The 139640-nt window shown below is 52.6% G+C and overlaps 5 protein-coding genes across 8 annotated transcripts; 1 reads left to right on the forward strand and 4 right to left on the reverse strand.

Annotated features, from left to right (window-relative positions):
• Positions 1–17694: 17694 nt before the first annotated feature.
• On the reverse strand, positions 17695–41825 carry BPIFB4 (BPI fold containing family B member 4). 3 transcript variants are annotated; one of them, XM_045194558.2, is made up of 17 exons: positions 41727–41825; positions 40159–40279; positions 39159–39230; positions 38042–38561; positions 36994–37098; positions 36045–36188; positions 33448–33511; positions 32947–33007; positions 31773–31864; positions 29991–30191; positions 29265–29318; positions 26636–26806; positions 24348–24415; positions 22537–22579; positions 20775–20838; positions 18750–18826; positions 17695–18066 (listed from the first exon to the last, which is right to left on the reverse strand). In XM_045194558.2, the coding sequence occupies exons 2-17, from the start codon at positions 40262–40264 to the stop codon at positions 18043–18045; spliced, it is 1866 nt and encodes a 621-aa protein (XP_045050493.2). In that variant the 5' UTR covers positions 40265–40279; positions 41727–41825; the 3' UTR covers positions 17695–18042. The 3 variants fall into 3 exon arrangements, with proteins under 3 accessions (XP_045050493.2, XP_045050494.2, XP_045050492.2); XM_045194559.2 differs by having other exon boundaries at positions 39168–39230; positions 40159–40282; positions 41727–41824; XM_045194557.2 differs by having other exon boundaries at positions 40159–40282; positions 41727–41824.
• A 2988-nt stretch (positions 41826–44813) lies between these two features.
• Positions 44814–62897, reverse strand: BPIFB3 (BPI fold containing family B member 3). Of its 2 annotated transcripts, XM_045194556.3 has the most exons (17): positions 62833–62848; positions 62675–62748; positions 61310–61432; positions 60442–60598; positions 58177–58281; positions 57562–57702; positions 56137–56200; positions 54300–54360; positions 53520–53611; positions 53204–53383; positions 51354–51407; positions 49260–49430; positions 48272–48339; positions 47323–47365; positions 46527–46590; positions 45926–46002; positions 44814–45098 (listed from the first exon to the last, which is right to left on the reverse strand). In XM_045194556.3, the coding sequence occupies exons 2-17, from the start codon at positions 62697–62699 to the stop codon at positions 45069–45071; spliced, it is 1455 nt and encodes a 484-aa protein (XP_045050491.1). In that variant the 5' UTR covers positions 62700–62748; positions 62833–62848; the 3' UTR covers positions 44814–45068. The 2 variants fall into 2 exon arrangements, with proteins under 2 accessions (XP_045050491.1, XP_024415025.1); XM_024559257.4 differs by lacking the exon at positions 62675–62748 and having other exon boundaries at positions 62749–62897.
• A 5772-nt stretch (positions 62898–68669) lies between these two features.
• Positions 68670–82624, reverse strand: BPIFB6 (BPI fold containing family B member 6). The gene is made up of 17 exons (XM_024559156.4): positions 82501–82624; positions 80975–81143; positions 80230–80337; positions 78889–78988; positions 77783–77887; positions 77177–77326; positions 76959–77022; positions 76440–76500; positions 75571–75662; positions 74597–74773; positions 73699–73752; positions 73153–73326; positions 72393–72460; positions 70894–70939; positions 70029–70092; positions 69534–69610; positions 68670–68867 (listed from the first exon to the last, which is right to left on the reverse strand). Exons 3-17 carry the CDS (start codon positions 80327–80329, stop codon positions 68835–68837), a joined length of 1365 nt encoding a protein of 454 aa, XP_024414924.2. The 5' UTR covers positions 80330–80337; positions 80975–81143; positions 82501–82624; the 3' UTR covers positions 68670–68834.
• Positions 82625–86359: 3735 nt separating this feature from the next.
• On the reverse strand, positions 86360–102116 carry BPIFB2 (BPI fold containing family B member 2). The gene is made up of 16 exons (XM_024559559.2): positions 102014–102116; positions 101133–101275; positions 98825–98918; positions 97260–97364; positions 96407–96553; positions 95019–95079; positions 93658–93718; positions 91836–91927; positions 91411–91596; positions 91129–91182; positions 90398–90568; positions 89819–89886; positions 89632–89677; positions 88811–88874; positions 88363–88439; positions 86360–86727 (listed from the first exon to the last, which is right to left on the reverse strand). The coding sequence occupies exons 2-16, from the start codon at positions 101239–101241 to the stop codon at positions 86686–86688; spliced, it is 1377 nt and encodes a 458-aa protein (XP_024415327.2). The 5' UTR covers positions 101242–101275; positions 102014–102116; the 3' UTR covers positions 86360–86685.
• A 2852-nt stretch (positions 102117–104968) lies between these two features.
• On the forward strand, positions 104969–119602 carry SUN5 (Sad1 and UNC84 domain containing 5). Its single transcript, XM_024559558.2, has 13 exons — positions 104969–105054; positions 105461–105519; positions 105739–105813; positions 106810–106876; positions 107760–107821; positions 111248–111297; positions 112397–112431; positions 113020–113128; positions 116025–116103; positions 117042–117157; positions 117722–117889; positions 118392–118478; positions 119468–119602. Exons 1-13 carry the CDS (start codon positions 104969–104971, stop codon positions 119600–119602), a joined length of 1128 nt encoding a protein of 375 aa, XP_024415326.1.
• Positions 119603–139640: the final 20038 nt, after the last annotated feature.

A 139640-nucleotide genomic window follows, 5' to 3' on the forward strand; every position in this document is an offset into this window, starting at 1 on the left:
GCTCTCTGTGACCCTGGCACTAGGCTTGCCACTTTAGGCACATTTTCCACATCAGTCCTCATGACAACCCTGTGAGGAGGGTCTGAACCCCATTTTCCAGTCGAGGAAGCTGAGATTCAGAGTGGGTATGTGCCTTGCCGGGGCTTCGCAAAGACAGAAACCAAGCATTTGGGTCTGCAGGGAAGGTCTTCCGGCCAAGGTCACAGTGAAGCCATCTGTTGGGGCGGAAAAGTCCTTGGGCTTGAATATCCTGTTTATCCTTCAGCCTCTGCTGTTTGAGTTGGTTGTAACGCCTGGTGCATTGGCCCCTGTCAACCTGGCACTGGCACAGGAAACTCAGGTGGATGCCCACGTGGCAACAGATGCACTGGCAGAGAGCTCAGGGGCACCTGTGTCTGTCTCCTCTGCTCACCCACCTGAAGCTCATCAAGGACCGGGTAGGCCTGCTGTTCACGCAAACATGGCCCAGGTGGAGGGCATGATGAGCGGGGGCGCTGGCATCCCTTGTACTGGCTGTGGTTCTGCCACTGGAGCACAGAGCAGGGAGAGGGCAGCAGCCTAGGTCCTCAAGCCTGGACTGGGACCTGGAGAACCCAGGCAAGTAGAGTCTTGCTGGGTGACCTTGGACCAGTCATCAGTCCCCCTTCCCTGGCTGCCTGGCACCCAGTTCTGCAAACGTCTGAGGCCCCTCCTCATGAAGGCGGCAGAACAGAGCTGAGGGCTGTGCTGAAATCTTGTGGAGAGAGTTTTTCCCACCCCAGGAACACAGCCCAGTGAGTGGAGTGTGGTGTGGTGACCTTAGACCTCTTGTGAGTTCCAGGCCTGAATTGCTCCCTCTGTAAAATGGGGCAAACACCCCTGTGCCTGGATCCCAGCACCCAAATGGAAATCAAAGGGTGCCCAGGGGGCTCTGAGGGTGTTGGTCAGTGCCTGGCTCTGGGGTTGGGTTTGCATCCGGTCTCTCTCTGCCCGATGTTGGCTGCATAAGCTGTATGAGGGGGGTATCTCGCTGACCCTCAGGTTCCTTGTCTGTGAAATGGGACGAGCTACAGATTGTGCTGTGAGAATGAGGTGGGATAATGCATGTGAAAGGGTTAGCACATGGTTGGCCCTCAGTACATGGTAACAGCGATGAGAAGAATTATAATTATTGTTGGTTTCTGGTCACTTCACCTCGTTCCACCCCAGTTTCCCATCAATATGTGAAGATAAATGAGACAGGGCATCCAATATGCTTAATGCTCAATTACAGGCAACTACGCTTCTTTCGCGTAGTTGCTTCTTTTTCTCTTCTGAGTAACCCCAGAGACAGGAAGTGACAGCTCCTGCTTGTCCCGGCCTTCTTTCCTCTCCAGGGTACAGGCAATGTCCTTGAACGGGAGGTATTTGCCTTTCAGGGACAAAGGCCCCGGCTATGAGGGTCGTGGGATGAATTTCTCATTGAAAATCTCCAGCGAGGCATTAAGGATTAGCTGTCTCAGGCCTGGACACACTAATCTCGGTGTGACACCCTGTGTGACAGCAGTACCCCAACCGTGGAGGCTTCCTGGTCCCACTGACACAGCCCTTGTGCTCTGAGCTGGCATCTTTTTCCCAACATGGCTCAGCTCCCTAGTGAGAAAGGTCCTAGAAGGTCACGCAGCCTCCGGAGACCAGAGGAGGTGAGAGGTGGGCTGAGGTTACTTACACAGGGGTAGAGGAGGGCTGGGCTGAGCCTCTGCCCAAGGCTCTCTCATTCCCACCCCTTCTCCAGTGGAAGACAGAACCTATAGATGTGCACCAAATGAAATTTCCTCATTTTACTATGAAAAGGCTGAAAGACTTCTCTTGTTTTTTTCAATCAGACAGGTACAAACAATTCATCCAATTTATAATAGGTCCCAGTTTCTCACAATGGAATTGCCTACTCAGGAATCCTTGGAAAATAAGGAAGATCAGAGTAACAAACGGTTCCTAATATACCGTCATTTTTAGGACTGCTAAATATAACAATTTATGCCATTACCGTGTGAAAACATTTAATTAGACTTTCAGCAATTCTGTCGCTGCCGTTTTCTTTTCTGACTTTGGAGGTAACACAAATTGTTTTTTCTGCTCTCGAATGTTTTCCTAAACCCTGGGCTCTGTCAGGAACATCTGTTGGGTCAAGTTGTTCCCCAGGTCTTGGCCCCAGAAAGTGAGGACCTACTGCTCCTGAGCTGACTGATGGTCAGGGGTCTTGTCCCCCACCCCGCCCCTAAGCTGGGGGCTTCTTCCTCCTGTTCTATGAAATGTTCCCTAAGCACCTGGCCCAAGTTTCCCAGAGAAAAAATTCAACACACGATTGGAAGGGTCCGGCTCCTTCCCTGAGTCCTTGGAAGTCTGGGCACCTTATTTATTTATTTTTTTCACCTTGGGTCACCCAGGGCTGGCACAGGGCCTGGTCTAGACTAGGAATTAAATGATGTTTGTGGGAAGACAGAAGGGAGAGCAGATGGGAAGGTGGGAAGCAAGGAGGAAAGAATGAGAGGAGAGGGGACGGGAGAGGGAGGTCAGCTATGTCCCACCAGGCCATAAATGTCTGAGGTCCCAGTGCCCAGTGAAGGACCTGGCGTCGCTAAATGGCGTGGACTGGCTCACTGACCGGGTGAAAGAATGAGGTCAGCAGCCCCTGGGTTGCAGTGAGCTCTGACTCCCTCCTGGTCTAGCAGACCTCCCACAATTGGAGCTATTGCCCGTGTGCACCATTCGTGACTGCTCAGACCCCTGCTGGCTAAAGTGATCCGGGCCTCCCACCTACCTACCTATCCATTCATTTAACAAACAGAAATTGCTTTGTGCTGGAACCACTCGTCCATTTGATAATCATTTATTGGGCACCTGCTAGTTGCCATTCCCTGTGTTAGAGTCAAAGATCAATGGATCCCCGTCCTTGTCCCAGGTATGGGCCACTTTCCAGGGCAATAGATGAGCCACTGCGACCAACTCATGACTGGTAGAAAAGCATGGTGTCGTTGTTTACTCCTGCAAACAACCAGGGATTGTTTGGTACTATTTTATTCCCACTAACCAGGCAAGGAAACTGAGGCACAGAGAGGTAAAGTGAATTGCCTGAAGTTATACACGTAATAAGTGGCTGAGCTGGAATTTGAACCTACAAAGCTTTGTCCCAGAGTCCATCCTCTGAGTGCCTCACGTTATGCTGTCATTTATATCCTAATAATTCCCAGTCCCCCACCCCACCTCCCGGACTGTGTGAGTCCTTCAAGGGTAGGAAGCAGCCTGAATTGTCCGTTCACCTGGCATTGCCCAGCCCTGGGCCTGTGTCAGAGGAAACCCTCCACCACGATGTGCTGATTCAGGAACGTGGGTTAGCCCTTTCTCTTCTGCCAGCTTGGGGTTCCTTGAGGTTAGTGATCATGGCTCTGCCATCTTTGCGTCCCCAGGAGGCAGTCTAGGGGCTGGCTTATGGTGGGTCCCAATAAACATTGTATTGAATTAAAGTGAAAGGAGCAAGATAATTGACAGGCTGACTGTCTGGCTGAATAGATGGATATAGGGGACAAGACCAAGAATCTAGCAAGAAGAATCCAGAATGGCCCCCTTTCCTTCCTGACTCACTCACTCCCTCCTTTCCTCCCTCCCTTCCTCCCTCCCACTCTTCCTCCCTCCCTTCCTTCCTCCTCCCATCTATCAACTCATCTTATTATCCATCCATTTGTCACTTATTTGTGGAGCTTTTGTTCTGGCCCTGGCCCATCCAGGCTTTTGGTTGCTGTGTATCCACACTTGACCTGACCAGCAGTGGGTGGAGGCCAACATACACGCTGACAATGACTTTCCACAAAGCAGGCATGTTCTTGAAAATGTTCCGTATGCCGAAAACCCCAGGCAAATGATCAGAATTTCCCCTCTTGCGGCTTCAGCTAGTGTCCCTGGCAGAGAGCCCACTGCTGATGAAAACCTTTCAAAAACACTGAATTGAGTTAGATCTAGCACTTAGGAACTTGAAGAGCAAATGATGTAACATTCTGGCTTAGGTGAAGACAGATAGTACAAAATACAAACATTGGCAAAATTCCCAAACCTGGGGTAGGCACGAGTGTGTTTCTCTTGCAGGGGCTTTTGGTAATTTCAGACCTCAATTTGAATCCTAACCTCGCTGCTTTCTAACTGTGTGACCTGGGCTAGTTACATCAACCCTCTGAACTAGCATTCCTCATTTTGCAAATTAGGGATCATGGTAGTGTATTTGTTGAAGCTGGTGTCAGGATTACATGACAGTTGAACCTGGAAAGCAGTAGCCCAGTGCCTGGCACATAGTAAGTGCTCAGTAAAGAAAACCAACTCAGCAGTGCCTTTCCAAGGGAAGAATTAAGGGTGAGAAACAGAACAGGGGTCTCTACCCTGACCCTGCTTCTCACCAGCTGTGTGGTTTTAGGCAAGGCAAGACAGCTCTCTGAACCCCTCTCCCATCAGGTGCTGACCCTGGCCAGGGATGAGGGGTGCATTAAATAAAAAGAAGGATGCAAAGAGGCCTGGAGAGGAAGAAGCTGCCACTCAGTGAAGTGGGGACAAGGGACAAAGAAGATAGCAGAGCTCCGTGCCTTTCCTCGCGGGACTCAGGTCTTGTGGGATCTCCACTCGCCACCGTTTTCCGTCTCATGTGGGCCATTCCCAGGCCTCCTCTCTTACCTCCAGGGCCTGCCTGGTGTCACCTCCCAGTCCCCAGAGCCAGGTCTGAGGAAATCACACCCCACAAATCTCCCCATCCCTCAGGGCGCCTCTTTGTTTTAAAAAGTCTTTAAAAATGTTTTCACGTACAGTTTACACGCAACAGTATTTGTATTAATTTCAGGTGCATAGCATAGCGGTCAAGCAACAATATACCCCACGACGTGCCCCCCAACCCCGGCAGCACCGGCTCGGCCCCCTGCACAGTTGGTACAATAGTATTCGCCACATTTCCTGTGCTGGACTTCACATCCCCGTGACTGTTCTGTGACTACCAATCTCTACTTCTCAATCCCTTCCCCTTTTCACTGGGTCCCCCAACCTCCCTGTCCTCTGGCAGCTGTGTGTTGATTCTTTGTATCTATGGTCTGTTTCGGTTTTGTTTGTTCATTTACACTGTTCTCTGGGTTCCACACACGAGTGAAATCATGTGGTATTTGTCTTTCTCTGACTGACTTATTTCGCTTAGCCTAATACCCTCTAGGTCTACCCATGTTGTCGCAAACAGTAAGATTTCCTTCTTTTTCTATGGTTGAGTAGTGTTCCACTGTGTAAATGTCTCGCAGCTTTTTTGTCCACTTATCTATGGATGGGCATTTAGGCTGCTTCAATAGCTTGGCTATTGTAAATAACGCTGCAATGAACATAGGGGCGCATCATACTCTTTTAGATTAGTGTTTTGGGTTTCTTTGTATATATACCCAGAAGCAGAATTGCTGGGTCATACGGCAGTTCCATTTTTAATTTTTTGAGGAACCTCCACATAGTTTTCACAGTGGCTACACCAATCCTCAGGGTCCCTCTTATATGAACCCCTCCTTGACTCACCAGTTGGTCCTTCTCACTGTCTGCCTTGTGGTTTTAGAACAGGTCTCTCCCTTACTTACACACACATACACACACGCACACGATTGTCAACTGTGGGAGACCTAGCTCTCTCTGGGATTTTTCTTGTTTTCCTCTGTGCCCAACACAGACTGAGCTGAAATGTATTTGTCAATTGCATCTGTCAGGATTATTTGGGTTGCTTGTGATGGAAAACACAAGCAACCCAAACTGACTGAAATGTAAAAGGGAGTCCTAGCTTCTTGTAACGTGAAGGTTCATGGGTTTCAGCTGTGGCTCAAAGGAACTCTTCAGGACTAAGCTTCTTTCCATGACTTGGCTCTGCTTTCTTCATTGGTTTCATTCCCAGACTGAACCTAAATGGGCTGGCAGAGACAGACAGCCACCGGCTGCTCCAAGCCCACACTCTCTTGACAACCATAGCAGGAATTGATGACGTCTTTCCTAATATCTCCTCCAAAGTCTATGGCTGATCCCCTTGGCCTGGCTGGGGTCCCATGCTGAACTCTGCACTAATCAGTGTGGCCACGGTGAAGGAATGGCCACACTGAGTGACCAATATAAAAACATGGTACCCGCAAAGAAGGCCCAGGTGCAATGGCCAGAGGGGCAGGAGGACAGGCAGGAGTGCATGGCTGAGGAAGAACTGATTTCAAGGAAGGGAAAGTGGTGTCTGTGCCAAGGTCAAGTAAGATGAGGCTGACAAGGGTCCACTGGTTCCCTGCACATGGAACTCTCTGAGGACATGGTGAGGACTGAGTTGTGGGGTGACAACTGGAAGCCAGATGGGTGGAGGGCTGGATGTGTCCAGAACAAGCACGCGACTCGAAGCTACAAGCACGATAGTTGATAGTTGTGAGTTTGTTGTCATTTACTGTTCATAGTTTTGATCTTCCTCTTTTTCTTATATAAGTCCCTTTAATATTTTATATAATAATGGCTTGGTGATGATGAACTCCTTTAACTTGACCTTAGCTGGGAAGTACTTTATCTGCCCTTCCATCCTAAATGATAGCTTTGTTGGATAGAGTCATCTTGGGTGTAGGTCCTTGCCTTTCATGACTTTGAATACTTCTTGCCAGCCCCTTCTTGCCTATAAGGTTCCTTTTGAGAAATCAGCTGATAGTCTTATGGGAACTCCTTTATAGGTAACTATCTGCTTTTTTCTTGCTGCTTTTAAGATTCTTTCCTTATCTTTAATCTTGGGTAACTTAATTATGATGAGTCTTGGTGTGTTCACCTTGGGTCCAATTTCTTTGGGACTCTCTGAGCTTCCTGGACTTCCTGGAAGTCTATTTCCTTTGCCAGAGTGAGGAAGTATTCCTTCATTATTTTTTAAACTAAGTTTTCAATTTCTTGCTCTTCCTCTTCTCCTTCTGGTACCCCTATGATTCGGATGTTGGAATGTTTAAAGATGTCCCGGAGGTTCCTAAGCCTCTCCTCATTTTTTTTGAATTCTGGTTTCTTCATTCTGTTCTGGGTGAACATTTATTTCTTCCTTCTGTTCCAAATCTTTGATATAAGTCCCAGTTTCCTTCCCCTTACTGTTGGCTCCCTGTATGTTTTTCTTTATTTCACTTTGCATAGCCTTCAATTCTTCCTCTATTTTATGTCTGTACTCAATCATTTCTGTGAGCATCCTGAATACCAGTGTTTTGAACTCTGCATCTGATAGGTTGGCTATCTCCTCGTTGCGTAGTTTTTTTCTGGAGTGTTGATCTGTTCTTTCATTTGGGCCCTATTTCTTTATCTCAGTGCACCTGTTACTTTGTAAGGGGTGGACTTTTGGGTATTCACCAGGGTGGGGCAACTCATGTGGTTGCCTTGTGGCTCTGTATGTGGGGAAGGAGTCAGAGAGGGAAAAGTGCTGCTTGCTCAGCTCTCAGCAGGCTTTCAGTCACCTCCCACAGTACCCACAAACAAATTGGGCCCTTCTGGGGCTGATTCCCATGTGGGTGGGCTTGTGTATATTCTACAACCCTGTGGGTCTCTCCAACAAACTCTCCTGTGAGGCTGGAAGTTTCTCCCACTGCTGCAACCCCCACAGATTTTTACAGGTAGAGGTTCTGATGCTTTATTTACCTGGTGCTGGACCCTTGGATTCCACAGTCTATCTCGCTCCCCAGTTGTTTCTCCTAGTTTTTAACTGCATGTGAATGTAGGACCACCTGGTCCGCCAGCTGCCCCTTGCTGCATGTCCTCTTTGCCCCAGCTGTCCATCTCCACCTCTCCTACCGGTCTGGATGAGTGTTTCTTCTTTAACTCCTTGGTTGTCAGACTTCCATACAGTTCGATCTTCTGGCAGTTCTTGATTTTTGTTTTTTTAATTTGTTGTTGTCCTTCTTTTGGTTGTGTGAGGAAGCAAAGCATATGTACCTACACCTCCATCTTGGCCAGAAGTCTCCCTGGTGTGCATTCTTAACAATGAAAAAAAATCACTTTCTGCTTACAGTGTGAAACTTCATTAATATTTTACAGGACACATTCAGATTTGCATAAATGAGATTCATATCAAATGTAACCTGAATGTATTTGTTGCCTGAAGGAATAAACTTTGTGGTGGGGATGTTTCCTGGGCACCTCCCCCTGTGGACCCTGTGGGAGCTAGAGGCATCCTCAGGACCGTGTTGCTGGACCAAGAACCCCAGGTGCTGTGGGTCCTGCAGAGACTTTGGGGAGAATACAAAGTTTTCTCCATTTCCCTCTCCTCTGCCTTCTTTGCCCCCCATCTGGCTCCACGTGACTCCCCTCCAGGCCCACAGAGACCCTCAGGCTTTTCACAAAGACAGTTCTGGCAAAAAGAGATTGATAAAAGGAATGCTGTCATACATGTCACCAGGCTACAATGGCCCTGTGAGCCACCACTGTCAGTGTGTCCCCGGGCCATGGGCCCACATAACACAAGGGAAGTCTGGAGAGGCCTGAGCTCTGGGGTTGCTTTGTGCAGGGTGTAGGGAGATCCCACGGGCCTGGGGCCCTCCTCTCCCAGCTGGGTCCCCATAGCACAGCACTGGCACCTCCAGCCTGGGGTCTGATGTCTATCACATCGTGAGTTTCCCCCCAAGGCAGGCTCATAGAACCAGAGGCCGGTGAAGGGGCCCAGCTTCAGGCTTTTCAGTTCCTTATGGTACCAAATGGGGAATTGAAACCAGAGCAGCATGGGCGACTCAGCAAGGAAAGGCTGGGCAGTCGTAGGGGCCAGGACAAGAATCTAAGGCATCTCTCTTCCCTGAGGCCCCAGACACCACCGGCCTCTTGCTCTCTGCCAGAAGACCTGGGTTTGCATTTTGCTCTGCCTCCTTCTAGCTGTGCAGAAATGAGCCAGGCAGGTCACCTGTCTGAGCCCCAGGTCCCTCGTCTGGAAAACAGGAATGGTAACAGTTACCTCCTAGGGTGGGTGTGAGGACCACATGAAGTGATCCACAGAGGGGACACAGCCCAGGGCTGGACAGAGAATTGAAACAAATAGCTAAAGTCTGTGAACTATCACAGTGTTAATGCTAGTCCTACTTCGCACATGGGGAGCTGAGGCACAGAGAGGTTAAGTACCCTCGTGGGCTGAAGAACTGGGATATGAGCCCAAGAATTCTGACTCCCCGGCCACACACTTAGTCATATCCCTTCTCTGCGTCTCAGTCTCCCCATATTTAACATGAAGCTAATGAAGGATGGCTTTAAAAATTAAATGCGATCATGAAAGCCACATGTCCAGCACAATGCCTGGCTTAAAAAAAAAAAAAATGCTGCTTTACACAAGTACTTTCCTATTCCGAGGCTAAGGAACTTGGACTAGCAGGGTCACGGCTTCACCTGGTGGTGAAATCTGGGAACTGCGCCTCCATCAGTCAGCCATTGCTTTCCTGTCACTTCTGGTGGGGGTGCGGGAAGGGGATAGTGAGAAGCAGCTGAAGCTCAGGGTTTCCAGCCCCTGTTATTGTGGGGACTTGTCTGTGGGGAGCAGGGGTGTAGTGGAGGGTCTGATTGTGGGTTCTCATGGCCCTTTGAGGTTTCCTCTCCACATCTTTGTACAAGTTGCTCCCTCTGCCCGTGTTTTTAGACTGGTCACCAGTGCGGGCAGTAGCTACCCCGTCCCAGGCTCCGTGTGTAGGCTCTGCTCAGGCACTTTCCTGGGATTGCCCTATAACACAGGTGCTACTCTCACTTTCATTTTTGCAGAAGAGGAAATGGAGATTCAGAGGGTCTGTGCAAGGGTAGGATTTGAACTCGGGCTTACCGGACTCCGTAGCCTGTACCCTTTGCTGACACACCAAAGACATGCGACAGGGGACCCGCTCCCTGAAACGCACAGCTGCATCAGGAGCCTTTCATGCAAAGAAACGGTTCAGCGCTTCAATTATGCGGGACCGGCAAGCCCAAAACTCCTGCTCATTCCCCGAGTTGGGAAGGTCCTGGGGTTCTCAGGCCTCTGAGGCCAGGATTCGGACCTTCTGTAATTCTACACGTATTATCTTATCCCTCAACGTCATCTTTGCCAGGCAGATCCTAAAGTGTACCTTACACACCGAAAAAGTGGCTTTGAAGCCCAGTCCTCGCAGGAGAAGAAGGCAGAGTACGGAGGAGGGTGAATCGGGGGTGCCGGGTTATGGCAACTTCTCTAGCAGCGCCCATTGCCTCTGGGCCCTGAACAGGGTAGAGCCAGCCCCGCAGCCAGTTTTACGCATCTTACTGAAACGCCATCCCTCTGTTGGATGGAACTGGTCCTCTGCTTCGATGGTCCTCAAGATTATCAGCCCCCAGGCTGTAAATCAGACCAACTGCCTGAGGGTGGAGGGATGGTTCCTGCCTGTCCTTCCCCTGTTAGAACACCTTGCCTTTGATTTGGTTCTTTTTTTTTAATTTATTTTTTATTGTTATTCTGATTTGGTTCTTAGAGGATTTTTTGCCTCAATCAGTCCCATGCTGGCCAACTACCCTGGAGACATGCTCCATCTTATCAGTTTTGAGCCTATAAAAACCCAAGCTGTAATGAAGGGACTATTCTCGTTTTGGCTGTGGGAGATCTTGGAGAGTAAATGAACTGTGACAGTCCCTGGACATCGGGTCATTAAGTTCCGCAGTGACTCTCCAGGGTTTAAGCACCCTTACCGTAGCGCTGGCAGGGGTCCCATGCTGATCCTACAGATCGGAAGACCTCCGTGCGTCTGCAACCGACAACAAAGGAGACACTAGAAGAGGCCACTGTGAGAGAGACCTCTAGTGGCCACGATTTTTCCAGACGCCCCCCTGGCCTCTAGTCTTGTCCCCCTCCATTTCCCTAACACTCATCACTGAGGGGAAGGCCTTTAGAGACTGATATTTTACAGATGGGAAAAGAGAGGCCCAGAGAGAACACGGCTGGTATAAGGCCATCCAGAGACAGTTGATAGCTGAACTGGGATTTGAACCCAGGCCCAAGGATGTCCAAGCCAGGGTTCTTCTTGGTCATCTTTTCTGGTTTTCACCATAATCATGGAAAACTCCCAGGGAAGCTACAACAGACTCATGGATAAGTCGGGCCCTCCCTCTCAGGGAGACTACAGGTGGCTCCTTCTGCTTGAGGTGGGAGGGGTGTCCCATCTCTTCTTCTTCCTCCTGCTGGGGGCTCAGTCTTGGTGAGAAACCCAGAGAGAGGCAGTGGCCCGAGGCAGGCCAAGAAGATGATCCGGAACAGCTCTCGTTCTTTGCCCCCACCCCCACCCCAAAGGACATAGGGGATTTGGGAAATGGAATGGGAGCACAGTGATTTTTAAATAATTGCTGTAGGACTCAGAAATCAGTAGGGCCTACTGGAAAGCTTCTCACAATAGAGTAGCGGAATATCCCAGGAACCTCGTCACAATGCTTTCGCCATGAAGTGGGATCGCCTGCAAACTTAACTACAACATGAAGAACAACCTCACTTTAACATCAAGAGAATGGGATCGCTCGAAACCCAAAGGTCATACCTTCCCTGTGGAATGAAATAGTCTACGACTGGCCACAGGAGTGAAATACTCAGGAACTCCGTGAGAGCAGTCTTCCCTACAGGTGGGATAGCCCAGGAATTCCACAACAGGGATCATTATGGCGTAGAAAATTTCAGCAATTCCACTAAAAAGGTAACTGTTACAGAGTAATCGCAGACCTCTCACGACAAAAACTCTGACCCCAGACAGCCAAGTTCTGGCAGGCACAGGGGGCTGTTGATCCCAAGGTCCCTGAAGGTCATTTTGTGGCACAAAGCATATTCCTCATAATTCCAGACTTCCCAAGAGCCGGGGTGGGGGTGGCAAAATCATGGTAGTGCTTAGAAGAAGCTCGGAGGGGGAGGGTGCAGATGAAGCCACCATGGGCCACGCCTTCAGCATTCGGGAACCCACGTGTATTGTGATGCCAAGAAATTAACTCGATTGTTTGCTTGATTTAAAAGTCAAGGACAAAGGGGAATAGACCACTAGTTTTTCAGTTTTCACTCTGTGAACAAATAACCAGATATCTTCCGGGCTAATCATTATTCTCGGCTATTTCATGCGTGCCGAGATACCGTTAGGGTGCACATCATTTAATGTGCCGCTAGGAAATTTTTTAAATTGCCAATTAAACCATGGCATACCATTGAATATAAGGCACATGTGCACTTGAGGAATGTTACAATGTAGGGAAAATGTATGTCTTGGAGGTGATGATCTAGAATAGGTTTATATGAGTGTGAGAATTATCCTCATCTGGTACACAAGGAAACTGAGGCACAGAGAGGTAAGGCGACCTGCCCGAGGCTGCACAGTCAAGCAGCAGCCAAGCCTGCCTGCCTTCAAAACCATGGCACAGTGCCTATCTCAATGGGACAGCTGTGGGCACATTGCCTGGCCGGGGCCACCACTGAGCTAGTCTCAGGAGCGAGGAGGTGGCTAATTCCAGACAATTCCTCAGGAGAGAACCAGCTGCTTGTACCTGAACGTCCAGGATGTAATAACGTCCTCGGAGGATGGGGGCGACAAGCTCTTGGCATGCGATTTTTTCGGCCACGACAACAGGCCTTTGCAGCAGGTATAACCATTAACTTCAGTTTCCAGATGAAGAGACTGAGACTCAGAGTGGAGACTTGAGGTCTCGCGGAGCTCAGCTTCAAATGCAGGTTGTTCTGACTTCAGAGCACGTGCTTCTAACCTAAACTACTGAGATTATGGGGTGATGTTTAAACCCAGCCATATGTGGGATCCTGAGGAGTGACCAGAGGAGGTGCGGGGAAGCTAGAAATCAGCAGTCCACCTCACACCAGGGGGGTTCAAACTGAACCCACTCATATGGGAGGGCTTCTGGGCAGCTCCAGAGAAAAGCAGATGAGGGTGGAGCTGGCTGGGTTGCAGAGGGTGGGTTTCGGGAGTCCTGGCCCTCCAGTCCCTCTCACTCTCAAGCTAGCCCCTAATTAATGGGGATAACCATGACAACTATGGTGATAACGCACTATTAAAGGAAGATGTAAACTATTATCACACTAGCAGCCAAGATTCTCCGAGCATTTGCCATGTGCTGGGTGTCCTATGACCAAGCCCTTCGTTTCCTTATTCTTGTCCCCATTTTACAGATGAGGAAACTGAGGCTTACTCAAGTGAGTGAACCAGCCTGAGAACACATCAATAATAAAAGGATGCTTCAGGATTTAAACTCAGAGCCTGCAGATGCGTCTCCCACAGCGTGTTGTGAGTCCAGTGGGTGGGAGCAGGGATACGAGAAAACCTTCCAGGGGTTCAGAGAGGATGATTTGTGGGAATCCACTTCCAGACTCTCAGTGTTCCTGTCTTCTCTTCCCCAAGAGCCCTTTCAAAAGGGGCTTCTCCTTTCCCAGCTTCCCTTCCACCAACGTGCCTTCTCCCTCTTTATGAAAGATACTCCCTTCTTTGTCCCCAATCCCGACTCAAGTGCATTACCCCAGAACAGTGATCTCCCGGGCTCTGAAGAAAGGGGCTGTGAGTGGACCTGGACCCATCAGGGAGCCAGCCCGGTGGGTTTCACTTGACTTCCAACAAAGGAAGAGTGTTACTCCTGCTACTGGTATTAATCTACTTGGAGTTATCGAGAAGCAGTTTTTGATAACACATCACCACGTGAGTTGGGGCCTGTATATTGAAAGCAGTTCAAAGACTTGAGCAACACTGTTTTAATAAAACTTTTCCCATTCACATCTCCTTATCTGCTAAACAAGTAAGTAGAAATCTTTTTATAGCACTTAGGTCTCTAAAAATGAAAACTAGATCTCTGACCCCGAATTCCTTCTAGCATTGAGTAAATTAATTCATAGATAAAAAATACTAATTGGAAAAGAACCCATGTATTTCATTAAAACACCTGTTTCCAGATCAATATTACTTTGTTTTTCATTATTGCTACAATTGTAATAGACCGTACACAATTGTTAATTGTAATAATAACAATCTGAAAGATTATTGGAAATAGTGTCTTATGGTCAAAGGAAATTTGAAAAATATATTAATCAAAACAAACATTGATGCTTGCCTGCCCAACCTCATCCCCCGTTCTTTCCCATTTGTTAGCTTTGCAAAATCTTTGCTGGTCTTCCAACTATTCCTCTAACATGCTGGCGCTCCTCTCACCCCAGGGCCTTTGCACATGCTGTCTCCTCTGCCTGGATGGCTCATGCCCTAGATATAATGAAGGCTGCCTCCCTCACTCCTTGTAGTCTTTACTCTAAGTCACCTCAGTGAGGCCTTCTCTGACCTCTGTACCCCAAATTCCTCCCCTTCCTCTGAACCCTTCACTCTCCCTGCCTTGCCTTTTCGCCCTTAGCACCAGTCTTCTCTTCTTACAAGGACACCAGCCATATTGGATTAGGGGCTAGGGCTGACCCTCATGACCTCATTTTAACTCCTTTGAAAGCCCTATGTCCAAAACAGTCACATTCTGAGTACTAGGCGTTAGGCCTTCGACACATCAGCATGGGGGAGGTGGTTGCATTCAGCCCATAACGCATGGGAAGGTTCACTTTATACAGATTCCTCCAGCTCTGTGCTTACGATGTGTGCACTTAATGTATCTGTACTCAACTTCAATGAAGAAGATCTGAGAGGCACCTGATTAATAAAAATTTTATTACTCACAGCAAACAAAAAGGTTAGGATTCACTCGGCAGTGTTCTGACTGAAAGTCATAGTGTGTCTCCCAAGGCTGCAGGCAGATGCCCCACACAAGTCCCTGATGCCTTGAACAGTCGTGGAAAGGGAGGGCATGTCAGCTTCCCTGTCCAGACTGTGGGGAAGAGCTGGCTGCAGGGGGTGCTGAGATCTGGGCGGGGACACGAGCTGGGAGACTTTCTGGTCCAGAAAACCAGGGAACGGGGTCCTGAGCCAGGACAATGGCAACAAAACAGTGTGAATGGTCCCAGAGACTTGGGGCTGGGGGAGGGGGGCTGTGGCAAGTCTGGAATGAGGGATGAGTGCAGGTGGAGGGAGGACAGGGAAAGACTGGGTGGAGGGGGGTATGCAGAATGCCCCAAGGGCAGATGACTGCACAGGCCAGCAGGTGACATGTCAGCATTCAGGTTGGGCAGGGTGGGAAGCAGGGCCTGGCAGGGTCAGCTCTGGGATCAGAATAGGGCTCCAGAGAGCTGGGCTCCGAGGCTCCCCTAGGGCAACCGCCTGGCTTGTTTTTGTCAAGCCCAGGTCATGCCAGCTTCTGCATTCACCCTTTGCGAGTCACCTTTCACCTGGAAAGGGACTGGGGCTGGGAGGTGACCGCCAAGTGACTCTGTTAGCATTGTCTTGTGCCTCAACGGAGGGTGGAGAGGGACAGACAGACTCCTGGGGTTTGGGGGAATCCCTTGAAACACCTTGTAAGTCAGTCAGGCCCAACCGAGTTCAGGGCTGAGCACCAAATACCTGGGTTTTCTTAAACCCAACTCTGTCACCTGCTCACTAGGTGCTGCTTGCTCTCTCCCAGCCTCAGTTTCTCTGAGTGCACAACTGGGAAGGTAGACTAAAGTGATGCTCCTTGGGCTTTCCCCCAATCCACCTGTGAAACTTCTTAAACCCAGGTTCCAGTTCCCCATCCTGAAGATGCCAAGTCAGAAACGCTGAGGAGCAGAGGGCCTGGGCTCCTGCATCCCTTGTAACATGGGATTCTGTCTTCACCAGGCAGGGTCTGAGACCAGTGAGGGATTGGAAGGAGCTTTGATATGACCTCAGGAGATTTGGTCCTGACCCTGCCATACTGTCCTGGCATGTGGCCCTGGGGTAGTCCCTTTGCCACCTTGGGCCTCAGTTTCCCCATCTCTAAAATAGAAAAGGTTCTCAATGATCTGCAAGGGGGTGGGAGGTTGTGTTCTTGAGCACCTGCCAGGTGCCAGCACGCTGTGCTGGAGGGCTTTCAAGGTGACTGAGTCTAGAAAGATGCTCCTGAAAAGAAAATTTTAATTGTGTAAAAGGGACTTCGCCAGCTGCAGCGCTAAGCAACTCAGAAAAAAAATTATCTTTTAAATATCTTCATACACATCTTAGAGTGTAATAATAATAATAAATTATATTTATTATTTTACAAGTTATATTAGCATTGCTATATTAGTATAGTATATTATATCATAGTTTCTATTATTATCCATTTTAAAAATGGGGAAATTGAAGTCGAGAGGGCTAAGGGCCTCACCAAGTCACCCAAGGGACAGAGATGGAATTTGAGTCCCTTCTCCTGGCTCTAGAAGTCTTACTCTTTGATGGCCTCCTGGTGCAAGGGTTGAGTGACAGCCAAAGCTGTCCTGCGGGTGGGGAATGGTGTCTGCTTGTTTTCAACAGGAAGGGACTGGCTGTTCCCTCCCTGTCCGGCAGGCAGGGCTACCGGGCGCCTGGAGGTGAGGGTGGGGAGCCTCACTCTGAGCTTGCCATACGTGGCCAGGGGCTGGGTTTCGCTGCGTGTACAGGCACTGGGCTTTGTTTCTAGAAACCGAGGACACGCTCATAAAGAACTGATTTGGGAGCCTCCTTGCTCATTTCCTAAGCTGCTGCAGCATCTGGGCTTTCCCAGCCTGGACCTGAAGGCTCGGGGCACCTTGTATTTCTGCAGAATCTCTGTGGCAACAGGAGCCTAGGCCTCCCTCAGCCACGTGTCCAGCCTCCATTTACTCAGGAGGACACAGGAGAGAGTGGAGGACATCACTTATGCTCATCAGCATTCCTGGTGTTCCTCCCCTTCCTGGGCATAGGAAAGGATCACACTTCCCTGCTGAGGTCAGGCAGGGTCATGTGACCCACTTTGGGCAATGAAATGTGAGTGGAAGTGCCCAGCCTCTCTTCTAGTAGAAGCACTGACGTGCCTGTGTGACTCTTGATGCTTTCTTTGCTCTGGGGACTAAACTGCTTTGGGGCCAAATTCAGCCAAGGGCTTCCCCCGTGAAACTTAGGAATGGAAGCAATGCAGTGGGCGGTTAGAGCATGGGCCCTGGAGTGAAATGATGTGGCTCCAGCCCCGGCTCTGCCACTTTGCCGTGTGACTGTGGGCAAGTTGTGCATTTCTGTGCCTTGGTTTCCCCATGTGTGAAACAAGGACCATCCTGGTACCTGCCTCGTGGTGCTCTCCTGAGGTTAAATGAGATCAAGTCCAAAGCCTCAGTGCGGGGCTCAGCCGGCGGTGAGCGCCCAACAAACATGAGTTCTCAGGAGGATGGGGCTGACGGCCATCTGTTTTCAGTCTCTCTCACCTCGCCCCCGGGACCTGGGAGCGCACACTGGGAGCGCAGTGGACAGAGGAAGGGGAGAGGGCAACCGAAAGCTGAGAAAGGACAGGGGACCCTTGTCATCATGGCACACAGGAGTTAGGCTACAGGAAATCCTGCTGGCTGTGTGAATTGTGATGAGCTTGAACCTGTAGCTTTTGAATCCTGGCTCTCCCCATGTGCTGAGGCATGGTGGGGAAACCGAGGCAAGAGGGACCCTCCACGCTGAGTGCTGGGCGAAGGCAGGGAGAACTGAACTGAAAGCCCCTCCTGCCCAGCTGTTGCAGGGCCTCAGAGGTGTCTGGCGTTCTCCAGTTGTGAGCCAAACCCAACCTCTATCCAGTTGCAGCTACAACTTGCCAGGTGCCCCCTGGCATAGCTGTGGCGGGCAAGCACCCGACCCTGAGAGAAGGTCCTTCATGGAGACACAGTCCGACTGCAGGGAAAGTGGAATCTTTTATTGAAAGCTTAAAGTACTCAGCATGAAGTCCAACATGGAGTCGAAAGGCCTCAGTCCTCAAGGTGAACTTCCTCCCCCTGTGAGGGTGCTGAGTAGGGGCTGACCGTGGATGGAATTGTTTGCCAATAGAGGCAAAGAATGGCTGGATCCTTTCTCGGGGTGGGGTCAGGTGGGTAGAGGGCGGGAGGGCTGGGAAGGAACCTTTTGTGGGGACTGAAGGGACTCGGGGGCCAGGAACTATGTCAGGCGAGCCTTTCCAGGGCTGGCTCTGCTTTCTTCAGCGTGTGGGGGGAGGGCGGGCAGCAGCATCTCTCTCCCCTGTCATTCAGGCACTCAGCACCAGAATGTCCTTGGAGGCAGAACAGAGAACCCAGTTAGTGGGTGGTGTGGCTTCTGGCTGCAGCCTGGGCAGATAGTCACCTGCCTTTGGATCGGGCAAGTCACATTCTGGGAAAGAGCAACTCTGAACCATGGGGGCTTTGGGGTCCAAGGGGCCTGAGGGTCAGCCTGTCTAGGAAGATAAACACATGTTTGTTTAATGTTTTGTGTATTTTCCAAAGTTTAGTACTGAGCATGTGTGGTTTTTACGATGGAAACAAAGCCCTTACATTTGAATTTTAAAGCACCGGCCATGATTATAATTAGCAATGCTCTCGGGAATATTTACCCAAAGGCGCATCTCCCCACTGGCTGGCAGAGCTTTGTAAGGGCCAGGATTACGCATATTTTGTTCACTGCTGTCCTCCCAGCCCCTTGCATGTTGTCTGGCACACAGTAGGTACTCAATAAAAGTTGTTCCAATGAACAACATCACACTTCCACTTGGAGCAAACCCCTTGCTGTTCTGAGCCTCAGTGTTCCCATCTGTAAGACCGGGACAACGACATCTGACTTGAGGGCCTGATGAGATTGTGCGTATGAAAAGCTTCCTTTGAGGCTTCCTAACAGCCTTGTTTCCGATTGCCCCAGCCCACCCTTTGAAAAAAGAGGCCCTTGTTGCCCCGCCCTTCCCTTAGTTTTATCTCCCCTTACCTCCAAGACATCGATGTCTGCATTGTTGAAGTCGATGTTAAGGATTTTCGGGAGAGGGACACCGGAGCCCAGCACAGCTGTGGGGGGGGAAATGGTCAGGAACAGTCGGCACGGCCGAGACAGCCGGCCTACGGAGAGCCACCAGTGTCTGCAAGGAGACTAGTTACTTCTTCTACGTCTCTAGGCCTTCGTCCTTGCAGTCCCTCCTGCCCGCAGCACTCTCCCCACCCTTGCCTGCCTGCTGAGTTCTCAGCCTTCCTGAGACACTGTTTGGGTGCGTCTAGCCCCAGGCCAAGCAACTCTGGGCTCCTGCTGCTCCTCCTGAACAACTCCATCCCAGAAACCACACAATACTAATCCTCTGCTTCCACATCTGCACCTCGTCTCGACCAGGCTGTGGGTCTCTGGCAGGTAAGGACAGCATCCCCAGCATCACCCAGCCCAGGGCCAGGCGTAGAGGAGAGAGCAGATGTCTGCCCAATGAAGGCATGGAAGGAGGCACGGGAGGCCAACAAAGACCACCGTGGGGTGTACTGTTTGCTTGTCGATGGTCAGAACCTAAGTGGACCTGCCAGTTAGTGTTCTAGAAAAACAAAGACAGTAGTATAGAAAGAGAGGAAGCGAAGCATTAATGGGTAGGTGGGCGAAGCTGGACTGTCTGAAGTTAAACAGACTTTCTGACTCCAGCAGGACTTTGCAGAGAGCTAAGGACATTGTGAATGTACCCCAGAGGAATATAGTCAGTATTTTCCAAACTTACTTGTCCATGGAACACTTTTCTCAGGGCATCTTGCGAACTAATTCTCCATGGAACCTACTTTGGGGGTCATGGATCTAATCCAATCTCTCACTTTTGAAAACGGTGAATTGCACTGTGGGGAGATCCAGGGACTTGCTGCCAAGGTCACACTGCCTCCCAGGGACCCAGCCCAGAGAAGTCTCCATCTCTTTCCTCCCAGCCCAGCCCAGTGCAGTCCAGCTCCTGACATCATCCTCTCCTGCTGGGAGTATGCGTGGGCTTTGTGACCAGCACTTTCCTGTGATTCAGCCTCCTCTCATGACAGTTCCCAGAATAAGGGCCTGTTTGACGTCAAGAGCTCCCCAAAGGACCCTGACTGGTACAGCAGTGGTGGGAGAGAGAAGTGGGAGCTGAGTAGCAGGCTGGCTTGGGAGCTGAGGCTTCTAATCCATATGGGGTTACCCAGGTGACGGAGCATCTGTCCCAGCCTCCAGATGGCCCCACAGTTCAACAAGCAGCTGCAGAGGCGGAACCAAGTGCCATCTCTTCTATCTAGGAAGCTGGGCAAGAAAACCCCCTAACTGACAATGTGGCTGCCTAGGAGGCAGACCGTGCGTTAGGAGGCTGGGAACTGCGGTAAGAGCAACTTTAGCCTTCTCTGTAATAATTGAACTTTTTACAATAATAATAATGTATGTATGTAGTCCATGTATAAGTAGAAATAAATACATGATTAAAGGCAAGTCAGGAGCATAACAATGTGAATATACTTAACACTGAACCATACACTTCAAAACGGTTAAGAAGGCAAATGTTATGTTATATGTACTTTACCACAATTAAAAATAAATGTACAAAAATAAATCAGGAACCATCTCGGACTGTACTGGGGGAAATGAGGAAAGAAGGGTTTAGGAGGAAATATACCCAGATGTTGAGGTTCATTGCCCCTGGAGGTGAGATTTTCTTTTTGAAATGCTCTGGACTTTTTAAAGTTTACACACATCTAATGTTTATGCACAACCAGAATTTGGCACAGATAATCAGAAAAACAAAAACAATCAGCCAAATCAGAAAAAAATAATAAAGCAGAAGCAGTAAATAAGGACGTTATTGGACCCTTGTGGCAGCATTTGCACGCAGAGGCTTAAATAAATAAGCTCAGAATGAAGTTCTCAGAAATACTATCAGGTGGAATGGCTGTGCATATCACACATTCCCAGCACACCAGCATCCCCTGGGTGCCCAGGCCACGTGTGCCGGGAGGCAGGGGCACCCGCTCTCACCGTTCATCGCAGGCATGAACGCCAGGTCGAAGATCTTCCCCACCAGCACCTCCATGAGGCCAACCTGCAGGGAAGGAACGAGAACTCAACAGGTCACTGGGATGCCAAGGGCTCCCTTGGGCCCTGCCCTGTGATGCAAAAGGAAGGCGCAAAGTGGCTCTGAGACAGTCTGGGAGCCGGCACTCAGAGCTCTGTGACTCCAGACACACTGAGCTGCACAGATGTGGAGGCTGAGGCCTCAGGCGGTGCGACCTCGGTTCCAAGGATCACGGGGAGGCAGGGGCTGAAGGAAGGCCAGCTCCTCCCCAGGAGGCACAGAGCACGGGGTCTGTGGTGGATTGTTCAGAAACCGCAGTGACGTCACTGGAGGCCCTTGGGCCCTACAGCCAGTACTCCGGGTTCCCATCCTAGGTCAGCCTCCTTGGGCCTCTGAGAAGGTTCCCTCACCTCTCAGACCCTCAGTTTCCTCATCTGAAAAGTGGGCCCGCAAAGCCCAGCTTGTTAGGATGCAGTGAAGACTGTGGGCTGATCACATAAAATGCCTGGTCTTGAGCCTCTTCTTATATGATCTCTGTGAGCTTTGGTTCCCACATGTGAAGATGGGAGCGAATAATCCTTCCTTCACAGGGCGATGCCGAAACCAAGCTCAGTTCCTACATGTAGAACTCTTGCCGTGGCGCAGTACCATGTGGTACCACAGGGCCGAGAACAAGGGACTTACATCCCAGCGCTGCCTCTTACTAGCCCAGTGATCTTGGGCAAGCCTCTTCATTCTCTGTGCTGGGCTCCCTTATTTGGAAAATGGGCTAATAACTGTACTCAAATCATCAGTTTTTTTGTGAGGATGAAATGAGAATAACTTGTTCTTATTTATTTATTTATTTTTGTCTAATTTTTCCTGCTGCCAGTTGCAGTTGCTCCGTAAATGTTCACTGACTTCATACCGTTAGCTTCTTTTTCCACTCGGAGCCCAGAGATCCCAGTTCTAGCCCCCGCTCTGCCAGAAACCAGTTGTGAGGCACGTCACTGCCCTTCTCTGGGCGCCGGTCTCCCCATCTGTAAGATGAAGCTGGAGACCCCAACTCTGTGGGTTATCGTTGTTTGGGTTTTAAAAGCTCAAAAAAGGGGCAACACAGTGAGTATTTGACTTTCTCTGCACATGTGGAAATCACCCAAGGTTGTCCTAGGAAGCAAGCGTCTGTTTCATTGACTATTTTTTTTTACAAAGAGGGCGTTTCTGAGGCCTTAATTAGGGTGGGGGACTCAAGAATGGAAGAGCTGAAACAGGACCGAACTCTAGAATGTGAGTGTCTCAGATCAGAAAAGCAGATTTCCAGAAAGCGGGGTAGAAGGGAGGTTAGAAAAGAACCCAAACCTGCTTGTTTCACAGATGAGGAACGTGAGGTGCAGGGTGGGTTGGTATTGCCACGGTCATAAGGGAGTCAGTGGCAAAGCACGGCCTCCTAATCCGGGGAGAAAGGGGCCCCATGGGTGTGGCTGCCCCCACCCTGAGCTCGCCAGCCTGGAGTGAAGAGGTTTGGGCCAACAGTTACAATGGGGTGGCCGCCCAGGCCGAGCAGCAGCTGTGAGTCTGTGCTCTGCCCCTGCAGGCTTGTGGGCCTCAGTTTCCCCACCTGTGAAAGGAGGCCTGACAGAGCTGATGCCAATGCTTTGGAATTCATGACCCCCACCCCAGGCCCCAGCCATTCTCATGGGACCGCCGTTCCCAGATCTCACTCTGGGGCCTGAGCTAGGTACTTACATCAAAATTGCCCACATTTGAGGTTTTGAGGTGGAGGCTTGTCCTGCAAAGTAAACAGCCCGTCAGAAGCAGTGGTTGCCTGAGAATCACGGGGGCTGGCATGTCACTAAGCTATCAGAAGCCCTTCCACCAGCCTCCTCCTGAGGATCTTTCTTGGTCTGGGGGGAGTTAAGAACAATGGCAGACTCCAAGAATTGAGTACCAACCACGTCCCAGACATGATGCCAGGGCTTTATGTGCCACATTCATAGGGTTCTGAGTGTAGCTACACCACCTGCTAGCTGTGTGTCTTTGGCCAAAATATTTAACCTCACTGTGCCTCAGTTTCCTCCCTGGCAGTGTGGGTGGATGCAAGGCCTAAATGAGGTAATTCAAGTAAAGCCCTTTAGAACTGTGTCTGGCACACAGCAAGTGCCACGTACACATGCGTGGTCATCACCATCTTGTTTCATCATTTCAGCAACGCCGGGGGGAGGAACCTGAGGCTCCCGGCTAACTTGCAATGGCTGCAGAGCTCAGGAGGGAGAGCCCAGGACTTGCGCGCTGAGCTGTGCTCTTGGCTGCTGTGCTTTCTGAACAGGGAGACCCAAGGCCTGGGTTTGAGGTTTCTCTCTGCACTCAGTCTATGAGGACCTCAGTCTCTCTGTGCCCGAATCTCACCTGCAAACTGACAGTCCAACCGAAGAAAGGCTAACAAATGTCTTATTCCTTCCCGACTTCCACTCCCATCCCCCCTTCCCCCTCGGCCACCCCATCCACAACACCCAAGCTCTTTCCTGCCCCTCCAAGGTTGCGTGTGCGGCCTGCACTGCCGGATACCCCCAGCTCTTCATGCACCCCTTTACATCTGGGCCTCAGGTCCAACGTCACTCCTTACACGCTCTCCGCTTAGTAACACATTATGAGTAACTGCCATTGTTGTCTTGATAAATATTTGATATAAGAAGAAAAACTTAATAGGCACGAGCTGAAATTTTTACATTCAATCTCATTTATCTTGAAATGGGAATAATCATAATAATTACATAGGCTGATGTCAAAAATTAAATGAATGAAGACACATTTAGGGCTTAACTGAATGCTTGGTGCATAGAAAGTATCCAGTGAATAATAGTTGTTATTATTATTATGAGTCCTATGAGGTAGGGACAACTATCCCCATTTTCAGATGAGAAGATTGAGATTCAGAGAGGCAAGGTCACTTGGCCTGTGTCACACAGCCAGTCAGTGGTCACATTGGGATTTGAACCGGTGCTGCTTGGCTCCAAAGCCCATGCTTGTAACCATTCAACACAGCTCTATATCAGATAGACCTGAGCTGGCTCACAGCCCTTCTCTGTACTCACTGTGTGGCCCTAAGTAAGTAAATCCACCTCTCTGAGCCCTAGTTTTCTCCTCTTTTAAAATGGGAGAATAACACCCCTGACTCCGCAGGACCACTGGGAGCCTAAACAAGATAATGCAGATGAGTACCTAGTGCGGAGCCCACACAGCATCATCAGTGGCTCATTATTGTTATTAATGTTGTTACTATGGGCAGTAGGTTCCTTCTGCTAAGCTCATGGCTTCACCTCCCTGCCAGACTCATGCCAGGGGTTCTTGCAATCGCAGCCCATGTTCGCCCTGGCAGCCTCCTGGTGAAGGCCCAGTAGCCTCCTGGTAAAGCCAGCCTCCTTTACCCAGTGCTGAAGCCATGCCAGAAGACTGCTTGCTAAGCCCTCCCTGGTGTCCCTCTGTGGGCTGGCACCAGACACGGAGCACCTATGTGTCCTTTCTGAGGGGCAGGAGCCCGAGGTCACAAACCCCCTTACTTGTCCAGCTTGGCGTCAATCATGAGCTTATTGTTCTCCACGGAAAACATGGCCAGCAGTTCTGTGTCCTGGAGGTGAGGGAAGGAGAATGAAATGTCAGTGCCATCATATATTGGCCACTGCCGGCCGAGGGCTCGCTGTGTGCCAGGCACCGGCTGGGAGTTCCACTACCGCTGAGCCGCTGAGCGCAAGAGCAGGCTGTTCCCTGCGGTTTTGGTCAAACCTCCTTTTATAAGCTGAGTCACCATATAATGGATTTCCCCTCTCTGTGGGGGGAGGGGGTTAGGAGTAATGAATTGCCCTCAATTGTCGCTCACCAGTAAATCACAGCGAGGGAGAATGAACACTTCTCAGAAAGACAACTGTCGCAGAAAGACATTTCAAAGATTGGCATGGGGTGTTTACAAGCTTCTCAGAGCCATCTCAAAAGCGGGGGAGGTGGCCTGCAGCCTAGGAAATCTGCTTCATATGAGCTTTAGATGGGATTGGACATCATCACTGTCAATCATATTGCTTTCCCCTCATGATAGGAATAATATGTTGAGACTCAGCCCCCACTCCAAGCAGAAGCCTTGTTGTGGGAAAATCCCTCTGCTTCCCTGTTTCTCCCCCCATCCCACAAATAAAATAAAATAAGTTGGTCTTATGAAAAAAATGAAACTTCTAACAAATCTAGGTGACATTATTAGTAATAACAATAGTAACGATCATTGCGGTGCCTGGGTGTATATGGCAGAGTCCTACTGGGCACAGAAATTTTCCATCCGCTCATTAGGAAACAGCTTTCGAACAGAGCCTGGAGGATAGGCAGGATTTGGCCAGATGAAGAAGAGAGTATGAGAGTGGTCCCGGCAGTGGGAAGGGTATGTGCAAACCCTGGGGCGGGAGAGGGGCTGGCACTGCAAGTGGCATGACCCCAGGAGGCTGGAGTGGGATGGAGCCAAGCCAGGCAGGAGTGGAGAGGACTCAGGCTGCATCTGGGGGCAATGGGGAGCCATAGCAAAGGGCTGGGCTGGATCAGCAAACATCGGGGCTGTTGATGGAGAAAGCTCCACACAGTGGGGACTAGTCATGTGGGACTGAGTCAGGGCAGCCATCTCCACTCCCGGGTGAGAATCAGCCCTTTGAATCTCTCATCTGATGATGAGAGGCTCCTCCTCCACACTGGGGCTCAGCATTCTCCCCCCTCCCAGACTAGAACGGGCTCATTTGGTCTTGAGTCCTGGGTGAGCCTGGGAAGGTATAGCAGATGGGGCAAAACTCAAATGTCTGAGTCTAAAGCTTTGATCATGAGGGGGAGATGGCACCTTATGCAACACATTCCTTTGGCGATATTTACTAAGCACCTCTTATGTGCTGGACCCTATGCCAGGCTCTGGGGATCCAGACAATTCGCATCCTGCCCAGCAATACACTAACAAACACGGACATTTATAATGTCAGTTAGGAGTACAGACAAAGCAAAGCAAGGAAGGCAGAGTGAGAGTGAGAGAGAGAGAGAGATGGGAAGGGTGGGGACATTTTAGACAGGTGGTCAGGAGGTGAGATTTGAGTAGACACCTAAAGAAAATGAGGATAGGAGCCATGCAGATATCCAGAGGAGGAGCATTCCAGTCAGAGAGAACAGCATGTGCAAAGGCCCTGGGGTGGCACTGTGCCTGGCATTTTAGAAGAAAGATTGAGGAGCTGAAAGGTGACCAGGGGGTGATCTGTGGGCCATAGTGAGGTGATTGGCTTACAGTTCGGGATTGATAGAGCCTTTTAAGAAAGGGAGCAACTTGACTGTAAGGTGATTCCTCTCTATGAAATAGTTGTGGAAATTATATTTGCATCTATCCCCTGCTAGGTACCAGGGGCAGGAGAGCCACTACCATCTGTCTAGTTTCCCCTTCCTCCAGTACCTAGTAGAGAGCATAACACATAGTAGGTTCACAGTAAATATTGCTGAATGCATGACCAAGGCCTACTTCACCACACACTGTGGTGTACAACCTGTGAAAATAATAATAACTAACACTTTTGGAGCCCTTACAAAATGTTAGGTACTGCTCTGAGCATCTTAATAATGCCCTGCTGCCATACCCATGTGGTAGAGGAGAAAATCAAGCCCAGAGATGGGGAGTGACTTGCCCAAGGTCACACAGCTAGAAGTGGTAAAGACTGGGTTTGAATCAGATCATCTGGTCCCATAGCCGAGCTAGTGGTCACTATGGTGGGGACTGCAGAGATCTGAAGGAGTCTGTGGCCTCCCAGAGACCACTTGGTCACCCACACTCCCACACACTCACCACATCGATGAGGCAGATTGTGGTCTCGACGTCATTGGGTTGGGACACCATGACCTCCGAGGTGGCAAACACCTTCACCAGCGCTTTGTCCTTCTGCAGAGTCACGGAAGGTGGGCTCGGCACCTGGATCCTGATGGTGAGTGGGCGGGACTCGGGGTACTGCTGGAACACCTGTGGGTGGACACCAGGCCAGGCTGAGCAGGGCCCTGGGTAGTGGGGGTCTCCCACTGGCTACTGCAGGTCCAAGAGCATCACTTGACTCTTACAAATCACTCGTGAAGGCTCCAACCTGCTGCCAGATTTGAGCAAAGAGCTGCCTTTTCTGAGCCTCTTACATAAAGTCACTGTGAAAATTAACTGTGGTGACGCCAGCAAAGATTCAAGCTCAATCAGCGCCATGTGCTTGAAAATGCCCAAAGCCTGGTACTGACTGAGATGAAGTCACCTGGATGTTCATGATGTTGTTAAATGACACAATTCCATAGGGTATTTTTCACCATGTTACAGATTAGAAAACTGAGGCTCAGGGAGAAATGCCAAGCACATTGTCCGAGCCCAGCAGGAGAGTTGGGTCCAGTCCAGGTCTGTGTCACTCCGAAGCCCAGGCCCTGTCTCTCTTTAGAGGCCCCAGCTGGGATGAGAAAGCCCACATTGAGGGGTGTCTCACACTGAAGTCCTGGAGCCAGGCACAGCCTGCTGGGGTCTCCGGAGACCCACAGTGGGAGGGGTCTGAGACAGTTTGCTACAAAATCTAATTTGTTGAAGGAACAACTCATCAAATGACCAGTTTTCCATAATTGCTAAACAACTGATTTACCAAAACCTTTTTAAAAAAGAACAGTTTTCATAAATATATTAAATGTATATAAATATATGAGAAAAACCATAGAGTTACTTTTAAAAAAAATCCATACGCTGAAAACTTTTCCATATATAATGCAGGAGTGTGGGTCCTGGCCCTAGGAAGACTTCATTCGTTTCCTTGAACACATTCAAGGTGAAAGTCTTCTGAACAACCTCCTGGTCTACTGGCAAATCTAGTAAATTCAGCCAATCAACCACTCGGCGAATTCACCTTTGGCAAACCAGCTGTCAACAAGTCAGCGGTTTGGTGACTTAGCTTTTCACAAAGGGATTTTCAAGATACTTCCCGGAGGGGCCTGTGTCCTGACCACCCTCAACCCAACAAACAGCTTTCAAGAATGAGCAGTGCCGGTCCACCCAGGGATGCAGAGAAGTTGCCTTGACCTCCCCTCCCCAGCAGCAGGAGACTGGGGATGCCCACTAGCTCTGCTCAAGCCTCTGCCGGTGACTTGCCCCAGCCTGGGTCTCCAGGAGGCAGTCCTCAGTGTCTAGCCTGAGTTCCCCTGCTGCAGACACAACCCCCTTTCAAGACCTGAGTCCCTGAGTCCCTATCCCAGCTCTGCCACTGACACACTGTGTGACTTCTCTGAGCCTTTGTTTCCCTAGGTAAAATGGGTTATCCCCTTCTGGCCCCGTGGATGGGGGCATGATTAGAACCAAATGAGGGAGAAAATTATTTTAAAAAATTAATAAACTGTAAAGTGCAGGGCTCATAAGAAGTGGCTCAATAAATAAAAGTCTGGGTGGAGGGGTCCCCCTGCCTTCTGGGAGAGGCCCCTGCTTGTGCCCGTTAGATCATGGTTCTCTGTTATTCAGCTTTCAACCCCATGAGGGCGATAGTGAGTATTTGTTGAGTTTGGCCTCCTTCCTGACTGCTTTGAATTCCACCCAGTAGGAGACAAGACAGGTAAAAAAGAGATGAAAAATGTCTAAAATGGCTGTAGACTACAGCAATGCTTCACACCTCTATAACACACGTATGTTATTTGCTGCCAGGTCCAGGGTAACAGGCCTGGGACCAGAGTTGGGATGAGGGCTGAGACAAGGAGGCCTTTGTTCCAAGTATGTATAGCTGCCAATCTGACAAGAGTGCATTTGCTTTTTTTTTTTTTTTAATGAATTTGTTATTGTTAACAAAGACAAGAATAATTAACATTTAGCAAATATCTCCTCTGTGTCTAGATTCAAATCTCAGGTCCACGTCACCCTGTGAAGTGAACATTGTTGCCCCATTTTCCAGATGAGAAAACTGAGGCTCAGAGAGAGAAGTCCTTTGCCTAAGGTGTTGTGGTTGGGATGTGCTGAGCTGAAATTCAAATTCATGTCAATTCTGCTCTGAGGGTGTGGCTGTTTTTCCCTCGAAGTCATCACGCACCTGCATGTGCCCTGTGTCGGCATCTTTACCTCTCCTTCATTTCCTTCACCCTCCTAGATTAACTGGTGGAGTAGGAGTTAGCATCCCTTTTTGACAGAGGAATCTAAGGCTCAGCGATGTTAAGATGCTTGCCTGAAGACACACAGCAAGGCAGCAAAGAAGTAGCCAAGCCAGGATTAGAGGAGAGCGGGCCAGTTCACAGCTAGAACTTAAGGTCTTTCCACCTCAACCCTCCAGGCCCCTCTCTCATAAGGGTCTGGCCTTCAAGCCATTTTTATTGCACCCCCAAGGTGGGGGGTCAGGGGGCGGGCAGAGCACCTCACCCAAGTGCTGAGTGTCAGCTCCTGGGAGGGGGGTGAGGCTGAAGAGGGGGAGACGCGCCTTCCATACCTTGGGAATCAAGGCTCCCAGCGTGGACGTGGTGAGTGGAGGAAGCTCCTCAAACTGCAGGACAAGAAGAAGAGTTATGCGAGTCCCCGAGGCTATGGGGACAGACAGGAGTTGCTAACACAGTGATTAACTTCTGTGTTCTTTCAGACAGGCAGGGGGGCCTCTTCTCCCCCTTACAGACCCTTTGGGAGGCCCCACCTGCCTAATGGCAGCCACCACGTAGACCACGGCAGCTGTTCTGTGGTTAAGTGGCAAGGCCGGCCACTTAAGCTTGCCGCAAGCATGACTTAGAGGGCAGGGGGCAAGACCTAAGTCTTTGTCCTCTAAAAATGGAATTCTTCATTAAAACAAGTTGGGTGTCAGTGAGTCCATGTGAAAGGATTTTAAACATTTATATGGAGATACATATAAGTGAATGTATATTGTGCTTTTAAAAAAGGATTGGAATCAACGTAAATAAAATTGAATAGTGAGGAACTTTCTCACCATATGATTTGATGTTGTTTAATGCCATGTCTGTGAACCAGCTAAAGTCTTCCTAGGCACCATGCTGGTAAGCATTTACATAATTGATACATATCCATGAATTGGAGATGACCCAAGGGGTGGGCTGTCCATATTCTCGCTTTAAAGCAATTTCCCCAAGGTCATGCATAGGACTACAGGATCAGTTGGAAGCTATTTGCTGCCCAGCCTGCCCCACCCCCAGATGGGGCCGAGACTCACCATGCCATCCGTGATGTCTATATCCAGCGCCCCTTGCTTCTGCAGGAGAGCCAGCACCGAGCCCAGGAAGTTGGCAGAAATGGCCAGTTGGGAGTTGGTGCTGTCGCCCATGGGGGGCAATTCTGGCATCTGCCTGGGAACCATGGCTGGACGCCCCAGTGGATAGTCGATGAGCCCTCCTCCAGCCTCCCCAACCAGAGTCTGGGGGAGCAGAGAGAAAGGGGTCACAGGGAGGGGTGCAGGCACAAGAGTCTAGAAAGGAGGCTGAAGGCTGGGTGAGGCCATGAATCTGCCTCCAGGCAGCCTTCCTTGATTAAACCCACTGTGTCTGAGTGACTCATTTATGGCCCTGACATCTTCTTCAACTTGTGATGGGATCTCTTGCAGTTCCACTTTAGCACCATTTATAATTCTAGCCGTGGTATATCACCATGTATTTCAAATACACATATGACATAGATCCTTCCCCCCTTAGCCCTGCCATAGTGAGTGAGCATGCTTATGCACCTACACATGGATGAATCTACTCTCTAAAGACCAGACTGTTCTCCATGGCCTACAAGGCATCATATGGTCTATCCCAGTGTCCTCTCCACCTCATCTTGAGCCACTCTGCCCCCAGCCCCCTCTACAGAGCCTTATCAGGGCCACCAGGGCCTTGTAAGTCCCTGCCACCACCTCAGCAAACCCACAGTGGTGCCTCCCACACACTGTTCCCTCCCCTGAACTCTTCTCTTGGATGTCCCATTCATCTGGCAGGTCTCAGCTCAAGTGTCACCTCCTTCAGGAAGCCCTCCATGACCTCCTTGGGTACATCATATTCCTGCTTTAGGCTCTGATAGCCTGGGACCTTCTTTCACGGTGCTCATGGTCTAAACTTGTACATTTGAGTGGTTCTCGGAGGGCCTGTGCCCTCCAATAGACTGCAAGCTCCAGCAGGTCAGAAGTCTTGCCCTGTGCGCCACGGCACCCGCAGGCCCAGCTCGAGCCTGGCACACAGTGTTTATGAATACACTAGCTGTGCGTGCATTCGTGTGTACAGGTGTGCTGTGTCCATGAGAGCGTGGGTGTGCACCTGCACTCGGTATCCTGAGGAGCAAGTGGGGAAGCACCCGTGTTCGTGCAGCCCAGGGGGAATATGGAAGCCCGTGCCCCGTGCGGTTGTGGGCCAGGTTCGGCGGTGTGCTGGAGCCAGCTCACACCAGCTCACAGGAGCCGAGTCCGCGCGTCTCTTCCCGACTCCACGTTCGGTGAGTCATGTTGGTAGCTTGAAACTGGCCATGGTGGGAGTATTTATACCACAGAAATCAGCAAATGCTACAAATCAGGATTTGTTCATCATGACAGCTGATGTTAGTGCTTAACAGCACGCCACTGGCCGGGTTCATCCCTCGGGCAAACCCGAGCCCACAGCGGTAGCTCTAGGAGTTTGGAGCCAGATTGCTTGGTCTCAGATCCCAGGTTCACATTTATTGGGTATGTGACCTTGGGCAAGAGGCTTAACCTCTCCGTGCCTCAGTTTCCTCCATAAGCATGCCCAACTCACATGGTTGCTATGCGGTCAGACTAGAAATGTGCTCGGTACACGGTAAGCACTTAACAGTTGCTGGCTGTGATTGTGATTTTTTGACACTGCTCCTAAAAGGGCCTCATCTAATCATAAAAGGGTCCTGTTTAAACGTTGCTCCCCAGGCATTTAGCAGAAGCCTTGGGGACTCTCATTCCCACCCCTGCTCACAGGGAGAGGGCCACCCCCTATTGCCCCAAAGTCCAGGCACTCACATTGAGGTCCAGCTCCAGGAATTCCCCAGTCACAAGCGGGAGGCTTGAGAAGGTGTACTGGACACTTCCCAGTATCCCCAGAGGAATCAGAGCTGTAGGCAAAGGTGGGGGTCACAGGGGTGTCCCCTCACCCTCCCAGACACCTTCCCTCTTTGTGCACCAAGGGGTCCAGGCAGCAAGGCTCCAGCTCCGAAACCATGGAAAGAGCAAGAGTTCTGGGTTTAAATCCCAACTCTGCCTCTTCCTTGCTGTATGACCTCAGGTAAGACACTGCACCTCTCTGAGCTACAGGCTCCTCATCTGTGAAATAGGCTGAACATAACTCCTTGGACTATATCATAGGAGGCCATGAGATCCTGGGTATTAGTAAGCTTTGGAAGTTGTCAAGTCCTGTGCACTGAACCAGAAGCTTTAGGATTTCTAAAATGTGGTGTTCATCGCACTTTTCTGACAGCTGGTGGCGAATAGCCCCTCTCGTCCGCCCTTGTTTCTGGCCACAGAGGGAGAGAGTTTCACCTGTCTGGGAAGGACATGCTCGAAACTGCCTGGTCCCCCAGAGAAATGGGCGCACGTCAGAGTGGCTGCCTATCTGGCTGCAGCGGCCGTGTGCCGCACAGCTCAGGTGCGCCCACTAGGTTGCGGTCTACGTGAGAGGCAGTCCCTGGAATCGTGGCCGCACAGACTGTACAGCCACGTGGGGCCGGCTGGCCTTCAGCCACGTGCACCCAGGAATCCCACCGGAGCCTGGTTCTGAACACCCACACGCTCTCCTCGGTGTCTCCTGCTACTCTCCCTCCAGTCCCTTGGTGGGGTGAGGCCGACCCCCTCATTTTAGAGACGAGTGATGGGGACAAGTCTCTTCAAGTCCACACACCCGCCAGGGCAGAGCCAGGGCTCAAACCCAGCCTCCCAACTCCTAGTCCACAGCTGCAGCCCCCTAGGTCGGGGTGGGGCCTCCTCCCCCTGGGACTTTGTGGAGGAGTATTTGGGGACAAAAGGAAAGTCCAGGCAGACTCTCCCTCAAGGCAGCAGTCACAGAGCACTCTGCGGGTCTGGAGGCGGGTCTGCCGCCCCCACCCCGCTGGGTCCTTCTCCCAGGCATTGCTGTCCCCAGGCCTTCTGTGGTTGGCACTAGTAACTGTTGGCCGAATAAAACAAAGCAAGAAGAACTTACAGTCCACGAGACCCAGCTGGTCGTTGACAAGACCCAGCACTACGTCCACGATGGGGCAGAGCTGTATGGGGAGAGGAAGCATGAGGTCCTGGCGCCTGCGCAGAGGGTTGCAGAGGGCACGCACGGGTAACTGCGGCGATACCCGCTCTGTGCTTGGACTGCTCTCCCCACGGCCCCACAGGGAAGGCTCTCTCCTGTTCCCCATTTACAGATGGGGAAACTGAGACTCAGAGAGGTGACGTGACTTGTCACACAGCTTGGAAGTGCCCCAGCGGGGACTCAAACTCAAAACTGTGTGATTCTCAAGCTCCACCTTCTGGTTCTCTTCACTCATCTGTCCCTCCATGTTCCTCAGATTCCTCCCCAGACCCCAAGAACATGCCCCAGCCCCTGGCTCCCTCTGGGTCACCTGCTCACCCCGAGGGATGGAGGTTGGACTGTGGCCCCTCAGTATGGGGAAAGTCTGTTCTCCTTGCTCCCCGTCCCGGGATAGGTTCTTACCAAGTCAGGGAGGACATTGGCCAGGACTCGGTTTACTAAGTTGTCCACGAGGTTGGGGAGAAGCCTGAGGGAAGAGGAGCAGGGTGAGGAGGGGCTCACCAAGCTTGTCCACGCCCAGACTGTCTGAATAGTGAGAGCCCGCTAGCGCTGGAAAGTTGTTCTGAAAGCTGGAAGGGCAGTGTACTTTCACCCTAGACCTAGCTGACTAGTCTACTCAGGCAAACTGATTGCCTTTTCGTTCATTCACTCATTCACTCATCCTTCCATTCATTCATTTACTCATTCAACAAACAAATGCTTCTTGAGCTCTACCATGGGCCAGGCCCAGGCTAGGACGTTCCTGATTTTTAACTGCAAATGTCATTCCCTCCTGCTCATCTGCCCCTCTTCTAATAGACTGTTTGTTGCAGCTTCGCATAATCTTCTCAAAGGGCAAGTGAATGTATTACTTTATCTAAACACCTAGCACAGTATCTGGTGCATAGCAGGCGCTCAGTAGATGTTTGTGGAAGGGAGGGAAGGAGAAGTCCTGGCCAACCATCTGTGCTCAGGTGGTCCACAAGAGAAAACAAGCTGTTGGTGCTGAGAGGGCTAGGAGATGTGACCCATTCTACAGACAAGAAAACTGAGGCCCAGAGAAGGGGCCCAGCGCAAGTCCTAAGTGCTTTGCCCAGCTCTAGCCAGTTAGTTAAGGGGGAGACAGATTATGGATGCATAGACAAGACGCATAGACGGACAGACAGACAGACTTGTAATGCAGGTACTTGTTTCCCAGGCCCTGTAGTGAGGAGGAGAAGAGGGAAGCATGGCTACCCTGATCCAAATATCAGTGACAACTCGACACCTTAAAAACCGGTCCCCCTTGACCCCACTGAACACTGCCCTGCCGGTGCCCCCACCCAGGATGTAGCTGCCTGTCCAGTGCTGTGCCAGTTTGAAAAAGCAAAGATTTCCTTGGGATAAAAATCATTTCCCCCACGCTTTTGTTCTTCTTTTTAAATGGAGTCACACCTCAAGGGGCCTTGGATGATAAGGCCTGTGAGAATGTACACCCATGTTTATCCGTGTGTGCGCGTGTTGGGGGGATGGTTTGAAGTTAATCTACACACATGCGGGGCACAGCCTGTTCTCTGCTTCTGGGAAATTATCCAATAGACCCATTGGTCCACGTGTGAGATGTCCGCTAAGGCTACTCACTGTACCCACATGCGTCGGAGCAGAGGGCTAGGCAGACCGCAACGCCAGCACTAGTGGCCTGGGCCCGTACGCAGTGGTTCATCCTGTTGATGGAATATCGGGCAGCTGTAAAAAGTTAAACAAGAAAGCTGCCCGTGTTCAGAATTGAGGAAATGAAAAAAGAGTAGTGCAAAGTGGTGTTTATAGCCTGTGCCCATTTGTGTTAAAAGGAGGGTGGGGAGTGAGAATCTACGTTTGCGTTTGCTTCATTTGTACACAGGAATTGGAAGGTGAGCTTGGTGAGGAGGAGGCAGATGGGAGGCAGGCTCTTCACTCTGTGCCTGTTCGTCTTTTTATATTTTTGAATCATGTTTTGCCAACTGTATTTCCTAGTAAAAATGTAAACTTAAACATCTGGGAGGTTTCTGTGTGTTTCTCTCCCCTGCCTGCCCTCACCCGAATACCAGGGGTCAGTTTTCTCTGCCTTCACCCACGCTGGAGCACTCAGAGAAGCTCGTGTGAATCAGAAATTCTGGGTTCAGGTTGCACAAAGAGTTTTTCTGCTCTGAAAGTTTAGATAAGAGGAAGGCTGGAGTGATGGGGCCAAGAGATTGATAAGACAAGAGAAGGCGTAGAGGGCCAACGGCCTCCGAGAGAAAAGCCAAAGAGAGTTCTCCCACGTGGGGCCAGGGAGTGAAGAGAAAGGGACCCAGTTCCGAGCTACCCTCATGCACCCTCATCCAAGACCATCACCCAGGGCAGCGTACTGGCCAATACACAGATATGAAACTTCTCTGGTCAGAGAGTGGGACTTGGCCACTTTGTGGGAATGGTGTAATAGAAAAAAAAACAAAACTCATCCCCGGACTAAGGTTGCATCGGACAGCACCCATTGGGAAATGCTCTCATGAGTTGGGGCACTAATGGACGCAAAACCCACAGGTGTGTCCAACCTGTGGCCCACGGGCTGCATGCAGTCCAGGATGGCTGTGAATGCGGCCCAACACAAAATCGTAAATTTACTAAAAACATTATGAGATTTTTTTGTATGATTACGTGTCTCAATATATTTAATGTGTGGCCCAAGACAACTCTTCTTCTTCCAGTGAGGCCCAGAGACGCCAAAAGTTTGGACACCCTGCTTAGATGCATATTCAGAAACTTACAGGATGCCAGATTCTGCACTCGAGTTTTATATTCATTATTTCAGTTCCAAAGGAAAAAGCATTACTCTCTGTTCGTAGATGAAGAAACAGGAGCTCAGAGAGGGCACAGAGTTGCTCAAAGTCACCCAGCAAGGGCCCGTGGAGCTGAGATTTGAACCACAGGATGCTTCCAGAACCCCTTCCCTTAACCACATGGTTTGCAAAGATGAACCGTCCCACCATTCCCCAAAGCACTCTGCCGCCGCTGGCACTCACCCTCTCAGCAGCTTGACCTTGATACCCCCCAGGAGGGTGTCGCAGCGCTCGATGACCAGCCTGGGGTAGCCTGTGCGGTCCATGGTCAGCCGGACCTTGGCCGTAATGTTCACCTCCACGGCGATGTCCAGGAAGCCAATGAGACTGGAGGAGACCATGAGGCCAAGGGGAGAGAGTGAACCCCACCCCTAGGCAGCTCGGTGCTACCCAGGCCTGCCTGGTGACTCTCACCCTGGTTGCCCCTGCCCCTGGCTGGTATGTATGTATTATGCCCCTTGCGCATTTTGTGGGGGTCCCACACTAGAAGACTTCCTTGGTTCCTCAAGTTGTCAGTGGACAAATCTATGCCCTGCCCCCTCAGTTTGTGGGAGCTTCAAAGGCTGGGAACAGGGGTCAATGAATGAACTCTATGTATAAATTCTGGTTTCCAAGGTGACCACCCAATGATCTGACTTTATAGACATGACCTCAATCCATGGAGAGAAATCAGTGTGAAAGTCCATGCTCTGAGGCCCTCTGACAAGCACCTACCAGGTGGCAAGCACAGTTCAGGGAGACATCTACTTGCCTCCCCTCACTCGTGGCCATAGCCACCTGGAAAAGGCAATGTCATTATGCCCATTGCAGGTGAAGACACTAAGTCCAGTGACATTGGGGGACTGGCCCAAGGTCACACAGCTTGAAAGAGAGCCAGGATTTGAACCAAGGCTGTAACCTGACTGCAGCCTCCCAGATCTTAACCTTCAGCAGACTTCCCTCACTACTGACAGGGACCTAAAGGTGACCTGGGCCCAGAGGTACAGGCCACACACTTGCTGGTACAGATTAGGCCTGAGTGTTTGAATTACAGACAAAGAGGCTGAAGTGTAGGGAAGGGAAATGACCTGCCCAGGATCTCTTAGCCCGGACATAGGGTGCTGGGGTCCCCTTCATGGCTGAGGGCACACACCTCTTTCCATTGATGGCCACTCGGGTGTACAAGCTCAGGTAGACGCCCACGCCAGGCAGGAGCCGAACAGACACCCGAGGGAGGGTCAGCTCCGCAATCCGCAGCCTGCGTGGGACCGAGAGCGATGAGAGAGGGGTCACCCCCACTGCTGGCCATTCCACTCACCTGAGATCACTTTCCCTCACACCCCAATTTTCTGTGTCCCATTCAATCCTCCTGACTCTGAAGAAACCTGAGGTTTGTGGATAGAACTTGAAAACACAGAAAATAAAAGCAAAAAAAAAAAAAAAAAAAGCCATGACCTGTATTCCCACTGCCCAGAGACCCATTCTTTCCATTTCCACGTGTTTCCTTTGATTTTTTTTTTTTTTAATTTAAAGGTGTCATTCCTTTGGCATGTCCCTGTCCCTCTTTGCCTGATTTCTTCCTACACATTCTCAGGTTTCAGCTCAAGGTCCTCTTCCTCCAGGAAGCCTCCCTTCTCTCCCCCATAATACACATCCTCATTTCTCCATGGACTTCTTACCACTGGTAATCATAGGATTATTTCCATGTTTCTTTCTCAATGCCCAGCTACCACACTAGCCTACAAGCTCCACAAGGACAAGAGATATGTCTTTTCTTGGCTAACTATGGGGCCGTGTCTCTAGTGCCAACAGAGTGCCCAAGGCATGGAAGAAGTTCTAAATATTCGTTGAATTAAATATGAGGAGGAGGCTGGCAGAGTGGGAATTATAATATATAGTATGTATGATTTTAAATCCTTGGGCTTTTTCCACCTAAACTATATTACTATGACCATTCTACAGGTGGGGATAATGAGACTCGGGGGAAAAGAATGAGCTGGGACTCGAGTTCAGGACTGTTAAATGACAGACCTAAAACCATACAACTTGAGACTCTCAAGATGTCCAGTCCTGAGGCCAAGCCCTGAAGCGTCTAAGGCTCTGAAGACCATCACTTCTCCAACTCCAGGCCTGGGGGTGATCACCTCTGTTTGGAGATTCATCATAGGGGGCTTGATAGGGTGATCCTGGCCCCTCCTTACCCTGTGATGCCTTGCACTGTGCTCAGGATGCCGCCCTCGCCGAGCACGCCCAAGACGCCCCCTCCTCCGAGAAGTCCTCCATCACCAAGGAGACCACCTCCGCCAAGCAGGCCACCTTGGCCTGACAGGATGCCATTGTTTGCCAGCAGGCCACCAGTGCCCAGCAAACCACCTGAGCCCAGGGCCCCAGTGGCTACACCAGGTGGGATCTCTCCTGGCCGCAGCTCTCGCCGGTGAAGTCTGCCCACGGTTGCTGCACCTTTAACTGACTTGTATCTCGGAAAGCCCCTTTGGCCACCAGGTGCATTCGCAGCGTTGCGGTAGTCGCCATTGCGGAGGTCCCTGATGCTTCCATCGGAATCAAGGATTTCACCGTACCGGTATTTCCCCCCCAGCTGAGCCGCGTTGTCATTGGTTTCAATATGGCCGTACTTGTAATTACCGCCGAGCTGGTTGCCGTTCGTATACTTGGGGGGCGCATCTCGGACGTGGAAATCGTTATAAGGAACACCACCAACGCCTCGGGGGAATTCAGCGCTTCTGTAGTCATCGTAATGGTGTCGGCCACCACCCAAAAGACCACCACCACCACCACCCAACAGCCCGCCACCACTGCTACCACCACCCAACAGCCCCCCACCACTGCCACCCAACAGCCCGCCACCACTGCCACCCAACAGCCCCCCACCACTGCTACCACCACCCAACAGCCCCCCACCACTGCCACCCAACAGCCCGCCACCACTGCCACCCAACAGCCCCCCACCACTGCTACTACCACCCAACAGCCCCCCACCACTGCCACCCAACAACCCACCACCACTGCCACCCAACAGCCCCCCACCACTGCTACCACCACCCAACAACCCACCACCACTGCCACCCAACAACCCACCACCACTGCTACCACCACCCAGCAACCCTCCACCACCGCCACCCAATAGCCCCCCACCGCTGCTGCCACCGCCACCCAGTAAGCCTCCTCCAACTCCACCCAACAGGTCACCGCCACCCCCTCCACCCCCACCACCAAGCAGGCCCCCCAGAAGGCCACCTCCCCCACCACCTCCACTTCCACCGAGCAGACCCCCCAGAAGAGGCCCACCACCATCACTACCAGCTTTACCCATGGGCACCTCTCTCAGAGCTGAGTGGAGAGCATCGCTTTGTTTCAGGGTGCCGGAAATGGCTGCAGAGAAGCAAAGGTGTCAGGCAGGGTTCCTCCTTTTCTTCCACCTCCAGCCCCCAGGCACCAGCTTGGAGCAACGGTTGGCTCTCCGAGCCCCACTTTTCCCAGAGGTAAAGTGCCACGGTCACGTGGGAAGACTCATCCAGACCACTCCGGCCCTGACACCCTGGTGAGCGCATTAGCTGCTGGCTTTGACCTGCTCACACTATACCTAGATTTCAACAGCATTCAGCCAAACCTGCAAAAATTCTCTTCCCCACGCACCCTTCCAAGTGTTCCACACTGTACAGCTTAAAAGAAACCTACGTCCTCATGCGTTATCCTAGCTGATTCCAGGGAAACAGTCAAGGCCAGAATTACGGTCCCCATTTGATAGATAAAGAAGTTGAGGCCTGTGGCACTCTGACAGGGAACGATCTCATTTTCTATTCTCATAATAGCTTCAGATGGGAACTGGGATGGGGAGATGAGAGACAGGAATAATTGCAGTTCTCACTTTTGAGAGCTATCCGTTTACTGGGAGTTGGGCTAAGTTTTCGAAAGGCCAACTTGCTTGATTTTCATATTGTCCTCTGAGATGAGGACTTTCATTACATCCACTTTGCCGATGAGAAAGCTGCGGCTCAGAGAACTCAAGTCAGAGACTTAAGGCCACACGGTCAGTATTTGTACCCCGGGAAGACCGACTCCAGGGCCCAAGCACTTAATCACTACTCTCTAGTGTCTCGTGCATAAAGTTCCCAATGTGGTGTTTGGCACATAGTAGGTGCTCAGGAAATGATAGCCAAAAGGAAAAGGGGAAATTGAGGCCACCCATCCACCTGTTATAGACTCTGCCAGTTAGGAAGGGGGTCCTTGGGAACTTCAGAGATGGCAGGACTGCCCTGCCGGCCCACTGCCACCCCTACCCCTGCAGGGCTGGACTCACCATTGCTCAGCACCTCCTTGGTAACCCTGAGGACGGTGTTTGTCTCTTGGCTGATACCACACACAGTTGTCACAGACAGAGCAGCCACACACCAAGCTGTCCACATGCTGGCGCTGCTTTCCTGCTGAGGGGCAATGCATCAGATGGCCTCAGCCAGCCATCACCACCCTGGCCAGCAGGTGGAGCTAGGCACCTCCTTCCAAGAAGCATGCCAGGCCCAGAGGCCCAGAAACTGGGGAAAAGGGCCCCAGGTCACACAGTAGGGCAGAGTCCAGAATTTCTGATACCACCTCCTGAGTTTTTCAAACTGAAATTAATCTGGAGATACAAAGCAGACCAATTAACTAAACTGTCCCAGAACGTGAATGTTTGATTATCTCCCAAGAAATTTTAAAATGAAGCTTCAGGGAGAGAGGTCAGGGGATTCTAACCAAAATGGCAAAACTGGTAGCTCTGGGGAAATCTCTCCAGCATCTACTCCTTTATTTACCTACCCACCCATCCATCCGTCCACCCACCCATTCATTCATCCACCCACCCATCTACTCCAACAATCAACGCTCCCCCTCTTGTTCGACCATCCATGCATCCTCACAACCATTCTACCATCCATTCGCCCACTCCTCCATCTCCCCACTCCACCACCCATCTCCCCCGCACCCCGATCCGTCTATCCTCCCATCCATCCAGATCCAGCCAGCCAACAAGCCAGTCAAATACCCATCCATCCTTCCTGCCACCCTTCCGTTCACTCTTCCATCAGTCCATTCACTTACCGACACATTCACATAGCCCCCTCCATGCTTCCAGCCAGCCAGCCCACCAGCACCCTGTTCCACTTCTTTGCAGGAGACAGCTCTATACCATCCGGTTAAGGGGAAGGGCTCTGGATCAGGGCTATGTGGCTGTAATGCTTAGTCAAGAGACTTTGCCTTTTTGAATCTCTGCTTCCTAATCATAACATATTGTATCAGGCATGTAATAGGTACTCAGTAGACAACATCTATTGTTATTCTTTCAGGACTATTATTTCAGACAGCTAAGAAGTGGGTCTTAAGTTATGAGATCAGGGGCTGAGACTGGAGGGCTGAAGCTGCATGTTGGGAGGAGCTGGTCAGCCTCTGGGAAACTGTTTTGCTGCTTTCCTGCCATCTCCTGCCCACTTCTGTCCTCCATCATCCCAGTCTGCCCATTCACCAGCCTCAAGGAATCACCACCTCCCATCTGGGCCGCACTAAAATTGCTGGCTTCAGTCCCCTATGCTTATTCACCCTCTTCCTTTTCTGTGCCCCCAAGTGTTTTTCTCCACTCCCATCTGCTCCCAAGAGAGTATCAGAGGCACTCATTTATACTAGAATATGAAGGACTAATACGTGTAAGAATTTTTTTTCTGTCTTCCTCACCTTATCCTAACTCCACTCCCCTCAGTTCTGTGTTCAAAGAGGCATCACCACCTTCAGTTTAAAAGATGGGCTTTTTAATGAAGGGATGTGGGGCATCAGCAAGCACCAGACCTCAACCTCCCCCGGTCAGCCCAAACACTGAAGAGGGAAGGGGCTCCTCCTTACCCCTGGGCGGTCCCTGCAGGTCAGTCTTGAGAGGTCACGTTCACTGGGCCCTCCGCTGAGTCCAGTCACAGGCCCTTTATATGCTAGCCGGAGTCTGAGTCCAAACCCCGAGAGGGAAACACCGTGTAATTACGAGAGACCAGAATCCAGATTTGCTCTGCAAATTGGGCACTGAGCCCCAAAACCACAAGGGTTTGCGGTTTGCGGCTAATTCCAAGAGCTGTGTGTTCAGGCCCAGATGGTGCCACATGAGCTGGGGTTTATCAGCCCCTGGTCTAGGCATGTTCCTGGAGACCCCAGCGAGGCCCGCAGACAGGTGAACTGGAAACACCCCCACATGCATCTGCCTCATTGCCAGCTCTGAGGCGCGCACTGCCCACTCCAGATGGCCTGTGCAGGCGGGACGTGCCCAGGCTGACCTCAGCACCAGCTGACCTGGGTTCACAGACTGTTCGGCCCCCAGCTCAATGCACGCTTCTGAGCCAGCCACTTTCCTTCCCTGTCCCTCTTGTCAGTGTTTCTTTCTGTTCCATGGGCATAGTACCTGTCTCACGGGACTGATTCGAGAACTCAGGGAGATGTATTGTATATGGCTCTGACTCTTCAAATTTGGGGCTGGTGTAAAGCCGCTTGGCTTTATCTGACCTGCAGGATTTCTCCCAGCAATCCATGATGAAATGCCCACGTATACAGTGAAGCTGAAGTAACAGGGAACACCTCCCACCCCACCGGCTCCTTCCACCGTAAAAGTAGTGTTTCATTCTCTTATCGCACATCTACGCATGTGCTCGTTAATCCATCTTTCTATGTATTTCAAAGTAAGCTGCAGACAACAGTGCCTGTCTCTCTAAACACTTCGACAAGCATGCCATTGTGATTCTTTTCTTTAAATGTAAATTTTACATACAGCAAATCGTAAATGTTTATTTGTTGGGTTTGGACAATTTTATATAGCCATGTAGCCCACACCCCTATCTCGGTATGAACGTCTCCCTCACCCCAGAAGGTTCCCTCCTGTCCCTTCCCAGTCAATACCTGCTCCCACCCCTCAGAGACAGCCACTGCCCCCTCCAAGACCACTGGGACACAGCCCGGACTCTTCCCTGGCGTTCAAGGTGAGTCTGCCTTCCGCACACAGTCCTGCTTCTGCCCCAGCCGCCTGCGTCCGGGCCTGTGCACGTGCTCCCTGTGGTCTAGAATGTCCTTCTCCAGACTCTACTGGTCAAACTCGTGCAGAAATGTCAGCTGCTCTGAAAAGCTTTCTGTGATGACCCCCAACCTCGACCCTTTCTCTGCCCTGCTCAGGGTCCTCTGTAGCCCATGCTGAGATGGTATTGCACAGGGCAGGCCAAGCAAAGCAGGCCAGGGCCCCCCTCCTAGCCCAGCCCAGGCACAGATGCCAGTGTCGTGAATGAATGAATGAATGTTCTCACTTCCACTGGACAAGGAGCTACCTAAGTCCTCCTTGTTTCTCATCCCCCAGCCCAGCCTCAGTCCTGCTGTGTGTTTAATTAATGCCACCTCCTCCCTATCCCCACAAGGTCCACCTGAAAACTCCTCTGGAGTGATGGGGCCTTTCTCTTTCCCTACCAAGGCCTACTCAAGTCACAGTGGGAATAAATGTGATTCCCTGAACTCTGGAAAGAAATCCTTCCTCCTCCTTCCTTGGAGGCGGGGGTGCTGACAGCAGGCACGGTGGACGGCAAGTTTGCCGACGCCACCCCTGGCCCCCGGGCCGCCCCTCTCCGGAACTTGGTTTCCCCATCTGCCGTGGACACACTAACAAACGAAACGGGCTCTGGAGCTGGGTCCTGGGTTTGAGCACTGCTGCTCGTTCTCTCCAAGCTTCCGTTTGTTTGGTTTCAAGATAGTGACTAGAACACCTGGCCTTGAATGTTGCGAGCAGAGAGCGACTTAACCAAGCAGAGCGCTGAGGCCGGGGCCTGGCAGCCAGCAGGCGCTCAGCAGTTGGCATTTTTGTCCTTATCTTCTCTGGTCCCTGCTGGCTCCTTGTGGCGGCAAGTCTGCAAAAACGATGAGGGGTGTGAGGAGGCACCTCAGCCGGGCCCTGGACCACCTTACACCCCACCATCTGTGGAGGCTGGAAGGGCTCCGGGGACAGGGACCCCACGTCATGCACACCTGTGTTTCCACCTCCCAAATGCCTTTTGTGACCTGGATGGTCACCTTCTCTTCCAGGACCTCAGTCTGGTCATCTGAGAAGTCGGCATAATTGTACTTTTCCAGCAGGGTTTTCAAGGATTACATAGGAACCTTCCGGAATGTTCCTGGAGCCTCGTGGAGGCTCAGTAAAGAGTAGCTCTCTTTCACCTCCCCATTGCCTCACACTCAGTGTGATATAAGTGCTTGCTAAATAAATATATTAACTTTTTAAGAGAAATACAATGCAAAGAGGGCAATGGGCCTCCCCCACCCCCTTCCGGCAGGGAGCAATGCACACTGCAAACTGTAGAGGGCGGTGCACACACAAAGGTGGTTATTGTCAGTCACCCAAGGCTCTGTGCCCATCCTCAGTCCTGGGCCAGCCAGGCCCTGATGGCCACAAGGTGGGCCTACCCCCTGGGGCCCCAGGAGGATTAGTGAAATTCTGGCGCCTGGAGGAGATCACCTGGGCTTAGTGTCCCAAAGGCACCTTTGTCTGCAGCTGGAGGGACCAGACCCTGGGAGGTGACTTACCCGAAGGTGACTCAGCCACACAGGGGACCACGTTGGGGGGCAGGAGGGAGGGGGAAGATTCACACAGGGGCTGCAGGGACCAGGAAACAGAATCAGTCCACTCAGCCCCTCTCTCCCTCGTGACTGGCGGCCTCCAGGGCTGCAGGCTCAGCAGACGGGATCCCTGCATCTGTTTCACCCCCCACCCTAAGTGTGATGGTTCAGAGTCTGGGCTTTGGACTCAGGGGACTGGGTTCAAATCCTAACCTTGTCACTTCCTAACTGTGTGGTCTTGAGAAAGTCACTTAACTGTTAGAACACCTTCCAGGAGCCCCTGCCCAGAGCAGGGAGGGCACCAGAGGTAGAGGCCAAGGTGGCCCCTGTGTGACTGGGAACAGACTAGGCAGGAGATGCTGGCACAGAGGAGAAGTTTATTGAAAGCTCCGCACTGGCTGCTGAAGACCCAGAGCTCTCTCTGAAGCAGAGTCCTGTGGCCGGCCCTGCTGTCCCCACCGGGCTGGGGCAGAGCTGCAGGGTCAGAGTGCCCAGGGTGTCTGGGTGGAGAAGGGACACTTGTACTGTCACTGACACAGGCTAGAGGCTGGAGTAGGAAGGTGGAGAGGACGCTGGCAGTGGACAGGGAGGAGCAGCAGTCATCCCTCGACCTCAGGATGCCACAGTCAGCACAACGGCGTTCTGCAAGGAGCAACAGTTCTGGGTTAGGCTCTCAGAGTCCTTGTGCCCCACACACCTGCCAGGCCCCATTCCTGTACCCCTCTCTGTGCCCGCGACCCACGCCCTGGGGTCAGGACTCTATCTGGAATACAGCAAGCACATCAAGTGAGTGAATGAACAAATAAATGAAAGATGAATAAATGACATCCAGTGTGGGAGGGACTTACTGACCTTAGGACTTAAGAGACCCAAGTTCAAGTGCCATTTATCCTGCTAATTCACTGTGTTGACCTTAGGCCTGAAATTTGACCTCCTCCAGCTTTTGTCTTCATCTAAGAAATGGGTCCAGAACACTTTGCTCTGTTTACCTCCCAGAACTGTCCCAAAACTCAAAGTTGTGCTGGATTGAAAAGGACTGTGAGGCCAGAACAATATTCAACAGACAAAGGATCAAGATCTATTAGCATTGTCCTGCCACAGGCACAGGATAAGGAGGGACAGGCGTCCCTCCCTTTTTTTTGCCAGCCCTGGACCAGGGGAACTGCAATTGTATAAGTGAATCTGAGACGCCACCCTATAGGCTGCACAGGGGTCTGACTTCATCAGGAAGGAACTCTGTGATTGATTGACAGTGTTTGCCACAGGCTAGTAAGGAAGGAGTGATATAGTACATACATCATCTATTTGCCATTTCCACATTCGTAATTTGTAATTCCCTGAGCAATTCAGAAAAAGGCACAGGGGCAGACCAGATGAGAAGGCAGAGTACTCCCCTGACGAGTTTCTAGCAGGGCCCTCCAGAGACAAGCGTTAGGCCCATCGAGGCCACACCCTCACGGGAAACTCACCTCTATGATGTCCAGGACTGCGTTGGCAAAGTTGACATTGAGAACCTTAGGCAGGGGAATGCCAACATCCAGGCCCACTGTGAAGAGGGAACGAGTGGAAGCAATGATACACGGGGGACTTGGGTGGACCTGCTGACCCTAAGCCACCACTTGCCTTGAGCCAGCCATTTTTCTTCTTGGGGACTCAGTTTCCCTTATTGGCCGACTCCTGCTCATCCTACTACATGCAAACGAAATGCCCCTTGTCTGTCCTGTCACCAGTGGCTCCCTCAGCAGAGCCTCCTCGAGGCTCTGCCCGTCCCTGGCACACTCTGGGCCATGTGTGCTGATCACTTGTTTAAATGACTGCTTCCCTCTGGGTCGCAAGCTTGAGGACAGGAGCTGGGTCAGAGAGCACTTGGGGCCCGGGTCGGGCGTGGTGGAGATGCTAGTCAGTGTTGTTTAAAGGCAAACACTGGTGCCTCGATTTCTGCATCTTAGAAATGGAGATCAACCCCTCTCCAGCCTCCGTGTCTATGACAACATGGAGAGAGGCAACAGATTTGACAGTTCCAAGTCGGACACCCCACGTGTCCAAAAAGATAGCGAAGGCCACCCGTACCGTTGAGCTTCGGCACATACGCCGCCCGGACTACATCACTGAGCCATTCTTCTAAGTGGGATGTCTGCAACAGAGCACAGGGGGAGCGCGGAGGTGTGGCTTCCCGGGAGCAGTGCACCCCTTCCCAGGGAGGGAGGTCCAAGGCCCAGCTGTCCAGCTTCCCCCACACTGGAGGATGCAGGTCCTGGGGGGAACAGGGCCCACTGGGGTGGGACATCTACCAGTGACCCCAAAGGGGACTCCCTGGACTCTGGGAGCTTGGAAGAGCTGCCTCCCCAGAGGAAGGATTTGTGGGGCCTGAGAAAGAGGGAGGAAAATGCAGCCCGATCAGAACTCTGCGTCTGATCTTAGATTCCTACCAATGTAGGAGCCCTTAGAATGTTCTAGAACCTGAGTTATGGTGAGGTTCCAGAAGCACAGAACTCTGTGAAAAGCAGGCATCTAAGGGCTCTGTGTGACCCTGAAACAGGAGAGCTCTCTGAGTGCAGGAGCCTTGTTACTTGTGTGAAGTTGCAGAAATTTGAGCCTTTGTGAGATTCTAGAAGTTTACAACTTTGTGTGGTTCCAAGACTTTGACAGATCATGAGATTCAGATGCACTGTCCCGAGACGATGACTGTTTATATACACGCACACACGCACACCCCTGCCCTGGTGTCTGTCCCCTCTGGCTTGTCGGGGCAGAGCCTGGACCAAGGCCTGGTCTGTCATACGGCCTGTGACTCATCCCACCTCCCTTCCAAGCCTGCCTTAAGACCCTCGCCACTGCCGAGCTGCTCCCTCTCCCAGGAACTTACATCAAAGGGGTGGGCAGAAGAAGAGGCCAGCTTGACACTGAGCCTGGTGGAGAGAAGAAAAGTGTTGGGGGCCCCAGCCCCCATCGCTGAGCAGTGCTCGGGCCCACCCCCCCCACCCCCCCGGCCTGCCCCACTCCCAGCTCTCCAGGGTCAGGAAACAGAGTTGCAGGCCCAGCGCTCCCTCTCTCCAGCTTTGACTCAGAGACTCAGTTTTCCTACCTGTAAAATGGACCTGGAGGGATCTAACCCCCTTCCAGGATATCATGACCACCCCCTCCGACTCCGACTGCAAGTAGCCTGAGGGGCCTGCAGGGGGCACTGAAATGGGGTCAGATGAGCACTGGGTGTCTATGGCTCAGGATGGGCAGATCTCAGAGACCTGAGGGGAAGAGTCAGAATCCAGGGGAGTGACAGATAGGCACTGAGCCCGGGAGAGTGGAGGCCTAGATGACAGACCTGCCTCCAGGGACAGCCCACTGTGCCAGCCTAGGCTTTGCAAAGGGTAAAGTGCCATTCCTGTGGAAGGGAGGATTGTCAACAGCATCCTCCCCTTGGTTGTTATGATAACCACCAGGCCTAGACCCCACAGGGGTGGAGAGATTAGAGCAATAACTAGTCCACCTGAATAACAAAGGATTTTACAACATTCAAGCAGTTATCTCAGGGGCTGATAACTCAGGAGTTTGGGCTCCACATCGGGGCAGTAGTTTGTGTCCAGGGCCAGGTGTTAAGCGGGTGCTGTGGAGGAAGCCCGCCCTGGATCCTGTTCTCTGAGCCGCAGTTGCCTCCTCTGCAACACAGGCTAACACTCCCCTCCCCAGCAGGTCCTGGGAGCAAAGAAGATGCTGGCAAAACACCTGCAACTTAGTTGGTGCCCAATAAATGGAAGGAGGTTCCTGTTGGTCCCTAATTCTTGTTCCTAAAGACAAGGCCCAGGTTCCCATGTTACCGTTCCAGGGACAGAGAGAGGTGCAGCTTGGTAGCCGAAGGAGCCAGCTGGGCATTAAAAGTCATAACCTGCGAGGGAAAAGCAGGCAGAGGTCACTCTGAATTCAGCAGGAGCTTGAAGACAGGTCTATCATGGCCAACGGGTAAATCTCCAGCATCTGTTCTTCCCACTAGCCCTTACTGAGGCCCTACTGTGTGTTAGGGCCCCTGCTACACTATGAGGAGATAACTTGAATGCTCTGGTGTTCAAGAACCAGAGTATTAAAACTGAGGGTGATCTGTGTTGTACAAGAGGGAGCTTTGGGGTTGCAGAAGCCTGGGGAGACCCTCAATCCAGCCTAGCGTGGGTTGAGGGAGGGTGCCCAATGAGGTGATGCAGAAGCTGAATCTTGAAAGATGAGGAGTTAGACAAGGGAAGGGGGGAGGTGATGCTGCAGAGGGGGACCCTCCATAAGCAAAGGCAGGGAGGTGAGGCAGGGTAGCCCTGAGTAACTGAGGTTTAGGGCACCAGGATGGGACAGGAAAGAAAGAGGATGAGCCAGTGGGGGTGGGGGGTATTGAATGGTACTAGGCCATGGGGAGCCGGGGCAGAGAGTGAGCAGAGGAGGGACCTGCCTCTGCCCACATTGTGTGCTTGGGAAAACTAGTAGAGGTAGGGTAGAGAGGAGCAGACTGGAGGTGGGGGGGTGGTGCAGGGGGAAGTTGGAAGGTCATCCAGGAGATACCTGAGCACAGAGAGGCTGGAGATATGGGGAGTCATTCCTGAAATCCTGAGGAGGCAGACTGGACAGGCCTTGGCCTGGTCAGATTGCAGCAAGGAAGGAGTCTAAGTGGGCCTTTGGGTTTCAGCTCAGATGATGACAATAAAGGAGAGGGACTTCCTGTGCTGTGCCAACCTGAAACTGGGGGGAAGGCAACCCCTGCGCGGCCTGGGAAGGGTCAGCCCTGCTCAGAACCCCAGTTCTGGGCTCCCATCCCTGGCCACTCACCCCGGTCAGCTCTAAGAGGGCTTCAGGAGTCCCTGCAGGGAGGTAGGACAGCACGTGGATGTCAGCTGGGATGGAGACTGTGGCCTTCTTCTTCTGGAGTGTGACCGTGGGTGCTTTCTTTACCCAAAATGAGAGCAGGAGCTGCTGGCCTGGGGGCAACTCCCCCAGGGCCTGGAGAGAGGCAGAGCAGAGCAGGGGCGCCAGGGCAGCTTAGATACCCCACCATCAGAAGCCATCAGTGAGTCAACAAACACTGCGGGCGCCATGTGGGTGCTGAGTTACAGCCTGAAGCAGACAGGCTGGGTCTCATCCTCCATGAGGCTGACAGTTGTCAGGTGGGGGAGACACCACCCACCCACGGAACAACCGAATCAGACTCTTGTCTCACGTAGACTCAAAATCCCCCTGAGGCCCCCAGGCCCCACCTGATCCAGCCATCATCCTCCTCTCCCTCTCACCTCCACTGCCAGTTCCCTTATTCTCTCCTCTCCAGACCCACCAGCTACTTCATTGTTGCTCTAACCTGCCAAGCACATGCCCACCTCAGGGCTTTGCACTTGCTGTTCATGCTGCTTGAAAATATCTTCCCCTGATACCTGCCTTCCCTCCCTCACCTCCTTCAGCCTTCCGATCCAGTGTCACCTCCTCAGCGAGCCTTTGCAGAACACCCTGTGTAAGAGAACCATCCCTGCACTCCTCCTAATCTGCTCTCACCATTCCATTCTCTTCCACCTTCTAATCCTGGGTCTCTTCTACTTATTTATTTGTTCTGTGTCTATTACCCCCTGAGAATGACAGCTCCTGGAGCACAGAGACTTTGTCTATTTTTCCCCTTGGCCCCTTCTGGATGCTCAGCACCTGGCAAAGAGCCTGGTATGTGGTAGATGTTCAGTGCATATCAGTGGAATGACTGACTGAATGGATCACACAATCAGGAAATTCTGAGTCCCATGACCATGACCTCATGGAATTATAGAAGAGTTGGAAGCCAGAGTCACAGACGCTTGGAGTCACTTGAATGCCAGAATCTGGGGACCAGTTCCTCAAACCCAGACTCCCAGAGTTGCAGGATCAGAGAGATAGGGAACCACTGACTCCACCCTCAGGTGTCCTCAGATTCTAAAGCCCCGGAGCTGGACTTGGAGCCGGGGCTACGGGGCTCTGACACTGCAGGGCCAGCTACTGGAGAACAAAGGCTTCAGCCTTCAGAGACAGGCTCCAATTCCCTGAGCTGGAGGCACATGGCCTGGCTTGCTGCATCCATGGGCCCCTGCTCCTGCCACCTGTGCCCTCCCCAAGTCCCTTTCCATCATTTATGACTCCTGCCCCCAGGAGGTGCTTCTGAAGGTCTAGCCTCAATCTCATCCCCGAGACTTGTAGGCCCTTTAGCCAGGGACCCTGAGAAGCAGAGGCCTCAACCATGCCCATTAAAGCTGATTGAATCACCACCTTTAAGGATTCACAGTTTTTCCATGTCCCCAAATTCAGCTTCCCTCTCCATCCTCTCTGGTAGAAACTCAGATCTTGTAAACCTCTTTCCAACCTCTGTCAGAATCTGCTATTATGGAAGGACCTTGTGGTAGTCATTTCAACTTCAGTATGAATTCAGATTCTCACAGCTGGAAAGTATCTGGTCCAGCCCCAGTTAAATGAATAGGAAAGCTGAGGCCAGGCCCTGCATTCTTATACTGATGCTCACTAGTCAAACGTCCCTGAATCTTCTCCTCTCTCTTTTCTTCCCAAGGCCATTGCCTGGAGTCTTCTCTCTTGGGACAGAGGAGACCAAGACTAAAATGAAGTAAGGCAGTTGGAGGGAGTGAACTAGTAACCTGGAAGAATCTACTGTCCTCTGCTTGACAGAAGAGGAAAACCATAGGACAAATGCCCAATTGATTTCTAGGGCAGTTAAAACCTGGTCCTTTCCACTCTGCTGTCAGGAGAGGATACAATATTAGCCATTCACACTTTAGTGTGAATTTAGATTTAACATTCAATTGCAGCTATCTGGACAACTGTATTGAGAAAGATTCTGGAGTCTACTCAGACTCATCAGGAGAGCTACAGTGATCAAAGCTCATGAGAAGGGTCACTCACCTCAGGGGCCAAAGCTGCCAGGTCTGTCGTTGTCAAAGGGACATTGCTGGGAACCTGGGTCCAAGACCAAATGAGACGAGGTGATGAACACAGAGACAGGACAGGGGTCCCTCAGCACACACCCGTCACATACACATCTCTACAAACACTCCTGCTCCTTCCATTGGCCAATGATGACCGGGCGTCCACTGCATGCCGAGCACATGCTAAGGGCTTTGCCTGCCTTTGCTCATTTCACATTTACAACAGCTCACAGAGGTGGGTGCCATGATTACCCTTATTTTACAAATGGAGAACCTGAGGCTCCTCTCCACTCATAAGCTGGTAAGTGGTGGCTCTGGGATTTGACCTGGGCAGGCTAATTCCAGAACCTTCAAGCATTCTGCCAGAGCTCACAATCTGAAGGCCCAGGGATCTGACCCCAGACATTTTTTTAATCCAAACAGTATTTTCAAAAACTATGAGTTTGTTTCCAGTATTTATAAATCAGGAAATTTCATATTAATTTGCCTGTTTATGGCTGAAACATTGCAAAATCTGATCATAAATGGGCCTGTACCTCCTTCCCTTGGGGAAGCTGAGTGGCAGCTGCCTGAGAAATGGGGCACAGGGTGCCCAGATCACTACAGTCCTACAAGAACTGCTTCCCTCCTTCTGCTAATTGAAAATGCCCCAGCCCTGGCTAGTGTGGCTCAGTGGATTGAGTGCTGGCCTGAGAACCAAAGGGTCGCTGGTTCAATTCCCAGTCAGGGCACATCCCTGGGTTGCAGGCCAGGTCCCCAGTTGGAGTGCACTCGGGGCAACCACACATTGATGTTTCTCTCCCTTTCTTTCTTCTTCCTTTCCCCTCTCTCTAAAAAAATAAATAAATAAAATCTTTTTTTTTAAAAAAGGAAATGGCCTAGGCTCCCAGGACGCTGATGTTTGAGACTATGGAACTACACACATACACCTCTCTGAGCAGACCTGTTCCACAAGATACACATACAGACATACTCTGCCCTGGTCAGAGGATTCCCAGACTCTCACCCAACACAAGGCCACGAGCCCGTGGGGATGGAGGGCACCTGGCCTCTGAGATTCTCCTCTCTTGCACGTACACATACAAGCTGCTCAGACACATGCGCTCTCATACTCAGAGTCTCTGCCTGGCTGTGACTGCCTCCTCCCTCCAGCTGGAGGACACCTGCCTCCCAACTCAGGAACTCTCTGGAAGCTACGTGCCAGAAGTGAGTGATCAACCCCTGCTCCCTTGGACCTGAGCTGCAGAGGGAATGGGGGAGGGGAGCAGGTGGTTTAGAGCTCCCTGCCTTTAGGGAGGGCTGAGACCAAGAAATTGCCTCTGGGTGAGGCTTCTCGGGGCTGAGCCTTCCAGATATCTGTGAGGAGTGAGGGGCCAGAATGGAATCAGACAGGCCTCGGAGGCTTCAGAACAAATGCCCAAGTGGCCTTTGAAATAGTCCAAACCTAGTTTTCCTCTCTCCAATTCACACCTGCTGGAGAAAGCAGTAGAATGTCAATCACTCACACTTCAGTGTAAAATTGGGCTTTTTGACTCTGAAAGTGCTCATCTGATGCAGGGATGGCAAGTTGGCTACATCCCCGTGCCAGTTCTGACCAGTTGAAAGTAACTTCCTGGAGCGGCACGTTGAGAAGGATTTAGCCAATCAGAGGGCCATTGCCAATTAGCGACGTTTGCCACAATGACAGGAGTAGGCGTGTGCATGCTATAAACTTGTCCAACTCTGTCCAGTTGCAGGGAACAGAGCTCATCAAAGCTGATCAGTGATGATGTGACTGGGTCTTCATGAGCATTTCCAGGGCACAGCAGGGTAGGGGGCCATACTCACCAGCTCAGGGGTGATGTCTGTGTCCAGGGCACCATTGGTCTGCAGGAGCCCAAATATGGTGTCAAAGAGGTACAGAGGTATGGTCACCTGGGTTGTGTGGTCCTCCTTGGGAGGCACTTTGATGGGTTTGTGGGGTTTGGGGAAGTCGATGATGTCACCAGCTACACTCTTCACAATGGGCTGCAGGGGCAGGAGACAGGGCATGGGAAGGTCTTGGGGCTGCTCACCCATGTGGCTTTGACCCAGCTCCTCCTACTCAGCCTCCACCAGTACCCCACCCCACCCAACAGCGGGCAAGGCCTCGGAGGGCACTCACGTTAATGTCCAGCTCTATGTACTGGTTAGAGATGAGAGGCAGTGTGCCCAGAGTGAACTCCACAGACCCAAGAGCCCCAAGGGGCACCAGGCCTGCATCGGGAGAGGAGGGAGAAAGAACCCATGAGCCCAGCCCCCAATAACAACAGGCCTTGCTTCCATTTGTTGAGTGCCTGGCACTCTGCTACGTATTCATTGGGCACTACTGTCATCCTCATTTTACAGATAAAAAACCTGAGGCTTAGGCAGAGGAAGTCACCAGCCCAAGGCCACATAAGCCACAGAGAAGCAAAGCCAGGATTCCCGTTTTCCAGAGCTGGGGTTGCTAACCACATTGCTACCCTGCCTTTCTCACATAACACCACTTAGAGAGACATATCTGCCCCAACTTTTCTATCCTTATCCTAGTTACACCGTTTATACTTTCCAAAGCCCACCTGTGGACGCCAAAGGCATCCATGTCTCCACACAGCTCAGAGAGCCTGGTGGCCGTTGTGGCCGTGAGGCCTTGGGCTACTGAAGATCTCTGGGCCTCAGTCATCTTGTATGTCTAGATGATAATCATCATCATCATCATCATCATCAACTGTGCCCACACCCTGCGGAACTGGCCTCAGCCCAGAACTCCCCTGTTAGGCCTCCTCAAAGTGGCAGCCTCATCAGTCTGGAGAGGAAGTGAAAGGTCCCGGAATCTTGTCCTTTCCTGTTCCCTCGGTACCCCCACCCACTGGGGTAATGGGAAGAAGTGGGAGAAAGGGCAAAGAGAAGGGCCCCAACTTACTCAGCACAGCCCCCAGGAGCTCATTCACCACACCCAGCACACTGTCCACCACGGGGCACAGCTGTATCAGAGGAGACAGGTGTTACAGGAAAATAAGCGTGGCCCCAGCCTGGCACAGGGGACAGCTGCATTTTCTATAAATGTTTTGCTATGTGGCCCCAGGGATCAAGGCAAGGCAGAATGTAGAGAAGGATGGGGGGGACATGCAGGGGCAGGGCAGGGGCTGAAGCTTCATGTGTTGGGAGGGCAGAGTGGGTGATGCAGAGGGTCAGTTACATGGGCCCCTTTAGGAAATCTTGAAGAATGCTGGAGGAATGAGGGAGACACACTTCAGAGGCCAGTTATGGTGTGTGGACAAGGCCCTTCCCTGAGGGGACAAAGGCAGCTGTTCCCTCTGAGGTCTCAGGCCCCTCCCGCCATCTAGGTAGACACCCAGAGAGCCAGCGTCGGGGTTCCCCCACTTCACCCAGAGAGTCAGGCCTGGGCCGGGGCATTCACTGCATACACCACTGTGTGTTTACTGAAAACCCCTGTTCTGTGCGAAAGTGGTTCAGCTTCCAGAATCCCGAGTCTCTGAGTCACAGAATCTTAGTCCACCTGAGCAGGAACCTCAGAGCTGACCCAGTCCAGCACCTTCAGTCTATGTCTGGGGCCAGAGAAGAAAGGCGACCTGCCCAAGGTCACAGCTGTCCTCAAAGAGACAAGAGAGGGCTGCCTTTTCATGTAAACTCTGGGACCTCAGGCTCCATAGCCTCTGGAGTCAGGCATGTCACGGAAATGAGAGGACCTCAAAGGGGCCGTGATGGGTGGGGGAGCCGGCCCCTTGGCGCCAGCGTGTGACCTGTGTCCAGGGTGGCTTATTGCACAAGAGAAGCCAGAACTCAGATTGTTAAGAGAAATCTCCAATCTCTAAATGCTAGTAATTAGCTCGATTTTTAAACCTCTTTGAGTCACACAAATCCTGTCATGCAGTGAGTTGTCCCAGAGACCCTACCTAGTTAGGCGCCCTGATTTAAATGCACCCCCTTGCTGAAATCCACCTGAGGTGGACCTGGATGGGGCCCTTGCTGCTGGGAGTTTCCTTTCTCCCTCTGAGCTTCTCTCTGATTGGCTTCTTCAAGTCCAGGGTGGTTTTGCCAACCTCAGGCCCCCACACCTGTACTACCTCCGCAAGTGGTCTTCACAAGGACTCACGAGAGAGGTCCTGCAGGGCTGGGGGTAAGGTGGCCTGACGGCCCACTGCTGGCCGTGTGGCTTCAGAAAACCCCTCCCTTCTGTGGCCTCAATGAAATGGGCCTTTGGCCAGATCAGCTTTTCTCAAGCATGGTCCGTGTCCCCTGGTAGAAGCCAGTATGGCTGGGGCCCACCACAGACAAGCATCCTGGAGCAGTTTAATCATAAAGTGTTTCTCTTATGAAGTGTTCACATACATGTATGTGATTTTCTGAACATGTTTGCCAAGCACAGGGCTCTTTGAAAATCACCAAGTGACCCAAGCTGAATTCAAAGCTAGTTTAAAAAAAGTTTAAAGCCACTAGTAACGCAGGTGGCAAAGACAGAGCAGGGGGAAGAAAGGGATGTGAATATGGGAATGAGAGTCAGGGCACCTGAAGCTGCAAATTTAGGATTCAGAGGCCTGGGGGTGGGCTCTGCCAGCCCCCACAGACTTGCAGGTGGCACCTGGGAGGCTGTGGGCGGGCCAGGATGGGATTACCTGGTGGGCGTGGAAGGGAAGAACAGCCTGATCCTGCCAGGCACCCAGATTTACTCAAAGCTGGGGGAGGAGAGGCACAGCGCCAGCGGAAGGGCATGCCTGGCCCGAGGCCCCCACACTCACCAGTCCCGGCAGCACCTTGAAGAGTGTCTGTTCCACCACCCCAAAGAGCGGTGCGGGCAGCAGCCTGAGGAGAGTGAGAAGCGTGAGGGTGGGGCCCTCCCACAGGGCCAGCGCCCACACGGATGAGGAGCAGAGAGGGCCCTGGGCGCTCTGGACATCTCCTGTCTCCACTCTTGGTGGGGGTGGCTGGGGCTTTGGAGACTGGGTGAAATCTTGGCTCTACCTCACCATGAGGCCCGGGGGAGGACTCCAGTTTCCTTATTTGTACAGTGCCTGCCTTACAGAGTTGCTGCCGAGATTAGATGGGAGGGTGTGCGTGCCAGGTATTCAGTCTGTTCAATAAACATCTGTCCCCTTTGTCTCCTCCAACACTTGCAGACAAGTGACATTTGAACCTAGAACAGCAACTGGCTTAGAGTGAGGGCTCAGTAAATATTGGTTAAATAAATAAACATTCACTGAATGAATGAATGAGAGGGCGGCCTGCAGATGAGAAGTGCGTGTAGATGGGCTCAGGTCTGTTTAAAGATCACAGGGCTGCAGAGGGACGGTGATGACCACAGGGCCACACGCACAGGACACCGACACCATCCTGGGCTCCACTGCCTCCGAGGTCCCTATGGCCCGGAGGAGCAGGAGGAAGCCAGTGGGATGGCAGGGCCCCAAAGAGCCTGTCTGGAATCTCCTTACTAAGGTCCTGCTGGAGAGAGGAGCCACCCTGGTTCGCCCCACTCCTGGCAGCTAAAACAGAGCTGCCTGATGACCCATTGCTGCTCTGGGCCACCCAGCAAAGTTGGGGTGTGGGCGTGCGATTAGGCCTGGACTGTGGGAGCTCACGGGGGAGACACAAGCCATGAGGCAGGGGAGTTGGCAGGCACCACTGAGGGTGGTGCAGAGCACTGGGGGAAGAAAGCCTTGGCCTGAGTCCAGGGACCGGCCCACCTTCGTCCCTGCCTCAATTAGCGTGTGTGACCTCGGGCACATCCCTTTCCCTCTTCCGGCCTCAGTGGCTCCCAGGGAGTGATCATTCAGCACAAAGGTAGGGAGGGCTGCTGTGCCTGAACCGAGGGGTGAAGATAATGTGAAAGTGCCAGAGCGTTCCGGGTCATCAAATATAGGTCCTCGAGGGGCAGGGCAGTGCTGAGAGCAGGGACTGAGATGCCAGCAGATAAGATCAAGGGGACCGCAGAAGGCTCCTGCTCTATCTGGGACAGGGGACAGCAGGATCTCACCGGCCAGAGAAGGGGAACACCCAGGAGTGGGTGAGACAAGCTGCGGGCTGAGCCAGAGTCCGGGTCAGTGGTGGGGCTCATGGGAGCAGGGGATGAGGATAGGAGGGGCGGGGCCGGCTGGAAGTGGTGTAAGTTCAGGCACCCAGAGACCCCGGAGATCCCAGTGCTCTCGGTCTGGAGCCTGCGGACTCACCCCGAGAGCAGGCTGATGTGGCCCAGCAGCGTGCTGCAGCGCTTGAGGATGAGGATGGGCGTACCCCGCGCGCTCATGCCCAGCGCCAACCGCGACGACACGTTCACCTCCGCCGCCAGCTGCAGGAGGCCCCCCAGAGGCCTGCGAGACCCGACGCTGGGGGCTTGGCTAGGTTGCCAAGCTCCACCCACCAGGGCCCGCCTTAACCACCTCAACCCGGGGCGCTTGGACCCGGATGAGGAGCGAGTTGGGTGGCCTTGCAAGTGGCCTAGTCCCCATGTTCTCCTCTCACCCCCTGCTTCCCTGAAAGTCCCCCATCTTGCTCATCCCTGCACATTCTTCCCCCACCCCCTCAGTGAGCTCTGAACAATGGGGTAGAAGTCCCCAGGGAGCATAAAATGGAAGTCCCTGGGGGTCAGTGGGATGGAGGTCCCTGGGTTGGAATAACAGAGTACAGAGGGAAGGGAACAGTGGTGTGGGAGTCCCTCCGAGAGAACTCCAGCGGGAGGAAATAGGGCAATGGGGTGGGTGTGGGGGGACAATAGGGTAGGGATCCCCATAGGCAGTGGGGGATGGGGTGGAGCAATAAGGTAGAGGTTCCCAGGGCACACTCACCCAGAGCCATGCAGGCCCACCTTGGTGTGCAGGCTCAGCTGCACCCCAAATCCCGGCAGCAGCTTCAACGACACCTTTGGCAGTGTGAGTTCCTCGATCTTCAGCCTGGTATGGAAGTCAAGGGGAGGGGCCCCCAGGACCAGTCCCTTAGTGCCTGGCACATCCCAGACCAGACGTGGCCTACAGGCCCCCATGGGTGTGTCTCCCACCCTACCTCTAAGCCGTAAATTGAAATGTGGGCCCAGTTATTTCACGTATCTGGACTTCAGTTTCTTCACGTATGGAGTGGGGCAATGATACTAGTACCTGCCTCACAGCAATGTCACAAAGACACGTGAGATAACGTAGGTGCCAAAGCTGGTACAGCATGTGCTCCGTCAGTGTAGCATCACCGTCCTCATTGGAGGCTCGGTGAATTGGAGTGCTCTCTTCTCCCCCTCCCCATGGCCTCAGTCCTGCTTCAGCCTTTGGCCCGGATCAATGTCCCTCCACTCCCGCACCCCTGGCTCACAATCGTGCAACCCAAATGGACTCTCAAACACAGCTCCCACACTTCATCATTTTCTCTGTCCTCTGGGTCTTTGTGCAGGCTCTTCCCTCTGTCTGGAACACTCTTTTCTTGTCTCTGTTTCCATTCTGGCTCCCCCTTCAGCTAGCTGACACCTCCCAACTCTCCCGATTTCAGCTAGGGCATCCCCTCCTCCAGGAAACCCTCCTCCCTCCATCTCTGACTCAGGCAATTGCCCGCTGAGCCAGTTTCCACGTGCTTCCTGGACTGCCTGCATCCCTATTCTGAGCTCGCAGGAGCGTCGCTGCTGGGCTCAGCCTCCTGCCGGGGGCCCTTTGAAGTGAAGGCGATGTCCATGTCCGGCTCATGTTTGAGGCCTCAGCCTCACTCAACAGGAGGATTCTATGGTGGGAGGGGGGCTGGATCTATTAATAATAATAATAATAATAGTTAATAGTTATTGAGCATTTAGTGTGTATAAGCCTCTCTTTTAGCTGTTTGACACAGATGAAGTCGCTGTCCTGGCAACAACCCCATGCAAAGCTGCTCATAGTGCAGCCCATAAAAGACAGCGGTTCAAATCCTAGCTCTCCTACTGATTGTGTGACCTTGGGCAAATCACACTGCTGCTGCATGCCTTGGTTTCCCCATCTGTAAAATAGGGATTTTTTGACAATGCCAACCATAGCGACACACAGTGACCCTCTAGCAACACCAAGGTCAGCCCTTACCAGCTCCCTTTCCAGACAGGTATTCGTTTGCCATTTGGGAAGGTGGGCATCACTCCCTCTTCTTCCCCTAGCAACCTACTTCCCCCTATACAGGGGCTCTTCCCCATACCCCGGCTCCTGGTCTTCTGCCTCCAGCCTGGGGACTGTCATCTGACCTGCCCCTGATTCACCATCCCCCGTGGACTGGTTCCACCTGCTGGGGGCAGGCAGGATGGCCTGGGAGTAAACACCCAGACTCCCTGCTACCACCACTCCCCCGCTGGGTGAGCTTGAACAGGTCCTTCCACTGCCCAGGACTGCCCTCTCCTTGCCTGTTAACTGCGATGGAGAGCAGTCCTACCTCTGGATTCTGTGGGATAAGTCATTTGCAATGCTGAGCACAGTGCCAGGCACCCAGAAAACCCTGGTTCGGCATGTTAAGTTATAAATACTAGTTATTATGTGATTTCATTCATTCACTCAAAAATATTTTTGAGCATTTATTATGTGTCAAGCACCATTTATGATCCCAGGAACATAGCCATGAACAAGTCAGACGAAAGTCCCACTCTTCCTGGGGTACGAATCTAGCAGGGGAGACAAACCAGTGAAACATGGGGTGCGGGGGAGTGGCATATGGGGTGTGGGGGAGAACTTGACGAAAAGGAGCGGACAATGAAGGGCTGGTCAGGGCAGGACTCCTGGGAGCCGACACCTGAAGGAGAGGAGGGAGGGAGCCCTGTGGATACTTGGATTGGCCCAGAGAGACTGAGCAACTTGCCCAGGTCCCACAGCGAATAACTGGAACCAGCCCCAGAACTTAGGTCTTGCTGCCACTCCTATCTTGCCTGACGTGCAGAAGACTCATTATTTCCTGATTCAGGTCCTAGGACTCCCTATTCAGGGCTCCCCGCATCACTCCCACTACCTGCCAACAAATTAAAGAGAGACGATCTCTCCTCTGTTCCCTGAAGTAAAGAAGAGACCGGCCTTCCTGTAGGGAACACAGTAGGTGGATAGCCAGGAGGTCACACTGCAGGGACTCACCCGGAGAGATCCCCGATGACGCCAAAAACTCCTCCGTAGCCCAGCAGGCCTCCTCCTCCAAGCAGCCCCTTGGAACCCAGGAGGCCCTGGTTCACCGATGTGACCGTCCCCAGCACATTCTGCAGAATGGGCCCCCCGACCAGCGAGTTCTGGATGGCTGCAGGGAGGGTGGGGAGAGAGAGGTTCATTTTACAGGTGGGGAGACTTGGGCCCAGAGAGGGGCAGACACTTGCCCAAAGTCACATAGCAAATAAGGGGGCTCGGGGCCAATAGTATGGCTAGGGCTCTTCACCCTGGGCCTCCCTGTAGCACCAAGAAGGAGGACAGAAGCAAAGGAAGGAGCACACAGCCACCAGGACTTCAACAAGAAGGAGGAGGCGAACTCTCTCCTCCTGGGCACCTGTAGCCTGACTCTGCGCAGCCGTGAGCAGAGCAAGACAGAAGGGGCGCCCCTGTGGAGGCTGGGGCAGCAGGGGTGGCCTCCCTAAAGCACTTTCCGTTCGTGACTGCTCTGCTCTCCATGAGGTCACTCTAGGCGGTTGGAGCCTGGAGCCTAGTGGAGTCCCCGCACCCCAGAAATGCAGGATAGCCAGCATTCTACCCTTGACCTCGGGCCCGCTCGTTCCCATCCCTGAGCCCGACACACAGCCCCATGTGGCCTCAGCCTGTGCAACCCAGACCTCTTAGAAGAAAGCGAACTAATCACCCACTGGAGTCTGCACGCAAACCTGTGACTCCCTGAATTCTCTAGGCGGTTGAGAATCGCAGCCTGTTCTCACGTGTTCCTGAAAGCAGACGCTCCTAGCACATCGATGGGCTCATTTACACCGCACCTGGACCCCTCACAAACTGTCCACCCCGGGCTCACCTTTGCCGAGTTCATCCTTGTCAATCCGAGCGAGTGTGCCCACTGTATCAAGCAGCCCCTGGCATGGAGTCGCCAGACCCCAGAGGAGAAGCAGGGACCACATGGTCATCTTTGGCGGCACACCTGTCGGGGCGGAAGCAGGGACTCTGAGGCGCTCCTCATGCCAGAGCCTTTCTTCTCCCTGTGCCCCATCACCAACCTCGGGCCCTCCTCCTGGCCTGGCACAGTTCAAGTCCAGCTTCCCTCCCAGAAAAGCCCTCCCCATCCAAATCCAAACAGAGGCTGATCCGTGCGCCGCAAGGTGCAGCTTCGCTGCATGCAATGGTCTTCGGGGCACTTTCCAAGCCCCTTCCTCGTTGGATCTCATCTCAGAGACAGGGAAACTGAGGCTAAGAGAGGGTGAGGACTTGACCGGGGTCACAGAGCTTATCAGTGACAGGGCCAGAATTTGAGCCCAAGTCCATCTGACTTAAAATGTCTCATTTCTCTCCTCTCTTGCCCCCATCCCAAATGATACTAAAGACGGGAACAGGATGGGAGGTGAGAGTGCGGCCAACTTCCCAGCTTCATCGAATAGGGTTTTCTTGATGGAGTCCCAGGCCTGCCCACTCAGTCAGATGCCATGCCATCCCCTACGTCACCCTGCCTGGACCCCACAGCCCGTTGCTCTTGGTTCGAGCACAGGCTCCTTGCCAGTCCCTTCGGGTCCCTGCCGACACATTTCACCTCCTCGGCTGCTCCTTCTGTCAGGCTCTGCCTCTCATTCTTTGCACGACTGACCCCTCACCCTTCAGGTTCCAAGTACACGCCACCTCCTGGGAAAGTCCTCTCTCTGTAACCTTGTCCAAAGAAGCCCATCTCTCTCTGAACCTCCCCCAGAATTTTTGTTTTTAGGCGCTTATCACAAGTTGCAATTAGGCATTGCTTTTGTGTCCTTGTGTGCCTTGTAAGCCCCCAGAGGCAGGGACTGTGCCCGGGGCCTCCCTCGTGGCTGTGTGCTGGAGAGGGTGCCGGCTGAGGGGGGGAGAGGAGAGGAAATCCAGCGCCACCTCACTCGCCCACAGTTTGCCCTGGCGCCACTCTTTCTGCCCGGAGAGGGCGTCTTTTCCCCATGGAACAGGGTACGTGTGGGCGCACAGGAACCAGCAGCGGTCTCAGCAGTGTCCATCTGCTTTCCCCAAGACTAGTCCCAGGGTGGCTCCCTGTAATAACCTCAGAGTCTCTTGCAGAGGAAAAGGTCCCCACAGTGGGAAAGCAACTGGCTCAGAGAAAACGGGGCGCCCCTCCAGCCCTGTCTATAGGACAATTCTGTCCTCTACTCCTCTGTCCCTGCCTTTGCTGGTCTCTGAGCCCCAGTTTTCCCACCTGTGAAATGGCCTTTTTCTCTCATCACCCTCCAGGGACCCCCAGTGCCCTCCGATGGTGAATTCTTTCTGCACCTGTATTTCAGATGGGACAGCAGGCTGGTCACAGGGTCAACGGTTGGGACTGGACAAGGCCGGGGCTGCCACAGGCTGCCTTACCGGCTCCAGCAGCTCCACAATGGGCGGGTGGGAGTTCCCAGCCTGCTGTTGGCTGCTCCACCCTGTCGGGCCTGGGGAAGGCCCTTATATGCCTACAAGGCTCTGGGGACACAAAGGGGCACAGCCGCCAGAAACCCGTCAATGTGTCATGTCAGAAGCAAATTGTGGTTTTCCCTGTGGGCCTGGCTAAGCCTTCCTTCTGGAAGACAGAGAAAGGGGAGTGGGGGAGCTGCAGTAGGTGCCCAGGGGCTGCAGAGGCAGCCTCCCCCTCCAAGACCTGGCATGGCAGATGGGGGTGTTGAACATTCAGCTCACGATAGGGTCTCCCTCCAGGGTTCCCCAAGTGCCACCCAACACAGAATCTACCCTGACATCTCCACACCTACCCCACCTAAGGCCCAGGGAAGGCAGGAAAGAGTTTAAAGCTGCTGGGTTTTCTGACCTTCTTCCGCCCCCTACCCCATGCCTAGAAGAGAGGAACTCTGGGCCATTGTGGAAGAGAGGCACCAAACCCCCTCTCCAAGGTCCTATGTCTCCCAAGATCCAGAGCAGGCTGTGCTTTTCCCTTCCTGAGGCTGGTGCACGTGATGGTGGAGAGCAACTCATTCATTCTTCAGCAAGCGTTTGCAGAGCACCTACAGTTCGCCAGGTTCTAGGGATGCGGCTGTGATTAAAAGAACCCAATCCCCAGCACTGAAGGAGATGGCCAGTACAAACACAGTGCAATAAATTTTTTTTCTAATAGCCACATTTTTTTAAGGTAAAAAAATAATTTTAATAGTATAGTTTATCAAAATATTATATAGCCCTGGCTGGTGTGGCTCAGTGGATTGAGTGTCAGCCTGCAAACCAAAAGGTCACCAGTTTGATTCCCAGTCTAGGGCACATGGCTGGGTTGTGGGCACGGTCCCCAGTAGGGGGCGCACAAGAGGCAACCACACATTGATGTTTCTCTCCTTTCCCCTCGCTAAAAATAAAGAAACAAAATCTTTTAAAAATATTTTTATTTAATATTTAATCCATATAAAATTATTAATGAGATAGTCTATTTTTTTTTCTCATGCTAGGTCTGTAAAATCCACTGACAGGACTGCGAATTGGACTCGCCACATTTCAAGCACTCAGTCACCTCGTGTGGATATTGGCCATTGTATTGGACAACACAGCTCTGGCAGAAACAGATAAGCACATGATACAGTGCATCAGAGGCTGATGACAGAAATAAAGTAGGGGAAGGGGTGCAGTTTTCAATACAGTGGTCAGGGGAGGCCTCAAATTGGAGCAGGAGGAGAGGGAGTAGGCCCGGCGGCTATCTGGGGAAAAGCCAGACTGGCAGACGGAAGGGCAGGTACAAAGGCCCTCAGGCGATATATGCAGGAACCCTAGGGAGGCCTGTGTGGTGGAGGGGAGTGGGGGGCATGGGGCCAAGGCAGTAACAGGCCCTGCAGGTTATTGTACAGACTTACAGACTTTAGCTTTTATTTGTAATTCTTCTGCAGGTACCGGTTCAGGTATCCCCTCCTCCAGGCAGCCCTCCTGATCCCCGAGTTGGCTGTGATCCCACAGCCCTCTGGGGTTTTTCTCTCCCAGAATCGGTGACACGCTGGGCTGTAGGCATGTTTCTGGGTATTTGTGGGCGTGTCTCCAGCCTGGTGAGATGGGAGAAGCGATGGTATTGGCCTGGTCCAGCTCATAACCTCAGAGCCCCTCACCATACATGAGCACCCTGATGACTTTAGAAACGAGCCAGGCTCGTAAGCCACACACCACACTTTTTCAAAAATAGACTTAATTAACATATAAAGCACATACGGAGAAGGGCCCAGGTCGCAAGTGTACAGCTCGATGAATTTTCACAAACCGAGTGCTCCAGAAGCCCCATGATGTCCCTCCAAGTCACTGCCCGCCAAGGGAAACCGCTGCCCTGACCTCTCACACAGTGGATGGCCCAGTCTGCTCTTGAGGGTCATGGAAATGGAAGAGCACGTATGTGCCCTTCCGTTTGCTGTGTCCCTCCTGCTCGGTGTCTGCGAAATCCACTCCTGTGGGTAAGACGAGGATTTGTTCTTTGCTGTGTGAGCGCACACCACTCTGTTACGGGAGCACGCCAGTTCGTCATCCGCTCTCTTGCCTGGAGGCACCTGAGCTCTGCAGTCGCGGCCGTGATAAATAAAGCTGCTGTGAACACTCTCATCGCGTCATTCTGCGGACACACATTTTCACTTTACGTTTCTCTGGGGAAACTAGCCAGGAGCGGGGCGGCTGGTCGCAGGCGTGCGTGCACAGGCTCAGCTTTCCCCGGACTGCCAGGGCTCTCCGAAGGGGCTGTGCCCCTGGGGCTCCACCAGCAATTGGGGAGAGTCACGGCTGCCCGCATCCTCACCAGCACTGGGCACCACAAGCACTGTTAAGGCATTTGTTTGGGGGTGGGGGGCAGGGAGAGCTAGCACCTGGCACTCATTGAGCACTTCCTGTGTACGAGGCACTGAAGTATGTGAGTTCGTGTAGTCACCGCAGTGGCCCGTGAGGTCAGCGCTGTCATTACCTCCCTGTCTCATACTTAGGGAGCCAGAACTCTACAAGCGGAAGCTGCCAGTCCAAGGTCACACAGGAGCCCGGCCAGGCCATCTGACTCTAAGACTCATCAGCCCAGCCTCTTGAAAGGGCAGAAGATGCTGCCTAGTTTCTGGGCTGCCTTGTTGTCCCCAAGTCCTTCCAGACCCCACCTCAGAGGGTGCTCTGACCTCCAGGCACCTGAAAGTCTCCTCCAGCACCAAAGCCGAGTCAGGGGTCAGGCCTGGCCCTGGGAAGGAATTCCTACAACACACATCTTTGCAACCCTGCCTCGACAGGACGAGGACGGAGGGCCTGGGACTGCCATGTTTAACAAGCCTCCAGGGAGATCTGATGTGCAGACTTTTGAGAGCCCTAATGAGGGTGCTGGGGAGCCAAGGAAGGGACTAGACCAGGAGAGGGACTCGATGAGGAGAAATAACCCTGGGCGTTAGCTACTAGGGTGAAGGCTCCGGAGCTAAAATTCCTGGGGCCCAATCCCAACTCTGTTACGCACTATTAAGTGACTGACCACGCAGAGCCGTAGTTTCCCCATCTGCAAAATGGGCTGATAGTAAAGGTGCCCACCCTCACCTGACTGGCCTGACTGTGAGAAATGGATTTGAGAGCATCAAGGGAGGGTGCCAAGGGTGCCAGAGAAACCCCGATAGTGGCAAGGTCCCTGGGAGACCGTCCTGGAGGTACCTGAGCTGACAGCGGGCTGGGAAGGGAGAAGGGCGGGCAGTGACGGGTGTGGACACAGCTGTGGGGCATGTTGTGCTTTGTCTTCCCAGGTGTGGGCTGCCTGCAGGCCCCTGGGGGTTGAGATCTGTGACCCCAGGGTCAAAGACCTTGAGCCCATCACACACTCTGTCTGGATCTTGGTTTCTTTAAAGGAGGACTGTGCATTTTGCTGCTGAGTGTGGTGTGAAGAGCAAGGAACAGACTTGGACTCAGACAGACAGGGTTCAAGTCCCAGCTGCATGTGCGCCCAGGGCGGGGGGCTGGGGGGGGCTGGCCACCTCATGTCTCAAAGCTGCCACTTCCTCATCTAAGGGTGGGAGAGTCTTGGAAGGTGACCAGAGCCCATGGGCACGGAGCTTCCATTACTGCCTCCCCAGGGGGTGGGGTCACAGTACGGGGCTCCCCTTGCCAGCCTAGACTCCATGTTCTGCCCAGGGCAAATCCGGGGTAACTGACACTCCAAGAATGTTGAAATCAGATCAGAGGCCAGGGCATCCAGCCCCTCTCCCCTTTTACAGATGGGAAAACTGAATTCAGAGAGGAACTGCTGTTTCTCCAAGGCCACCGTGTGCCCCTGGGAGAACCCAGGCCTCCTGACTCGCACCGCTTTGTGCCTTGGTTTCCCCATCTGTGCACTGGACCTGGGGAGGTTGGTGGGGAGGCTTGGCTGGCCATGAGTGTGCTGTGTGAACATCCAAGGGCGGGGTGGGGGTGGGGCGTGGAGGGGGTGTCTCTGACATGTCCCAGGTCGGGCACCGGCCATTTAGGGATTACCCAGGCCTGTATCTGCCAGGCCTGTCTCAAAGCTGCCATTGTCCCAGAATCAGGGAAATAATAGGTGATGGGATTAGGGCTGATGGGGGGCGACGGGGGGTGGGGAGACAAGGGGACAGCTGGGGCATCTGGCCAGGGGTGAGGGGGGCTGGGCCTAGGCCAGGTTGCGATAGGGCCAACGTGCCAGGACCCCGTGAGCTCCAGAAGTACTGGCCTCCTGACCCGGCCTCTGGCCTCACTATGCCAGCCACTGACTCCTATGTGTCCCCAGACACCTGCGTTCCCCCGACACGGACTCCTCCCTGCGAGCCCTCCCCCCGGACCCTCTACGTGCAAAGACCCACCCCACAGAGACACATTTTGACAAATGCGCATACAACACACAGACATCCTACCCCAATACATGGCCACCCCCCCCCAATAATCTCCAGCGCGGAGCACCCCATGATCATAGCGGGCCCCAATGCACGTTTCTTTTTCAAAATTATGGATTTTTTTTTTACAGTCCAGCAAATGACACTGATTTTCAGGGTACATTTAGAATATGTTTATTTTTTAAAAAGTATTTTTAACATATTATGTGTAAATATACATTTACTTGTAAAAAGGAGTCAGTCTAAAGGACAGTACCCGTGTCAATCCCAGAGAGGAGGTGGGGCAGATGAGACAAACATCGGGAGCCGATCCCCACGCGAGTATCGTCTGTGAGACGAGGAAGCCCCTCAGCTCAGCTGACGCACGAGTGAACACGGGGCCCAGACACTCAGATATGGACAGACACCAGAGGTCTTTCACACACCTCCCTCCACAGTCCCACCCTTGCACCCGCTCAGACGCCCCAGGTGGCCGGGATCCACAAGCCATTAGCACTGACACCTGGTCTGCACAGTTACCTCCCCCCCCCACCCTGCCCCCCTGCAGTACAGACTCACCTGTTCACACCTCTCTTGGCCTCAGGGACTTGCCTGAGGCTAACAGTTACTGAGCACTTTGTGTCGGGCCAGCGCTAAGCACCTGTCATGCTTTAATTCATTTAATCTTCCTGACAACCTTGCTGAGGCCAGGACTGCCATTATTCCCATTTTCCATGTGAGGAAACTGAGGCTCAGAGAGTGAAGGGACTTGCCTAGGGCGCACAGCAGTGAGGATTTGGACCGAGGCAGACTGGCTCCAGAACTCCAGTCCCAGCTCAGTCCCTTGACTTGCCAGGTGGCTTTGGGCCAGTTGCCCCACTGCTCTGAGCCTTGGTCTCTGCAGCTGTGAAATGAAGACAGTCCTCATCTCCTTCAGCTGTTGTGAGGATTACAGGAGGTGACACAGGCAGGACTCCCGGGAGCACACCAGGCCTTCTACAGGCCCCTATGAGCAGGGCCATCCTCAGTTACCAAGATTTGGGGGCAAGTAGCTAAGGTGGGTGGGAAGAGGTGGGAAGAACTTTGCCACTTGCAAAACTGTGTGACCCTGAGCAAGGGAGCTGACCTCACTGTGACTTAGTTTTCTCATCTATAACGCGGGGATGGCAATATTGCCTCTTCTCATAAGGTGAGCGTGGGTATTAAATGAGACAGTGCAAGTAAATCCCTGAGTATGGCATTCAGCAGGTCTGAATATACTCAATATATGCTCAGGCCTGCTCCAAGGCTGTGACCAGCTTCCCTCAGACCCCAGGCTGGTCTTAGACACCAAAACCCACCAAAGGGGAGCAAAGACCACACACGGATTTGCTACAAATGACAAGGTCCAAACATCAGATGTTTGTGAGGGCCTTTCTTCTGTTTATTGCCAAGCCCCCAGCCCAGGCCTTGCCCTGCTCACTCCTTGTTAAAGAAAGCAGCGAGTGGTAGTAAGGGGCCAGGTTCCAATCAGGGGCTCCTTCACGGTGTGCAGATAATTGGTGGTTTGCAGGCATTGGCAGCTGAATCCTGTCCTGGTCAGTCTAGCTTCAAGTCCATCACCAGAGCGTTCTGGCAGGAAGCAAAGGGCCAGGTGGGGATGGAGGCAGAGGGGATGGGGCCGCACAGGCGCAGAATGGGATGAACTAGGCCATGGCCAGGAAATGGAAGCCCATGTTTAAGAGCAGAGGGTGAATGAGTCTCGCCCTACAATCCTTCACCTCTCTGAGCTTCAATTTTCTCAATGGTCAAATGGGTCAAACGGGTCAAACACCCCGACCTCCCCGAGTGGAGAGATAGAATGAGAAAAATGCACATTTAACGCTCTATGTGCAATGCTTGGCAAGCAGTGAAAAGCTAATATTTACAAACGCTTACTGCACGCCTCTAGGTAAATCATCTCAGTGAAGCGTCACAGCAGCTCTCTGAGGCAGGCACCCGTATTATCACCCCCATTTTCAGCACAGAAAAATGGAGGCACAGAAAAAGGTGAAGTAATTAGCCTGAGGTGGCAGGGAAAGAGAGTGGTCGAATTCGTGTTTCCTTCTGGGGAGCCCCTAGCCAAGGGGGGCCAGGTTCTGAGGGGCGGGGCACTGCTCAAGGGGTTGGCAGGATTGCACTGATGGACACAGCCCTCCTCTGCCCTCCTCCCTCCAGGTCGAGAGAGGCAGGCTTTTGCTCATCACTCATTGGCCAGAAGTGGTGACTGACATGGCCTTCCCCAGTTCCTTTTCTCACCTCTACTATGTCCAGCTCTGCCAGGTTGTAATTCATGTCCAGAATGTCTGGAAGTGGAAGCCCGACTTGGAGCACATCTGAGAAATACATACGAGTCATTTCAGCCTGACTGCTCTGAGTTGATTAAGGAGTGGCAGCCTGGAGCAGAGTAGTGGGAAATAGTGCTGTGATTGATTCATGATGTCTGTGAGCTGCACAGGCATAGACAGCATGGGCCAGATCACCGTGTATTTACATCCCAGGCCTGGGTTAAGATCTAATTCTTGGTGTGGGGTCATGGGTCAAGGGTCCCAAATTGTGGGAGGGTCATCCCTAGAGAGATGGCATTAAGACTACATTAGCTTCAAAGATTCAGCAGTGACCACCCACTCCCTTTTAGCCTTTCCCATCTGGGGCCAATGGGGCAGAGGGGCTTTGAGACCACCAAGGCAGCATCCCTTCCTGTTCAGGGTGCTTCTGGGCACCAGCAAAATCAAAGCCTGGTGGAGCCCTCACTATTGACAGCAGGGATGTAGGCTTCTTGGAGGAAGTCAGTGATAAAGCCAGTCAGTTGCTGCTCCTGAGGGAGAGAGAGGAAAAGAGAATATCCACATCTCATTACTCAATTCAACGAAGTGTCTTAGCCTTCACTCCAACTGGGTCTGGGGACCACAGGAATGAATGTTAGAGCCATCAAATTATTTGTCCAGCCAGCACCGAAACTGGGCCTGACCCTGTGTAACTGTAGGCCGTTGCCTTTCATCTCTGCTTAGTCTCTTCCCTGTTCAGGTGACTTGTGGGCCTGGGGTCATGGTGCAGGTGTGGGGGAATTTGGGAGACACAGGGGGCCTGTGGACCCCATTTCTGCTCCTATAGAAAACTCAGTAGCTTCGGTCAGTCATTCATTCACTACCTGTCTGTACCTCAGTTTCCCCATCTGTGAGAGTAATTAATGTAATAACTCCTACTCACATGGCCTTAATGAGTTTGGGTGAAGCACATGGCACAGAGTAAGTGTTCAGTAAGGACTATCGTTGTTGTTATTATGTTTAGCATGTACTTGATCAGGTTCTCTGATGGACTCGGAGGCTACAGAGACTAATACAAAAGAAAGCTGGGTCAACCAAGCCAGCTCAGGCTGCTGCTATGCATGATAATGTTTTTAATATCAACCCAAGGGGATGTCCAGATTCAACCCAGAAAAAAAAATGAGCTCAAGAGGCTAAGTGACTTTCCCAAGATCACAGAGCAAGTCGGGATCCCCAAACCCACACTGATCTGCTCTGTTTACTTTGTCTCCATTTCAGGGTCTTTCCCTGCAGTCCCAAGAGAGAATAGGCTCAGTCTTGCCCGACTAGGCAGAAGCACTTGGGACACTTACACTGAAGGCACCAATCGATGAGGACTCCCGGGACAGGCTCAGTAATCTGCGGAGAAGGAAACAAGGAGAGGGGAGGGCAGTCAGAGCCACTGCCCCTGGCCCTGGAGAAAGGGGAACTCAAACACTCTAACTCCTCCCTGATGCAGAAGTTCCCTCTATGCCTTCCTATCAGGTGATTATACGTCTCTGCTTGCAGGCTACCTTTGATGGAACACTCACTACCTTTCATTACAGCCCATTCTGTTTCCCACAGCTTAAACCACTGCCTCCTCTCATTGGTCCTGACTCTTCCCTCTGGGGCCCCCAGTCCTGTCTATTGCTCCTGCCCAAGGCCAGGCATGCAGGGATTAGCACCCAACTCATTAGTCCCAGATCCTTGAAGGACAGAGAGTTAGGACTCCTCACCCAGCCTCATCCCCTGCACAACCTCCAGTAGACACTAATAAATAATGGCACCCGAACAGGCCTTGCAATGGTCATCTGGTGGCTTTATCTCCCCCACGCCTATTCTCTATTCCAGTAACAGACCCTCTATTTTCTACTATCATTCCAAGACATTCAGGTGGGGCTGAACCCAGAGCCCTGAGCCTGAGCACAGGACCCAGGCCTGGCCAATCAGAGCATTCTAATCAGAGCAGTCGTGGTGATTAGCTTAGGGTTAGTCATGTGATCCATGGCAAACAATGAAAAACAGCCTTGGTAATTTTGTTAGAACTATTGGACAAGAGACCTCTCTCATTGCTAGGGTCACTTTGCCACCACCTGGGGAGAGAGGCTGCTTGAAAATTTAGCCAACAAAGTGGACTGCAAGGGCCAGGGGAGGAATGAGACAGATTTTTGACGATTTTATTTGTATACTTAAGTCTAGCCATGCCTGAAAGCAAGTCAACCTCCAGAATTTTCAATCACATAAGCCAAAAGATTTCCTTCGGAGCTTAAGTCAGTTAAAGATGGAACTGTCTCTTGCAGTGGAAAGAATCCTGGCCTAACACAAGTCAGATGAAAGATTAAGGCAAATACAAAAATTAATGTACAACTAAAGGTAAAACTAGGGTGTTAAGTGGGACAATGAATATATCGTAGGTAGCCAGTGCCTCACATGTAGAGAGAGCTCTGTAAATGTCAGCTGCTATTAGCATAAGGAAAGGCTGCCTTGGAGGAGGTGTCACTGGAGCTGGGCACTGATAGGTGGCACTTGGACAATATGGGCAAAGGCCTATTAAGTGGAAAAAGGAACATGGGCTCACGATCAGACCCACTGTGCAAGATCCTAGTGGGATGGTGAGGGAATTTGAGAAGAGCCTTGAGTGCCAGGAGAAAAGATCACGTAGACAACAGAGAGCCACTGAAGGTTCTAGAGCTGGAATAGTGACCAGTGCAGCCTGGCAGTGGGGCTGTGCTGGATGGATCAGAGAAGACCCTGGAGCAGGAAAATGAATGGTGTTGGTAATGCCCATGAAGGGGGTGCAGGGATGCCAGCATGGGCAGCTGACTCCTACCTGTCCAGGGAGGTGGTCATCTGCAGCCGGTTCTCATGCACTGAATACTGAATCTTCAGTTTGAAGTGCTGGCATGGGGGGAAGCAGGGAGAAGGCACTGGGCCCCCATCAAGGCTAGTAAATCCAGAAGTTTTACAACTTTCCCAACACTGTGACGACTGCCAAGACGGCAGGGGTCTTCTTCTCTGCCTCATCCCCATCTTTAGGAACCGAGCCCCAACCCAAGCTCCTCATCCCTCCCTGTACCTGGCTCAGGACAGCACTCTCAAAAATACCTGGCATGTTTGCAGATTCCTGCACACATCATGTAATTTCTCCAGCATGCAATGCCCTCCATCACCAGCCTCTCCAACGTTAACCCCTCACCTGGCCAGTTCCTGCTCAACCTTCAACTTCCTGCTTAGGTAGCCTCCTCTAGGAAGTCCTTTGTGATTTCCTCAAACTGGATTTGGGATTTCTCTAGGCTCTTACAGTCCCCTAGTTGAGCCCTTCACTGCCCTCACAAATGCTAATGGACATAGAAGGGAAAAAGGATGGGGAAGGAGGGAGGAGAGAAAAAGGAAGGACTAAACGGTTGACATTTCTAGCCATTCAAAGTTTCAATGGCAGAGCCAATAATCAAACAGCAGGTGACAAGGTCTGAAAGATTAAGACCACACAATTGAGATGAGCTAAGAACTCATCAATCCATTACTTGCCTATCAACTAAAATCCCACCTTCCAAGAGGTCAGGCTTAAATGGGGAACAGATTCCACTCACAGCTTCCAGGAGAAAGAGGGACACAGGAGCCTTGCCCCGCCGCCGAGCAGCAAACATCTCCAGGGTGCCATGGAGGTGCATCAGGCTCTCCCCTGCCTTCATGGTGACCTTGGGGGGCTTGTTTATCCTAATCTGAGTCACCAAGGGCTTCGGCCTGGGATAGGCCTCCGCCACCTACAGAAACCAGGAAATGTCCCTCAGAGCAAACCCTCAGCCTGGTGGCTTCCGTTGAAACCAGGAGTCCATCGTGAAATAGGTGATTCTACCTTGGGCAGAGGAAGTACAACATACAAACAAAGTCTGGCATGTGACTATCAGGAAATGAAATGAACAAAAGAGACCCTCTGGCTATTTCTATATTGGACATCGGATATGAAATGTACAAACGCTGACCCAAAGAGTACTTTTTGGAGAAGTCCAGGTGGTTCCACCCTGGACAAGGGAGATGAGCATTGGAAAGCTGTCTCCCCAGTTTTCTTGTCCCTTCAACTACAGGAGAACAGGGCAGGGCAGGACGTGGTGATCGTGGGTAGTCGGGGCACTCACTTCAGGGATGAAGCCAGCCAGTGTCTTAGTGGTCTGGGGGGGCAGTTTACCAACCTACAAAGTGAAAATCAATGTTAAGATTCCCGAAGCCTTCCATGACCCTTCCTAACAAACATCTCCTCTGACTCAATCAGGTGGGCCCTCTGAGGGTCCCTTCATCAAAACACTTGTCCCTCTGTGACTGAGTAGATAATGAACTCCCAGGTAGCCCAGACTATGGCTTACACATTCCAATGCCCATAAGTCTTAGCACAAGACTAAATACTGAGGAAATGTTGGATGAAACGGTAGGCAGATAGATGGCAATGAGTGGATGTAATGGGTGTGTGTGTTGGGGTGGGGGGAGAATGGATGGCTAGATGGATGGCTAGATGGATGGGGAAAAGGGATAAAGAGATAAGTGGGTTGAGTGGATGGGAGAATGCGTGGATAGGGGAGTGTTTATGTAGGAGAATGAATAATAGATGGACAGGTGGATGGGTAGGTGAAGGAGTAAAAAGAACGACAAATGGGAGGATGGGTGGATGCAAGTATGGTGGGAAAATATGATAAATGGATGAAAGAATGGATGATGGGTGGGTTAATGGATGTGAGGATGAGTGGGAAGGTACATGGGTGGATAGTGGGTGCATGGATGGAAGGATGAATGGCTGGATCAGTGGGGAATAGATGGATGGATGGATGGATGGATGGATGAGTAGATGGTGGTTACATGGACAGAGAGATGGTAGATAGCAGGGTTAACTCGTGATAGAAACGTAAATCAGTCCTGGAATCTCCCAGTCCTTGTGTTGCCCACGACCCCTTAGGATAATTCTAAGAATGAACACACCAGACAGGGACCGTCATTACAGGGGGCAGAGGCATATGGAGAGGCGCATGGCACTGGGCAGCTCACCCTCCTATTCTGGATGTTCAAATCAAAGGACTTCTGCAGAAGGGCAAGCTCTGCTGTGAGGAAGGCGGCCGAGAGCAGCAGCTGTGAAGAACCTTCAGCATAGTCCTCAGGGAACTGGGGGGCCTCCGCGACATCAGCAAGCTGGATGGTGTTGCCCTCTTGCTGCTGCACCACAGGCTGTGGGACAGTGGAAAAGAGACACTCAGCCTTGGCCACAAGGGACAGTGGCTGGGGGTGAGTCTCAGTCCTCCAAACTAATGGCACTCAATCCAGCCCTAAGTCAGCAGGTCATCAGATGTTATAGCCAGAGCAGGCTACAGTGGCTCAGCCATCCCAGGTGCAGACAGGTAGACGGAGGCCTGCTAGGACAAGGCAGTCGTCACTAAACCACTGGCAGTTTCTCCTGGGATTGCTTAAGTAACCTCAGTTAGTCTGACTCTGACCGACCGAGCCCTTGTTTATGCAGGACAAGTTTTCTGTTTTATTCTCAGAAGAAAAAGGTAGTAAGTGGAAAATAATGCAGGGCCTGTAAGAGCCACGCTGGAAGAAGACTCTGCAGGGAGATAACTTGTTGAGGTTTTTCTTCCCATTCCTGGACGATGCATCTCCCCTAGTCACCTGCAGCTCTGGAAACCTGAGTGAGGACCCAACTCTGCCACCATCTCACGTAGAACCCTAGCTAGGCCCTGCCTCCTCCAAGGTCTCATTGTTCCTATCTGTACAATGGTATGGTACACCTGGCTGAGCCACTCATTGGGAGAAGCAGACAGCCTTGGGAGCAGGTGTGAGTGTGGAATCGGCATTCCTTCGAAATCAGCTCAGGTACTCGGAGCATAAAGAGGGAAAGGACCCCAGTATCAGGGAATGATCTCCTGGGTGGGCCAGGTCTGCAAGGACCACATCCCCAGACAGTCCCCACGGCTCATGCCGATGAACCTGAGACCCCAGGCCCCCGGTGACCCCCTGGTGCTTACACTGAAGTCCACTTGGATATAGCTGGCTGTGGTGGTTGGCATGGATGTCAGGATGTACTTCACGGTGCCCATCTGGCCTATGGGCATGGGGGCTGTGTGAAGAGGAGGTTCCGCTTAGGTGCCAACCTGGAGGTGGCTCGGAAAAGCCGGCATCGGCCAACCTCCACCTGAGCCTGACCTGCATGCCAGGAATCCTCGCCCTTGGTGTAACCAAGGCAAATTACTTAGCAACCCTGGGCCTCGGTAATTTCATCTGTAGAATGGAGGCACTGGAGCCTGCCCCGGAAAATCCTGCCCCTTGAGAGTTTATCAAGGGTTGTCACAGCCCAGTTCTCCCCACAGATGGGCAGGGGCAGGGTTATTGGCTCTATTTTACAGATGAGCGAACTGAGGCTGGTAGGGGTGATGTGACTTGTCCCATGCCACACACTGCTGGGCACATAAACCTGTCTTCTCCATTCCCAGCTATTGGGCTTTCCTCTGCCCTGCACCGGAGAGCCCTGGGAGCCCTGAGATGATGGAGGCAACACATCCTCTTGGCACAGGGAAGAGGTGTCACCACTACCGGGACTGCTGTTCAGGACACAAGGTATGTGGACGAGCCCTCAGTGGCTGCTGTCCTTGGAGTCTGCAGGGGCAGGTGATGGTTAGAATGGTGGATGGAGAACTAAGAAGCTAGGACCCCAGCGTTCATTAGGGTCTCAGGTTTCCCATCCGGACAGTGGAAGGACAGACAGACACCATGACCTCAGGCCTCCTCTAGTCCCCAGGCAGGGCTGGGAGCAGGCACTTTAATGGGGAGTAGGGCATTAAAGTCCATCCATCCTGATGTCCCCCTGTGCAAGCAAGGCGGGGCTAGGTCTACTCACCATTCAGGTTGGCCCACTTCCTGTTCACGTACACCAGGACCGAATCAATGGCTGGACACATCTGGAAGCAGAGAAGGTGCTGACGGGGCCCCTGCATGGAGGGCCTCACTCTTCACGGCTGAACAGTACTCCACAGGGAGTCCCAAGAACCCTGGAGGGACAGGGACTGGAGGGGCTGCTGAGGCCACAGTCATGTGGAAAGTTAGTGGCAGAGCCTGAGCTAGAATCCAGATCTCCTGACCCCAGCCTGCAAATCAGTGAGGATGCGCTCCCAGTGACCGGCAACCTGGGCAGGGTTGGCAAGCTCTAACGTGCAGGCTATCACTTCCTTCTCCTGTGCTCAAGGCAGACATCGCTAGATGGTCACGGCACTGTCTCCCACTGAGCCAGCCACCGCCTCAGGCTCCTCCTCAGCAACTATCAGTCAATCAGAGTCAGCACCTGAGACAAAATGCACCTACCAGCCCTGGTCTAAGCAATCCTGTGGGTGAGGGGTAGAGGCTCGCTCTGGGCACTCACCAGGCCAGGGAGAACTTTGTGAAGGGTGCTGTCCAGGAACTTGTTGATAACATTAGGCATCATGCTGGGAACAGAAAATAGGGACGGGGCACAGATGGTAGGAGGTTAGGACAGGACAGACAGGGACATGGCTGAGGACGTGCTGTGGCTCAGGAAGTGGGAGACTGAGCCAGGGTGGGGCGCACCCAGCCTTCCTCCCCAGCCGCAGAGCCCCTCACTTGCTAGGCAGGTTGGTCTTCACGCTGACCAGGATGATCTCACAGCCCTCACTCTTGAACATGGGGAGGCCCGTCTCCTTGTTCTGCAAAATCCGGTTGGTGGCTGTGATGTTCACAGCCACAATGATCTCCATGTTCTTACCGATGAAGCTGGGAGAGAGGGCAAGCAGGCATCACGGCTATATCTCCACTGTGGCCACTGTCCTCATCTCCTCTTTGCCCACATTCTCAGCTGCTCTGGAAGGGGGAAAGGGTGGGGGACCACCCACACAGGACAAAAAGGGGATGGGGCCTACCCAAGGTCTTTCCTCTCCCCTCTTGCTTTGGTGAACTCTCACACATCCTTCAGAACCCTGCTCAACTCTCATCATCTCCAAAAAGCTTTTTCTGATTCCCTCACCCTGCCAATGGGTCCTCTGTCGTAGGTTAATCATTCATTCTACGATCATCTGCTCAGGTCTGGATTCCATCAAAGGTAGGAATCAAGTTTGCGTCATCTTAGACCACAGCACCCAGATGGTACACAGTAGGTACTCAATAAACGTATGTAAGGGTGAGACCAGGATACCATTCTCCTTCCCTCCTCTCCTCCCCTGCTGTACTCACCTCTTGCCAGTGATGGTCATGCCCGTGGATACACATTGGAAGATGCCCACCCCTGGGGTGAAATTCAGTGTGATGACAGGCAGCTTCACATCCTTGACCTTCATACTGGGAGGAGGCAGACATCCACAGCAGTGAGAACCGGGCAGGGGAGACCTCGCCAGGCCCTCAGCTTGCTCCTGCACCACCTTGCTTAGGAGGCCTTAGGTAAATCCCCCACCCATGTTCTAGGGATGAGCCTGCCTTAGGACCCATCGTAAAACACGAACAAAAGGTTGAACGTGAACCAATTTGTACAGAGAAAGCACTCGTTGTGTGTAAGTTAAGACACGTGGCTGACTGTGTGACCTTGACCTGCACCCTTCCCTTCTCTCAGCCTCAGTTTCCTCATTGGCAAAGTGGAGAGATTTACTAGGCTCAGAGTTTCTCACCCTCAGCACTACTGACGTTTTGGGCAGGATAAGTCTTTGTTGTGGGGAGCTGTCCTGTGCAACTGTAGGATGTTTAGTGGCATCTCTGGCTTCTACCCACGACAGGCACCTCCCCACCCCCACCCCAGCACGTCAGGACAACCAAAAATATCTCCAGACATTACCAAATGACCCTTGGAGGCAAAATCAGCCCTGGTTGAGAACCTCCAGTCCGAGATCCAGGATAACAGAGATGTGGCACATCTACCTTTACCTGCCTATTCTGAGCTCTTGGCAGACATTGCTAATTGATTGCAGTCCTGTTTCCTGCTCAGTGCAGGGAGTGCCTCCCCAGGACATCATTCCAGGGAGCCCCTACCAGTCAACCCCACATGGCACTTGCAATGAGTTGGAGTGTGACTTCCAACCTCACTTCTTCTCAATGACCCTGCTCACAACAGGCCAGGAATTGTCCTCAGTGGATGACTGTGCAGACTGAGGCCCAGGCAGGAGCAGTGACCTGCTGAGGGCCTCCGAACAAGCCAGCAGCAAGGCAGGGAAGAGGTCCCACACCCTGCACTTGCTGTCCCACCTGCCTTCTTAGGTCCTGGCACGGCACTCCCCACCACCCTCTGCCCTAGCCATCACCCCCCCCCCACACACACACACACATACACACAAAGCCCCTCTCCTGCTCACTTAGTGATGCCCTTGATGGGTTTCACCCCCGGACGTTTCTTGCTCGCCTCAGCCGCCATCTTCTCCAGAATATGACTCTCGTCCATAGCGCTCTGGACCTCTGGAAGGGAGCAGGGTCCGGAAAGACACTCAGCTGGGCTCTTCGCTGCTTCCCTGCCCTGGGCCAATTTCTCTGGCCTCCCAGGCCCAGGCCACTTACAAGTGGTGCCACTCTGTGCTACATGGTCACTGTGCCCCTCCCTTATGATCCAGGGACCCAGAGCTGAGTCATGCCCAGCCCTCCTCCAGCCTCATGGGGGAGACAGAGCCACCAGCAATGTCATTAATGAGTGACAAGAGCCATAATAAACGCAGGAAGCTGGAAAAACCACATGAAGGGTTTGGGCTAGGAAAAATGTAGCTGGGGAAGGCTTCCAGGAGGAGGTGACATGTCAGTTTGTCCTTGTGAGAGGAATAGGGGCGTTCACCAGGAAGCAAAGGGATAATGGGTACTACTCCAGGCAGAGGGCACAGCAAGTGCAAAAGTGGGAAAGGGGAATGCAGGTGGCATGGTGAGGAAGGAGTGAGAAATGCGGCATGGCAGGGGGTGGGGAGGGACATGATGGAGAGCCTGGAGCAGTTCGCAGGGGCCACATGATGGAGACCCCAGCCACTCTCACAGCTGGATGATTAGCGAACTCATCTGGGAGCATGTGAAAATGCAGATTCTGTGCCTGAAGCCAAGCCATTCTGATTCCCCACACCTGGAAGCCCCAACCCCAAATAACACTACCCGAAACACCTCCATAATGGTCGCAGGCTAATTCCCAGAGAGGGGACTAATACGGGGCTGATAGGACTGTCATTAACCCCTTATACCTGGATGGGATTTCATTTCCCTTGAAGTCACAGGGCTCAAAGGTGGAAACTAAATTTTTACTCTAGTTCCCCCAGGTGATTTTAATCTCATATTTTCTTTGATCCTTCCAGGCAAAGACTGGCCATTCCTTTACATTTACAGGTATGCAAACAGCAGCACGGAGAGGGTAAGTCCATTGCCTGAGGTCGCACAGCAAATTATTGGGTGACCTGGGATTTGGCTACGTCTGTCACTCCTACCGCCTACCTGTGGCCACCAACTGCTGCCTTCAGAGCCTAGGAGAGGCTCCAAGGAAGCAGGATTTCCAGCTGTGCCCCAACTTGTGAAGAGACCTGGGGCATGTTACCCCATTTTGCTTCTAAGTGTGTTATGAGGATCCCAGGATGCTCAAGGCCATGCAAACATGCGCAGTCACTGCGTACCACCCACGCCCTATCCCACCCGCCCGCCCAACACCCCCAACCCTGGGCCTACCAGCTCACCGTGGTTCATGATGTCCATGCCCAACCGCAGCAGCGCCCCGGGCTCAGCTCGTGCGTGGGTCAGTAGGCCGCAGAGTGCCAGACACAGGACCCACAGCATGGCTCCACCTGTGCCACCAGGCCTGAATTGGGTGCAGCCCAGCAGGCCGTTTCCCCCAGAGACCTCCCATGCTCCAGAGCAGACCAGGCCCCCTGGATGATCTCCAGGGCCCAGGAGCCTTTGGAATCCAGCCAGTGTCAGAGTGTCCAGATCAAACACAGGACCTCTGGAGTCACGCCCATCAGGTCACTTCCCTCTCTAAGCCTCAGTTTCCACATCTGTGAGCATGATACATTCTGACCAGTCTGCACTACGGGGTTGGTGGGAGGAGGTTCAGCTGGAGTTTTTCATGAGTTCAAGTGCGGCTCAGTTCCAGGCAATGCTGGGGCCAGAGAGGGGGTTCCAACCTGGTCCTGACTCAGGAAACCCCTACTGTAGTGTGGGAATGAGGGAACCCCCTTTCCCCTACCTTGATGCTGCAGCCAATGGCATCCCCCACTTCTTTCAGCTCAGTCTCACTTCCAGAAATCTCAACTCCTAGTCCCTTAAGGCTTCTTGAAACACCCTTCACCAATAGGGAAACTGAGGACATACCCAAGGCCTCATAGCCGGTGAAGAGAGAACTGAGTAAGAACCTCCCAATCCAGACCGTTCAAAGTTCCCATTCCACCTCTGACCCTCCAGAAATGCCTTCCTCCCACTTACCAAGACCTCAGTATGTCCCAACCAGAGGTCACGTGTTTATCTCAGGTTTGAGCTGCGGCTGAAAGGAACAAGGAGGGGCCACAGGGCCTGGCCTGTGTCACCCACACACGGGGAGTTCCAGCTGGGCTCCTGCTAACAGCAGGCGCAGGCCACTGAGGGCTCCACTGATCTGAAAACACAGATGGGCACCTACTTCGAGCCCATACATTCATTCACTCATTTATTCATTCATTCATTCAACTCACATTTATCGAGTACCTACTATGTGCCAGGCAGACCAGGCTACAATGTAGATATGGCAAGTAGTCCTGCTCCTCCTGAATCTTAAAGCGATAGAATGGGATGCAGTGTGTGTGTGTGTGTGCGTGCGTGTGTGTGTGTGCGTGTGTGTGATGGGGGTGGGAGGTGAGCGTTTAAAAAGTCAGGGCAGACCATTTAATCCTATAATCAATATTTGCTAGGTGAAAGGATAAGTTTCTCTCTCATTCCATTCAATATTCAAACATCTATCTGGGTTTAAAAATAAGCAATCTTGGTGATTCCTCAACACAAACGTGTGCCATGGGAAGGTGCCAGGCATACACTCGCTCAGCATCAAATCCCTTTGAAAATCATACCCAGAGGGACTGTGAGGTTCAGCGCCAGGGTGACAGAGCTGGGAGGGGACTGGCGAAGGTCTCCTCCAGCCCCAGATACATCTTCCAGTTGGGGATACTGAACGCTGAGACTGAGCACCACTCCATCCCCCCAGTTCCAGGCCAGAACTGATGCCAGGTGTTAAGGCCATCTGGGCAGGATTTTTTGCCCTCTTAAAATACTAAGTGGCTGGGGGTAACGTAGTCAGGTGGGCATTTCTGGGACAGTCAGTGTCAGGGTTTTGTTTCTGGCTGTGCTTGTTGTGCTTTTGCCTAAGCTGTCCCTCCCTCTTAAACTGCCCTCCCCGGGCCCTCCATAATTTGCTTATTCTTCAAGACCTAATTTCAGCTTTTGCCTCCCCACAAGGAAGCCTCCCCTCAACCCCCAGCTGCCCCTAACCTCAAAGATCTCAGTCCATCCTGCCCCTAAATGGATGTTTCCTGCTGTTCCCACCCACATTCTTCGCTCATGAGTTTTCCTCCACCTGGAGTTCCTCCTTCCGTTTTGAAGCCTGGCAAATGTTCTTAGATGCACCAACCCGCTCCTTCATTCCCACACTGCTGCCCCGTTGCCCCAGCTCAGCTCTGAGCTCCGGCAAAGCAGGGCCTGGCCCTCAGATGGAGCTCAAGGAGGCCCCTCAGACCTGCTGTCTCCTGGATCTTTCTGAAGTCCTACAGCACCTGCAGACTTCAATGTCCAGTGGCTTCCGGTCAGGTGGGGAGCACTGGGCAGAGGTGAGGACAGAGAACTAAGCCCTGGCCCTGCTCACTTGCTGTGTGACCTCAGGCAAGTCCCTTCCCTTCCCTGGGCCTCAGTGTTCTCATCTGTATGTCGACAGGGCTGGATAAGACACTCTCTGGGGAGAGTCCCACAGGTGGGCCTGTCCTTACCTTGCTGAGCCTGGGGACGTCCTGCAGATGACTGAGCCTGCCTCCGAACCCTGGGGATGAGAAGCCCTTATATTTGGGAGCCTGATTAGCTGCTTGGATAATTAAGGCTTTAATAAGGCCCAGATAGTTATCTAGAGGCCTAAAGAACAGGAGCCCCGATGCCCACGTGATGCTTTAGTCTGTTCCAATGTAAACAGCACAGAGGACAAAGGTGGTTGGGAACCCAGGAGGGGGGTAAGGGTGGGGGTAGGAGTGGGCACCAGAGCAGGCATGAGGGCTCACGTTGTCCCCTTGCCTAGACCCAGTGCCTCCCATAAGACTGGGCACACAGGTGGCACTCTTCTGTTCCTTCCACAAACATTTATTGAGCACCTACTGTGTGCCAGGGCTGTGGGGATGCCTCAATGAACAGGCAGTTGAGTTCTTGTCCTGAGGGGGCTCCTGGAACTATGGGGGGAGATGAATACTGCAAGTCAACAACCACAAAGCCAGGTCATGCCCCATGAGATAAAAGTGGTGGAAGCCACGGAACTGGGGGACGAGCAGGGAGGGAAGAACAGGATTGTGGTCAGAGCCGAAGACTGCTAGAGCAGGGGATGTTGGAGCAGGGGATGTTGGAGCTGATGTCTGAGGGTGAGCAGAGCTAGCTCTACAAGGCAGGCAAAGGTGTTTCGGGAGGGGACTGCCAAGGGCAAAGGCCTGGGAGATGTTAGCTGGACCACCAGGCCTTGTGTCCGCTCTGAGACTCACAGGGGGCACAAGGAGCTAATTGTCTGGTGGAGTAACTCCTGGAGGAGATGCCAGATGATAAATTCCAGGGGTGGGTGGGGGCTTCTCTCTATATCCAGAGCTGAGGGGCAATGAAGGTTGAGTAGCCACACAGCAAGCTAACCTCAGAGCTGAGGCTAGAACCCAGGTCTTGGAGTACCCGGCCTTGGCTCTGCTCTCCATGAGGCCCTTGGGAGGCCTGGCTGGGGAGGGCTTGAGAGAGGGCTACTGGGTGCCTGAGGTTGTCCTCGCCCACCCCACAGGGAGCCCACCAGTCTGAAAGACTGAGGAAGTTACGTACCCACCATGCACATGGGGCCGCAGAGGTGGGGGGTGGGGCAGGGCCCTGCCTCACCTCAGCAGGGCTGAAACCAAGGTTGGGACAGGGTAAGAGAACCCAGATTGGCCCAGCCCAGTCTCCATCCTGATCTGGGCCCTGAGCTGGAGAATCAAATCTACAGATAGCATCACTTTATCCCTGTGGATCCGCCCCCAACTGAGGAGGAACAGGCAGGCCTCACCTCCTCCTGCATGCACATCCACCCCAGTGCGCCTCTGGTCACTTGGCCCCTCCCTGCCTCCTCCCAGAGCCATCCTGGGCAGTGGGGGGTGAAGGAGAGTGGGAAGGACAGGGGTGGGGGAGGCTGGAGAAACCTCCTTGCATGGGTTCAAGGATCTGGGCCCCAGCCACTGCCCTCATAAGCTGTGTGGCCTTGGGGGGCTCCCTGAACCTCCCTGAGCTGCTGTTTTATGCTATTTATGATGAGGGAGCAGAATAACAATAGTAATGCTGGGCAGGAAAAGGACAGCCATGCCATTCCCTGTTGCCCTAAATTCAAAGTAAAGTGGTCCCAACCAAGTTCCAATGGCCAGATGTAAACACAAATAAAATTATTTTAAGGAAACAGAGAGTTTTTCCTGGGGGCCCAGAATGAGATCCCTCTGTAACCTGGCAGCCACGGCCTGGGGACATGCAACCCCTCCGCACGCAACCCTTTCCAGACAGAAACCAGAGAGCTCATCACAGCCCCACCCCTGGCCTGTCCACTCTGAAGGCCTCTTGTCCACACTGTGCCTGACCACCTCAGTAAGCGCCCCTGCGTGGTCACACACAGAACAGACAATAAAATGGCAAGCACAACCCCCCACCTTCCCTCCCTCCCCTCCCCCAGGCTCCTCCCCCTCTCTCCCCTCACCCCATGCTGCTTGCAAGTACACACCGAAGGTCTTAGCTGCCCATGGTCTGCCCAGCAATTCTGGGCAAGCTCCAACCCTGCCAAAGCAGCAAACTTCTCTGCCATCCAGGAGGCTGAATAACACCCTCTCCGGTGAGGTCAGAGCCCTTCCAAGCTTTTCCTTCCTTGGGTACTCGTCCTCTGCCTTAGAGTACCATACAGTTTCTTTTTAGTTCTTGTTTTCCCATAGTCAATAATTCTTTGTATTAAATGTTCCCTGTTTAAGCTACTATGTGGTTTGTACCTTCTGAATGGACACAGACTGCCACACTATTGTGTCCCCTTTGGGACTGAGCTAGTTCTCTTTCTACAGACCATAGCTTCCTCCTGGACAGAGCTTGACTTGGGCATTTCTTCCCCCTGCTCCTAAAAGAGCATGTGGAACAGAGTACATCATGGGTACAAACAAAGACCTGGGTGGTTGGAAAAAGTGATTGGATAAATGGGTGGATGTGTGAATGGCAGGATGGATGGATGGATGGATGGACAGACAAGTGGGTGGGTGAGTGTGTGGATTGATAGGTGGGTGGATGACTGGATGGAGAAAGACTGGATCACTGGACTGTCTGCTTAATGAATGGACCTTACATATTGAGCGCGTGATCTTTGTCATTACTTCCTTTATGGGCTGGGTCTGTGCCTTAAAAATTTTGTCTCCCATATTCCAAACCACCTCAGCCTTGGGCTGAGCCTATATTAAATCCCAGTAAAAGTGGGATTAATGAATTAATTAACAAGCGACCAAATGAAATAAAGACCATGCTGTCCTGAGTAGAATTACGAGGTTGGATTTTACAGTCTGCCCTTGCCACTCTCTCAGCTCCGCCCCCATGTCCTCCTCACCACCCAGACTCTGTGCTGGGTCCAAGCCCTCAGCTTGTCACACTGAGACTTTAGGGATGAGCCAGCACAGAGGGAGGGGCTAGTGCCATGCAGTACCGAAGACGTCACTCTCTGATGGTGGAAATTTGGGCACATTTTACTCCCCAGGGAAACATAAACAAAACATGAATCCTGTATATCTAGGCAGGAAGGAAAAGTGTCTTTAGCTAAAAGATCAGCTTATGGGGCGGTGGGGGGGGGGCAGAAAATCCCATGGCTTTGGTCCCTCATGATTGGGTCCCTCAGTCTTCCTTCCCTAGGCCATCTTGTCATGTGTGACCCACTGAGTTTGAAGAGCTTTCGGAGGGAAAGGGACTTAGACATGTTCGGTGAGGCCATAGGCTCAGGAGGTGGATCTTGCCTCCTTCGAACAAAAGTGTTGCTCACAAGTAACCCAGGGATGGAGAAGCGCGTGGGAAGGCAGGGAACTCCCTGACACTTGAGGCTCATGACTCAAGGACAAAACCCAAGTGGGGGTGCTGGTGAGTGGAAGAGGAGACTGGACAGCTTATGCCTGGATTCTAGGAAGGTCATGGTCCCGGGGATCAGCCACCATCCCGCTGTAAGGCTCTGGCTGCATCTCTCTCCTCACTGGATCCCTCAGTCCCGGGATCTGTGAAATGGGACTCCACATCCTGCCTGTCTGATTCACAGGGCTCTTACAGGATCCTAGCAACAAGATGGGATGCGACACTGTAGAGGGGTAAAGGCATGGGGCATGCCACCAGGTAGGGCACAGTGCCTAAAGTGCTGCCGTGGCAGTCATTACTTCCGGGTCATCTGGGTTATTCTCCAGGGTCCTCTTTCAAAACATGAGCTCCCCTGGGCAAGGAGGGCAAGGAGGTGAATAGAGGTGTGGTCACATCTTCCTCACCCGGGCAGCTTTGGTGGCTCCAGGGACAGACAGGGCCCAGGAACTGCACACAGGGAACTGGCCTCAGTTGTGCAAAGAGTTCGCTGGGCTTGGCTGGAAGTTGCAGCTCAAGAGAAGATATTTAATACAAGAGGGCACAGGCCTGTACAGCCTGGAGGGGCAATGTGCTCCCCACAATGAGGGAGTGTTGGAGGGAGGAGGGGTTAGATGATGGAAGGGGGAGGGTTAAAGAAGAAGGGACATGATGGGAGGGAGTGAAGGAAGGGAATCCAGGCACGCAGCAAAGATTAAACAGCCCACCTGGGCCATACAGCTTGTTGGAGAGGGCTACGTGTGGCTTTGCCTCAGTTTTCCAAGTAGCTTGAGACAAGAGGGGCCCCCAGAGCAGGGAGCTGGCCCACTGTTAGCCTTCCCAGTGGTCCTGCCTCAGTGCTGGTAGGAGAGTCCGCTGGATATCACCACGTACCCCTGCAAGGCAAAGAAAGCCACGGGCCAAGTCAGAGGCCACATGAGGACCCATAGGACCCTCCGCTGTCCCATCAGCCTGGCTCCGAGTTCACGCTCTGTCACTCTTGCTCTGTGTCCTGAGGACAGTCCTTTGCCTCTCTCGGCCCACCTCAAAAATGCTACCCCGAGGGTGCAGTGAGACCACGCAGGCAGGCTCTCAGCATGGGGCCTGCACAAGAGGCGTCCGTCCATGGTTGGTACCATCTCAGTTTTATGACTGGGAGTCCAGACCACTGAGTATCTGCTCCAAGTCCAAGTCTCTCCAGCAGAGCCAGGCACCCCCTGTATGTCTTCTACTCTCTACAGCGCACTGCAGAGACACCCTGGGGGCCTGCTCGTCATGCATTCATTTAGCAAATCCTCACTGTGTGAGCCAAGCCCTGGGACAGGTGATGGGGAACCCAGCAGACAACAAGCCGGACCAAGTCCCTACCCAAGTGGAGCTCTTACATGGTCCAATATGGTAGCCATTAGCCACGTGTGGCTAATCACATTAAAATTAAATAGAATTAAAAATTCAGCCCCTGAGTTGCACTGGCCCCATTTCAAGTGCCCAGTAGCCACATGTACCCAGTGGCTGATAGTGGCTACTGTGTTGGATGGTGCAGAGTTCCATCCTGGCAGAAAGTTCTACTGAACAGCCCTGGCGTAGGGACCTTTGACTTCAGACCCGGCTGGCTGGATTTGTGAGTCCGCCACGGCCCATGCCTGTTTGGAGAAGTCTTGGGGAAATTCCCACTAATAGCCCTGGCTGCTTCGTGCGCCTGCTGTTCCTTCTTGAGGCGGGGGGTGGGGTGGGGGGGGGTGGGGGGGCGGGGGGAGATCACCCAAGTGCCTTGGGACCATAGTTCTTAAGCAGCAAGGACATCCTCCCTGGAAATACAGCAGTAGTTCTCACTCAGGGAAGGGGGTCAATAACACCCAGATGTTGGACTTTAGGGATCTTGGCTAAGATTTCTGCCCTATGCATGTCTCGTTGAGTGAATTAGAAAGAGTATTATCCTTTTATGTCCCGGGTGAAACAGAAAGAAGCTGTGGGATCTCACCCTGGGCAGCCCCGTGATTCAGTGTCACTGTGGGCCCACAATTGCTGACCAGGGAAAGTGATTTTAGAAGGGTCAGGCAGCCCCTTCTCCCATCCAGCCTGCAGACGTTTGTGTGCAAAGCCCGGAGGAGCCCCTTGTCATTCTCCCCTAGACACCAAGGGGCTGTACCCACCCAGGGAGCAGAATCAAGGCACAATTGAAGGCCCCTCCCTGACTGGGGCCTGGTGTGACATTTGATAAGGACTAAAGTGCTGGTGGGGTGGAGGGATGGGGAGAAAAGGCATACAACTGTAATTGAATAACAATAAAAATTAAAAAAAAAAAAAAAAGAAACCCTCCCTCCAGTGTCTCTTCACATCCTGGATTTCCCATCTCATTGCCCCTGAGAATTTGTGGCATGGTCTTGGCAGGGCCAGGGGGCACCCCCAGGCCTGGCTAACCTCGGGGTCCCAGTGTTTGCACTAGCAGGGAGGGTGGAAGAGGTGACACCCACATCGCAGAGCCCAGCTTCCCTCCAGGGGTTGAGGAGTCATACCCACAAGGCTCTCACCTCACGGACAAAGACCTCAGGGCTGACATAGTTTAGGTTGACCACGTTGGGAAGGGCAACCCCTATGCCCAAGAGAGCTGCAGGCAGGGAAAGAGAAACCAAGTTCAGCCGGCAGACAGTGACGGAGCATCATCTGGAACCTGGTCTGTGTTGAAGTCTTCATGTGCATTGCGACGCTGAGTTCCACAGATGCACAAGAGGTGGGAGCCACTATCATTATGCCCACTTCGCAGAAGGGAATGTGGAGGCTCAGAAAGGGAAAGGAACTTAGCTAAGATCACACAGCTGCTGAACAGCCAAGCCATGATGGGCACATAGGCAGCTGGACTCCTGAGGCCGCCCTCTTATCCTGAGCCTCAGAGATGGGATAGGGGCCGGGACAGAGCCTGGAGCGGGTGTGAGGCAGGAGGGGGCCAAAGGGCCAAACTGGGGTGAGGGCAGGGCTTACCATTGAGGTGGTCCAGCAGGGGCTTCTCGAACACGGTGTCTATGAGTATGTGCACTTTATCCGTCTGCAGCCGCAGAGCCACGGAGATGGGGCCCACCCAGCAAGAGGTGGGGAGAGGCAGACAAGCAGGCCACATGTGAACACACAGACAGACACACAGACAGCACAGGAACAGGGGGAGGGAGGAGGGCAGGTCACTCTTGTCCCAGCTTCAAGCAGAGACCAGCTACCCCCAGGGTCAGGTCTGCCTTCTGAGCATAAGGCACCCAGGAGCCGCTTGCCTGTGGAAAGGCTGAGAGACGAGCACCTGGCTGGCGGACACTCACTCACTGTGCAACGAACAGGAGGCTGGCTGTCCTATTGGCGCTGACTGACAGGTGGACTGACCAATAGAGAGACTGATGGGGCATACTGACTTTCAGGCCAGTGGACGAAGGGATGCATGGTGGCCCAGCCGTGGCACCTGACTGAAGGAGCAGCCGACACCATCTGACGCTGGCTTGTCCAATTTACCAATGGTGCCAGTGGTTCTTGGGCTGACAGGTTGTCAATCACCAGGCAGAACCAACTGACTGACCCCCCTGAAGAGCCAAGGCTGGCGGAATGGTTGACCAGCAGACAGACATCATGGGAAAGGCTGATTGTTGATGAATGGGCTGCTGACTGACCACTGTCGCAGGCACCCCAGAAGGGAGCCTGGTCGTGGTGGCATATACAGGCACATGCACGCACAAGCACACACGCACACATACCCTTTCCCCAGGCTCATGGCCCGCCCCATCCAGTGAAGGGGTCTCTGAAGACCCCAGCCCCACACTTACCTCAATGGAACCCACATTGGAAGAGGCCACAGTAAGCTGGGTACACCTGAAAAGGAAGCAGGAGGGTTAGCAGCAGGGGCCAACACCCACCACCCCCATGTTGCACCCAAGGCTCTGTGATGGGTGGTTTCAAGCCCATTGCACAGAGGAACACACTGAGGCTATGGGTCCAGGAGGCCTTACTTACCCCAACACAGACGTGGTCCCCTGAAGCTTCACCTTGGACACGGAGAGCTGGAGGCTAAGAGTCACTCTCTGGGTGAGTGGGGCAGCAGGGTGAAAGGTCACAGGGCCACGTGAACCTTACAGCTGGCTACCAGTGACCCCTGACTCCCACCCATCCCCCACTCATTCAGGTATTTGTGGGGCACAGGCCGCCAATGTGGGTGGTGAACAATAACTAAAGTAGCCAGATAGGATCCTTTCAGGGAGTGGTGGGTGCCATGAAGGCAGAGTGGTGGCATGGAGAGAGCTGGCTGATAGGGACCGTCTTTCTCAGAGTGGTCTAGAAGGCTGCCCTGAGGAAGGCTACAACATTTAAGCTGAGACCTGAAAAGCCAGCCATGCCAAGAACCAGGGGAAGAGTGTCCTAGGCACAGGGTTTGACATGTGCAAAGGTCCTGAGGCAGAAACATCCTGGAACATCAAAAGAATAACGAGACCAGTGTGGACAGAGCAGAGCAAATGAGGAGCCTGGGGCAGGAAGTGAGGTCTCCCTGGGAGTCCACACCCTCCCGGCCAGCCCCAACCAGCCCACCTCACTCACCATGTTGATGGAGAAAAGGGAGTGGAAAGCCGAGTTGGAGGTCACAGCCAGGACCTCAATGAAAGGCTGCAGCTGCAGTGTGGCGTTGTTGGTATGGATTGTGGCCACAGGTGTGCCACCTAGCCGCACCTTGAGCACCACGGGCATGGGCTCAGGGAACTGGCGGGCCACCTGGGGAACCAGAGGGGGAGAGAGAGGGAGCCACAGGGGTGCAAAGGCTGGGTGGGCTCTCCATTTGTCATTCCTCTGATGCTGATCAAGCCATCTTGTACCTGACTAGTCCACAGAGGCAGGACCGCCCTAGGCCCCTGCCCTTGGGGATGCCAGTCTGATGGGAAATAGGCATGAGGACAGGCATAGCCTGTGTGGTCTGTGCCAGGAGGGACGGAAGCTCAGGGGCCATGGAAGGTCAAGGAGCCTCCTGAACCAGACTAGGGGGTTGGTCCTCCCCTAGGAGGAAATCCGGAGCTTGGTCTTGAAGATGGACAAGAGGAAGGAAACAGAAGAATGCTGCAAGCAGAGGGCAGTGCTTGGGTGTTTCTCTATGGGGGAGAAAACAGTGTGATGTCCGGGCAGGAGGGGCCCTGCCTGAGAGGGAGCGGTGCCGATGTAAGGGTAGATGCAAAACCCCACTCGGGATAGATATGGGCCAGCAGAGGCCCCACAGCCCAGAAAGTCCCCCACCCCAATCCTGGGTCTCAGTCCCTGGAATGACCAGAAACGTCACCAACCTCGGGAATGAGCTGGCCCAGCACGGAGGTGTTCAGCAGGTTGTCATCGGACTTCTGAAATCGGCCCCCCACGCCATGAAAGCTTTTAGGGCGGCAGCTCCCCAGGCTAGACCACAGCTTGCCTCCCAGCAACGCCCACTTAACCCTTCCAACAGCCCCCCTCTGACCCTAAAGCTCCAGCCCCCCCCACCCGCCCATGGTTTGGCCTCTGTGGGGCCTCCCCAGGCTGGGCCACAGGACATGCCTGCCCCACGTGCCCCCGGCAGCAGGTCTGGCCCTCACCAACTGCCCTGTGATGTCCAGGTTGAGGGTACCAGCTTTCTGCAACAGCAGGAGGGCAGAGTCAAACAGGTCCTGGGAGAGGCCCACGGTTGCCATGGCACCGCTGGTACCCACGTGCTCTGGCAGTATAAAGGGGGTGGCATTCACAGGCAGGATGATGGGCTTGCCCAGAAGGAAGAGAACAGCCTATGAGGGTGGGCAGAGGAAGAAACAAGCAGCGGACATCAGTAGGGAGATGGTTCCATCGCAGAACCTGGGCACTGAGATGCCGCCCACCCCGAGACGCCGCATGTCCAAGCCTCACACCTGGAATGCTGTCCCAGGCCTTCTCCCCTCAACTCCCCCGCTCTCTGAGGCCTCTCGCAGAACACAAGGACTCCAGAGGCAACCAGCCTCCAGCTCTGGGATGACAAGGACCCACTTACATTGATATCCAAGGAAATGTAGTTCTCAGTGATATTGGGCGCATTGATCATGAAGTAGCGAATCTGGGACTCAGGACCCACAGGTTTGAGGCCTAATGAAACCAGAATGAGGGAGGAAAGATGGCATACTTAGCCTCATCTACCAGTGCCTCGTCTATCCAGAACACTCAACGTTCTGACTGCCTCGGTTAGCCAGCCCAGGCCGAGGAACAGGGAGGTAGGAGAAGGCCCCCGAGTAAGCAAACTTAAGTTGCAAAGTGCGCACACCCAAGATTCGGCCCCTTACGACCTGTTGACGCTTAGTGTAGACACAATTCTAACAGTGTTGCCTTCCGCTGTCCCAATCCGCGGAAGACTAAAGACCCCAAATTAGAAGGAAGGAGAAGGGTCACCCTAGGCGCGGAGCCACAGAAAAATGCTAAAGGGAACACAGAGTCACAGAAAAAGCAGGGAGTTCACATTTACCACGGTCCAGACATTTGACTGACTTACACTGTCTCATTCAATCCTTACCACAGTCCATTACGGTTAGGAGCCCATCATACACACGCATGCACACACACGCACAAACTGTGGTGACTTAGGGTTGTACACCTGGTCCAGCCGGCTCTGAAGCTCCTCTCGCTCCCTCCCCTACTCACACTGCCTCCTACAGAAACTCAAAAGGCCCAGGTCCCTGGGCCATTCCGTTCAGGTACACAGCAGTGCCTTCTGGGGAGGCGCAGCTGGGAGTCCATTTCCTATAGGATGAGTTCCCCCAAGGCTCAGAATATCCTGACTGCAAAGGGTGAGGCACTCGTGGGAACCACATCCCTGCACACAGCCAGCTAGGCTAGCTGGGCTGGCAGGTGAAGACCCAACCCCGCTGTCAGGAAAGCACAGCTCTTAGCCCCTCCCCCAAAGTCTCTGGATAGCAGAGGGGTGTGCATGTGTCCGTTCAGATTTCTGACGGGGCGGGGGTGAAAGGTGTGTGGGGCAGTGGGGGGTGACCAATGGCTGATGGGAGTGGGTGGATATATAGCTAGCTCCTGCCCCTTGGGAGAATGTTGGGTGTGTTCTACTTGGTGTCCAAGAGCTCCCCCAGGGGAGTGAGCCTCAGTTGCCCACGGCAGTACCTGCTCATGATCATGTCTCTCTCTCTCACTGCTCCCCTCCTCAACCAGGGCCCCCTAAAGCCACCCCCATCTGAGCCCATTACACTAAAATACTTATCCCAGGATCTGTTCCTGAGGAGATCAGCCTAAGACAGGGCCTTCTGCTAGTATATTCCTAGTACCCCCTGGATAATGAGAACCCCTGGAGAAACCAGAGGTGGGACAAGCCTGATGGCAGGTGGAGAGGGGAGGGAGCAACCAGGGGCGGGGGCACTTGGGGGCAGAAGAGCTTGAGTTCTGCTGAGGACACGCTGAGTTGAAGGAACCTGTGGGACCTGCAGAGGAGGTGTCCAGGGGGAAATGGAGTATAAGCACCTGAACCCTGAAAGGGGAGAGGGGTAGAGAGTCCAGCAAAGATTGTGGGAGACATGGGAGCAAAACCAGGGGAGGAGGGGTCTCTGAATCTCCAGGCAGGGGAGGAGGCAATGGCACATTGCATGTATTGCCCTCACGCACGCATGCGTACGCACACACACAGAGGTGCACTGGACACTCAAAGACATTCTAGAATTTGAAGATTCCCAGATTCCATCAACAACTGTTCAGTCATCTTACAGCTGACCTCCCAGAGGTCTAAGCTGATCCAAAGAGGGCATCTTGAAGGGTCTCAGGGCTCTCAGAAGGTCTCAAAGCTCCCCTCCCCCTCCCCCTAGAATGCCCGGTCTTACCAATCAAAGTTCCCAGGTGGACATTGAGGCCCTGCACGAGGTTGGAGATGCTCAGACACACCTGCGACAAGACAAAGCCGCCTGGGTTAGAACGGCGCTCAGGGCCGGGAGGGTCTCGGGTCCCTGTACGGAAGCCTCCCCCAAACTGGACACCAAGACTTAGAATACCCTCCTTCTCCACCACCTGTGGGCATCTTCGGGCACCTCCTCTGGGCACTGGGGAGTCAGAGGGGAAGCTGGGGCCCATGAGCACTGAGGAAAGAACAGGACTGTGGGACACCGCAGAGGTGGCCACAGTGGGGCCTGGGCAACAGAGCCAGGGAGCCTGCTGCGTCAGAGGGCCAGCTGGTGGAAGGATACCACCCACAGTGGAGGCAGGCAGCGGTCAGCAAGTGAGGCCCGGGAGACTAGTGTTCTCCAGGGCATAGAGAAGCGTACTAAGGTGGGGTCACTGTGATAGAGGGTGGGACAGAAGAGAGACTCCAAGGCCAGGGTGGTCACTGCCTGGTCCAGGCTAAAGCTGGTGAGGCAAGGCCAGGCCAGGTGAGGCCAAGAAGCAGAGGAGAGGGCCGGGTCAGGCTGTGCCGCCTTCGACCCTCGAACCTCAGTTTTCTCATCTACAAAATGGGGGGATGGTGTGCAGTGGGTTGGTTTGGTCTCTACTACTGCCCCTTAAAAGAAGTGGGATAGGAAGAGGCAGAGTTGGAGAACCGGCTCCCCATCAGCAGGAGGACCCTGGTCCCTGGGTCACCAGCTCTCACCAAGTCAGCCAGAGGCAGCGAGTGACGAGAGCTAAAAGAGTAACAGTAATAGCGTCACTCACACTGCCCAAACTGTCCTAACCTCCTCGCGGATGTTAATGCGCTTAAGCCCACAGCCAGCCCATGTCTCTGCATTGCAGATGTGGAATCAGGGTGGGGGAGCAGAGACTGGTTAGGCAACTTGTCCAAGGTTCAGAGCTGGGAAGAAGGGGAACCAGGCTTTGAACCCAGGCCACATCTGGCCCCAGTGCCCATGCCCTTGTCCAGTCCCATTTTGTCTTCTTTTCACAGCCATGTGGTCCCTGAAAGCACTGTCCCCATCCCACCCTCCAGCATGAAATTGGGGCTGGCCTAAGAGACTAAGCCTCCCTCCCCTTGTTTGGGCCTCCCCATCACTGCCCTGGCCCATCACCACAGCCCCTTCCCCACTGTCATGTGAAAAGTGAAGGAGCCCCCATGAAGGGCCTTCTTTTAAAAAAATAAAAATAAAAAAGCCACAACCACCCCCATCTCCCCATGCCTGCCGTCCCTCCGCCTTCGCCACGCCTGCGAGGACAGCGGCGCCCTCCTGGCTGAGAGGTCTGGCGGGCCGCCCTTTACCTTGTTGCGCAGGACAGCTCTGATGTGTTGCTGCACCAGGACCAGCAGCGCGGGCGGTGTGCTGGGGGAGGGACACGGAAAGGGCTCCTGAGTCCGGGTCAGGGCCTCCAGGCCTGTCTCTTTTGGCAAAGCCACAGTCGGGGAGACAATCTCTCCCCTCAGCCAGGGGCCAGTCATTCCCATTCCACACCCTATGTGGGCTGGACGCAGTGCTGGCACCTTTGCCCCCACGGATGAGGAAACTGAGCCTCAAAGAAGAGGTCACTGATCTCAGGGCTTGGAAGTGGCTGGGACGTGAAAATGAGGCCTGGCTTGAGGGAGACAGAGAGGGCGTGGCAGAAGCTGGGCTGGGCCATGTCCCTGAGCAGCTGGCTCCGCGTCCACTCTGAGCCCAGTGAGGCGAGGCTGCTTCCTGCTTGGGCTCCAGTTCTCTGTGACACACTTTGTAAAGTCCCTTCCTGGCTCTGGGCCTCAGTTTCCTCTCTGAGCAAGGAGAGATGGGTCTAGGTTGGCGTGTCTCAGCGGACGCCTGGGCTGCAGCCCAGACTCACTGGTTCGCCTCCACGGGGGGGGGGGGGAGCATCTGTGTCTTTACTGCCATCGACCTCAGGGCTTTCGTCCGTCTGTGAGCAGCTGCCTCCGCCCCGCATCCTGAGCACCGTGAGGGGATGTGAGTTCCACGCGGTGATCGTGGGACACAAGCCTGAATGAATTTGTACCCAGCTCTTCTCTTGGGAAAAGTCCGGTCTGGAAGGCTCGAGCGCCTCCCCGGGAGCCCCCAGCCACGTGTGGGAAGGTGTAGACATCACGCAGAGGATTCACAAGCAGTAGGTTAGTCAGGCTGGGGGGATTTGAACGCCACCGTTTGCCGGCTGTGTTCTTAGGCAAGTCACTTAACTGCTCTGGGCCTCAGTGTGTTCCCCTGTAAAATGGGGGAAATACTTAACACCCTCTGGGTGGGATTACTGTGAGACTCGGCCCAGGAAGGGCCTGGATCCGACTCAGCACACAGCAGGCGCTCTGGAGGCGGAGCTGCTGTTAGCTTTAGATGAGGACATGGAAGGGCCAGCCCCCCAGAGCCTCAGACGCCCTATCTCTGCAGGGAAGGGCAGCCCTCTGAAATCCCTAACAGAGGCATCAGTCCTGAATCCTTTCAAAAATAGTGTGTTTGTGTGCACTGCCATGTGGCGTGGGGCTGGGCGGTGAAGGGGACACGGCCTAGGCTGCACACGCACTGTGTGACCCCTGGCGAGTCCCTGCCCCTCCCTGAGCCTCAGTGTGCTCAGCCGTAAAACAGGTGTGACACTGGGGGCCTCTAAGCCCATTGCGACGACTGGACGAAAGCTTGAGTAGGAAGTGCTAGAAATGACTGCAGCCCAGGCACCTACCTGTGACTGTCATCAAAAACGATGGCTTTGTTGAAGAGTAAGAAGCAGGAGGAGATGCTGACCACGGGGGTCCCGATGGAGCCCTGGGCCACGTGGGCGTCGGCCAGCAGTACCACCGGCAGGATCAGCTCCAGCGGCTCAGGGACCCTATGGAGATGCCAGGCCTGAGCCCCAGCAGCACCACCCAGCGAGGCCCATGTTGACCAGTGCGAGGTCCTGCAAACCCCTAGCCCAAGCCTGCCCCCCAGTGAACACAGGCAGGACCCCCACTCAGCATGAGATGACCCCCAAACTCCACTCAGGGTCACAGATGTTACAGCAATGGGTGTGCACTCCGGCTCCCCATGCCCTCGCACTGCAAGGCCCTGGGCCAGTCACTCCCTGAGCTGAGCCTCAGTTTCCTCTTCTGTAAAGTGGGCATAAGCTTGGTGGTGCCCACCTCACAGGGCTCTGCTGAGTTTTCCACAAGGTAGTCATGTGACAACCCCCTGCTTGGAGTCTGGCCCACAGAAGGCACCAGTAAAATGAAGAGCCCAGAGTTAAAATAAGAGATCCCTCTGAAGGCCCAGCTCACAGTTTGAAACTAAATGAATATAAAGTGGCTGGTGCACAGAAATTATCTAATAGCTACGTTTATTGAGCACCTGCTATGTGCCTTGCACTGTGAAAAGAGGGACGTAATTTTGGTTACCGCAATGAATCCATTCGCGGCAACCCTCATAGCCTTGCTGCGAAAATTCATCCCATTGACAGAGGCGAAAACTAAGGGCTGGAGAAGCAAAATGACTCTAATCGCCTTGGAAAATCCTCCTGCCCTGCCCCCCCCCACCCCGCAACCAGGAGATTCACTCACCGAAAGACCTTGACAGTGAAGTTGGCTGCTGCCAACAAGCGTATCCCAAAACCATCAATGAAGTTCAGGTGAAAACGGGGCACCTGGACGTCCAGAATCTGGACCCTGCCGGGTAGAAGAGGAGGTGACAAGGGAGCTCCCACTAAACCGTGGAATCAGCTCCGGGTAGGTGCTCCGGGCCACTGCCACACTGGCCACGTTATAAAGAACAACTTTCTGGCAATTGGAAAAGTGGGATGAGGAAAAGGCAGTGAGTTCTCCATCGCGGGGCATGCAAGCCCTGTATGGACAACCAGTGCAGAGGGAAAAGACTCAGAGAGGACCCTAGCCTTGGACAGGAGTTGGATGAGATGATTTCTCAGGCCTTGGAGGGATTTTAGTATCTGACTGAGGTCTGGAAAGCCAGAAATGAAGGGAAAGAAAGACTTTGAAAGGCATAGAAGGCAGAAATCCTCTCTACACCATTCTAGTGAACAGCTTTGGCTTGGATCCCTCCAGCAATGGGAAACTCACTTCCTTCAACGTTGTTCGGATTGTTAAGACTTTCCAACTAACCTATGTTTGCTTCCTCCCCCAAATGAAAGTCATTTTTTCCCTGAACAGTAGTGGGGCGGGGTGAGGTGGGGGGAGATGATTGAAACACTACAAATGGTATAAATTTTAAAAGTCACATCAGAACTCCACCCCCAAAAACTCTCACTGTTAGCACTTGGGTGACACCCTTCCGTGACTCTCCTTAGGACACAGGTTGACCTAGAACCTGTTTCTTTTCACTTGACCACCACCCTGGATGTGTTCCCACACCTACAAACGAGGACGCCCGGCGTCATCCTAACAAGCACTGCCCACCCTGCGGCCAGGCCACAGATCACTCAGGAACCCTTGGCGGTGGGGTTGCTGTTATTCCCAGCTCTCCACCGTGACCAGCCGGGCCGTCCCAGGGAACTCAAACTGGGGGCCTCCAAGCCAGCTGGCCTGGTGCCCACTCAGGTTTTAAATGTTTGTACTTAGTTGTCGTCATTCAAACCTTGACAGATTCTATAACTTCTCCCAGGAATCCAGACACCTGAAATGGCGAGTCTGCATCCCCACACAGAGAGGGTCTGCTGGCCCAGGCCCTGGGGACAGCTGAGCCTGAGACGCCCCTCGCTGTCTCTGCCTCTGAGTTTCTGTGCATTATGAGAGGTGTGGAGAGAAATTAGGCTCAGACTTGTACCCTAAATTCAGCATCTAGCTTTTGGAGGAAGTAGCCAAGAGTCCTGCCAGCCCTGGGGACCTAGGAGCCACAGTCTTGGCCCCTAGGGGCAGAATTCTACCAATTCAGAGGCACCATCCCCATGTCTCCACCTTGGTCCCATCTCCTAATCCTCTTGTGACCACTCCCCGAATGGGCGGGGGGACCCAGCCTGGTGAGGGAGGCTCCATCCAGCTTTTGGAGGAAACATTCCACTACAGACAAGGGTGCCCATCTGGTGGGCTGGAGCGGTTTTCCCAGGGGGTGAGAGTGCACACCTGACGGTGGGAACACTCACCTGGTGCCTTATCTGGAGGACAGGAGTACTCACCTGGTGGGCCGAAGCCCCTCTCCACTCCGGTCCAGGAAGTACGGGACAGTGACCTGCAAGGCCTGCTGGAGAGGGGCTCTCCCGACTTTGGACACTGTGGGGCCAGACAGGGTGAGGTTAGACTGCTTTCAGGAGCCACCAAGGGAGACAACACAACCCAGCACCTGCCCCCCATCCTGAGTGGAGAGGCCGCAGAGACGGGAAGGGGCAGGCTTGTCACCAGGCACACCGGGGCCAAGCCCTCCTCCGCCCTCCTCGGGTACACTTCTCACACCAGGCCTGCAAGCCTTGCCTTTCCTCTCTCTCCCTGTCTCTGCAATCCCTACTCGTCTACCCTGCTCCTCAGAAGCAATAACATCCTCTGCCCTTTTCTAAGACTCTGGTGGGAAGCCCACCTCCTCTGGAGCCTCCTCAAGTCCCCAAGCAGAAGAGGGCCCCCAATCAAACAGGAGTGGGGAGGCCTGGGAGCTGAGTCCTGAGGACTCTGGGGTCCCTCAGATTCGGGGTGCAAACCCCAGCACTGCTACTCTCTGTGTGGCTGCTCTGTGCTCAGTTTCCCCACCTATAAATTTGCAGTGATTATAATGGTACCCATCACATAGGGTCCTTGTAACCACTCTGCGCAATTGACACTCGCTCTCCGTTGCTACTTGTCTCCGTGGCAGTGATGGCCATGATTCTATAGTGCCTCCTTTGTTCCGGCCCTGCTCCTCACCGCTCAATGCCATAGGTGCTAAACAATGCCCAGGTTACCTAGAGGTCAGGACACCTGGCAAGGAGAAGTCAGATCTGGGCCTAGGCACCTGGCTCCAATGCCCTGGACGTCCTCACACACCTGTACTGCTGGGCCAGGGAAGGTGCTGACTGAATGTGAGTGGGATTAAAAGAGGGGGTGGTGCTGTGAGAACGTCACATGAGGAGTCAAGAGGCCCGAATTTCGCTGAGACTCACTGTGGGACCTGGGGAAGCCCCTGGACCCCTCTGGGCCTCAGTTTCCCCAGACACAAGCATAAAGGCAGCGGTCTCTATGTTCCCAATGCCCCTTTCCCCAGCCTGACCATCTGTAGCTGAGCCGAGACTCACACCCAGGCCGCTGGACTTCATCTACAGTGCTCCCCCCATGGGCTTGAATTCTGGGGCTTTCGGACAGAGATTAGAGGACACTGTTAAGAAGCCACCCAGCCTGGCCTTGGAAAGAGTGGTGTGGGGCCTGGGCCTCCTGCCGGATTTCCGCCGAGAGCAAACACAGCCAGGTGCACCTGGATGGCTATCTGGGACAAAGGAGGCTCACATGGGACAGGTGGAGAGAAGGTGGCCAGCGGAGGGCAGTGGCCTCCTGTCCCTCCCTGCAGGCATCCATGCCTGGTCCCATGTGCTAGCCACGCTCTAACACGGATCACTGACGCCTCTCACTGCCTGCCTGTCTGTCCTGAAAGCTGTGTGTGCGTGCCAGGACACACTGCTGCTTCCCTGAGCCACTGCCTCACTGCTTTGCAGCCTAGGCCACTGAAAGTCCCTTCTACGTTCTGACCTGAATCCCTCACACTGTAGCCTGAGTTTGGTCTGGCCTTGGGGAAACAACTTCTGATTTCTCACCCCTAACCCAACTTTGAGATGCCGAAAGCCCCCCTGGGGCAGCTGGGGGGAGAGCTTTTGTCCCTCCCTGGGCCTAGGCTTCCTCACTGTGCCTTCCCCAGGGGATGGAGCAGAGTCTAGGACAGAGGCCTTGGCTGGGCTGGTGACAGGTGGTTCTTCTCACTGTGACCCTGGCAGGGATCTAACTCCAGGATGCTCTCCCACACGCATGTGCACAGAGACCCCCCCATGGACACACGTGTACAACCAGGGTGTGCAGCCACACCTGCATGCACACATCCATGCACCATGGCATTTGCACACATGCCTGTCCATGGTGCCGACACTCGAGGACACGTGTGGGCACATCGCCGTGAATTTTCAGACCTGTACACAGACACACACAAGCAAAGTTTCCACTCGAGCTGGCCCATGCCCACCCCACTTAGGGCCCTGTGCCCAAGCCTGCGGGCACACTTGCACACTGGACACGACATACGCCCCCACTCATGCATTCACTTAATAAATATTTGTTGAGCAGCAAGCACTGTATCAGGAACTTCTTGGGAGCAAGGGACACAGTGACAGATAAGATCCGAGTGGGTCCTCAGGGGGCCTTGGAGGTCATAGATACACATGCACACTTAGGATTGTACACACACGCAGACACGGACTCACTCGCATATGCTCGTGCACAGACACACGCGGGGCAACCCAGTGACGTGACTCTTACCGTAGCTCAGTGCAGCCTTGTTGAGTCTGACCACGGTGCCTGGCATGGAGGTGCCCACCACAGGCAGGAGCAGCGCCAGCAGCAGGCCCAGCCTGCAAACCTGAGTCATGGTGGTCCTGGTCACTGCCCCCCAGATCTGTGGGCTGGGCGGGGGACAAGCATCAGGGAGCTTGTCCAGAATCTCCCCAACCCCCACCCCAGCCTGGAGGTCGAAAGCCCTGAACGGGATCCCAGTCCCGCCCCAGGCTCCACACAGGTGTGCATCTCTGCACTGGGAAGAATTGCCTTCCCCTGCCTGCTTTGTCAGGAACCTGGAGGGATCTGGGCCCCTAGGCCCAGAGGAGACATGGCCTTGCCTAAGGCCACACAGCAAACTGGGGCTGGTGCAGGACCCAAGCCATGCCACAAGAGGATGGTGAGACTCCCAAACAGGGAGACTGAAGCCCAGGCCCACCACCCAGAGGCTCAGGGCTGTGTCACCTGATACCAGTATAGCCCAGTGTGACAGCCCACTCTGGGGTCCAGCTGTCCTAACCTAGCCAGGGGAGGACCTGGGGTGGCTCCTGTCTTCATCTTGTCCTGTGCTAGGTAAGAAATGTCCAGAAGGTGGGCCTCTTCACCACCCCTTGACCCTTCCTATCCCCGCCCAGCCAAGTGGGCAGACAGATCTGTGTGCAGCTCAGAGAGAAGGAGCTACACAGGAATGAGGGGCCACTGCTCAGATGGGCTCAGTCCAGGTAAGGCAGCTCCTCCCCAGCGTCCCACAGCAAGACCAAGGTTGACCCCTTCTGCAGAAGGCGATTGAAAGTAGTGCCCCCATTGAATAGACAGAGAAGTTGAGGCTCTTCCTTGGAAGAATGCCAGCTCATTCTGAGTCCTACCTCAGGCAGTCCAGGGACAGGTGGACTCTCAGCTCCAGCCAAGCCCTCTTCTGCCCCAGGCAGGTAAGGAGGCTGCTTTATAAGGCTCCCTGGTGTGCAGGACCTACAGGGAAGGGATATGGGGAGGGACAGGTTTGCTTGTGGTTGCAAGTGTTTTCCCTGCAAACACGGCCTGTGCCAAGGTGTCTCATCCCACAGGGGCAGCGGGGCTGCCACGTAGCCTGGCCCCGCTGCCAACCGCTGCAAGACCCTAGGACTGGGCAGCTCTGGAGACCTCTGGAATGAGGTCTGCTCCCAGTAGGGACCCCTCATCACCCCAGCCAGGCCTTGCCAGGCCCGGGCGGGAGGGAATGCCCAAAGTCAGGAGGATGGCCGCAGTAACCTCTCAGGCCTGGTGCCTCCACTCTGGCCCGGAAACTTTACCCTTTTAGGAGGGACAAGAGGTTGCCTGAGCCCCCACCCTTGTCACAGACAGAGCCCTGATCCTCATCAGACATTAAGCCCTAATTTGAAAGACAACAGACAAGAGGGTGTGGATGACCCAGTCGCCACTACTTAAACGCCCCAAACTCACTCCAAATGCCAGTCCCACTCGGAACGGATTTAGCCCATCATCTCCTTCTGCACTATAAACCCAGGCTCCACCATGGGCCCCAGGAGCTGTGCAAATGTGAAGAAAGCTTACACATACATGTGTGTGAGGGTTTTGTGTGTGCTTGTGTGTATGTGTGGTTACGTGTGCCTAGTCATGTGTACACATGTGTCAGGCCATAATTACTGGCATCAGAGGAAAGTGTGTGTGAGAGTGTACATGAAGTGGTCGTGTTGCCACACCGGTTTATGGTGTTCCGTGCCTGTTTATGTGACCCTACGTGAGTGCAGGTGTGGGGAGTTCCGTGTATAGCATATACGGGGTCCAGCACGCATAACACCTTTTTTATTACACAATTTTTATTACAAAATCATAAGCATGGAATTCTGTAACATAACAACATGACTCAAGCACACCCTATGACACTTTAAGTGAAATGTTCGAATTAAAACTATAAATTTTTGCACCCATATTATTACCCTACCAACCACACTCAAGCAGGCATTACTTCTGCCAGACCCGGACCCTGTATCTGTGGGCTTGGTATACTGAGTATGCCTGTGGGTCCGTGTGTGCCTGGTGCTAAGTGCATGTGTGTATGTGTGCTTGTGCACTGCAGGCTGCTTCCTGGTGTTGGGAGGTGACAGCATAACTGCAGGGTCTCTGTGTGGCCCACCTGGAGTACAGTGACAAAAAACCGCAGGGCCTCCCCCCCACTCCAGAGCTCTCCACAGCTCCCACTGACTCCACGCCAGCCCAAATACCAGGCCCAGAGCCCAGGCCCACCCTGTGCTGGGTCCCCACTAGAGCAACAGAACCGAGAGAGTCCACAGACACCACTGCACTCTCCCCCGAGGGGCCAGAGCTCACGTGGACCCGCCCTGCCTCCCAGCCAGAGTGCCCCTGCCCTATTCTGTAGGCAAAAAGGAGTGAGACGAGCCAGCTGCACACTGCCTAACTCCCTACTCCCAGCCTCGGTTTGTCCAGCCCTCCTGGCCCTCGCCGCCTTAGCGGAGACAAACAGCAGAGTCACAGAGAGGGGCACAAATATTGACATAAACCACTGTCAGTGTTTGCTCTCACTGTGAACACTTCCTCTTCCTCAGCATCTCCAGCACAGGGGACTCGGAGGGACAGCCAGCAGACACAAAAGAAGGAGATTCTCACCAGCCCCTCCTCCCTAGAGCATGGCAAGCACCGTTCAGTGGCACTTGCTCCGCACGAGATGTTCTGCCAGTCCCTTTACCCTCATCCGCAGGGACCGGAGCTGGGTCTGCTCGGCCCTGCAGCCGCTGCCTGGAACACACCAGGTGCTTCATAAGTATATGTTGAATAATAATGAATGTACAGTTGTGAGACCCTTGTAACAATTATAATGGCAACATTTCCAGGCTTCCCCTCCACCAAATATTCTTAAGGGCACTGTATTAGTTTCTGGTTGCTGCTATAACAAGTTTGCACAAACTTAGTGAGTTAAAACACAAATTATTATCTTAGAGTTATAGGAGGAGGTCAGAAAACCAAACTGGGTCTCCCTGGGCTAAAATCAGGGTGTGGTCAAGGCTTCGTTTCTTTCTAGAGGCTCTAGAAGAGGATCTGTTTCCTCACCTCCGTTCCTTGGCTCATGGCCCCTTCCTCCATCTTCAACGCCAGCAGATTGGGCTGAGCGCTCCTCAGGCTGCCATCTCTCTTCTCTCCTGCCTCCCTCTTCCACTTATAAGGACCCTTGTCATTACACTGAGCCCACCTGGATAATCTAAGGATATTCTCCCATCGCAAGGACAGCTGATTAGCAACCTTAATCCCATCTGCAAACTTTAGCTCCCCTTTGTATGTAACTAAACATATTCCCATGTTCAAGTTTTAGTACACAAGCCTCTTTGGGGGACCATTATTCCCCTCACCATAGGTACTTAGCCTGCAATTTGAGCAATGGCCACCAGGGGGCAAAGTGAATTCATTTCGACTTCACAATCCAAATAGGCTCTCTCCACAGGCAGGGCCTACAGAAACACACACAAACAAACCAACCCTTGGGGCAGGAAAGGGCTCTGGAGCAAGAAAAAACATGGCCCAGATATTGGAGCCTCAGCTCTTGCCCCTGTCCCACCCCTAAGGCCCTGACATGACCCTTCCTGTCTGGAGCCCTCCATTTCCCCATATTGGAGTGGGTTCCTCCAAGAGAAAGTGCCAGGGCCAAGCTGGTGACAAGGCAGACCCCGCCCCCACACCTGCTCTGTGAGGTCACAGTGCCAACAGCTCCACTTGACCCCGGGCAGATTCCACATGACACATTCCAGGGAACGCTAGGAGGCTCAGGTAGCAGCCACTTCTTCCTCGCCAACTCCCAGAGAAGGAAATCAATGCCACGGTTCCCAAGGAGCCCCAGGGACCCGTGTGACCCACCCGAAGATATAGCCCACCCCTGCAGGAATCCCAGACCCAGGAGGTGAGGACAACAGCCCCTCCCTCCGCCCAGCCCTCTACAGTTTACAAAATCCTGCCCCTGTGCTGTCCTTGGAGGTGAGCAGGCACTACCACCTGCACTTCACAGATGCAGCAACTGAGGTCAGAAAGGTTTAGCAGTGGCTTTTCTAAAGTCCCCCAGCCAGGGCGTGGTGGCACGGTCGTCCTTTCAGCCTGTTTATTGAGCTCCTACTGCGTGCCAGGCACTGGGCAGAGAGCTGGGAGCCCAGTGTTGTACCTGGTTTGAGATCAGCAGACATGGGTCTGTCCTTGATTCAGAGGCTGCTGTCTTGGGTTAACTTCTCTGCAACTCAGTTTTTCAGTCTGGAACATGAGCACCATGCTCCTCGTGAACTGTAAAATGTCACTGTGACTCTTGTCAGTCCTAGGGTCGTCCAAAGAGGCCGGAACCCCAACAGGGCGACAGAGGAGTCCTTGCCGAACACGAGTAAGCCAGGAGGGGAGAGGGGAGCCCTAAGAGGGGAGCTCTTTGTGGACAGCAAGGGGCTGAGGCTCAGAGAGGTCAGAAGGGCAACCCAGGGCCACCTGGCAAGGGGGAGGGCATGGGACAGAGATGCTCATGCCAAGCTCTAGGAGCTTCTCAGCTGTCTGCAGGCACCATGTCCCAGAGGCCAGAGGTGACATGACAACCCTGTGTTCTCTGCAGATAATGACTTGTTGGCGCCGATTCGTCTCAACACCACATCCCCAATCCTGACTCAGTGCATGCTGGGATGTGTGTGTACGTATATCCAACCACCTCAGGCCAGGCTGACCTGGGGTGGGGGGTAAGGCCTGCGCTGGGTTTCGAGGGAGGAAGGGAGCTGCAGGCTGAGCTCTGGAGGTCTTCCCATCAGAGATTTCAGGAGTGTCATTCCAGCCAGGATCTCTTTAGTGGTTGGAAAGAGGCAGTGGAAGAGAGACGTGCAGTTTGGAGGAGGAGCTAACTGCCAGCCCTCCCCCACTCTGACACCAGCCTGGCCACTGGGTCAGGAGAACCCCGGTGAAGTCAGGGGAGTGGCCTGGTGCAGCTAGCCCTCACTTCACTCCACCTAAAGATTGGGCTTTTACTTCTGTGTTCATCACCCACCCTTCCATTTATTCATCCACAAAGTTGTGTATCCAACCATCTGTCCACGTCACCACCTGTTGTAACGTATCCATGCATCCCTTAATTCCTCCATCAATCCATTCACCGAGTCATCCATTAATTCACCCATACCTTTATTTGTTAATATTCCATCCATCAGTCATCGACCCCTCCATCCTTCTACCCTTCCTCTCATTCTCCCATCCTCTCAGACATCTTTCTATTCATCCATCTTCCAAACCATTCTGTCTGTGTGTCCTCCCACCTCCTCATCCATCCTGGTTTCCTGCTTTTTGCTGAGCTCCACCCTGGGCAATGCTGGGTACCCAAGGTGAACCGGACAAGGATCATGTCCTTGAGAAGCTCCCGGTGTCTAGGAATGGGCAGTCACACATCCCAGACAGTTTTTGTGTTCCTGTGTCACTAGTAAGCAGTGGTCACCTTCACCTAGCACTCATACTCCACGCTGCCCCTTACCCATAAGCCAAGCGGGGCTGCCCTGGGCTCAACTAGCAAGTCAAGGGGGGGTTCCCAGCTCCAGGGTGTCCCCCAGCCCCAGGGTGTCCCCCAGCCCCAGGACAGTCAGTGAGTCATTGTAGAATAAGAACAAGTTTGCAAATACTCCTTGGTCTTCTGTCTCCTCTGCAGCCTGGATCACCTGCCTGGCCTGCTTCCTGAGGACTCAGGCCCAACAAATTTTATTCAACACCTGCAGGTGAGCAGGGGCAGGTGAGGGAAGGGTGATGGGGGCTGGAACCCTGCAGCTGGTGACTGGCAGCCCCTGCACCAGTTTGAACCTCCCCTTAATCTCCAGACCAGATAAGCTATCCCACACCTGGCTTTTATCAGATCCCCTCACCCCAGAACCTACTGTGGCTCCCCATTGCTCCACCACCTCAGCCTGCAGCTCTGTGAAATCCTTCCCCATCCTTTCTTTCCAAGCTGCCCTCATTCTTCTTCCAGCTGTGGACCTGTTGGGCCAGCAAGGCTAGGGTTCTCACTCCCTGAACCCACTCTTTTTATTCCTACGTCCACACCTTTGCTTACGCTGTTCTTCCTGCCTGGAATGCCCATCCCATCTGCAGACTCCTCTGAATTCCTGCAGAGCTTTCCACCTCATTAATTCACTTGTTTACACACTAAACATTTCCTTAACGCCTACTCTGGACTCAGCCTTGGCTCCCAGCACTCAGGAGCTCCCAGTTGGGTGGGGAAGGCAGACACCAAAAACAGTGTGAGTGTGGGGAGTGTGAGTCTGGAGGTTGTAGGAGGAGGGGACGTTTGAGCTGAACCCTGAAGGATGCATTCACCAGGAGGGGAGATGGGAGGAACAAACAGTGTGTGGATGGAGAAGGGGAGTGGTGAGTACACAATGGCCACCGTGAGTTGATCTCCGATGGCCCCAAATGCTGGGGTAAGAGGTTGCTCTCCTCTGCGATGCTACAGAGCCATGGAACATGGCCAGCATCTTGGAGAGGGTGTCACTGCCCAGAGAAGGACCCTCCCCCCAGGGTGGGAAAGAGCCAAAGGCCAGTCAGGGACTGGCCAGCCTGTGTAAAGCCCTGCCTCACCTCGATCACTGCTTCTCTGTCTTCCAGATGCAAGCTGCTCTTCCAGAAGCTCATGGAAAAGACAGGTGTCCTGGTCCTCTGTGCTTTTGGTGCGTTCCCAGGGCCCCGCCCCATCCGGGTGGAGGTATCCCTGGCTGCCGCCCATCCTGGGGAGGGAAAGAGTGAGGGCTCTGGCACTGCCTAGGTGACACTGGGTGAGACACTGCCCCTCTGTGAGCCTCAGTTTTCCCATCTAATGAGTGTTGCTGTGAGAATTAATTGAAATGATGACCAATAAAATTTTTTTGAAAGCTCAGAAAAGCCTGGAAAACTGTAAAGCTCTCCTCAGACCATGGTATGGTGACTATTACTCCCCCTCTCTGGGTTTCTGTGGCTTCCTTCCAGCCACCACCACCTCCTCCCACATCACAGCTCTGCTTCCGCAAAGTATTCTCCCTCCCCTCAAATGTAAGTGGACAGGGGTGGATTTCCTAGAAATTCCCAGGAAACTTAACCCAACAAATAGGATATTTTAAAATAACAGCTTTGAGATGCAACTCATGTACCATAAAGATCACCATTTTAAAGTATGTAATTCAATCATTTGGGTATATTCACAAAGCTGTGCATTCGTCAGCACTATCAAATCACAGTATTTTCACTACCCCATAAAGCAACTCCCCAGTCATTCCCCACCCTCCCTGGCCCCAGACCCAGACGCCACTAATCTATTTTCTGTCCTTGTGGATTTGTCTATTCTGGACATTTCCTATAAATGGAATCATACAACATGTGGTCTTTGTGGCTTCTTTTACTAATAATGTTTTCAAAGTTCCCCATGTTGTAGCATATATTAGCATCTTACTCCTTGTTATAGCTGAATAAAAGGATACACAATATTTTGTTTGTCCATTCATCAGTTAATAGGTATTACAGTTGTTTCTGCTTTTTTTTTTGGTTATTATTAATAATGCTGCTACGAATGTCCCTGTAAAATTTTTGTGTGAACGTGTGTTTTCAGTTTTCTTGGGTGTATATCTAGGCATAAAGTTTCTGGGTCATATGGTAACCCTGTGTTTATCTGGGGAACTGCCAAGCTGTTTTCCAAAGTGGCTGCACCATTTACATTCCTAGCAGCAATATATGAGGTCTCAGTTTCTCCACATCCTCATCAACACTTATTATTGTCTTTCTTATTTTAGCCATCCTAGTGGATGCAAAGTGGTATCTCATTGTGGTTTGTATTTCATTTCTCTAATGATTAGTAATGGTGAGCATCTTTTTATGTGCTTATTGGCCACTGGTATATCTTCTTTGGAGAAATGTCTATTCATATCTTTGCCCATTTTTATTTTATTTTTTAAAGAATTTATTTATTTATTGTTAAAGAGAGAGGAAGGGAGGGAGGGATAAGGAGATGGAGAGAAACACTACTATGTGAGAGAAACATGGATTGGTTGCCTCTCACACGCCCCCAACTGGGGACTGGCCCACAACCCAGGCATGTGCCCTGACTGGGAATCGAACCAGTGACCTTTCACTTTGCAGGACAACATTCAACCAACTGAGCCATGCCGGTCAGGGCTTTGCCTATATTTAAGTTGGGCTATTTGTCTTTGTATGATTAAGTCGTAAGCGTTTCTTGTATAGTCAGATACAAGTCCCTGATCAGATATATGATTTGCAAATATTTTCTCTCATTCTATTTGTTGTCCTCTCACTTTCTTGATAGTGTCCTTTGCAGCACAATTTTTCTTTTTTAAGTTTTGGTGAAGTCCACTTATCTGTTTTCCTTTGTTATTTGTGTTTTTGGTGTCATAGCCATGAAGATTTACTCCCATGTATTCTTATAAGATTTTTATAGATAGACCCTTACATTTAGGTCCAGGATCCATTTTTTTAGTTAATTTTTGTATATGGTGGGAGGTAAAGTCGAACTTCATTCTTTTGAATGTAGATATTCAGTTGTTTCCCCACCATTAATTGAAAAGTATATTCTTTTTCCCATCGAATTGTCTAGGCACACTTATTGAAAGTCATTTGACAATGAACGTGAGGGCTTATTTCTGGACTCTCAGTTCTGGCTCGATGACCTACGGTCTCTCTGTCTGCCAGTACCACTCTGAATTGACTGCTCTAGCTCTGTGGTGAGTTTTGACATCTAGAAGTCCGAGTCCCCTAACTTCGTTCTTTTCAGGATTGTTTTGGTTACTGTGGGTCCCTAATGTTTCAATATTAATTTTAGAATCAACTTTTTCATTTCTGTGAAAAATAATATATATCCTGAGGAGTTTGATAGGGATTGCACTGGCCCATAGATGAATCAGTAGGAAGTACCGTTAACTATTATTAAAGTACTAACAACATTAAGTGTTTTAACCCACGTGCACGGCTGTCTTTCCACTACTGATGGGCATCTCTGTGTCTTCTTTAATTTATTTCCACAATGTTTTATAGTTTTATAGTTTTGTACTTTTTTGTTAAACTTATTCCTAAGTATTTTATTCTATGAGATTTATTGTAAATGAAATTGTTTTCTTAATTTCACTTTCAGATTGTTCATTGCTAGCATTTAGAAATACAGTTGATTTTTGTATATTGGTCTGGTATTCTGCAATCTTACTGAACTCATTTATTACTTCTGACACTGGGCAAGACACACAGTCTTGAATACTTTAGGATTCTATATGCAAGATCATGTCATTTGCTTTTTATTTCTTTTTCTTGACTGATTGACCTGGCTGGAACTTCCAGGACTATTTTACATTGAAATGGCGAGAGCAGACATCCCTGTCTTGTTCCTGGTCTTAGGAAGAAAGCATCCAATCTTTCATCCTTAAGGATAATGTTAGCTATGGGTTTTTATAAATGGCCTTTATCATATTGAAGAAGTTCCTTTCTATTTCTATTTTGTTGAGTGTTTTAATTTGAACAACTAATAGGCTTTTGTTAATGGCTTGAACAGTAGGATTTCAGGCAACATAGATATCACAAAATGCAGGGGAGACCACCCGCTCTTTTTCGCTTCACCAATTAACCCCAGTAGGATTGGGACAGGGGAGGGAGAGAAGACATGGATTATTCAGTTTATGTGAGACACTTTCCATAGACAACATCATTCCGTCATAAAGTGTGTATTGCTATTATCTCATCTGTAAGATGGGATAATAGTAAAACTGAGGTTAACTAACTTCTCCCAAAGTTGCACAATGTTAGTAAGTCAAAGTTGGGATTTGAACCCAGATGCCTTAACTCCAGACTATAATCTTTTTTTTTTTTTTAGATTTTTTATTTAGAGAGAGGAAAGGGAGGGAGAAAAAGAGTGAGAGAAACATCAATGTGTAGTTGCCTCTCATGTGGCCCCCACCAGGGACCTAGCCTGCAACCCAGGCATGCACCCTTACTGAGAGTTGAACCAGTGACCCTTTGGTTCACCAGCCCATGCTCAATCCACTGAGCTATACCAGCCAGGGCCCAAGCATAAGCTCTTAACCTTTAATCTTAAATGGCTCATCCTCGTTCCTCTGGCCCCACAGGATTCTGGATGTTTTCTATACACTTACCATCCAAAGTGGAAGTCTGGCAGGTGAGTGCATGCTCTCAACAGCCCCACTGCTGACTGGCCTCTCCCCAGTCAATGTCACCTCTGTAGGCTCCTTTCACTGTCACCACACCTGGACCCTAATCAGTTACTCATCCCCACTCCAAATCTCTGCCTCTGCCATGCCACTTACCTGGAACTCATCTCTCCCACCAAAATGTGACTTTCAAAGACAAGACTGCAATATTCTCTCCTCCAGGATGCCTCTCCTGTCACTCACTCCCAGAGACAACCCATCTTTTCTTTATCAAGGCCCCCACATAAAGTGGGATGGTGAGGACAGGGAACACATTACTCTCTCCACTCAATACAGTTTGTTCTGCTCAAATAAGATGAGACCATTTGCTTTGTGGGTCCTGGGGGAATCATGAATATTCTCCCAACTGTACTGGCAGCCCTTGAAGGCAGAGCCAGGTCTTATGCATTCCAGCAGTATCTACCTCAGGGCCAAGCACAAGGTTGACACCATCAATATAGGAAAGCAGGATGGCCACATGGGAGTGTGAATGGAAAGAGGCATAATGAAAAACAAACAAACAAACAAACCAAGTAATAGCATAGCAGTTATGTGGAACACATTCTAAAGGTCTGGCATAACTATAATTGGAGTATACAATGTCCAGAAAACACTAAAAAAAAATGGGAGAATGAAAGTGATGGATGTAGGGGTTGGAGGAAGTGTTTGGGGGGTAGATGAATGAATGGAAAAGTGGATGGATGTATGGATGGATGGATGGTTGGATGGATGGGATAAATGGGTTGATGGGAGGATTAATGGATAAGGTAAGGTAGATGGATGGGAGTGTGGATGGATGAGGAAGATTGGATAAATGGAGTAGATGGATGGGATGGTAGGTGGATGGGAGGGTAGATGAATGTGGATGTGGATGGATGGATGGATGGATAAAAAGGAAGATAAATTGGATTTTGGACAGATGGTAGATGGGTGAATGGATAGGAGAGTAAATAGGAAGGAAGATGAATGGACAGATTTATGGTTATGGGAAAATGGATGGATGAAGCTCTGTTGGACCCAGATTAGACTATCTGAAGGAGATCCCTTGCTTCCTCAACACCCCACCAGGATGACAGCATAAATAGCCCACTGCAGAGCTTGAGGTAAGAAGAATCTGCTGAACAGTTCTATTAACACCTAAAAACCAGGGCAACAGCCAGGATCTGGGATGTGTTGACTAACAACGTGGGCTCTGAAGTCAGAACAGCTTGGGTGTAAATCCCCGCTCCCATACTTCCTACCTATCTGATCTTATGCAAGACACTTTACCTCCCTGGTCTTTGACCCCTCATTTATGACACAAGGCATAACACCCATTTGCTCTGGGTAATTATGGATGTTAAAGAAGATATAACCTGTCTTGAATAATTCTTAGCCCATAGTTAGTGCTCAGCAGAAGGTAGCTGAGGAGAATTTTAACCAAGATATCACCTGGTGGCAGTATCCTTAATTGCAGACAAAATACTTGGGAATATTTGGAAGGAAGGAACTGGGTTAAAGAATATTGCAAGCAGGAGAAAGAGCATGACTACTGTTTTAGAGCTAAGTACCTGGATATGTCCAGGGATGGGCCCAAGAGAGTGGGAAAATGTAAAGCTAGTTTTTAATGGGCTGACTGGCAAAGGTAGAAGCTGAGGGTGATAATAGCATCACCAATCATTCAGTCCATGTTCTCACTCCTTCCTTGTAAGGATGTACCAGGAGAAGGTGCGACACCACACTGGGGAAATCCAGGACCTCCGCGGTAACATAACCCAGCTCATTGCCAAGCTCCAGGAGATGGAAGCCATGTCAGATGAGGTGAGATGCTGGCCATTCTGTCCCCAGACACCTAACTTCTCTGTTTGATGCCGTTTTCCATATCCCAAGTTTTGGTGCGGCACATTCCCCAATAATTTCCTGAGAAGGAGTGAAAGAAGAGGTATATTTATTTTTTTAGAACTTGCATGTTTGAAAATGTTTTTATTCCACCCTTACACTTGATTGATAGTTCGGCTAAGTATACAATTATAGATAGGAAATACTTTTCTCTGAGAATTTTGGAATAGTGCACTATTGTGTCTTAGTTTATACTATTGAGGCTGAGAAGCATAATGGCACTTTTACTGAAGGACCTTGGAGTGTGGTCTGTTTTTTTCATCCATGAGAGTTTGTAGGACATTCTTTTTACCCTCAGTATTCTATGTTGAACTCACTCGTGGGGTGCTAAGTTTGTCAGATCTATGGATTGATGTTATTCAATAGTTTTGGAAAATTCTTAGCTGTTATCTCTGAAAATATTTCTTCTTCCTTATTACCTGCCTCCTGTCCTTGAACTCCAATTATATTTATGCTAGACCTTTAGAATGGGTTCCACGTAAGTGCTATGCTATTCCTTGGTTTGTTGGCTTGTTTTTCATTCTTTTTTTCAGTGTGCTTAAGTTTTGGTATTTTCTGTTTACATTTATTGAGGTTAACTGATAATCCTGTATTCTGTTCTGTCCAGTCTATTGTTAAATAGTCCCATTAAGTTCTTAATTTCATCTATTGCATCGTTTAGTTCCAGAATATACATTTATTTTTCAGATTTTAACTCTGTAGTGAAACTTTCCAACATTTCATCTGTGTTGTCCGTCTTTTCCTTTATTTTATTTAACATACTGGTCAGAGCTATATTAAAATCCTCGCCTGCCAAATCCAGTATCTGAATCGTCTGTGGTCTCCTTTTATTGTCTGTTTTTTCTCTGAGGTGTCAATCATATGGTCTTGCCTCTTCACGTCTAATAATTTTTTCGTGTTTTCTGGACATTGTATACAAAAGAACTGTAGGTGTGCCAGATAATTGTAACTTCTGCCAGTGAGCGTTCCCCCTTTTCTTTCTAAGGATGACGAAGTATTTCGATCCCATCCATGTAGATGTGCGTTGAGCTGGTTCACACCTGGATTGCAATTTTTATAAGATCTAGACAGAGGTTTTCAGTTTAACCCTTTAGCCTTCTTCCCATGCAGCTTCAAAAATTTGATACTTGTCCTGTTGGGAAAGACTAGCCCTATGTTCGAGCCTCTCGAGTCTCCTACTTCTTCCCCTAGCCCTGCACAAATGCGGTTTCTGACCCCGTGGCAGACTTCCTGCCAGGGGCAGCTTGGACTCTCAGCCTCTAATTGTGCCCATAATCAGTTTAGTGCCCCCAGATGAAGTACAGCTGTAGCCACTCAGTGTTGATTCACCACCCCTTCTAGAGAGGTAGTTCTCAACGTGTGACCCCCACACCAGCTGTATTAGCATTACCTGGAAAAATGTCACAAATTCAAATTAATGGGCCCCTCCCAGACTTACTGAATGATATATGTAGTTTTAGGATGGGAACCAACCTCTCTGCACCTCGGTTTCCACATCAACCAAATAGAGTCATAATTACTGCCCTGTGAACGCCCTAGCTACTGCTGTAGTCACTACTGCTGCATAACAAACCACCCCAAGGCTTTGTGGTGCAAAACAACCATTTTATTATGCTCGGAGATTCTGTGGGTCCGGAGTTCAGACCGGACATAGCAGGGGTGGTTTGTCATTGCTTCATGATGTCTGGGGCCTCACCTGGGAAGACTTGAAGGCTGGGGTGACTCGACAGCTGGGCTTGAAGTCATCTGGGAGTGTCTTTACTCACATGCCTGGAGGTTGATGCTGGCTGTCAACTGGGAACTCGGGGCTGTTGACTAATGCACCCAAACGTGGCCTCCCCATGTGGTCTGGGCTTCCTCACAACATGGCAGCTGACTTCCAAGAGTGAGTGTCCCCAGAGAACCAAGCAGCGCTGTACCACCTCATAGGACTTAGCTCAGAAGTCACAGGGCGTCACTCCTGCCATGATCACAGGCCCACTCAGGCTGATGAGGAGGGAATCTAAGTCCCATCTGTCCATGGGAAGAATGTCAAAGTCACATTGAAAGAAGAGCATGGAGTGGGAGATCTCATTGCAGCCATTTTTGGAAAACACGATCTGCCAAAGCCGTGAAGGGTCTAATCAAAATAACAGCTGGCGTTTACCGAGCACCGCCTGCCACGTGCTCTGGGCTTTACCTGGCAGCACAGTGGAGTGGCTTAGAGCCTGAACTCTGGAACCAAACTGCCTGGCTGTGCCGCTTACCAGCTGTGTGACCGTGGACAAGTTACCCTTTTGTGCCTCAGATTCTCATCTTTACAATGGGGACGATAAAGTACAAACCGCCTAGGGCTGCTGTGAGGAACCAAGAGTAAACACATGTGATGCTGAGGAGTCGTGGCACGTAGTAGCGACTTCCTAAGTCCAATCCTCACAACAGTGACTGTCGTCCCATCTCACAGATGAGAAAATCGAGACTCAGGTGGGCAGTAACTAGCCCACGGCCCCACAGCAGTAGAGGCCTGTCGGACTCCAGGCCCCCTGCCCTTAACTTCACTGCGACCCCGTTCCCACCTGTGACACCCTGTCACAGTGGGTTTGGAAGCACTGAGTGAACCCAGTGGGTGGGACAGGGGCAGCCCTGGGTCGCCTGGGCCTCCTCGTGGTACAGTGACGGGGCGACCCTGTGTGTGCACCAGCCACAGCTTCCACAGGCAGGGGCAAGCGGTTAGGGGCAGAAGGTGTTCCGCAGCTGCCTGTCACCTGTGTGAACACACGGGTGGACCATGATCTGTCGGAACACACCAGTGCACAGCTCATGCTTTCTGCCCCCTCAGCAAAAAATGGCCCAGAAAATAATGAAGATGATACAAGGCGACTATATTGAAAAGCCGGACTTTGCCCTGAAGTCTATAGGTAAGTGATCCCCTCCCCCGGTCTGCTCGCCTCAAGTTCCCTCAGAAACTCTGCAGAGGGTGGAGTTCAGCTCTGGCCCAGTGCACCCTCTGCTGCTGGGCAGTTCATCCTCAGAGCTAACCTCCGCTGCCATCTGGTTTTCTTGCTACAATTCTCAATTTTCTTTAATGGGGGGCTGACATGGGGACGGGAGGCCCTCCACCACCCCTCCACCCACTCACCGTCCTGCAACCGAGTGGTCAACAGAGCTGTCCCTGCCCCTTCCTGGCCACATTAAAAGCCAACCCAGGCCCAATTATGGTTGGCAATTGGTGCTTCAGAAAAATGAAGCAGGTGGCTGGCATGGAGGGGACATAGGCAGAATGGGAGGGACATCTGGGCTGATACCTAGTGAGGAGGAAAAAGCATTCCAGGCCAAAGGAACCAACATGAAAGGTGCCCCAGTGAGGACACAGCAGGAGCAGGCGGGGGGCCCACAGGAGGAAGTGAAGTGGGGCCAGCCGAGCAGATTGCCTCTGCCAGGCAGCCATCAGCTGACCGAGGCACCCTCAGGCCCAAGGAGATGCGGGGTCAGAGGGCATCAGCTTAACTGCCCAGGGCAGGAGTTCCCACCTCTGGGAAATGGGTGTGATAACAGCCATAGTAATGGTAATGACAAAAGTGAGCGCTGACTCAGCGCCAGGCACTGGGGACAAATACATTGTAGTATTAACTCATTTCAACCTCAGACAACCCTGAGGTGGATGTTATCTATCGTTACTTCTGTTATTGTTACTATTATTATTCCCATTTCCCAGAGAAGATCACTGAGGTCCAGAGAGGGCCAGTGACTTGTCCAAAGTGCACCGAGTCAGTGCCCAATCAGTAAGGCTCCCCTCCACCAGGCAGGAGTCAGGGCTGCACGGCTGAGACCCTCCCACCCTCCGCCTCCCACACAGGGGCCTCCATCGACTTCGAGCAGACGTCAGCCACATACAACCACGACAAGGCTCGCTCCTACTGGAACTGGATCCGGCTGTGGAACTATGCACAACCCCCAGATGTGATCCTTGAGGCAGGGAGAATGGCGGTCAAGGAGAGAGTGGCAGGGGGGTGGTCAGGGGTCTGGGGTCACCGCTGAAAGCTGATATTGGGGGTGAGAGTGAAGAGGATGGGGCCTGGGGCTGAGGCAGGGGGTTGATGTAGGAGACAGAGATGGGGCAGGGGCAGGGGACAGAGGAAGGCGGCAATTAATGACGGGGGAGGAGTCAGGGGCCAGGACAGACAGCAGGGACCACTGAGGGGCTGGGCAGAAGCAGGAGACAGGCACAGGGGTAGGGGACAGCCTGCTTTAGCACTGGAAGGGTCCCCCACTCAGCCCTAAAGACTGAGGGTCAGGGAACCCTCAGGGCCCTGAGCAGGCGCCTACCCTCACTGGGCCGGGCTGAGGGGAAGACTCAACCTCGCCACCTGCAATCAGGGGAGCTTCCTAGAGTTGGTGGCACTCAAGCCAAGCTTTGTAGTCAGGCAGGAGCTGGCTCCTCCAGGAGGGCAGAGGAGGTCTAGGGGAGCCAGGATTCTAGGGGAATCCGTCCTCACCCACCCACCCAGCATAACCCCATTGCACCTGCCCTTCCAGCCCAACGTGACACCTGGCAACTGCTGGGCCTTCGCAGGTGACCGCGGCCAGGTGACCATCCGACTGGCCCAGAAGGTCTACCTGTCCAACCTGACCCTGCAGCATATTCCCAAGACCATCTCACTGTCGGGCAGCCTGGACACGGCCCCCAAGGACTTTGTCATCTATGTGAGCACGCCCCGGCAGGGAGCAGGGTTTCCTTAGGGACGGCCTCGTTAATGGTGGTGTTGCAGGCACCGTGGTAAACGGCACACCTCATTCGGGTGCGACGTGGTTGAGACTGGGCACGTCCAAGGTCAGAGTCAGATCGCAGCCTCCAAGGATAGGGGATAAACAACGACTCTATTTCAACCCAAGCTTTTCAGAGCTAATTTAGTCCTCAGAGACCACTGAGTCCCTTTTCACTGATAAGGGGACTGAGTTCCAGAGAAGGGTAAGGGAAACACCCAAATTCTACAAGTCAATGGCAGAATAGACCTGGACCCTCAGCCTTCTGACTCCTAGTCAAGTGCTCTTTTCTGTCCATTAGTCTGTACTGCAATAGAATGGTTCCCAAAGAGGTAGGGAGCTCCCCGTCCTGGGAGGTGTGTAAGTCTCAGCTGGAGAGTGGCAGCACTCTCTGAAGGTCTTGCCTGTACCTAACACTTTCTTCTTGGTTCTGAGTCCACAGGGCATGGAAGGCTCCCCCAAGGAGGAGGTATTCCTGGGGGCATTTCAGTTTCAGCCAGAAAACATCATTCAGATGTTCCCGCTCCAGGTACCTGAGAAAAGCTGCCCTGCTGAGCACCTACTGAATGCACAGCACCTACTGTGTGCTGGACTTTACCCAGGAGACCCTACTTTATCTCCCAACAGCCCCAGGAAGTACACAATTGTCACGAACCCACTTGCCAGAGAAGGAAACTGAGGCTCAGAGTGAGGGAGCCGCTCCTCAGCCCAAGAGTGGGGCCCTGGGGAGAACTACACAGCTTCCAGCTGTTGCCCAGTTCCCTCCTCCTCCCAGGAGCCCTCCAGGGACAGCAGATGTTGAGCTGGAGGGGCCCACTGGGCTAGGAATGCTCGCTTCAGACTTAGCATCTCCATACAGGGAGGTCCATTATCAGTACCTGGTCCAGGGGAAACTGAGGCCTGGAGGGGAGGGAGCTGGGGACAGAAGCAGGACTGGAGGGGTAGCTGCTGGAATGGCCCTGAGACTCGGTGGAAGGTCCAGGCTTGGGAGCCAACACCGGCCCAAATCCTGGCCCAGCCATAAATTTTGGGTGATCTGCGTCATTCCGTTTCTGGCTGGGCCTCAGTCTCCCTGTGTGTAATTCCCTGGGACACAGAGACCACCCACCCAGTCTTGTACGTCTTTGTTCCAAGTGCCGGTAAGCATCCAGCTCCAAGATCTCGTGTCATGCTCTGAGCAACTACAAGAAGCAGATGTTACCACTCCAGTTCTACAGAGGGGGGAGCTAAAGCCCAGAGGGGGGTGGCAGTTTGCTCAGGGCCCCACACACTTATGTGCCAGGGCCCCAAAGCTGGAACACTTCTCTAAACATAGTGTGTCTGTCCTTCTGGCCTCAGCAGCTTCTACCCAGCCCCTGAGAATCGACTTGCTGTGTGGCCTTGGACCTGTCTGGTCCCCTCTCTGAGCCTTAGTTTCCCCTCCTATGAAATGGGTCCCTTCCACTCCCAAACGCCCTCCTGGACAGGCGCAGTGGGGCCCGAGGGGTGAACTGCCCCATGTCTGTGACTCGCTTTCAGAACCAGCCCACCCGGACTTTTGGGGCAGTCAAGGTGAAGATATCAAGCAACTGGGGGAACCCGCGCTTCACCTGCCTGTACCGAGTGCGCGTGCACGGCTCTGTGACCCCACCCAGAGGGCAGCAGCCTAACTGACCCCCACCCTGAGACAGATTAAAGTTTATTCTTCGTGGCCCAGCCTGAGTCGGTGTGTGTTTGGCCCCAAAGCGGGAGGGTGGGCTGGCATTCTGACGTCTGACACCACAGTGAGCGGTTATTGCTCCTGTACTGGGTGGCCGGGCATCCTCACAGATGCCCCCGAGGCCCCATTTCACAGATGGGGACAGCGAAGGCTCCCAGCAAGAGTGACTTGCCAGAAGTCACAGCCAGCAAACGGCAGCACCGGGACTCAAACCCAGGCAGTCTGACGCCTGTCCGTGAGTCGTCTCCCTTGCTCCGAGGTCTGCCCCGAGCCAGTTCTCTCAGGGCCTCAGTCTGCGCATCTGTACGAGGGGGCCAGATTTATGGCTGCTATCCCAGAGGAGGTGGGAAATGGGAACTCTCACCCCTGCCCACCCCGGAGCATTCCAACGTCATACAAACGACTCACTGTGGGACATTCGGCAGGGCACGCATCCTCTCTGGACCCTAGTTTTTCCCTCTTGTGCATCAAAAGGCATCAACAAAATAAAAAGGCCACCTCAAAAATGGAAGAAAATATTTGCAAATCATATTTGATAATTAATATCCAGGTTATATAGAGAATTCCTAAAATTCAACCACAAAAAAACAACCACCCAAATCAAAAATGAGCTAAGGACTTCAACAGACATTTCTCCAAAGAGATATACCAATGGCCAATAAGCACATGAAAAATACTCAATATCACTGATCATTAGGGAAATGAAACTCTAACCTTCAGTGAGATGCTACCTCACACCCATTACGATGGCTACTTTCAAAAACACAGAAGATAGTAAGTGTTGAGAAGGATGTGAGGCCTTGGAGCCCGTGTGCTCTGTGGCGGGAATGTGAAAAGGTGCGACCCCCGTGGCAAACAGTGTAGTGGTCCCTCAGAAAGTTAAGAGTAGAAATGCGACGCGATCCAGCAATCCCACTTGGTACAGATGCCCAAAGAATTAAAAGCAGGGACTCAGAGGTATCTGCACCCCCACGTTCATAGCATTGTCCCAACAGCTAAACTGTGGAACCAAGCAGGTGTCCGTCAGCAGGCGAACAGATAAACAAATGATGTGCAGGCCGCGGAGTAGCACTCGGTCCTCAAAGGAAGGAAATTCTGAGGTGCACGGTGAAAAGCACAATGGGGTGGATGTTGCCGACGGCTGCACAACTTTATGAGTGTGTTTAATACCACTGAACTGTGCATTTAAAAATGGCTAAGATGGTGCATTTTATGTTATGTTTTGTCACAATAAAAGCTGAAAACAAAGTTACACTGGTCACCCATTTTGCATGCATAGTCTTCGCCATAGCTGAGTCCCGCCTGTTCTGGTGTTCATTTGACAGCTTGCAGTTGACTCTACTGCCGGAATCTACTATGACTCCACCTGCAGAGCTGTCAGCACAGAGCAGGGCACACAGCAGGTGCTGGGTGAATGATCACCGAAAACCTCCAGCCCCAGGCAGATGGCAGGAGGCCTAGTCCTCTGGGCAGGGGTGACACTGCCCCTACAAAGGGCCCCAGAGTGGGGCGGGGTGGACAAGCCGGAAAGGGCACAGACTGGAGCCTGCAAGGGAGGGAATTCCTGTGGGCAGGGGCAGGCAGGTGGAGAGAGAGCCTGGCACGGGTCCAGCCAGGCATTAAAAGGGCAGACGAGTTGGCAATGCACTTGTTTCCTGGGAGGGCCCACTGGACAGGCCCTGCTCTGGTGCAGAACCCACCCCTCTAGCCCTCTGCCAGGCTCCTCACCAGCCCCTGGAACTCTGCAGCACCCAGCGCCGGAGCCTGCCTCCAGTGGTTTCCAGAGTGGGTGTCAAGGGGTCACCTCATACTCCTGCCGCTCCCTCCCTGCTCCCTCCCAGAAATTGGTGGACCTGGGAGCCACACATGCTCAGCCTGGGGTTACTCCTGTGACTTCTATAAGAACCATTCTTGTCATTAAAAAGCCACACCAGGGCCCTGGTCGTGTGTTCAGTTGGTTGAGCGTCGTCCTATATACCACATCGGTGCTTCTCTCTCTCTCCCTCTTCCCCTCCCTCCTCTCTCTCTGAAAATCAATAAACATGTCTTTGGGTGAGGATTAAAAGAAACAGTAACAAAAAAAAAAATTTGCTTTGGATGGTGGCTCAGCTGGTTAGAGTGCCATCCCCTGCTCCACAAGTTTTTGGGCTCAATCCCCAGTCGGGATGCATATGGGAGGCAGGCAACTGAAGTTTCTCTCTCTCTCTCTCTCTCTCTCAATAAATATATCCTTGGGTGAGGATTAAAAGAAAATAAAATTTTAAAATCCACACCATACCGGGATTTGGTGAAAAGCGAACCTGTAGACAGCTTACTCCCTCCCCAAAAGCCTCTCCCAGTCTCGATCCTCCAGCCGTTCCGCATGTTTTCTTCCCACGATTTGTCTTTTTACTCTGTTTAAAGTGCTTTTTTGTTCAACAGATCTTTGGGAAATTTTTATGTAGCTAAATCAGTCATTTCCTTTATGGCTGATAACTTGTACACATTGCAGGAAGGGCCTGCACAGTTCCAAGGTCATGGCAATATACTCCCCTATCTTCTTCTACCAATTTTGTCATACCTGTTATATATAAGGATAGAGAGACAGATATGATTTTAGTGCACACACAAGATTTGGATGTAGAAAAACATTATTGCATCTGGCCTTTATTATTGTGCATGGTGTGAGGTAGGGATCTAGTTTAATTTTTGCTAAATTACTACTCAAAGGCCACATGCGGTACCATCACTGAAGAGTCCATTTTTCCTCTGCAGCTTGGAGACAGAATCAGTGCAGAGGTTCTGCCTCTTTTGTACTTCATGGAGCCCCTGCCGCGGCCTGCACCAACACCAGGCCCTTCGCGATTCTCTAGTTTTGGAATACGTGCTGTACCGAGTGCTCTCCTCCTAATTCCTCTGTTGCTCATACACATCTCTTTCAGGCGAACTCAGAACCAGCGTGTCAGGCCGCATCCTTTAGTGGCTGGACTGGCACTGGCTTTATGGGTTCGCCAATGGAGAATACATTTCTTGGCCACGTCAGCCCTTGTCTTTCCGGAACACTGAATCTTCTTCCCATGTCCTCAAGTTTTCTCCTTCAGCATCTTTAATAAAGTGTCATTGCTTTCTTCAAACGAATTCTGCACTTACCCGGTCAGATTTAATCCTGGGGATTTTATCAGCTTTAGGGGGATTATAAATGGGATCTTTACCCTCATCGTCATTTTCTGTGGTTAGTGCTGCTGTGGAGGGAACTCTGGCTGTTTGATACTCATGTGGGACGTGCCCCACCCCAGCCCCTCCCTCTTGAGGGTTCGAGTAAATTCTCCCTAGTGTTCTAGAAGGACACTCATATCGTCCACAAGCATTCCATAATGCGCAGGTGTGTTCACGTCCATCACCTCATCTCCTCACTACAGGAATGGAGCATCCCCACAGATGAGGAAACTGAGGCACAGAGTGGTGAACCGCCTTCCTAAGGTCTCACAGTGAGTCCCGGTAGACCTGCAATGCCAACCCAGACCTCCCAGGCCCCAAAGTGCTTGCTGTCCCCTCCAACCCGTCCCACAGACATGTTGGGTTCCTGTAGGTTCTGGTGAACCAACTGTAGAACCATGAGCGGAGGGAGCAAGATTCCTGGGCTCTGTCCCAGCTGCGCCCTGTGGGCAGGCTGACCGCCCAGTCCCGCCGCAGGACCACGGCGACCATCATACAGACCACACAGAAACGGCAGAGCCAGGAGGCGCTCAGTCCGTGGGGAGCCTTGTCCTTCATGAGAAACACCCACCACATGCAGCTCAGCCCCTGCCTGGGCTATCAGGCTCCCCTTTATTCACCACAGGTCCCCTTTCCCCTGCCCCATACATGTACCCCCACACTCCACAGCCCCTGTCCTCCAAGGTCAGTAGGTCCTGGGGTGGGCACTACGGTTTGCAGAGCACTTGAATAAGGGACGGGCCCTGAGAGGAATCCAGCCCCACTCCCAGGCCCACATCAGGAACCCAACAGCCCTGCAGGGCTCAGGGGCCTGCTCCAGCCCAGGAAGGGCTCTTTTCTGGGGCAGCATCCTGCAGGAGAGTGAAGGCTGCCCCTAGGCCTCGCTCTCCCACCCTCATTCCAGGTCCACAATGCACAAGGCTGGCCGCCTGCCCACCATGTGCCCAACCCATGGTACTGGAGCAGAGGAGTGGGCAGCTGGCCAGGGGGAGGGCCAGCGATCTGTGGTGACCAAGACAGGGCCGGAGGTACAGAGCGCCAAGCCACCCCCAGGCCCCCGGAGTGGCGCCTCTGTTAAGCCTACCGGCAGCCCCACGATTTAAACTAATCTGATAATCCTTGGACACCAGGCCAGGTAAGGTCAGGGCAGGCAGGCAGGGCCTCAGCTTCTCTGAGACTCAGGGACCCCTGGACCAGTGACGAGACAGAGCACTGGGCCCCACCCCTGCCCTGCGCTCCCTCACTGTGCGACCTGCAGGGAGTCACCCTCACCCTCTTAGCCTCAGTTTCCCCATGTGCACCCAAGAGATGCTATTCCTCACCTCTTCCAGGCTAGAGGTGGATTGAGGGCCCCAAGGTCCTGGCGTGGGAATGGGTACGAACCCCTCGTATAACGAAGTGAAGGAAGTATCACATTCTTTATTTCCTCAGGTCAAATCTGACTCCGAGTCCCATGCACGCAAGCCAATGGGAAGTCCCAGAGTGGTCATTTTTCAGGTCACTGTCACCCTGCCAGGCTCCCTGGAGCCAAGGGCGCGGTCACAGGGGGGAGCCTGGACACCCCCATCCGCCCCTCTTTTCAACCATCACTGCTCACAGCAGCCTCCTCCACGGCCCACTCCAATGTGACCACATTGCTCCCCAGCTGCAAACCCAGCTATGGCTGCCATCTCGCTAGCAGTGACCTCCAGACCCCTTTTCACGACCCTCAAGGCCCTGCTGCCTGGCTGTCCCCCTCTCCTCCACTGCTCCACCCCAACCCCCAGCATGAGCTGCCTCTCTGCTCCTTGAACGCTGGCCTCACTCCTGCTGCAGGGCCGTGGTCTCTGCTGTGTCCCCACCTGGAACTCTCCCCCCAAACGTTCACTCAGCTGGCTCCTCAGTCCTGCAGGTCTCTGTTCAGACATCACCTCTTCTGAGAGTCTTTCCCTGATCATGTGTCCTGAGTAACTCCCTGTCACCTCCCCCTCATCAGTCGTCTCTCCCACCCGCTGCTTTATTAGCTCCTGTATCAGACACTAGTTGATCATTTTACTGTTCTTCCCTCTTCGCTGCACACGAGGGTCCCGCGGGCAGGTACCATGTTGGTCTTATCCATGCCTGTCACACACTGGGTGCTCCCTAAGCACCAGCTGGAGGAGTGGACAGCACACGGGAGGGGTGCTGACACCCTGAACTGCCCAGCAGTGTGGACAGCAAGACTCAGACTCTCAGAATCAAGGAGCAAACAAGGACACCCATTTGCAACAGGGCACTAATGCAGCGTGAGGCCCATTAAGGATGAGCAGGGCTAGTGTGGCCTGGGCTCCCCAAGTCCCGAGGGGGACACTCCTCCACCATCCTCGCCAAGTCTGGGGTCAGGGTCACAGGAGCAGCATTCCCTGGAGAAGATGGAGGCTCAGATGGGCAGGAGGGGGCAGGGTTGGAAAGTGGGAGGCCTGGGACCCAGCCAAGTCCGTGTCAGGCCTCAGTCACCCTGTCTGCACCGTGGTCAGGCCGCCCCCTGCCCTTTGGCTTCATATGGGTGATGAGAGGTAGGAAAGGTCTTCGGAGAGGCGGAATGCTGCCATTTCTCATCCAGGAGAACGAGGCACCAGGGGCAGGGCCACGGAGAGACAGGCTGGATCTGTGTGCAGGCAGGCTGAGAGCTGGGGGTGGCTCATGCCACAGGGGCTTGCTTGGACAATCTTCACAGTGACACCACCACACTGATGTCCAGGATGTTGGACAGAGGATCCCTGGAACCAGGCTGCCCACAAGGGTCGGGTGCAGGCCGGGCCCAGCAACCTTGCCCAGCTCCCAACGGCCTCTTCCCTACAAGTATCTGCTTATTTGATACACCTCCCTCTCGCTCCATTAACCTTCCTGGAGCCACTATCACCCCACCTCTGAAATTCTCCCCGTGTGTGTGGGTCAATATTTCCTGTCTTCAAACCTGTAGAGAAAGGCTGGGTATTACCCGGGCCTGTGCCTTCTCTACCTGGGGGGAGGGGAAGAGAACAGGGGAGGGACCACAAGGACCCCCCAGGCTCCAGAGTGAAACCAGCTCTGTCTGTTGAGAAAGACACATCAACTCTGTGAGACTCTTCATTCCACAAGGGGGCGCTCCCTCCCCTGCAGGATTGCCCTAATTATCTAGTGCTTTGGTTCTGTTCTAGAATACACCACCACCCACGTAATAGCAGCTTTCCAAGGGGAAAAACCCACTGAATGTAACCATCAATTGTGAGGCACACTCCAATTTCTTAAACCTTTTAAAAATTGTTCCTTAACACAACTTTAAAATCATGTCTGAGACAGTGGCATTTAATTTGATTAATATACTTTAAAAAATAAATAAAATGATGTCTGAGAATTGAGGAAATCTGGTAGTGTTAAAATTGTTGGAATAAAAAGGAAAAACAAAGATTTGTTTTTACTAGAAAAATTTTATTTATTTTTCCATTACCATTTAGTCCCCTGATACCCCCCACCCCCCAGCAATCACCACACGGTTGTCCGAGTCCATGAGTCCTTTCTCCTTTTTGCTCAATCCCTCCACCCCTAACCTCCTCTCCAACCCCACTAGCTGCCATCTGCTCTCCATCTATGAGTCTGTCTCTATCTGGCTTGTTAGTTCAGTTTGTTCATTAGATTCCACATGTGAGTGAAATCATATGGTATCTGTCTTTCTCTGACTGGGTTGTTTCACTTAGCATAATGTTCTCCAGGTGCACCCACACTGTCACAAAGGGTAAAATTCTCAACTTCAATTGCCCTTCAAAGGAATCTACATCAATAATATATCCTATGGCTTACTACACAGCTATAAAAAGTAATGTACTGATATTCAAAGATCTCCAAGCTATATTACGAAGTAAGAAAAGTAAGGTGAATACCAGTGTGTATGCCATGCTACCTTTATGTAAAAATAAGGAGGAAGTGACTTTACACATGTGTGTTTGTGTAAATAAATACTGGAAGAATAACCAAAACCAATAGAAGTGGTTACTTCAGGGAACAAGAACTACTTGGGGGAAGAACAGGTATAAAACTAGACTCTTCATGTTAAGCTGTTTTACATTGCCCGAGTTTTTAACTTTTTGTTGATGTGTAATGTACACACAGGAAAGTGCAGACATTTTTACAGACTGAACGTGACTGTGGGATCAGACCCAGATGATGGGGCAGAGCACTGCCAGCCTCTGAGGTCCCTCCCGTGACTTCTTCCAGCCACTCCACTCCCCCACCCCAGTGGATAATCCCTTCTGATAGAATAGGAGTGTTGCGTCTGTTTCATATTTTTCATAAGTGGAACATTCAATACATACGCTCCTGTGTCTGACTTCTTTCACTGAAAGTGTTGGAAGAGCTCCCCACTTTGCAGTGAACGGATGCAAACACTCATTTCCAACGCCAGGTATTACCCCGCCCAGCATATACGCCACAGTTCACTTCTCCAGTCTACGCTGATGCGCATTTGGGCTGTTTCAAAGGTGAAGTTATGCAAATAGTAATCCTATCAACATTCTTACTCATGTTTCTTAGAGCATAGGTTTCTCTTCAGTATAAACTTAGGAGTAAAGTTGCTGGACTGTAGAACAGGCACATTCAAATTTAGAAGCTAGAGTTCCCCAAACAGTCCCCAAAGTGATCACACCAATTTACACTCCTACCAGCTGCGAAATCCCAGGTTACATGGCTCCTTGCCAGTATTTTGGATTGCCTGCCTTTTTGGTTTTAGTCGTTTTAGTGGGCGTCTAGTGGTATCACGCTGTGGCTGTAATTTGCATTTCGCTAATAACTAACAAAAAGGTGCTCAATTTCATTAGTCATCAGGGAAATACCAATTTCTGAACTATGTAAATGTATGTATTACCTGCCCAAGAAAATACATAAATTTTGTTATTTTTTTTAAAGATTGAACAAAAAAAAAAATGTTCTTAAAAAAAAAAAAAGATTGCATGACTCAGGGCCCTCACTGCAATGACCAAAGCCCATGGAAGAAATGTGTGTGAATGTGTGTGTGTGGTACACATGTGCACATGTGTGTACGTGGGGGGGGTTGATGTGTGCACATTTGTGTTTTACTGGTTAATGGTGACTCTGGTTAACAATAGCTTCTCCACATCAGCCAGACCACCTTAAACAGGAAACAGGATAGACTCAGGTCCCAGTATGAGAACTAGGGTCCCGGCTCGTTAGTGGGGCTCAAAGGTACTTTTTCAAGCCATCATCCAGTGCCCTTCCTCACTCCTCCTCCAAGCGGAAACAGGACACAGAAAACCACTGGTCACCGGAAGAGAGGGTGTCAGGGCACCTGCTTCCTGAATTCCAAATCCCTTCCCTGCACTTTTTCCTCCTTATGAAGAAGCCTGGCTTGAAAGGAAACGGAAGATGGTCTGTTGGAGTCTATAACCTGCCGTCTTCTCGGCTCGCTGGCCATCTGAATAAGGTGCCCAAAAAGATTCTACCCCCGTCTCTGCTCGTTGGTTCTGGTAGTGACAGGCAGCTGACTTTTTTGGTTTCAAATGCATGGAGATTTGCGGGGAGTGGAGCTCTCAGAGGACATGGAAGCCTTCCCACAAACTATTCTCTATGCATCTCTTCCATCTGGCTGTTCCTGAGTTATATCCATTTATAATAGAATCAATAATCTCATAAGTAAGCTGTTTCTCTGAGTTCCGTGAGCCACTCTAGCATGTTCATCACACCCCAGGAGGGAGGGGAACATGGGAACCTCCTTGCTATAGTCAGCCAGTCGGGAGCAGAGGTAACAACCTGGACTTGTGCCTGGCCCCAGAAGTGGAGGGCAGCCTCGTGCGACTGACCGCACTTAACCTGTGGGGTCCGATGCTCTCTGTGATGAAGGCGAGGACACCCCGCTGGTGTTGGAGAAGTATGAGGTGATACGGAAAACACACACACACACATATCGTAGTTGGTGTCAGAATCCTCTGAGAGCTGCAGGGTGAAGGGATAAAGGCAGAGGCAGGCAGCAGGGCTGTTTCAGGGGGGTTGGTTAGGGGCCTGAGGGCACAGAGAGGCAAGCATGCAGGTACCTCGAGGAGGAGCATGGCCGCCTGAAGAGCAGTGTGTGTCCCGGCCCTGAGGTGGGAAAGGGCTCTGGGTGTTTCAGAGAGAAGCGACTGGGGGAGTTTGAGCAAAGAAGCGACGTGGCTGCATCTCCATCTCCTAACTCATCTGACTGCTGGAGAAAGCACTGAGCAGAGAAAGGACGTGGGGGAACAGCTAGTAGCCCCTGCAGCCACCCGGAGAGAGGCAGTGTCTGCAGGGACCAGGGCTGAGTGATGAAGGTGGTGAGAGAGACAGCCATGCCTGGGATGCAGAAAGAACCAGCAGGGTCCCAACGGCTGCCTCACCCCATTCCTACAGACCAAGCCCCACAGCCCAAGACTGAACCTAGGGGGGCTGATCCACTCTCTGCATTTATTTTTGATGGGTGCATGTACCAGCAATTACCATGGTAACAGGCCAAGGAAAGCTACAACTTACCTGGAGTCGGTATCTTCTATACAAAGGGGACTTCTCATTTAAGAGCTTCCGCGTGGAAACACTGGTCCAGTGATCTGTTAGCGGGGGAAACGAGGTCCATGTCACCAGTTGTCCCCTTTTGGCCAACGAACAAAACCTCAGAAGACACCTTGAGTCTGTAATTCCTGTGCATCTCAAAAGCCTTTTCCGTTCAAACTCGCATTCACTGTGTCCTGGTGAGTTCAGTGGGGTGAACTCAACACCCAGAAAACAGACCCAGCAGGTTAACACTGCTGCCCCTCACGGCAGAGCTGGCACCGGGCTTCTGGCTCCCACTCTCCCCCGCCGCTACAACCGAAACGAGTCTGCTAGGCTGCTCCAACTTTGCTGAAGGACAAAATGAGTTGAGGTCCTAGGCTCTGTGCATTCTGAAAATAATCATTTAGGAGTTTGCCATCATGCTTCAAACTACACGTCGCCCCTTGTCTGGCAAACACAAGTTCCAGGAAGAGGTTGCGTGCACAGATTGTAAACCAGGCACGTCAGGAGCTACCGCACTAGGCACAGCCCTGCCCTCATGGGGCTTAGAGTCTCCTGGCTCTGGAAACCTCCCATGGAAGGCTGCTGAGGATCCTGCAGGGGAAGCACCCCCAGGCCCCTGGTGTCAGCTGCACAGCTTGACATGGGTGGGTGGAGGCAGCAGTGATGGGAGCCAAAGCGGAGTTTAAGGCCCAGGGCAGGGGAGTGACTCTCCCAAGTCACACAGCTGGCAGGGGTTCATTCTTCTTGGGATGAGGAGGGTCCTGAAGCCCCTCTCCCCTGGTCCTTACCTGTACAACCTCCCACCTTCAGACAGATCACCCACCTCCTCGGCCCCTCCTGCCTCCCCCCGTCACCCCATCTCACCTCCCGCAGGCTGCTCCGAACCTCTGAAGGGGCCATGGGCTCTGGAGCAGGGAGGCGGGGAGAGGGAAGAGCATCCCAGGGTAGAGCCATTGCCTCCCAGCCCCCCAATGCGTTAGCTACCCCATTTGGAGGTTCTGGGGGGGATTCGAAGATTGAACAGCCCATTGGCCACATTGTCGGAGGTGAAGACAATGACGTTGCCTTTGGTGTCTCCAAAGCAGAACACTCCTCTGTGACAGTCAGACCCAGGAACGACAGAGACAGAAGAGGCCATGGAGCAAGCTGGGCACACCCAGCTGCAGTCCTCCACCCCCTCCCAGGCCTCTGATGTCTTCGTCCACCTGGGCTCGAGGGTTGTTGTTGCTCTCAATGGCTGGCCAGCATGGGCCCAGCTGCCCAGACCCACAGCATCGGTGAACCAGGTCCAAAGGAAACCAGTACTTTTAAAACAAAAAAACCAAAATAAATCAATCCCCTGTCCTCCAGCTTCTCTTTGCCAAGTCACCCCTACCGATGGACTGTGACAGGTCCAGAGTCCTCACCCACAGTGGGACGAGGCTCTGCCAGGTCTTGACCGCTGACTTCGTGGGGGTAGGGGAGGAAGAGGAGCCAGCGATGACTCTGTGGTCTGAGTGGCCATGAAAGGTGACCTCAAGAGAGGAGCAGCTCGTGGGGAAGAAGACACAGGCCCACAGCATGGGAATCTTTCCAGGGCCGTTTCCCAAGAGGCTTTCGGAGGGTCTCAGCCCCACCGAGTGATGTGGCCGAGGCCAAGACCCGGCACCAATCTCCGTGAGACTCACCAGTAGTTCCTAACCAGGACACAGCTGTCCAGGTGGATGAAGGTGAAGCCCGGACACCTGTGGAGTTGCTAATATAAAAGAACTCTGGGAAGAGATGGAGGGGAGGCAAGGGTAGAACCCAAAGCCATGTCCCAGGCCTCGGGGTCTCTGGTGACAATGAGCAGTCACTGCTCACCACCCAGCAATGCCCCCAGAGGATTTTAATCCATGCTCAAAGTTACCTCAGCGACAGACATCTCCAAGTGAAGATGCATGACTCCCAATGGCCAGAGCCAGGTGGGGCACTCGCCTCTCTTCTGGTCAGTAGACGCAGTCGCAACTAGCTTAGTGTCATGGAGACTCACCAGGTCGGTGACCCACATCTGCTGGTTGTGGGGTGGCTGGATCTGGTTAGCTGGCCAGGGGAAGAGCAGAGGAGACCTGGGCTGTGGAGGCTTCCCCAGGAGAGCACACCAGGAGCACAGGGTCCCCGTGCAGCCTCCCCTGCCACCCGAGGCCCCTAGCGTGACCACCTGCTACTAATGATAGAGCCTTGGATAAACTCCCCAACTTCTTTGAGTCTCGGTTTCCACATCTATAAAATGGGCTTAAAGAACCGGTATCTTTACAAACCTTTTTAGAGAAGTTTGACAACCCCATCAGAGTTTTAAATGTGCATAGTTTGCGGCCCCAGGATCCATTTCCCGGACACGCCTAAGGATGCACTCGCACACACTCACAGAGAAGTACGTGCAAAGGGAGCCACCGGACATTAGCAGCGCAGGAGCTGTGTACATTGCAGTAAAGATTAGTTGCCAAGATATATTACTAAGTGAAAAAGCAAGGTGAAAAGAGCATTATTATGTGCTACCATCTGTATGCTTAAAAAGAAAGGGGGTGGTGTGTGTACAGGCTGTCCATGGAAGAGCACCCCAAAACTGGCCAAAGCGGTTGCCTCCAGGGAGAAGAATTAGGGTCTGGGGGAGGAAGGCTGACTTTCCACTGTCTGCCTCAGTGTTGTTCCCCCAGTTTTATTGAGATGTAATTGACAATACAACATTGTATTCATTTTGCTTATTTCATTTGACCCAATTTACCACCTGCTGGGGTCACCTGGTCAGCGTGGCTCACTGAGGGGATGTCGACCTGCCAGGCTGCAAGGGGTGAGCGGAACCATGGCAGCTAAAGCATCTACTGCGCTGCCTGGCTCTCGGTGGGAGCCCGGCAGCTAGGGCGCCCTTCCATGCTCTGTGCCAGCCTCCCTTAGCACTTGTGCAGACAGAATCTGAGCTGGCACTCCAGGCAGGGGACGCCACGAGCAAAGGCCTGTCAGCAGAAATAAACTGCTATGTCCAGGGAAGAGAGGAGGCCAGCCTGACAGGCTTGGGTGGGAGAAGATGGGAGATGACTTGGGGTGGCCAGCTAAGGGACTTGTATTTTACGCTCTGATCATAGCATAGGCTCTGAACTGAAGAAAGAAAAGAGGGATTCCATCTGGAAAAAGGAGGGAGGGGCATTTCTAGGCACCTCCTGTAGGTGGACACGGAGGAGGGAAGGCAAAGACAGTGGCAGGAAGCAGAATGTTCCAACAGAACCCAGAGCACCAAGAGCAGAGGCCTGTGCCGGTGGCTGGGCAGCGAGGACAGTGGACCGGGGCCCCCTGAGGCCGCTCACCTACACACAAGGGAGATGACAGCACCCCCTGTCACCCCATGTTCAGATGAGAGACTGGGAGCCCTGGGGAGTTTCAGTGACCTGCCCGAGGTCGCACCCCTAGTAGGTGAAGCCCAGGCCCTGCCCCAAACTCCCGGACTCTCCCTCCACATGGCCGTGGGTGTGCAGCTGATGGTCATGGCTGGTGCCTGGTGACTCACCCTTGACAGCATCTGCTGGAAAGCAGCCCCTCAAGGAAGAATGCCCAGGTCTCCCAGACCTTCCAGGAGATCCTCCCTCTGAAATATGAGGCCCACGGTCCCACGGGGAAGCCAGAACCTGGACCCAGCAGCTGTGACTGCAAGTGCGGGTGGCCTAGTGCCCACGCCCCGAGAAGGAGCCTGCCCTGGGTCCAGGGTGTGAAGGCAGAGCATCTCTGACCACGCCATCTGTGATGCACGAGAGGCCCCACTCACCCTAAAGGAGTGGATGGGTCAGCAAGAAGGACTCGACTGGAACTGCAGGATCCCGTCCTTGGTGATAGGAAACGCCCAGTCTTCTTGAACTGCTGGGTTAAAAACTCCGCCTTCACAACCTCACACCCGTGATTCCCGTGGGAGGTAATGAGAGAGAAGAGCCCAAACAGAAGCAGAACAAAGACACAGAGGAGGAAGGGGAAAATAGGTAGTAGGGGCTTCGCTCACACGCACACTACAGAGAACTCCAGCAGGCTCCAGGCGACGGGACGTGGGGCTCTGCGCCTCCTCCAAGCAGATCAATACCATTACCCACAGTGGCCAAAAGGAAGGGAGACCCATCCCGCGATGAGGAAGCCAGTCAGCATGGGGTGAGGCAGTTGAGACAGAGAACAGAGGTTTTTGCAAACCTTTTAGCGGACCCATGGCCCATAGAAGGCGAGTAGAGTAGGGTCTGTTGGCTGAAAACTGTATAACAACGCTGATTCCAGCAACTGCTCTAGTGCTCCAGGGTGGAGAGGAGCTAGGACCCGAGGATGAGAGGAAAGTGGCCACAGGGCTGTGAGAAACCGGGGCCCCATCACACAACTCCTCCTCCCCAAGGACACGCCCTGAGCACCGCTGACAGCTTCGGGGCCAGGCCTGGCCTCACAAGCAGCCACAGCCAGCCTTCCCAGCAGGCCTCAGTGCCACCTGCCGGGGGTGGCTTCTTTCCTGTCCCAAATTTGGCTAAGCCAGCTCTCTGGCAGTGAAAGGGCACCACCGTCTTGAGTCCCCGACACAGCGCACCTCTCCTATTTGATGTGCCCACGCCTCTGGGCCCCAGCAGGGCAGGTGATGTTAGCTCCCCTTACAGGGCCCCAGGGGAAAACCGTGTGCTGGGAGTCACGTCCTGGAACTAGAACCCAGGAGCCTCGATCCCCGCTCTAGCCGCAGCCCTTTCCCAACAATGCAACACGTGGCTTAAACATAACCCAGTCACTGAAACTCTACTTTGCACGGCTGTGTATTTGGACACGGCTGCCCCTCTCTCCTGCTCTCAGCCCGTGGCTCTGTCCCAATCCTGATGAATATTCTCAGTCACCCCTCCAGCTGTCACCTAGAGTGTCACCTCTTCTGTCAGAACCAAGAGACAGTGAGGGACAGACATGACATGTAAGAGCTCTGAAGGGAGGAGAGCCCTAGGAACTGTCACCTCACGAAGTCTGGGGTTTGTCGCTGACACAGTGAGACAGCACCTCCACCTCCTAGGGCTGCGGGGGCGACCGCAGAGACAGTGCGTGTGGTGAGCTGGGCCCAGGCTCAGGAAGGGCCGGCCAACCTTTAAAAGCTGCCCTTTCATGGAGGTTGATAATCACATATTATTTGGCTATTTTTTCCACCAAGCCTGAAGGCTCTCCGGGTCTGTAGGTTGAGCACGTAGGCTGAACACGGGGGCGAGCCTCTTGACATTTTTGGTTCAGGCCTCTTAACTGCCCCTGGGAATCAGATGTCCCAAGGAAACAGACCATTGAAGGCTTGGCTACATCAAGTAAAGCTTCCATGTCAAAATCTAAGATTATAAAATCTCTCATCATTCATACGTATGGGCTACTCCTCAATTAAATCTTGACCAAACATTTTTTAAGGTACCCTACCCTTCCATGGTTTCCATTTAAACCATCTTCTCTACTAACCTCCAGGTTGCTGAGGGCAGGGGCTGCCTTCTGAGTCCGTGGTCTCCCCATGGTCTGCTCTGAGTGTGGCCCCCTGAGGGCAGACCCACCATAGCCCCTCCTAACAAGGCCACAAATGTGAGTTGCCACACCTTGTACCACAGGACCCGGCTCCTAGCCCCAGCCACCTGCACCAGGCAGCTGGAGCTCCAACCCAATATGGGCTCTGGGAAGGGAGCCAGCAGCCCGTGGGCAGCCCAGCAGGCCGAGCTCCTGGAGTGCGCCTCACTTGTGGGGTGTCTTTAGGGGCGGGGTCAGACAGGGCCACCGCAGAGACAGGATGAGGAGAAGGTCCAGGAGGCACAGCGGGGAAGAGCCGCAGGAGGAGCGAGCGGGCAGGGTCGGGCCGGAGTCCAGGCAGGAACAGAGCCGCATGCTCCAGGGGTGACAGAAGGGCCTGCTCCCGAGGTCTGGGGCAGGCTAAAGGGGCAGTTTTCTGCGATGGCTCTCACTCCCTGCCACCTCGGGGGAAAGCCCAGTGCCCGCTGTGAGGCATCTGTGTCCTGTGGATGAAACTGCCAGCCCCACTCTCCCCGGCCCCAGGTGGAAGCTGGAGGAGCCGTGTTGTGGGGCTGAGGACTGGGAGGGGCAAACAGAGCAATCCCACCATTTGGTATCTCTGAGCCTCAGTTTCCTCATCTGTAAAATGGGGACAAATCACCTACTTAATGCTCACACCCACCTACCCAGTTGTGAGGCTGAAGGAGCCCAAGGACATCAAGCACCAGGCCTGGTGCCAGACGCTCGGTGGCCCTCCGAGTGTGGCTCGGGGATTGAGGAAGGGCGCCAGCTGCAGGTGCAGCCTTGTTCAGACCCACCCTTTCAGCCCAGCGAGAGCCTCCTTACAGGGGGTGATCCTCCTGGGCAGGCGGAAGCGTGGGTGGCACTGGCTCTTCCTCATTGGTTCCTTTCCCTGGAACTCACATCATATAGTCCACCTCCTTCGACTGCCTCGGGAAGAAACGCAAGGCAGGGTGGGTGCCGGCCCAGTGGTCTGAGCACTGGGCTTTGGGAACCCAAGCCCAGCTTCCGCTGTTCTCCCCCATCTCTCCCAGCTCCTTCCAAGGAGCTATGGGAGCCGCCTCTGCCCCCAGGATGGCCAAGGGGAGTAGCCTAGCAACAGAGCTGTTCTCGGATCTGAATTGGGAGATGGGCTTATTGGCAAATATATTTGTGAAGACAGCATAGCAGCACCTCCCTCCTTAAAGCGTTTCTGAAATGCTAGAGCAGCCATTTTCAACCTTCTTCATCCCACGGCACACACAAACTAATTACTAAAATTCCGCAGCATGCCAAAAAACGTATTTTTTGCTGATCTGACAAAAAAATAGGTATAATTTTGATTTGTTCACAGTGGATGGCTGTTGTCATTTTATTATCTGTCAGTCTAAGGGAAAAGAGGTCGGTGCCCCAGACTAAAGCATCAAGTACCGCATGCTTTAAAGACTCTTGAGGCACATGAGCCGCAAATCCCTGGGCTAGGCGCATCTTCACGTCACTTCCACACCCGGCTTCCCATCCAAGTCTGCTCATTCACCCCACCCTGCGGGCAGTAAGACTGCGCCCACGTAAGCGTGGGTGACTTGCCACAGCTCATGTCTGAGTTGACAGCAGGGGAGCACCCAGAGGCCAGGCCACTAGGGCAATGCTAGACTCTGCTGGTCCCTCATGAAAACATGGCCAAGGCCGAAACGGGCCACCAGGTGAAGCTACGATGAGAAATGGGGAGCTGTAGAAATATCATGGTGTCAATGGCAGAGAATGCTGGACACGTGTTCATTACAGAACATTAAGGGAAATGAAAGCAAAAAAACACAGAATGTGCCCTAAACCAAAGGGTAGGTATGACAGAGCAGTTAACACAAGCCCCCGGGTCTGAGATGGGCTGGCCTGCTAACTAGCTCTGTGACCCTGGGCAAGGTTCTTAACTGCTCTGTGCCTCGGTTTCCCAACCTGCCAAGTGGCAGTTCATGGTCCTTCACGTGCAACACGGACATCAGATGGCAGTCCGTGAGCAGGCAGCCCTGCTCCCCAGGGAGAGAGCGGGGCGTCAAATCGCCTCTGTGCAGCACGCAACGAACAAACTCCTCGCTCTAGGGGTCGAGTCCTTTCGGTGTTTAAGAAACCACATATGTTGTTCACTGTCTGTCATATTATTTTAATACACTTCTTCTCATAAAGAGCCACCAAAACCAGACCCCCTGACTCCTGCCAGCCCCCTCCCTGAGCCACCAGTGACCTCGAACCTGCCGGTGCCTTTCTTTGTCCTGGGGCCTCCCCCCTACGAACAGAGAGCCCCCACTGGCCACCCCTGCCTCCCTGGGCAGCTGCGTCCCCTCCAGGCTCTGTTGCCTGCCCTGCCCTGTCACTCCGTGTCTGCCTCTCCTCATCACTGTCCTTTGCTTTACCCCGTGAGGCCCTCCTGCATGACCTCATCTATTATCCATCCCTACATCTCAGGAGAGAATCTCTCCCATGCCCCTGGCTCTGTTTCTAAGCGCCCCCCCGCCCCGCCCCATCCCTCCAATTCATGCTCAAAATCCAACTTATCTTTATCCCAAACTTGCTCCTTTTTCCTGTGTGTGTGTCATCTTTGCTAATGGTGTCGCCGCTTCCCAGTCACGCAGGCTGAAAACATGAGGGTGGGTGTTTAATGTCTTCCCTCCTAAATCCTCCTAAGAACCCTATGAGCCTAGAATGCAGGCATGGTCACTGTCCCTGTCACACAGGCGAGGACTCAGAGCACCCGAGAGGTCCGGGCACTTGCCAAGGACACACAGTGGCACAGCAGGGATTTGAAACAGAATCCTTCCCTCCTCTCCGTCCTGACCTCCAGTGCCCCACACAGGGCCGGGGCTCTTCCAACCAAGCCCTCCTGCATCCACCCAACCTCCTTGCCGTTCTCAAACAGGTGTAGATGAGTCACCTCCCCGTCACTCCATCAGCCCCACTGCTGGCGTTTGGGGCCCTCCTGACCTGAATCACCCCCCATGACTCCCTTTCTCCCTCTAGCACAGCAGCCCCCTGCGCCCCTCCTCTGCCATTGGTTCCTGGAAGTGCCCTCCTCCCCATGCCCCGGAAACTCCTACCTCTCCAGCAGGTTTCTAACCACACGCATTTGTATTCCCAAGTGCACACCACCATCCCCAGCCCCACTCCTTTCTCTTCCTTTCTCTCTTTCTTTGTAATGCCAAGATGTAGAATTATGGACTCTTTTCATATACTTATAAGCATTTCTAAAAATATGTGCCATATTGAAAATATTCAAGGAAAAAGTGCTGTTTCCTAGCCTCCCGTCTGCCCTCGGGGAAATGCGCCCACGCTCTCCAGTGCTTCCTGGAACACGATCACAGAGATGGGTCCCTGCACTGCGTGCCCACACCCCCATCTTCATTTACTCTGCTATCTGGGGTGCTGCACACCGTGTGGGGTGCCCCAAAAAGCACAGGCTTGGTGTTTGAGGCCCTGGGCCACTCCATTGGGCATGCTATTGATGCAGGTGAGCAAAGAGAGGCCCCAGGCTCCTCACGGGTATAGCCAGGGCCCCCGCCAGCTCTGCGGAGCTTCCGTGAGAACTGAACAAAATCCGACAGGGGCTCCACAACCCGTAAAACTCGGGGCCAACACTGATTTTATCATGCCTGGTAGGGCTGGGTAAAATGTCTGCTGGGGACACTGTGCCACTGATGTCCCCCCAGAAGCTCCTGCACAGAAGGTAAGGTCCCCACGGGCTCCCCACAGGGAGCTGCAGAGCCCCCAGCTCAGTGCTCATCCCTCAAACCTGAGCAGCCTGCAGGCTCCACAAGCAGGCCCCCAGGCTGGGCTGTGGGCACATGGACACTTTCAAACCCTCCCAGAGATAGGTGGGCACTTCTTTTAAAGCACCTCAGACCCACCTCAAAGACCTCAGCTCCAACGACAGAAAACTAAGGCCGGGAAGGGAAACTTGCAGAAGAGGAAGGAGAGCGCTGTCCTCTCCCTTGTCCACCGAGGCAGGCACAGTTGGTCAGGGCTCCCGAGAAACGGCATCGAGCCCATGCTCAGAATCCATCTGTTTTAAAGACTTTTGAAAGAGAAAAATGATCCTATTTTCCTTCATCCTACATCAGCTAAAGGTGAATTTCCCTTTCTTCCACTTAAAACCATGACCTTTTTTAAAAATGAGGAACCACTTTTTTTACACTGATATGAAAAGATTACCAAGATGTACTAGGTAAAAAATAAGAAGAAAAACTTTGATAAAAAAAATTTCCTTAAAAAAAGCAAGGAGCAGACAATTGTAGGGATCCTTTTATAAGGTATACTGGTATCAAATCATCACGCTGTACACTTTAAACACATTATAATTTTATAGGTCAATTACACCGCAATATAACAGGGGGAAAAAAGCACGGAGTAGAACAGCATGGGCAGTTGGCCGCCACTGCACGTAAGAGGTGGAATCGATTATACCCACTTCTGTGCTTTTCCAGCAGAGGGCGACATTTCTCTGTATGCAAAAAAAGGTATCTAGGGAAAGTGCATTTTCAAATTTTGAACTCCATGACTATCTTACCTATTCAAAACAAACACAAACACAATCTAAATTGTGGCCAAAGCTGGCACTGTCGGGGTCCAAGACACAATGGTGGCAACAAACACAAAACACGGAAGAACTCCAATTAGGAATTGCCTCTTCAGGTCGGACACAATGGCTCCTCCCCAGCCTCACTTTGCTTATTTGTAAACTCGGGACTTGCTACCTTGTCCTGCCCACACCACAGTGTGACCAGAAAACTCAAGAGAAATTGG

Source organism: Desmodus rotundus, chromosome 6, assembly GCF_022682495.2.
Source record: "Desmodus rotundus isolate HL8 chromosome 6, HLdesRot8A.1, whole genome shotgun sequence".
NCBI lineage: Eukaryota > Metazoa > Chordata > Mammalia > Chiroptera > Phyllostomidae > Desmodus > Desmodus rotundus.

Bases quoted from the DNA above. Each gene is read 5' to 3' on its own strand.
- BPIFB3 (XM_045194556.3), bottom strand. From the start codon at position 62,699: ATGAGAGAAAAAGGCCATTTCACAG. The intron at 60,599-61,309 runs GTGAGCCCGGGG...CCCTCCCTGCAG, and splicing joins CAAGGATGAACTCGGCAAAG to CCATCCAGAACTCGCTGGTC. The intron at 51,408-53,203 runs GTGAGTATGGCC...TCTTGGACCCAG, and splicing joins CAGACATCACCCCTGAGCTG to GTTCCCAGCAATGTCCCTTT.
- BPIFB4 (XM_045194558.2), bottom strand. From the start codon at position 40,264: ATGTGGACAGCTTGGTGTGTGGCTGCTCTGTCTGTGACAACTGTGTGT. The intron at 26,807-29,264 runs GTATGGAAGGCG...GTCCACCCACAG, and splicing joins TGGGAGCCTTGATTCCCAAG to GTGTTCCAGCAGTACCCCGA. The intron at 24,416-26,635 runs GTGAGTGTGTGG...CCTCACCTCCAG, and splicing joins CAATCTGCCTCATCGATGTG to GACACAGAACTGCTGGCCAT.
- BPIFB6 (XM_024559156.4), bottom strand. From the start codon at position 80,329: ATGCTGTGGGTCCTGTGTCTGGCACTCTGCGGCCTACTGACCCACGCA. The intron at 76,501-76,958 runs GTGAGTGCCCAG...CTCTGCTTCCAG, and splicing joins ACAAAGTTCTCCCTGGCCTG to ATGTGTCCAGCCATTGATTC. The intron at 72,461-73,152 runs GTGAGTGGAATC...CCCCCATGCCAG, and splicing joins CCCTCTTTCTCCTGGAAGCT to CACTTCAAACTGAAGATTCA.
- SUN5 (XM_024559558.2), top strand. From the start codon at position 104,969: ATGCCACGGTTCCCAAGGAGCCCCAGGGACCCGTGTGACCCACCCGAA. The intron at 113,129-116,024 runs GTGAGATGCTGG...CTGCCCCCTCAG, and splicing joins TGGAAGCCATGTCAGATGAG to CAAAAAATGGCCCAGAAAAT. The intron at 118,479-119,467 runs GTACCTGAGAAA...ACTCGCTTTCAG, and splicing joins TTCAGATGTTCCCGCTCCAG to AACCAGCCCACCCGGACTTT.
- BPIFB2 (XM_024559559.2), bottom strand. From the start codon at position 101,241: ATGACTCAGGTTTGCAGGCTGGGCCTGCTGCTGGCGCTGCTCCTGCCT. The intron at 98,919-101,132 runs GTAAGAGTCACG...CTGGCCCCACAG, and splicing joins CAAGGCTGCACTGAGCTACG to TGTCCAAAGTCGGGAGAGCC. The intron at 91,928-93,657 runs GTAAGACCGGGC...TGGTTTCATTAG, and splicing joins CCACCTGGGAACTTTGATTG to GCCTCAAACCTGTGGGTCCT.